Raw genomic sequence first — 144,179 nt, forward strand, 5'->3', positions numbered from 1 at the left:
ACGGGATGAAGACCATCACTAAGTGTATCCTAGTTAATGCAGGAGGGTTCAACTCAATCACCCAAAAGGCCTCCAAAGCACAACAGGTTTTCCTGTGGCCTGCGGGATTGGCTTCCAGGTCTCCTAGTCCAGGAAAGTGGATTCCTAGCCATGGCTCTCCCTCCTCTCCCCCACCTAGTCGGTTTCCATTCCCCCACCTAGTCAGTTTCCAATTCCAAACTTCCCTCCTGCTCCCTCTGCTTCCCCGGTAGGCTTGTGCCTGGGACAGTGACCCTTAATCCTTAAACTGATTCACTGTGGGACAAATTGTGCTATTGTCATTATCCTGGGACATAATGAGGACAGGACCCCTATCTCCTTTATTCTGTTTCCTCCTGGAGACTGGTACTTGGCTGTCAGTAAGTGGTGAATGGCATGAAACAGTTGTTACTAATCACCGCAGGCAGCTCCAGAGGGCACACCACGGCATCGTGGATGCTTCTGCAAGGAAGTAGGTAATTAGCTAGGAGAGAGGCATAACAGCTTTCAAAATATTACATACATGAATTTCAATGGGTAGCTAACTGAAAATAAGGAAGATAAAGGCAAAAACACCAATATGTACATAATTCTAAGATAACAGTGCCAATACTATGGCTTCTTTCCTTCCAGTTTCTTTCCCAAGATCCTATTTTAATGGACTATTTTTTCTTAAAAGTTGAGTGAGTGAGTGACAGAGAGAGAGAGAGAGACAGAGAAAGTCAATGCAAGGAACCCAAAACTCACACTGGGTTTCTCATGTAGGCGGCAGGAATCCAAATCTCTGATCCATCATGTCCTGCATCCAGGGAGTGAAGTAGCAGGATGCCAGGAGTAGAAGCGGAGCTAGTGCTCAAACCCAGGCATATCAACTAGGATACGGGCTTCCAGCTGGAGTCTTCACCGCCGGGTCACACACCTGCTGTAAGTGAATTTATGCTCATTCATAAGATACGTTTTTATTGAGTACCATTTGGGTATGAGGTACTCAACTAGGCATTTCACATGATCCATCTCATTTTATCCTCCAGATAATCATGCAGTTAGAGTTGATATCATCTCCATTGCATGGACAGAGATGCATAAATATTAAAGGGCTCATTGCACCTTCCAGTTGGGAGAACTGCTAATGAATAAAGTCTTGAACTTGCTACAAGGTCTCTGTTTCACAGGATCTTCCCTTTTGTGGATGAAGGCATCATAGAGAGCGTGCCTTTTCTTCTTGTTCTATGGGAAAGCATTGGAGGATATTTTTCAAAGCTAGTGGAAAATGGATTTAAAATGTAAGTTTACCTTGGTGTAAAAGTTTTTGAAAGCCATGTAGTATTTTTTTCACACTATGCACTTACATGCGTTTTTCGAAAACCTCTTTTTATGCCTGGATGTCAAAAAATTTTTTACAACAAAACAAACTTATGTTTCAATTTTATTTTACAAAACTTTTTGAAGTTCTCTTGTATATGAAAAGACTCAAAATCTGGCTCCATATCTCATGACATGAAACATGTCTTTTCTTCTCTCAGGTATATGACTATTCATATTTTACTTTTGTTCATGTTTCCACATTTGGAAAATATTCATATATATATATATGAATATATATATATGTTACTGAGGAAACAGTCATGGAACTGTTAGGACTGGGATTGGTTGTTGGGAGCTATGCTATGCGAAATCCACATAATCAGGTGGATACTTGAAAAGGACAGAAAAATTGACACATGATTATCCAATCCAAGTTATTGTTTAAAAACAAGTCTTCAAAGATTAGTGATGGGCACCCAGCATTAGATCTGTTAGTGAGAAGTGACTCAACATGCAGAATTTATTCCATACTTGGGCACACATAAACGTACTAAGACATTCTAATTTCTTTCACTTTGTGTTCAACACATTGAGGCAAACAGTGCCAAATACGGCCAATCAATCAAAGTTTGCAAAACACATAGTCGGGCTACAGCGCTGGGGTGAACGTCAAGGAGCAATAAGTTAAGCTGCCTCTCGGGATACCCACATCCATCAGAGTGCTGGTTTGAGTCCTGGCTGTTCTGCTAATGCACTTGGGAGGCAGTGGATGATGGTTCCTGCCATCCACCAGTGAGGCTTGGATAGAACTGCTGTCGGCCAGACCCCAGCCCTGGCTGTTGCAGCCATTTGAGGAGGGAATGAGTGGATGAAAGAACTCTGTCTGCTGTATCACCTCTCTCCTTCTCTTGAGTTATTCTGTCTTTCGAATTAACTATGTAAAATCCTTCAAAAACAATTGCATCTTTGGAAGAAGGATCCATTGCCATTGTTGGCATTTTAAAACATGGTTTCATTTCCTTTGATCCTGGGTGTTGCGGCAATATGAAAAGATTAACTGTCAATAGCAATGCAGTATGCTGGATGTGGCTGAGGTTTTTTTGCTTTTTTTTTTTTAAACCCACTATATTGAATTGTTTTTGAGCAAGCGCTTGCATACAATTTGAGTTTAACTGCATATTTTTTGGCTTTGAGTGGTTTCTGAATAAGATCATCTCTCTGATTTTTGAAAAAAATATTGAGAGAGGGGTGGGTCTCAAGACGGGGCGTCTCATGCCTGGATCCCAGACAGCCGCCATGTGCGCATGGTGAGCTGTTCCCCGGGCCTGCTGGGCTCCAGGAGCTGCTTCCTTCGGGGTGAGTAGACCGAGCGGGGAGGTCTCCCGGACTGGGCAGGTCCGGGACCCACCCGCCACCTTCATGGGGCGGTGAATGGGATTTGGGAGGGGCGCGACCTTGGGCCTGGGAATTTAAACCTCCAGCAGCCTCCCGGCAGCTGGTGGGTCTCAGGACGGGGCGTCTCATGCCTGGATCCCAGACAGCCGCCATGTGCATATGGTGAACTGTTCCCGGGGCAGCCAGTGCGCCATTTGGTGCCAGGCTCTGCCTGCTGGCCACCCGGCCGGGGAGCTCTGGGGATTTGGTTCTTTGAGTCGCTGCTTAATTAGCTCCAGGTTGAACCCATTGTGCTTCTTGGACCTTAAACAGGCAGTAACTCTTCCTTTGTAAAACTTGTAATCACTAATAATGCTGAGCAGCAAATACCAGTCCATGCAGAAGCTATGGCTTGGGGCTTGTCCTGCAAAAGTAGCTCCAACAGCTGGCTAATGTGTCAACTGGTAATGGAACAGAGTAGATCAGGCACGACTGAGCAAACCTTAGCCCACAAGTGAAACTAGAAGCCAGGAGGGAGCAGAGGTCATGCCGAGCTAGGCTCTTGTACCTACTGGTCTGCGGGAGCCAGGGATGCTAAGCCACAGTGTCTAAGGCAGAGTTCAGGACAGGGGAGGGGCTGTGCCAAGCTGAGTCAGAGCATCCACTGGCAGGCTAGTGATCTATGGCTGGGAGCAGGCCCAGTTGGGGAGCAAAGGGGACAACCCTAGCTGGGCTGAGGTTCCCACTAAGAGGCGCGTGGCCTGGAAGGGGGGCTGCGTTCTGATCTAGAAACAGTTGTAGTCTCCCTTGGCACAAGTGTGGACTGGGATTGGATGCACCGAACCGGGCCGGACCCCAACACCCCCTGGTGTCCTGGAGGACCAGGGCAGATGTGGAATGGACTAGGCAAGGTCTCAAAACCCTACTGAGCCATGTGTGAGCCATATGTGGGTATGGACAAACCATGGCTGGGCTGGAACATCCAACAGCAAGAACCAGATTGGGTGGAAGGCCAGTCAGGAAAAGCCACAGTTCCTGCTATGACAGGAGGTGGACTGAGTAGGGTTGGCTCATGGACCCACTGGTAAGTGTGAAACCTGGCATTAGGAGAGGTTCTGATGGAGGAGCCTGGGCAACTCCTCTGGCAGGACACAGACCTGGCAGGTAAGCACAAGAAACATGATAGGAAACAGCCCAGAAAAGGCCATGGAAAGCTACACACTGGTATACAATTGGCAGACATGGGGGCAAGACCAGGCTGAATCTATCCACGTCATCCACTGGCAAATCCAGGCACCAGTGTGGGTCGACCCAGGTTCAGTCACAACAAAGACTAGTGCACATTATGGAATGCCGAGGTGAGGTTGCCTGTACCGGAAGGGACCGCAGTGCCCAACTAGCCTGAGAACAAGAAAGGAAGTGGGCAGAGCCGGCAGGGGAATAAGGGAGGGTTCCTTTGCAGGACAACTACTTCCGCAGGAGAGCATAGGCTGGGATGGGGGCAGACCAGACTAGGCAGAGCAACCACACCTGTGCGCCTCATGTGGACTAGATCAGGGAAAAGCCGGGCTGGGCGGATTATTCCTACTGGTGCAAACAAAATTAAAGTGGGCGAGGGTTGTTTGGGCTTAGCCACAGCATCAGCTGGAATCTGGGAGTGGGAGAGGCCTGGGAGGGTAATAGTGGGCTCATCCCTCTTGGGTTACCACTTCCACGGGAGGACATAAGATAGCGGCTGGGGTTGAATGGGGTGTGGGACAGATTGGATTACTGCTACACTTACTGGCAAACCAGGGTAGGGGGTGGGCCTGGTTGGGGTTATTGTGGGTCGCTCCAACTAGGCTGCAGCTCCCACTGGTTTATGTGAGGGCCAAGTATGTGCTGGGCAGAACCAGGCTGGACTGCAACACCCATTGGTTCTAGTGGAAGTCGGGAGTGAAAACAGAACCAACCCAGCAATTGCAACCACCAGCTGATTGGGGCGATGGTCGGTGCCAGGCCCTGTACTTGTTAGCACATACAAGAAGTTTCTTTGGAGATCTTCCTAATCTAAATGCTGGACTCAGAACCCTAACGAAGAAAAGAGAGAAGACAGAACAGGTCAACCAACCATCTCAGCTTTGATGGACTATGTCAATCAGTGGATTTTTCAAAGACCTCATAGTGCTTGGAGTGGCAAGATTGACAGCAATTCATAACTGTTGCAATATCAAAACCACTTGAGCAAGAACTTCAGAGCATGCCCTACAACCGGGACCTGGGGAGGGTGGGAAATTGGGTGGGCCTTCTCCCTTAATGCCCCCCTTTAAACATGAAGGTAACAAGATGGAAAACATACTAGTATTATCCACTTTCCTGTAGCCCTTGAACCTTCTTACCCTAATTAACTATGTAAAGAGTGGAAAAATAAAATTTTATAAAATTAAAAAAAAAAAAAAAGACTTGTCCTGGCTCATAGTAGTTACACACAGGAGAACTCACAAGTAAATCCTGGCTTTTAAAATATTTAATATAACTTTTGAATTGTAAATCCTTTATATAATTATATATAAAACATGCTTTAGTATTCCAAAAAAAAAAAATTGAGAGAGAGAAAAAGAGAGAGAGAGAGAGAGATCCTTTCCTCTGCTGGTTCATTATTCAAATGTACGTAACAATGAACTCTGGGTCAGGTCAAAGCCAGCAGCCAGGGAATCAATCTTGGTCTCCCACGTGGGTGGCATTTGAGCCATCAGTGGCTCTCTCCCAGGCTGGGAGATGAACTGGAAACAGAGCCAGGACTGAATCAGGTATTTCAATACAGGTGTGGGCATTACAGCTATGTCTTTGCCACCATCCCGGATGCTTGCTCATGATTTAAAAAACATTACATTGATGATGAAGAAGAATGTTTGGGCTCATGGGCAATCTGTACGTCTTTCAGAAGACACCACTTGTGTGTCGATGAACAGCTAGGCAGAAAAGCGACTAATCTGTCCCAGTTGAAGGGGCTTTGTTGGATCTCAAATGCTAGCTAGAGAAAGGTACTTAAAGGTTTTGTTCACTTGAGTTCTTTGAAGGTCAGCCAGGCAAAGTTGTCTTTAGAGAGAGTAAGGCTGAAGACAACCTGCTAGTTCTATAATAATGAGTAGCCGGGACAGTTGTCTATAGTTGAGTTTATGAACCAGCATAATTCATAGCCTTGCCAGAAAGCCTATACCAGGAAATTCATATGACATATTTTTCACTGTTGTATAACCTTAGAAAGTTTTGGAAAGTTCCTTTTGATTTTGTGTGTTTTCTTCAGTCAGCGACCCAGTAGCAAATGCTGCTTGGGGGGATTATTTCATAATAATTACGAAGATTTGAGAAACTGATTTAGCAATAACTTTAAATTTGAATCCAGATCTCTATTCATGAATAAGTATCCTAGCAGGTACAGATCTGTTGAACACTATGTTACTTGGCCTGATGAATAATATCCTGATTGTATTTATGTGCTTATACTACGCCGGCTAGATCTCAGAGGAACTGAGACAGGCCCTCTTGGCCTTTCACAAAGAGAACTATGCTTGGGTGATGTGACTTCAGAGAGTCCAGTTGACTCAGACACTCAAGTTGACCACATCACAATTCAGCAGAAGGCTCAATTAAGATCATGCATGTGTAACACCCTAGAATAGGAAGAGGAGGTGGAATAGTTGATGCAATTTTTCTTCATTTTCAAAAACACAAGACTCCTGTCTTTGGATAGGGTTCATTGGTTCAGGCAAGCCGGTAGATACATTGCAACAACTAAGAAAAACTAGAGAAAGCATGAAAATCATGCTTTTGAAGACACAGTAGAGTTACAGAAGAAATGAATACTAGAGGAACTAAAATGCTGAGATGGGAAGAGTGCTCCAAGGTAAGTTGATGGTTGAAATTTTTGTTTTTGCTTGTATTTTTCCTGGCTCAAGGGACATTGTTGATTCTGGACCCAGGCTGAGGATTGGTTATGGTTCAGGCGGAGGGTCCTTGTGAAGGAAAATGAAATTCACAGAGCTTTTGCCAACACTGACTACTGTGAGGTGCTGGAACACTGAAGTATTGCACATTTGAGATCTTGAGCTTCACAGGGTACTGAGGACCGAGTGTGAAAACCTGTATGGACAAATTAAATCTCCTATAGGCCTATGTTCTTTAGATAAGAATCCTCTGGAGAGTAGGGACTGCTTCAAATGCATTTCCCCTTTCAGACCTTTACCAGATTTTAAAGCTGTGTTGGACCAGTAGGTTAAACAGCTGGTTTGGACACTTCTGAAGGGTAAGGATATATTTCCCACAATCTTTCATGATTGAAAAAAACTATTACCCACCAGGCTCTGACCACAAGCCTAGGATGATTATATCCAAAAGACAGAGGTGAACCAAAGGTCTGTGGAATCTTCCTAAAACTACAAGCAAGTCCTTACCAGTTCAATTCCCCATTGGATTCAGATGATCAGCCCTCCACTCTGTCTACAAGAAAAGAGACACATTCTGTAGTGAAATAATACTTTCTGTAGCTTCCACTTTTATAACAATGTCTGGTATATAAACAACAGTAGCTAGGCATACAAAGGGGTGAGAAAACATGAATAACAGTAGAGAGAATGGCCTGGCAGCGTGGCCTAGCAGCTAAAGTTCTCACCTTGGATGCATATGGTCACAGGTTCTAATCCCAGCAGTCTTGCTTCCCATCGAGCACCCTGCTTGTGGCCTGGGAAAGCAGTCGAGGACGGCCCAAAGCCTTGGGACCCTACACCCACGTGGCAGCACCGGCCATTGCAGCCACTTGGGGTGGCAGATGGAAGATCTTCCTCCCTGTCTCTCCTTTTCTCTGTATATCTGACTTTGCAATAAAAAGAAATAAATCTTTTTTTTAAAAGTAAAGATAAAAATAGGCAGCATAAGTATATCACATAAAAACTATTGGGATTCACAGATAGGAACTTTAATGTTGAGAAAGAGAGAGAGAATAGGCAGTTTAGAATTGAAAAGTCAGCATTGATTTATCAGCAGAAAGAGCCTGGTAAGCACAGGGGTCAGTGAATCAGAAAAGAAGGGGAGAGTACACACTTGAAGCACAGAGAAAGATACCTAGAAGGAAAATGTTTAACATACGGAGATGAACAATACTGAAAAAACTTGTTTATGAATGGTCCGAAACTGGACAGCATTAATTACCAACTTGAGATGCTCAGTGGCCGCCTAGCAAAATAAATGCAAAGAAATTTAGTCTAGGAACAAGATAATAAAGCTGCTAAAAAAAAAGTGTTAGCAGAAAAGTCTTAAGAACATCCATGGAGATACATAAAAGATCAAAGACACAGAAGTAGCTGACTCTTCAACGAAATTTACGGAAGCTATACGACAATAAAATGACACCTCTAAAGTTGCAAAAAACAGTAAGCGGTGCTGTATCTTGAATGTCTGCTCCAAAATTCTGTTGAAATTTAACTGGGTGCAACAGTGTTGACAGGGGATTAGACCATGATGGGTTCCACCGGCACGGGCAGATTAAAGTTATCTAGGACTGGATTAACTATGAAGGGGGTTTCCCCCCATCTCCCATGTGCTGTTTCTGTCTTGTGGGAACTTGCTCTCCCTTGTGCCATGTAGCAGATGCCAGTACAGCTTTCTCTGATTTCCCAGCTTCTAGACTATGAACCGAAGAAACTTCAGTTGCTTTTAATTTTCCTCACCTTGGATATGCTGTGGTTAGCAGCAGAAATGGACAGCTATGAAAATATCATTGGAGATCCCTCCAACTGAACTGCTGATCTCAGAACTTCAGCCATGAAGAGACTATGTCAGCCAATGGATTCTGAATAGGTTCCATTGTGATTGGAAAGGCGAGATTGGCAGCAATTCAGACCTGTTGAACTATCAAAACTGCCTGAGCAGGACCCTCGGAGCGTGCCTCACATCGGGGACCTGGGACGAGTGGGAGGCTGGGTGGAGGCTTTTCTCTTTGTTTCTCCCCTGACCCCAGATACAGGGAAAAAATGATATTAGTGTGGAAACAATGGTATTACCCACTTTCCTATAGCCCTTGACCCTTTGTACCCTAATCAACTAAAATAAATTAATTTTTTTAAAAGATGAAATACACATATTTCAGCCAAACAAAAATAGGGAATTTATGGTGAGTAGTTCTGCCTGCTAGAGAAACCTGAATCTCTTTAGATGAAGAAAAATTAGAAAGGAAATGATTGTGGGTGATAATAGGAAAAGACATGAGGAAATAAAGAACAAGGAAAAGTAAAGACTGATCCAAAACGAAAGATAAAATTCAGATTCCTGACTTACACGAACATGTATGTGTGTCTCAAACTTTAAGGCAATATACCATATAAAGTACATGCTCGATACAAGTTTTTCTGGATATTTTCTCTTCTTCTGAAGAAATTGTTTAATGAAAGTATCAGATGTCTGTTAGTAGAGATGATGGGATATTTCCCGCTGAATAATTTTTCCATGCGCTCTGCTTCTCTATTGGTCTCCATCTCAGCCCTTTCTGTTCACCACTAAAAATGATACTGTTATTCTGATGGGAGGGACTTTCAATTCAAGACACAGGGTTTTCCTGGTTGTAATTCAAACACTACTTAGCACTTATTAAATGCATTGAATGCCTGTGGAACTCCCAACACCTCAGTAAGGCTTGTAAGTTTCTATGGGCTCTGACCTGGTCCGTGTCCTTCACTTCATGCTGCAGGATTGCTCTGCTCTGCCTCTGGTCTCCTTTCTGCAAATCTGTCAAGTTCACTGCCTGCTGGCCCTTGGACCTGGACTTCCCAAAGCTCAGATCTTAGCAAGGCCAGCTCCTGTTTGCCTTCAAGCCTCACGGTCTGAGGATCATGTCTTAGTACATGTTAGAAAACAGAGCTGCGAGTTGCTCCCACACGACTCTGTTTGTCATGCTATTTACTGAGGTCTAAAATGACCCCTTTACTTGTTCGCTGTGTGTTTCTGCAGAACCTGAACTCTGGGGCAGCAGCGATTTCACGGGAAAAAAGAAAAGCTGAAATGAGTTAGGCCACAGTGACCCAAAGCAGAGCGAGAAGAAATGGAAGTAAAAGGCAGACACAGAGGAGGAGCGTGCACCAGGAAGCTGGGCAGCATTATTGGGTCTAAGGATAAACTCGGGGACAGGGCCTTCATGTAGCAGCATGTTGCAGTGTTGGGGGAAGACCCCCGAACTTTGTCAGCCACTTTTATAAGAGAACAGGAAGGAAAGATGAACAGGGCAAAAACTAGACAGGCTAAGGAAAGGCAGGAGTCATAGTGGGAAAGATGGTGCATGGTGGGACCCTTCTAAGCTTTCCACAGACCTGATGCTTGAGGCTTCCTGTTTTCAGGGATTCCTCAATTCACACCCTGAGAGATGTGGGATGGAGGAGTGGTTCCTAGTTTCTGCAGGTGCTTGCAAAGTCTTTGCATTAGGCACTTTCCTTCTGTGCTTTTTTTTGTTTTTAAAGATTTATTTATTTTTATCAGAAAATCAGATATACAGAGAGGAGGAGATACAGAGAGGAAGATCTTTTGTCCTATGATTTACTCCCCAAGCGGGAGCAATGGTCCAGAGCTGAGCTGAGCTGATGCCAGGAGCCAGGAGTTACTTCTCTGGGTCTCCCATGCGGGTGCAGGGTTCCATGGCTTTAGGCCATCCTCCACTGCTTTCCCAGGCCACAAGCAGGGAGCTAGATGGGAAGCAGGGTCCCCGGGACACAAACTGATGCCCATATGGGATCCTGGTGCATTCAAGGTGAGGACTTTAGCTGCTAGAATACTGCTTGGGGCATCCTTCTGTGCTTTTCAAACATGAATATATGATTATTAAAGATAAATGAGTAACATATTCAAGAAAAGTGGATAAGAATTCTCTGACTCTTGAACCCCGGACATATAATTTGCTTACATAACTTTTTAATAGTGCTGAACTGGGCCCGGTGCGGTGGCGCAGTGGTTAAGGTCCTCGCCTTGCACGCCCGGGATCCCATATGGGCGCTGGTTCTAATCCCGGCAGCCCCGCTTCCCTCCCAGCTCCCTGCCTGTGGCCCGGGAAAGCAGTCAAGAACGGCCCAAAGCCTTGGGACCCTGCACCCGCGTGGGAGACCTGGAAGAGGCTCCTGGCTTCGGATCGGCATAGCATCGGCCGTTGCGCTCACTTGGGGAGTGAATCATCGGATGGAAGATCTTCCTCTCTATCTCTCCACTCTGTACAGCCGCCTTTCCAATAAAAAAAAAAAATAATAAAAATAAATCTTAAGAAAAAATAGTGCTGAACTTATGGCTTACAATTATATAGCAGCATGGCTGTGTCTTGAGTTTCTTTTGTTTTGAATGGGGTTGCACATTTGCTTATCTCTAAGACCCGTTTCTATTTTGTTGTTTATATAAATGGGATATTCTATTGGTCATACTTTATCTTTCAATAATTTAGATATTTCATCATGCTCTCATCTTGCTTGTATGGGTTCTGATGGAATTCTCACTCACCCTGTTAATCTGTGGATAAGGGGTCCTCAACCCAACCCTCTCCAGCCCCTCTGGGCTTTCTTTCAGCATCTTCTCTTTGTTTTTGATTGTCTCCAGTTTGAATTCAATGTGTCAGATGTGCATTTTTGGCGTCTGACCTGCTTAATGTAATCTCAGCTTCCCAGATTTGCAGTCTATTGTTAATTTTGGAAAATTCTCAGCCATTACCACTTCGGATTTCCCTCTGTTTCTATCTTTTCTCTCTTTTTAGTATACCCACTTCAGATTTGCTATCTTTTTTTTTGTAATTGCCCTTTTGATATACTGATATCCTTTCAGTCTTTTAAAAAATAAACCCTTTATTTCAGTTTCAGACAGTCCCATGGATAAATCTTCAAGCTCATCCACTTTTTCCTGGCTGGGATAAAATAAAAACACTAAAAATCCCATCAAAAATAGTCTTCATTTTTGTTAGAGCGGTTTTATATTCTTTTACTTTTCATCCCTCTCTGCTTATATTTCCCTATTCTAAAATCTTGTCCACTGCTTTTTTTTTTCCATTAGAGACTTTAATGTATTAATCACGTTATTCCAAGTTTTTTTGAATTATCATTCCAAAGACGCGTCATATCTGTCTGAGTGTGGTCCTTGCTTGCGTTGTCTCTGCATGCTGTATGCCTTGCCTGTTTTTTAAAGCATGCCTTGTAATTTCTTGTTGAAAACTGGACATTGCAATACTGGAAAAGCTCACTGAGATCGAGAACCCTATAGAATGGGATTCACTGTTTATCTGGCTGTGGAGCTGTGTTTATTGTTTGTTGTAGCTATAGGTGTCCGAGGCTAACCTTTCTTTCTGGTGTCCTTTTTTGTCTTCCCTGTTGTGTTGGAATTCCCTGGAGACTCCTTGAAAGGGAAACTTGTTGTTCTGTCCCAGTCCTTGTGTTCCAGGAACCCTACTGCTGAGATGGCATGCTGTGGAGTGGTAGTGCTCTGCATAATGGTGATCACAGCTCAGTGAGCCAGGCTGCACGGTCGGGTCCTTATCCCCCTGGAGGGCTGATGAGTCCTGGAATTAGGCAGCTCCCCTCCCCCAGTGAGCTCAGGCTCCCTGGGGGACTGCCTTGTTAAGGAAAACAAAGACTCCGGGCATATTTCAAAGTGGTTACTTTCTCTTACCCCAGAGAGCAGCAGGAGAATTGTCCCAGTGAAGACCTGGCCCTGGAGGAGTTCTTAACTTCGCAGCAGCTCCACGGTGCGCCTGCGGCAACTGTTGCTTCCTAGAACCCTCCCGGTTCAGCCCCCACCTGCCCACCTCCAGGCTTTGCTCCCACCCCGCATCACCTCTGCGGCTTACCTAGCTCTCTTTCCAGTTTTCTGGGCAGCAGCTTGTCTCTGTGGTTTTCAGGTTTCTCAGGTTTTTCCCTCCCTTTTTCATTTTAATTGTTAAATGTTTATTATTATTACTTTCTGTTTATTTTTTTTTTTTTTGTCTTCTGTGCACGGTAGTGATGAGATCAGACGCCAGCAGTCATACTTGTCTTACTAATTTGTAGGAAGTTTTATGTTAGGACAATTATTAGTCTTACTTTGACATGAGTTGAATATTTTTCCCCATTTCTTCCATCTTTCTTTTGCCTTTTTGTTTTCTTCCTATGCAGCCAAAAAGATGTTTTCTGTGTGGTTGCATTAACCAATACTCTCTTGTAGGTATTGGATTATGTCATGCAGTTGGAAAGACCTTCTCAACTCAGATGATTAAGCTCTTTTCCTTTCTGTACTCCTAGGTTTTTTGTTTTGTTTTGTTTGTTTACATGCTGACTCTTACGTAAGATGTGAAGAATAAACACTACTTGTTTCTCCCTTTTTTTTAGTCAATCATTTTAAAATTCATTACTCAATATTTTATTTTTCTCCATTGATTGATTACCATATGTTACATTTCAATATGTATTTGGGTCTATTTCTGTAATTTCAAGTCTATTATTTTGCTATCTTTTACTTATAGGCTAATATGAATAATTTATATAATGCTACCCTAAGAACTTTATATACCTTTCGATTTACTGAAATCTCTGTATCCATAGGGAAATTTAAAAATATTTCTTCATCCAGATCTTGTTACATTTTTTTTTGTTGTTGTTGTTAATTCTGTTCTTAGCGATCTGATTTTTCTTTCTCCTAAAATAACTGGGCTCTTTTTCTTTTTCTCCTTTTTAAAAATTTTATGTTTGATGGTGTTTACATGGTTGATTTGGGTGGGAAGAGTCCAGGATTAGGGAAAAGTGGGTGAGACCATTGTTTTCCAAATTTCCTTTTTCTTCATCCTATATCTGGGGTTGGGAGAGATAAAGGCAGAGGCATACTCAGCCTCCCTCAGTACCTAGGGATGGGATACCTGGTGTACCGCATGCTCTAAGGGTTCTGCTCAAGTGGTTTTGATAGTTCTGAAATGCTGTCGGTCTCACCACTCCAAGAATGAGGAAATCCCTCCAAAGTCCTTTGGCTGACATAGTCCACCTTAGAGTCTCCATTTGCCCAGATATTTGCTGCCAATGCTTGGCTGGGGTACTTGACTGATTTGTTCTGCTCTCCTTCTTCTGTAATGGAACCAGATGTTCTGTGCAGGCTCCAATGGACTGCTATATGCTCTATGTGCATCTGGGTATGCCATCCACTGTTTTGTTTAAGCCACTGAAGAGGCCCAGCTCTGACACATGCATTCCACAGTCAGACCACGGATCCTGTGGTTTTCCCCACAGTTGGACTTCTGAGTGCAGTGGTTCAGTTGGGGGATCATGAAAGAAACTTCATCTGAAATGATTCCAGACCTGTGTGTGCTTGCCAGTATAGGGTCCAGCTCAGTCCGTCACCCACATCAGTCTATGCATACATTGGTAGTTGTAATTGTTGGGTCAGTTTTGTCTTGAGCCCTGTCTCCTTAGCAAAACAATGAGTACTGCAGCCCAGCCCAATCTTGCCTACCATACACTTGGCCCTCATTTACACCAATGGGAGCTGAAGTCTAGTCAGGGTGAACTGCAATAACCCCCACTAGGCCTGCCCCCAGTCCTGGCTCCTGTGCTTGCCAATATGTGCAAAAGACTGGTCCAGTCTTCCCCACATTCCATTCAACGGGTGCTTGAGCCTAGTTCAACCCAACCGACCCCTCTATCCAACCACTCTCATGCCAGAGGGTGCCACCACCTGTCTACCCAGGCCTGCTTCCAACCCTGGTTTTCACATTCACAAGTGTAAGTGGCTACCCATCAGAGAGATGCTCACAGTTTCTCAAATAGACCCATTAGCAGTCCTGGATCTTGGTTGCACTCTCCAGGGTTTGTCCCAGTCCAGCACTTGCCAACTGATGCTGCAGCAAAACCCAACCAACCTGCACCAACTCTGGCTTATGCATGCACCAGTGGATACATATAGCCCAGCAGCGCTCTCCGCCAACCCAGTTCACATGCAGGCCAACAGGTGTTACAGTCCTGCCTGACCTGGTCTGCCCTTATCCCAATTATCAATCTTACCAGTGGAAGCAGTGGCCCAGCAGGGGAACTCCCACCCCACACCATATCACCACTCCTACCCTGGGTGTGCTGACAAGTGCTGTGGTTCAGTCTGGCTTGGCCTGCCTCACCTTGGCATTTGCCAGTGGGTGTTGTAGCCTGTCCTGGCCTGGCCCACGCCCAATTCCAGCTCATGCTGGTGGGTGCTGCAGCCTAGCCCAGCCCAGCCAGTCCCCTTAAGTGAACTGGCTGGTATTGTACCTTGACCGAGCCTGCCCTTGCACCCTGTTCTGGTTCTCAAAATTGCCAGCGGATGTATGGCCCAGCCTGACTCACCAATCCCCCAACCCCCTAGACCTGACTGACATGTATGCTGGCTGGTACTGTAACCTGGCCTGTTCTGGGTTGCTCCCAGGCTTGGTTCTTGCGCTCACCTGCAGGAACTGTGTCCCAACAGAGGAGTTTCCCCAGCTCCTCCATCAGGTTTCCTTCCAGTGGCAGATCTTGCACACACTGGTGGGTACTTGGCTCAGCCTGATTTAGTCCACTCTCTGTCCTAACAGGAACAGTGGCCTTCCCCAACCAGCTTACATCCCTTGTGGTTCTTACTTTTGGGTGCTACAGCCCAACCACATTTGGTCCATGTCTAGACATAGCTCTCATGTGGTTCAGTGTGTGCCAAAACCTAGCCCAGCCTGTCCTATAATGCCCTGGCTCTCATGAGCACCAGTGCATGCTGGAGTTTACCCCATTCTGGTGTACCCCAGACCCTGTCCACACCCATGGTGAGGGACACTGCAGCCATGTCCAGCCCAGGCCACCACTCCCATTCTGGCTCTTGCACTCACTGTTGGGAACCCCAGCTCAGCCAGGGCATCCCCTTAGCTCCCCAACCAGGCCTTTTCTCATCACAGATCTTGCTTGTGCCAGTGGCTACTCTGGCCCAGGTTGGCACAGCCATTCCATCTTGGCCCTTGTCATCGGATGCTGCAGCCTGACTTCTCCTGTCCTGCTCCAAGTTCCAACTCCTGCTGGCGGGTGCTATTACCTGGCCCTGCTCAGTCTTCTTCCATCCCTGGCTCATGCAAACAAGTAGTAGTGATAACCTAACCTGGTATGACCCACATTCCAGCCTGGCTCCTGCACATGCCAGTGGGATAATGTTGCCCCAGCTCTACCCGGTCCACACCCCTCCAGAAGCAACCCACACGCTTGCTGACAGGTGGAGCTACCTTGCCCTGCCTAACACCCAGGCCTGGACCACATGCTCATCATGGCTCACCAGGGGAATTTTCCAAGTTCCTCTGCCAGGTCCATTTCCAGACCCAGCTCTCACATGTGCCAGCAGGGGCTAGGCCCTTTCCCTGGCATAGACTGACTCCTCCTAATTGGCCTTTGATGAGCTGGTGAATGTTGCATCCTGGCTTGCCCCACACCCAATTTTTGGGTGTGCCTCCAGGTGCTGCAGCCTGGGCCTGTCACGCATATTCCCAACTCCAGTACCCATGAGTGTCGGAGAGCCATTGTCATGCCTAGTTCAGCCCATCAATACCTCCAGCTCTTAAACTAACCAGCAGAAACTGCAGTTCCAAAGGGGTGGACCCACACATTTCTCATAGAATCTATCCCCAGATCTGGTTCTCTCACATGCTGGTTAGTGTCATGGCCACTGTGACCCATCCCCTGTTCTGACACTGGCAGGTACTATAATCTAGTCCTACCAGGCAGGCCCCAAGCCCTAGCTTTTATGTGGGTCAGTGTGTGATGGTTGGTGGTGTTCCATGCTAACTAGCTCAGCTCACATCTCCCATGTGGGATGATGCGTTGGTCTGACCCATGAAGGTCCTCTGGCCTCTCCCCTCCAAACTGCTTGGGTTCAGGCCCTCACTTACCAGCAAGTACAGTTGTTGGAAGTCCCTCACGAGTCATTCCTCACCTGCAAAACACTCCCTCAGTGGTCTTCCTTCTCGCACATTCCCCTGGCCCTTTTCCCTAATCAATTCAGGGTCCCTGGGTCCAGGAGAGCATGGGTTCCCCCAGCGCAGCCTTTGGAAACCCAGCAGGTGGTGTGCTGGCCTGGAGCTCATCCTGCCCACCAGGTTCTCAAGATCCTGGCATGTGCGCTGACTTGAGACCTTACCCCTGCACATACCTATGATCCAGGTCCATTCAAAGTTCCCCAGGCCAGATCCACCAGCACACCAGGCCAGCATGCTAACCTGGGGCTCTCCCCTCACTCTGTCCAGGACCAAGCAGGTGGGAAAATCCCCAGGCTTGCTTCGCCTGTCTGGAAGTGAGGCCCCCCAATCCCTGCCCAGGTGCTGTCCCCCAGCCCCACTGCAAGCTGCACCCTCAGGTCCCCAGGGGCCTGCCTTTCCCATGCTGACAGGACGCCTTTCCTGTGGCCTCCCGCCACACCCTGGATCCCGCCAAGAAGGCGCTGGAATGACTACGGCCTGGAATTTTTTTCTTCATTATACTTTTCACGTGATTGCTTGTATATGCTTGATAAAATTGGTTGGTCTACGCAACACTTCACATACTCATCAGTTATTTTGGTATATTTAACTGTGGAAACAAATTATTTACACAATTAAAAAAAATTGTTTTGGGGGCATGATAGCCTAGTGGCTAAAAGTCCTCTCCTTAAATGCGCCGGGATCCCATATGGGTGTTGGTTCTAATCCCGGCGACTCCACTTCCTGTCCAGCTCCCTGCCTGTGGCCTGGGATAAGCAGTAGAGGACAGCCCAAAGCCTTGGGACTCTGCACCTGCGTGGGAGACCAAGAGGAAGCTCCTGGCTCCTGGCTTCAGATCGGCTCGGCTCTGGGTCATTGGGGCCACTTGGGGAATGAATCATTGGATGAAAGATCTTCCTCTCCATCTTTCTTCTCTGAATATCTGCCTTTCCAATGAAAATAAATAAATCTTTTAAAAGTTATTTTTAATTGAAAGGCAGACTTATAGAGAGAAGACAGAGAAATACCTTCCATCTGCAGGTTCACTCCCTAAATGAACACAGCAGTTGGAACTGAGCTGAGCTGAAGCCAGGAACCAGGAGCTTCTTCTGGGTATCCTGTGTGAATTTTGGGGCCCAAGGACTTGAGCCATCCTCTCCTGCTTTCCCAGGCTACAGCATGGAACTGGATGGGAAGTGGAGCAGCTGGATGCTGGCACTACACGAGGTCAGCTTGTTGAAGCAGCATGTCATCCCCACAGGTGTTTTTTTGGTTTGTTTTTGTTTTAAAGTAGATATTGTGAGATTACCCAATGGGGATCTGGAATCTGTGAAGCAGACTTCATTAATTTGTGAGCACTGTGGCAACAGGCATGTTAACTGTTAACTGTTAAAAGTCAATTTCTCTCTCTGTAAATGAGAATTTTGAGAATCAGAAAGATGAAGTACAAAAGCATCTAGCAGTGTGAATTTAGCATAGTAAGCAGTGGAGAAATGCTCTCTGCCGGGATTCTGTTCTCTCACCAAGTAAATCCAAACCCAGCCCCAGGGAGCAGCTTGCCCCTGGTGGTTCCCTAACAAAAGCCCACAGGCCGACTGCAGGGTTGTAGGCTGGGTGAGGGAAAATGGAGGGCTTGGAGGTGGGAGGACAGAGGCTCTTGTTGGAAGGAAATGAAGGATTGTGTGCTGACTGGGCACTCGGGGCCCAAAGAAAGCAGGCCGCTTTGTGAACACGGCACTTGGTCACATGGCCACCTCGAATTTGCCGAGTGGACTCAGAGGTCACAGAACACGTGGCGCAAACAGATCTTGAAGCCAACCTTGACAGCCACGGGCTGGAGCCAGGAGGAAGGGTCCACAGCCACGGAGAGACAGGGCAGAAGGTTGGCTGCCACGTGCCAGGTTGGCCGACTGGGATCCTTGGGTGCATAGCTCTCATTCTGCATTAACTTTCTTAACTTCCCTTGGCATTCACTCTCCTGTGTGTTCTAGTACTAAGCTGGCAGCAGAAAGTCAAAGGGCCCAATGTGATCGAAAACACGGGCAAGGAGGAAGATGGGCAAACGCGGAGAAGAGGTTGCGGAAGTTAGAGGCAGACGGTCAAACTCAGTACTTGGGGGTGGCGGGTGGCGGGGGGGGGGTGGTGGTGGTGGAAGGGAATCGTCTCTGAGCAGAAAAACTCCCAAGAATACTACCTACGAATAGCCATCGTGTTCTGATGTGCTACCTATTTTATTGCTACCAGCAGTCTTCCAAGGCAGGAGCTTCTGAGCCCCGGTGCACCGAATGCCTGGGACAGCAAGCTTCTCCCCTCCCTCCCGAGCGTCTTGAGGCTTGGGTATCTAACAGACTAACTCGAGACTGCTCGGGAGACACACTCGAGGCCTGGACAGGTTAGGTAGGTTGCAGCCAAGAAGAAGCGGGAAGGCACCTAGAGGACGTCGGGCCAGCGAGGGGGCTGAGTGCGGGAGAAATGGGATGCGGTCAGTGGCAAAGGTCCGCTGCCACAAGGACACGGGCGGGCGGAAGCTGCCAGGCAAAGTCGCGAAAAGCTGCTGGCAGCCGGAGCTGGGGATGCAGAGGAAACGCGCACCGAGCCAACTACCGGGGAAAAGAGACGCCCCAAGGAGGAAAAAAAAAAAAAAGTGCTCCATCAGCGACTTCGCCCTCACTCCCTTCTCTGCTGCATCTCCCTTTTAAAGCGACAGTCGCGACGCTGCGGGATTCGGAAGCGGAAATGGCCTCTGCTCATTGGATGGTGTCTCCAAGCAGATCGAAAGAACGTGGTTGGAGACAGCTGGTGGAAGCGGTCCAGTCGCGTCTTGAGTGGAAATGCCCACGTGCTGCTCGTCGCCCTCCTTCCCCCCAGGTCCCCCCGCCCCCAGATCCTCCGTTGCTTCCACCAGTGTGTGCTGTTTGTCCTTTTGTAACCGACTCGGCTGCAAAGCGCCCTAGTGGTCCAGGAACGCCCCTTGCTTAACCCAGCGCAGCCGGCTGCAAGGAGATTCAAGCGAGCTGCTTGTTGGTTTATGAGAAGTGACACTTAACTCCCCAGCTTCTTGTATCTGCCACCGGGCAGTTAACGCCGCAGTCCGGCGGCTCCCTACCGCGGCGAATGCCCCCGGGGCCAGGACTCGGAAGAGGGGCGCACCGCGCCTGCCCCAACCCCCCAACCCCTCGGGACGCCAAGGGACCCCTGGCCGCGGCCGAGGGGAGTGGGTGGGGCCGGGGGAGGGCCATTCCGCCGCGCGGCCGGGGCACGCCTTCCACCAGGGGAGGGGTGGGGGGCAGGGCAAGGTCTCCCCAGGTCGCCGGAGCTTCCAGCTCTCCCGAAACCTGCAAATTCATTCCGCTCTTTCATCTTCCTTCGAAAACCCTGCAAGCGCTGCAGGGCCAGCCTCTGTCCTTCACCTCCAGCCTTTTAGCTTCCTTCAAGGCTGATCCTACTTCTTCCCATTAAAAACAAAAACAAAAAACAAAAACAAAAAACGGGGCGGGGGGGCCCCGCTTTGATTAGCTTTCCCTGCGCAAAGGTCCGGATCTCTGCTTTTGACTTGGCTTCGCACTCGCGTCCCCCAGTCCGGAGCTGCGCTCAAGTCTGCGCAACTTTCACCATCTTGACCCGGGAATCGGGCCGTGGCTAAGACAATGTGAACAAAGAGGAGCAGGGGGGCGAGAGAGGCCGGCGGGTGGGCTGCGGGGCCGGGGTGTGTGTGCGCGCGTGTCGGCGGGAGCCGCGCCCGTGCCCGCAGCCCGCGGGGATTCGGGATGCGGGCGCGTTGCCTTGGGCGTAGAGCGCCCCGGAGCCGGGATCGTGGCACCGCTCGGCCCCGGCAGGGCCCCGCTGCGGTCCCGGCCGCGGGTTTCTTTGTCCCTGCCTCCGGGCCGGGCGCGAAGGCCGCTGGCCAAGAGCAGAAACCTGAGCCCTGAGCTGGAGCTTGGGCTTCCACGTGCGGCCCCGCGGGGCAGAAGCGGGAAGCTGCGGTGGTAGCCCCGGGGCGCCCCGCGATCGGCTCGCGCTCAGGGCTCTTCCGGCTCCGCAGCGGACTTGGTCCAGGCCGTGGCAGGAGACGCCGGGACTCCCCGGGCCCAAGCGCGGTTCCGGATGGCCGGGCTGGTCCTGGAGAGCGTGGCCTAAGGGCCGAAGTGGGGGAACCTCCCGGAGCGCTCTGCACCCAGACTCCTTGCAAGGCGCGCACGCGGGCGTGGGGCACGAGGCGAGCTCGGGGAACCGTGGCGGGTCTCTGGCGCCTCCCAGACCGTCGGCGACCCAGGGGGAAGTGGGGTGGCGGTGTTGGTATCTGGGCGGGACCTTTAACACCACTAGAGATCGGGAGATGCCCGGGCAGCGCGGGCGCTGCGAATAAAACCAGAATGCCGGCTACGTCTGCGCGTGTCTGTCCGCGCGCGCGTGCGTGCGTGTGTGAGTGTGTGCGCGTGCCGGAGCCCGCTTCCCCTCCGACTGTCTCACCTGCAGTACAGTTTTGCGCTTCCGTGTGTCTGGCAGAAGACCGACACTCTCTCTCTCTCCATACCCCAGCTCCCATCCCTGTGCCCTCCAAACTCTGTTAACTAAGTTAAAGATCGGATAACGCCAGACGGGGACTGCGGAGTGCACGTGAAAAAAACAAACAAACAAACAAAAACCACTCGCCCAGTTTCCTCCCTCGCCCCCACCCCCACTCGCCTCGAAGCTCCGGGCGGGAGTCTCCGCAGAGGCTCGAGGTGCCGCCCGTCCTTGGGCCAGCCCGCGCGCCCACGAGGTGCGGCTCCGCGGGGGCCCTGCGGCAGCGCGGCGGCAGGCGGGCGCTAGGACCACGGCGGCGCTCCGGCCGGCCGCGGCGCTACCTTAAACCCTGCCCAATGCCGCTGCCTGCGCCACTCTGCGCGCCGGCGGGGGCTGCGCAGGAGGAGCGCTCCGCCCGGCCACCCCGCTCCGCCAGCCGGCGCGGCAACACCTGTTCGCGGCGGCACGCGAGCCCCGGGACGCCGCGGCTCCGCCACCCGCGCTCAGCCAAGGGACCTCGGCCGAGCTGCTGGAGAGGATCCTGGATACTAGCGTTGGACGCCTAAAGTTTTTTTTTTTTCCTCCTTTATTATTTTTTTTTGAAAAATTATTATTATTATTTTGGAAAGCGGGGGTGGGGGTACCGGGAAGGGGGAAGATTTGTCGCTGCCACCAACGTGAGCTTCCCCCCCCACCTCCCCCAGCACCCCTTGAAGGATTCGTGCCGATGCCTGCAGAGTCGGTTAGAGAGTAAAAACAGCGCATGCCTTCCTGGAGTCTGATCCGTGAATTCTGACGTAGCCCGTGCATCTTAAAAATCCCCATAATAACGCCTAGGCATTTAAGTTGCTATGGTCATTCTGATCGCAAGGCCAATGGAGAAACTCCGGATGTTTCTGTTTCCTTATGACGGTCGGATGGGATGAAGACCTTCTTACCTGCTAAGAGCTGGGAATGTCTGTAGAGATGCATAGAAATGTTTATCACTGTGTCAGTGTGTGAGTATAAAGTGGTGGTTTCTTAGACTATCAGTGGTTTGACCTTGAACCTGTGCCAGTGAACCAGCAGATTACTTTTATTTATGCATTTAATGGATTGAAGAAAAGACCTTCTTCTTTTTTTTTTCCTCCTCTCCGCAACTGCAGTAAGGGAGGGGAGTTGGATATACCTCGCCTAATATCTCCTGGGTTTGCAATCATCATTATTGTTTATTCTTGTGCTCCGAAAGCCGAGTCTTCTTGATGGCTCCCTTAGGTGAAGTTGGGAACTATTTCGGTGTGCAGGATGCAGTACCGTTTGGGAACGTGCCCGTGTTGCCGGTGGACAGCCCGGTTTTGCTAAGTGACCACCTGGGGCAGTCGGAAGCAGGGGGGCTGCCCAGGGGACCCGCAGTCACCGACTTGGATCATTTAAAGGGGATTCTCAGGCGGAGGCAGCTCTACTGCAGGACTGGATTCCACTTAGAGATCTTCCCCAATGGTACTATCCAGGGAACACGGAAAGACCACAGCCGCTTCGGTAGGTATACCGTTAACCCCTCCGTGCCCGTGCGAGGGCAGGTTCGGATTGCTAACTGCCCAGAAGGTGGTGGCCAGGAAGGACTCTCGACCCCCATCCCCTTCTTTCTCCCCCCTCCTCCCCTCTCGACTGTCTTGCCAGCTTTGGGAGAGAGAGAGAGAGAGAGAGAGAGAGAGAGAGAGAGAGAGAGAGAGAGCGAGCGAGCCTCCGGAACTGCAGATCTGCTGCTGGCACCGGTGCAAGTCCACATTGAGAGGCATTTTTTTTTCTCTTAAGAGTGGGGGGCCTGCTTTATTAACAGGGCACCGTCCTCGGTTCTTTTCGATCAGATGCATGGGAAGATGGGGTTGAGGAAGTTTCTTTTGAATGGAGGGATTCCACGAGTTTAAAGCTTTAATCATTAACTGCTAGGAACTTAGCAATGCTTGGAGTTTCCTGGAAGCTAGAGGTGGGTATCACGCGCCCGAAAGGAGGCTGCACCCCGGGCCCCTTCTAGGAAGTCCTCTGCTTGACTTGTAAATTAAACGCATTGTTTATGCCCCCTGTGCGGATCTGAGAGCTCCCGTAGCTTAAGGTTGCTGACTGATTGTTCTGTGGGGAGGAAGACCAGAGCCGGGCAGGGGCGCAGGGGCGCTGGGGCAGGGGCCGAGCGCTCGGCGAGCCAGGGCGTCCGTCCTTCCAGCTCTCCAGCCCTAAGCTCTGCGGGTCGCAGTGTGCAGCCCGCTGGGGATGTGCTGGGCGGGTTGCTCTCCGCGTGCGAGCGCGTGCAGAAGCCGCAGGCTCACCCGAAAGGGCATTACTAGGACTTGGTTTTCCGAACAGGGTATTTGTGACTCAGCAGTGACGGCTGGTGGCTCTGCCCACTCGGCTGTCTGCACACACGTGCTTCCTGGGGCACCCTGAGCCCGACAGCACCAAGTCGACCAGCAGCCCTAACTGGGGGTTGGGGTGAGGGTGCGTGAGTTGGGGAGGGGGCTGTGGGGTACTTTACTTGAAAAACAAATAAGTGCCACAGTGGGCAAGCCGAGTGTTGGAAGGAGTTAAGTTCTGAGAAAACTCACCTGACAACACTTAAACTAGGTCGTAAAAAACAAGGTCCTGCGGTGGTTTTCCTTCCTCGTGCTTTCATGCCAGATGTGGCACACAAGCTAACTCCGTGTTCGGCTTCGTGGCGGCCGCGGAGGATGCCAGGACGTGAGGACGCCTCGGGCCTGGGATGGGGATGCTGCCACATCCACGAGGCCCAGGATCTGTCTTCTTAGGCTCCGGGCTGGGGCTAAACCCAAAGCTCAAAAAAAAAAAAAAAAAAGTTGTGGCTCTTTGCTTTGCCACGCTGCAGCCGCAGCTCCCCCACCGCCTCCGGAGTCCGCGTGCTTCCGAGGGTGGCCGGGAAAGACTAAACTTTCCCCAAAGTGCTCCGGTCCGGCCGCTTTAAGGGCTGCCGCCTTGCCTAGCGTGCAAAGGCAGAACAACAGGCAGTGGGCGGCCGGGGGTGGGAGAGCGAGGGCGCCCTGGGCCGCAGTGGCCACCCGCGGGGCGTCGACGCTGCGCCGGCCCCGGGCGCGCGGCGTGGGCGGCCGGCCCCGGGTGCGCCCCGCCGCCCGAGCCCCGGCCCTCCCGCGCTCCGGCCGGCAGGTGCGGGCTCCGCCGCCCGGGCCCCGCAGCGCTGGTTCCGCGGCCGCCGGGCCAGCTCCGCGCGGTCCTAAACGCGCTCGCCTCGCGGGTGCCTTTCCGCCCCGCTCCCGTGTGCGCCCTTAGGTGCCGCGGGGGACCACCGCCGTGCCAGGGAAAGGGATGGGAGGACGGCGACAAGGCAGGGGTAGCTAACGCGTTGGCTGCGTTGAGGGGATCTGGGGTTTTCGTCCTCCCCACCCATCTGTAGTCCCTCTGCTTTCTCTTTGTTGTGTGCAGTGTGGGACCGGTGGGGCTGACAGCTGCCGCCTTGGGCCGCGCGGCGGTTCGCGGTGTGGGAACGGCTGGAGGCGCGCGACGCGGCAGGAGAGCTGGTGGCGGGGACAGAGGACCGGCTGCCGGGAGGACCCTTGAGCTCCCCGGCCCGTCCCGGCTCCCTACCCTGGTGTCCGGAGCGCACTGCCAGGTGGTGGAGGTCCGAGGAGCTCCGCGGGGCCTGGGAGGTGGGTCGGGGGCTCCTGGTTCGCGCAAGGCCGGAGCAGCCGGGGAAGGGGTGGGGTGGGGGGGTGGGGGGGACAAAGGACCTCGGAGGAGGGCGGAGGGGGCGGCGTGCTATTGTTAGCCGCTTTTGGAGAGCCAGGCGGCGGCCTGTGGACCAGCTTCCCCGCGCCCCCGCCTCGCGGCTAGGGAGCTCAGGGTGCATGCCGGGGGCGCCCAGCTCCGGGCACGCTGCGGTGGGCGGGAGGCAGCTTCATTGTGGGAGCCGCTGGGTCGGTACCCCCGTCCCCCCCGCCCCAGCGCAGCCCAAGTGGACCTCGGTGTGGAGAAACTGCGGGACGCTCCAGCCGGCCTTCTTCACGCACCCCATCCCCCCTTTTTTGATGCAGTCACCTTTAGGGTAGGACACTGGCCACGCGCAACCCAGTCATCAGAAATTCAGCAACTCTGCCTCCAGGGCGAGCGGGGATGCAAGGGTGGATGGAGGTGGGGGCCCGAGGGCGAGAGACGCGTTGTGGGGGTCAGCGGACGGGGCAGTTGCAGGCAGGACGACAGACTGGAGACCCTTAAACAAAAAGCTAGTCCTCTGCCCTCCTGGATCCCAGAGGTTGGAGAAAGGTGTCGCTAAGGAAGTGACATGTCTGCATCTTACATTAGCAGACCTCGTGTGTGTGTGTGTGTGTGTGTGTGTGTGAGAGAGAGAGAGAGAGACAGAGAGAGAGAGAGAGAGAGAGAGAGAGAGAGAGATTGGGAAAGGGGGAGGCAGTGTTGGGTAAGGAAGGTAAAGGAAGCCCCTGGCTGGGCTGGGGACTGGGGCGGTGGGGGAAGGGCGCTCGCTGTGCCACTCACCCTCGCTGGGATGGAGCTGAGTGGGTGGCTGTGCGCAGTGGGGGTGGGGCAGGAGGGCTATTTAAATCTTTCCTGCGGCTGCCGCGAGAAGCGGGCCCCGGGGGTGACAGCAGTGCCGCGGTCTCCCGCTGCTACCGCTGCGGCAGGTCCCAATATTAGCAACCTCTGCAGCTCGGTGCGTGCGCCTCGCAGCCCCGCCCTCGGGAGCCGCGCGGCGCTGGGACCCTGCGGCCTGCGGGAGGGGGCCGGGGCTGCGGCCGTGCGTCCCACCTGGCGCTCCCGCCCGCCGCACCTTCGGGCCTCCCCGCAGCCTCCCCGCTGGGAACTCTCCTCACCTTCCGCTCCTCTTCCGATGCCCGAGAATGCAGGAGCTGCGGGTGGGGGTGGGGCGGGATGGGCTTACCCTTGCTGCAAGCAGAAGGTGCCTTTGCGACCTGACTGGGGATGGCGGCAGGAAACGGGCTGCAGAAAGAATGCTGTGGGTCACCCCTCACCCCCCTCCCCGTCCCACTCTGTTCTCTTCCCCACCCCGTGCACCCGCAGGTGACTGCAGCTGCTGGCGAGCGAGCGTGGTGGTGACACAGCACAGATGCAGGGGACGTGGGGGTGGGGGACGCCTGCCGTGGTAACTTAGGTGGGACCTTGCGGGAGCCCTTTGTCTTTCGTGGGGTGGTGGTTGGAGATGCACAGGGCAAAGGCTCTGCTGATTGTACTTGGGGGGGTCGTAGGGCCGGTAGAGGTGTGCCATTTCATCTAAGCTCCTATACACATATTTATAATCTTTTCACTTTTAAAGCCCCCTTTTTTTTTCCGCAAGGGGAAAAAATCAGTTGGGGCAAGGGTAATGTAGGGTACTAAAGGTGAGCAGTAAGTTTGTGTGGGTGGTCCTGAGCATGTTCCCTCCTTGGCTTGAGATGGGTGACTTGGAAAGACCCCAGAGGGATGCCCCAATAGGGGCCGCGCGATCCAAGGGAGTCTGGTGTGTGTGTGGGGGAAACAAGGGGGCCTATATATATATATATATATATATTTTTTCCCTTTAAAGGAGGTTATAGAATTTTATTTCCAGGATTTTGCGCTTAAAACAATTCCGCCATGTATAATTCTGTTATTCAGTGTCCCTTGCTGTATCTCCCGCTCCTGAGCGGGCTGGGAGACTGATTCCCGGTACTGATGGATTGGGAAGGCCTGGTCTTGCAGGGGCGGAGTGCTGCATTTTCGGGGGGCCTACCTGCTGACTCACTGCACCTTCTGAGATTTTGTGTGTAGTCTGGGCTGAAGAGGGCCGCCCTGTTAGGTGTTGGGGAGGGGGGTTTCTGGTTAGAAGGGTTCTTTAAGTGGGTCAAGGGCTGGGAGGGGCAACTTCTGACCTCCTCCCATTTCTCAGGGTTGGCCTTCTCAGCCTGCCAGTGGAGGCAATGGCCAGCCCAGGAGGGCCAACAGGGCTGGTCCATGTCCATGGCCGACAGTTCATGGTCCATCTGAGCAGAGCTAGGGAAGCCCCATCGGTTTGGGGCCAATTACACAGGGCTGTGTCAAGCACGGTCTGGTGAGCTGGTTTTCTGGAGTAGTCCACGCAGGCCTCCGTCTCTCCTGGAGCATGTCAGACCCCGTGGGCTCCACGGAGCTGGCTTTGCATGCCACGCCATCACTGCCTGGTGTCCTGGCTGTTCTGAGCTGAGGACGTCTAGGAGGTGGGTGCCTTGGAGGAGGGAGATCGCCAGGGTACCCGTGAGAAGGCCACTGTTAATATCAGGTGCTGGCCGTTATTCAGACTTGCCCTCCTTCCTCTCTTCCCTGCCCCCTCCTTTTGCCCTTCCTTTCCTTGATCTTTATTCATTGCAGTGTCCGTGCAGACACCTTCTCTTGCTCGTCCGTGTGAGTAGGTAAAAGGGGTGGGTGTGCAGTTGGCAGCAGCCGGGTTGACCTGGCTGAAGGTTCGGAGCTCATTGTGGTCAAGGTGGTACCAGGAGGGATAAGGTTGAGGTGGGATCTTGCGGCCAGGTCTTTCTGACCTCACAGCATCACAGCAGTCTGGGTGTGGGAGAAGGGCAGTGACTCACAGCTTCCCGGCGCTCTCCCCGCCCTCCCTGGGAGAAGCTGGGCGGGGCTCCTGAGGCCTCAGTGTTCAGGGAGCTGCAGCAGTACAGGTGGTGGCTGGAGGTGATGAAATCTTGCCCACCTGGGGTCATTCCGCAGCTCCGCTGGCCAGGACAACTCCTTGAGGGCCTCACCGCTGGTTTCTGGAAAGCTTTCCCTGATTCACCTTGCCAAGGCTCAGCAAACCACTTGTCCTTTGACTCTGCCCATGACCTGTTCTTCTCACTGTACTCACCACATTACTACTAAGTTAATCTGTGCACCTGTCCTTCTTGCCTTCCGATAGTACCCCCACCCATCTTATTCGAGGTTTCCCTTGCTGAGGTTTCAGTTACTCACTCAACTGTGGTCCAAAGATGCTAAATGGAAGATTCCAGAAGTCAGCAAATCACAAGTTTTGAATAGTTTTTCTTAGAATAATTGTTATGTTTCATCTTATTGTTTGTTGTTATCAATCTTTTGCTGTTGCCTAATTCCTAAAGTAGACATTATAACAGGGGGATGCAGATAGGAAAAAACGTAGTGTAATGGGGTTTGGTATTCTGCGGTCTTAGGCATCTGTGAAATTTGTCTCATGAATTGGAGGGGCTTCTGCTATGGATGTAAGGACCTAAGCTGTTTTGTTTTTCATCTTAAGCATTACTGGAATGGCATGGAACTATAAAAGTCCCAATGAATAGGGGAACACATATGAATTTATAGCCGCATATCAATGCCAGAAAAAGAAGTAAGATATACATCTTAATGCCTTCATTTAAAAATGTTACAAGAATAGTGACTGTAGAACTTAACTATGAAAATCACACAGGAAATGCAGGCTAATAAAAACAAGATGAAAATCAGTTGCAAGTTGTGCATGATAATTCAGGAGACAGGGGTGGGAGTCTGCTGGCCCAGGGACGCGTTATTTAAGCTTCCAGAAACGTGCTTCCCGTTTGTTCACAGTGGGCTGAAACACGGCCGTGCCTCGCGTTGATGCGAGGTGGAGCTGAGAAGGCCTCTCGACTGGCCCAGTGTCCAGTGTCCAGTTATCCCCACGGCCGTTGTTATTCTCATGCATCAAGCTCTCCACGATGGCGTGGAGAGCTTGCTTACACACATTCCGGGCTTGGGGTACTTCCTCAGAGCCTCCTTATTTTTTTTTTTTTTTTTTTTGCGGGAAAACAGAGAGCATTACATGTCCTCTTAGGATGCGGAGGCCTTTTACCATGGAACTCCTCCACATGGACCTCAAAGGGGGCAAAATGATTCCTGTATTTCATCGCGCCTTAGACTGATTTGAGGGTGAGAGTGACCTACATTGTGGCTGGCGTGCTCTCAGTCAGAGACTTGTGAATCTTGCCTGCAGTTAGATGTCACATTCTGATTTCAAGTTACAGACATGGCACACCGAAGCCCATTGGCTGCATCGAAGGTAGAGTGCATCTTATGGGAACTGAGTGGGATGGAAATGCTGGTCCAGGTGTCTTCCCATTTGCTCTGGGAAGTAGGGGAAGCTACCCAGAGACTGTCTTCTTGCAGGTGTATTTCCGTGTTAGAGTCGTGTTAGCAGGTACCAAGCACAATTTGTAATGTCTCTTTATGTTTTTCTATGTGCTGTTTCATATTCTATCAAGGTAAAATGCTTACATGTCCTGATGTGTATTTTGTAAACAACATGAGATAAATGTGGTTTTATGCTTACGAGGCAATTAGGAATGCCTGTTTCAAAGCCAACGCTCTTGGCTTTTTATGCCTTACCTCGGGACAGCGTTTCCTTTCCAGTTAATCCTTTGCTTTATTAGATTTATGCCATTCATATCTTCTGTTGGTTGCAGCACAGTCTATTTTGTGAGAGTTGCAAAATTAATTGTTTAAAAATCTATGTAAGTGCTTTTTTATTAGTCACATGAGACTGTCTATAGCTCAGCGTTACCCTCAGTGGTTTCTTTTTTTTTTCCTAAACTTTTTTTTTTAAACTTTTTCAATATTTGAAGGTATTTTAAAAACAAGAACTCAGTATCTGGTATGTGTGCATTCCAGGGGCTGCACAGAGCAGAAAATTTTAATGTGTAACACGCAGGAGAACGTAGCTGCTTTCTCGTGTGAGCGGTGTCCTAAAAATATATTGTGGGACAATCGTCTTCAAACAGCCATACGGTCAGAGAAATTGAAGCCGCTGTTGTGTGGCCATAAAATTCTGGATTTATGCCTAGCTTAGGTGTTGTTATTCTTAGCGAAGTAAGCAAGAGGAAGGAAATCCGAGACGATCCTGAGCCGGTTTGATTTGGGGGCCTTGGGGATGACCATACCACGTGTGAAGGCAGCAGTGTTTTTGGAACCAGCCTTTCCCCATCAGGAATGTTGTGTTATCTAAATTGCCTCACTGCCTCTTGCAGATAAGCACAGCCAAAAACCAATACTTGATTTAAGCACAAGTATTTGGGCTGTGTGTGGTTTTCCAGAGGGAGCTAGAGGAATTGATAGAGCGGGCAGCTGGGTAATTTTCTGTGTAAACCACAGAGTTACTGAGCACCTTGCACTTGCGGCGTGGGAGCATTTTCTGAATGGACGCCCCCCTTATGATCTGCATTTCCAAACAAGCACTTTCATTTTTTTCTTAAGGAAATTCATTTCTCTTGGTCCTGGGGATGAGGAAGAGCCAGGTGGAGAGATGGCCATGTACAAATACTTAATTACACCTCTATAAAGTTGAAGTAGATTGGTTTTCTCCTAAAATTCTCTTTTTTGACAAATTAGAGTATGTCTGGTAGCTTCTCTGTCTATGCTAAAATGTCCATTCTTTTACTAACTTTAAAAAATTTCCTAAATGCTTTGTACATTATGTAAGCCATGTTAATAAGGACTTTGTATCTTTATGGTGAAGGCAAATGTAGGTAGAAAATGAATTCTCTTAGCCAGTGGTTTTTAAAAGAGAAACCAGCTGGTTAAGCCACGAGAGGCTCTCACGGTTGGGAGCTGTGTTCTGTGTCCCCGCCCAAACCCCCAGGGATGCTGACTCCCAGCATCCCGTGCTCCAAGCTGCCTTCTGCATCCTGCCTTTTGTCTTTCAGGCATCCTGGAATTCATCAGTATAGCAGTGGGCCTGGTCAGCATTCGAGGCGTGGACAGCGGACTCTACCTCGGGATGAACGAGAAGGGGGAGCTGTATGGATCAGTAAGTACTGGCAGAGACTTGGCCAGCCTGTGTTGGATTTCAGCTGCATTTTTCTCTCCGCATTGAACAGAGCAGAAAAGACCCTGAATGTGTCTGGAAGGCAGAGCGGGTGTTTTTGCTGGTTGAGGGAAACCATTTCATTATTATTAATAGGTAATCAGCTGGCCCTCTTCACTGGACCAAAATTGCTGAGACAATACTTTATTGATATGCCAAGCCATCTTCATTATCAAGTCAATACAAAATTCACGAGTGTGAAAAATCCCATCTTCTTGGTTGAATGGGAGTTATTTTTGAAATGAATTGCAACTATCATCTCCCAGGCTTTGCCAAGCATTGTAATTAAAACTTGAAATAGACACTGCAGCAATTACAAAACACTTTCTCTGAAAGACTTAAGGTTTTCATTTTACGGAGAGGTGGAAATTATTGTCAGATATTCTGGTATGTGCTGCTTCCAAGTGCCAGGCACTGTGTGTGCTTAGGGACCTGGCTGTGGCGTCTGCTCTATGGCAAGGGCTCTGCCTTCGCATCCTTGCCTCTGCTAGCACAGGATCTTAAATACAGGTGTTTCTCGCTAAACGTGTGACTATGAGCAATAACAGATTATTAGTTACTAGATACTTTCTTGGAGTGTCAACATCAAAACCTGTGAAGAAATTACCCCCTTTATCTTTTCGTTGTAATCACTGGTGGTCAAGCGAGAACTTAAGCTATTAGTTATCTGAAATGTAACAGTTTTGATTAGTACTCATAAAAAGTTGAAAATTCAAAGAACCTCAGCATCAGATAAGTTCTGGAGTCGTTTGTCCATGGAAATGAAAGTCAAAAATGTTTTCTATTTCTGCTCTTCTGTTTATAAACCAATGAGAGTCCTACTCACACGTAAGGATACTGTATGTGGTTTTAATCTTTTACTCAAAAACTCCAGGTGACAACACATCATGGCCAGTGTAATTTGAATGTAACACACCATATTAAAACAAAGCTAGATTTCTTTGGAAAGCAGTTATAGTGTGAAGGTGGGAGGTTAGGGCTGGTAAGAGAAGGAAGAGGAGGAGAAAGAGAGATCTTCTGTCTGCTGGTTCACTCTCCAAATGGGCTGTGGCCATGTCTTGCCTTCCCAGGAGTGGATGGGAAGGAGCAGCCAGGAGTCTGACCAGCGCTCACGCGGGGTGCTTGGTCTCACAGGCTGCTTAAAGACCTGCCGCTTACACACCATTTTTAGTGACCCAGGCTGTGAGTTTTCTGCCTTGATAAAGTTTCAAACTCTAGGTTGATTAATTTGTTTAGACACTTAATTTCTCTTTAAAGTGCCTCCTTCAGAGAGTAAATTGCTTTGAAACAGGTCTTGAAGTTTGGACTTCGCAATCACAATTGGTTTGAGCAAAGTTACTTCCCAGATGACTTTTGCAGATACTTTGGTGTGCAAAGAAAAGGTGTAGAAAATACGAGATGACTTGTAAGTTTATGGATTAGAAGGTGATTTTTTTCTTTTACCATATTATTTTTTTCTACTTCTAGGGATTTAATTGAACTCTGTGAAATGTCCTTTTTTGTGTGTAGGACTGAAGTTCTTGGCTTTGGTGGGTGGGAGGGACTCCTAGCGCAATGGTCTCTCTTCCTTAACATCACCCATGCCACGTACCTTTTATTCAGGGTGTATCTCACTATGTGCTCATTACATTATTTAAATAAATACATAGATCTGGAAGTATAGCTCATGTATATGTTACCTTATTTGGTGAAACATGCATCCAATGAAATGTTTGCATCAGCCACAGTAAAGTTCTCATCTCTAGGATCTCTCTGGAGTGTCCCTTCCGCAGGACCCTCTGGAGTGTCCTCCCTTTGGCTCCAGTGAAGTCAGCAGTGTGGTTCAGAGTCCTGGGTAGTTAAGGGTTGATGGGGAGGCCACATCTCATTTTATGTTGGCAAAAGTGCCTGTGCGGTTGTTGCTTGGGGTAAGGCGTGTTTCCCCTTCTGGGTAGTTTCAGTGGCTTCCTGGGTGGGTGGGCGGGGAGGAACTCCTGCCTGTAGTGCCCTATGCATGGCCCAGTGCCTGGAGCAGTGTGGAAGGCACTTTGCATTAGACCCAGTGGCAAGACTGCAAGAAGGGAGGGAGGGAGCAAGATGGAGAACACCATCTTGTGTTGACTTCTGGGAAGCCATGCTGCCTAGTTCAGGGTTTCTGAGTATACACCATGAGTGTGGTGAGACTTGGAGTTCTCCCTGCACTCCGCACGACCACACAGCTGACTGATCCTAGTCATTCAGATGTATGTGGTTAAATGAATCTCTTGTGCTGGAGCATCTTTGACCACCTGAGATTGTTGAAAACATCACTTGCCTTGCAAGTCTCCATCACGTCTCTGACTGCATCTTTAGTTCAGTTACCAGTCCTTTTATTTATTTTTCAAAATTTATGTATTTATTTTTATTAGAAAGGCAGATATACAGAGAAAAGGAGAGATGGAGAAAAAGATCTTCCATCCACTGGTTCACTCCCCAAGTGGTTGCAATGGTCCCGAGCTGAGTTTTTCCAAAGCCAGGAGTCAGTAGCTTCTTCTAGGTCTCCCACGTGGGTGCAAGGTCCCAAGGCTTTGGGCCAGCCTTGACTGCCTTCCCAGGCCACAAGCAGGGAGCTCGATGGGAAATGGAGCAGCTGGGACATGAATAGGCACCCATATGGGATCCCAGTACATGCAAGGCAAGGATTTAGCCACTGGGCTATCACACTGGCCCCTTATTACCACTTCTTAACTTTTCTTCTGAGCCCTGGGAATTCTGTGCTTGTATTTCCATGTTTCTAGAAGTGGCAGTATAATTTTTAGGATGGCCAATTTTTAAAATACATTTTTGTTTTCTGTCATTAGCATAAAGATCTATGCTATGTTTTTTTCTTTTAGCTTGTTTATTTATATTTGTTTGAAAGGCAAAGGGTCAGAGAGACTGGAGAGCTTCTGTTTGCTGCTTCACTCCCCGGGAAACTCAACAACTGCTGTGATGGGTTAGGGGGACAATATCAGGATGCAGCAACTGGGTCCAGGTTTTCCCTGTGGGTGTGAGGGATCGCATTCCTTGAGTCAGCATCTGCTGCCTCCCAAGGTGTGTCTTAGCAAGAAGCTGGACTTAAAAGTAGGAGTCGAGATTTGACTCCAGGTACTCTTGATAGGAAATATGAACACCCAAGTAGACCGCTATACTGAACATTGGCCTTGCATTTTACATCTTTAATTTTATTTTCATTTTTATTTCCCAAATACCCACTCTAGCTAGGGCTGGATCCGTCTGAAGTTGACAGTCAGGAACTCTGTGTATATCTCCCACGTGGGTAGCTAGGCTGTCCCCTGCTGCCTCCCAGAGTACACATAAGCAAGAAGCTGGTTCCGAAGCAGAGTTGCAGGGTCTTAATCCGACACTCCAGGAGAGGATGTGGCCCTCAGGTAGCCTTTCATTGCATATCTGCCCCCTCCTATATTTCTTTTAAAATAGGACCTCACACCTAACCGTGGTTCCTGCTTGAAGCAAGTACTGAGCAACCACTCTTTGGATAGGAATGAATTGAATGGTAGTGATTTCTCCGCCTTTTCTTCAGTGCATACGTGGGGACCTGGCTGCATCTCCAGTTGCATGGTCACTGTGTGTTTTTAGACTCTGGTTGGAGGAAGCATCCTGGCACTTGCTCACTTGCTTTTTCTTGTTTCTGCTCTGGGTTGGCCTGAGCTTTGCACAGCTGGGGTTGGAGAAGTGAGAGTGCAGTGGCGAGAACGTGGTGGGGCCCTCACTCTGTCACCTCCCAAGGAGGCTCGTGTCTCAGATGAAGAACTGGAGGTAGACCTCTTCCCTGTCTCTTCCTGATCTAGGTGGGCTCTAGAATTCCAGGCTGGCTATTTCAGCCTTCTGTGCTTTGCCCACGGCCTCCTCAGTGCTGAAAGGAGAACCCCCAGGACAGGGGTTGTTGTTGCCCTACAGGCTGAACCTCCTGCAGGCCAGGGGAACCGAGGGGGAGCTGGGCTGGCTCCTCTGGGGCTGGCTTCCCATGTTTCCCACTGGGTTTGCAATTCTCACACTTGAGATGCTAGCTTTGGGATCGAAATGAATCCATAGCTGTGTGAAGTTGTGTGAAGCTCTACTAGCCAAACATGGAGAGTTGTTTCCAAATATTAGACAAATCATGAAAAGGTGGATCTTGGGCCCGGTGTGGTAGCTTAGTAGCTAAAGTCCTCTCCTTGCAAGCACTGGGATCCCATATGGGTGCCAATTCTAATCCCAGCAGCCCTGCTTTCCATCCAGCTCCCTGCTTGTGGCCTGGGAAAGCTGTCGAGGACGGCCCAAAGCCTTGGGACCCTGCACATGTATGGGAGACCCAGAGGTAACTCTTGGCTTCTGGCATCAGATTAGCTCAGCTCTGGGCCATTGCAGCCACTTGGGGAGTGAACCAGTGGATGGAAGATCCTCCTCTCTGTCTTTCCTCCTCTCTGTATATCTACCTTTTATAATAAAAATAAATGAATCCTTAAAAAAAAAACAAAGAAAGTAAAGGTGGATCTTGTTAAGAATGTAGGTAAATCAGAGATTTGGGGAAAATAAGATTTATTTGTGTGAATTAAATTGAAATGCAAAAGAATAGTTATTTGAATAAAGTAAATTAATATGCAAATGTAGTAAAATCCCTTTAAAATGTATTTTTGCATTTTGGGAGTTTCTTTTTTTTTTTTGTTTACGTAGTGTTGCTTTATTTCCAGGTTTGTTTTGAGAGTGCGAGCAGTCAGAGGTGAAACTTCGTCAAGGAGGTGGATAGGATCCTAATGCCTTCTTAGAAAGCTGACACAGGCAGAATTGTTCATCCGTGTTAGGATTTGGTTGACGAAGACCGTAAATCCAACTCAGTAGTAGAGTTGGATGATTGCGTTTGTGTGTTAATTTATCCCCACATCCATTCATTCATTTATTTCACATCTGCTCATGTCCCTTCTGTGTCTAGCACTGGTAGAAGCATATGACAATGAAACTCATCTCTCTAGATCTGCTAGGAGGGAAACATAAATAATTCAATGCCATGTGAAATTCCCCATGGTGGAGTTGAAACACCTGCGGGTGTTGGGTGATGTCCTTTATGTAAGGTTTTGGAGGATGAACAGGAGTCTGCAGGAGCAAAGGGCAGGCAGTGTAGGGCCGTGGTTCTTCCACTGTAAACGTTGGAGCATTTGCTATGTTTGAAGTTGTGGGGAGGATATTAGATCACTCACGAACATGCCTGCGCAAATACACATCCAGAAGACTGGAGTGTCATATTGTTCCTGATACAAATTGTTTGAATATTCTCAAGGTACTTTATAGCATCAAGAATAATCGACTATAATAAATATCCCATTAGAAAAAGATGTGGTATCTCAAACTAAATAACACATGAACTGATTAGGGTACAAAGAACAGATTAGTCTGATTCGACTTAAATATTTGAGTTTGGAGCTAATGGAAACTAACAAGCTCAGATTAGATTTTATAGGACTTGGAGTGATGAGGAGTTTGGAAGGACAATCTGAAGTGCCATTGTTAGAGATTGAATCGTCGCCCTCTCTGTGATGGTGGAGGTGGTCAGATTGAGCGTGGACCGTGGAGATCATGGATGGGGTTGGCGCTAGAGAGCTTCCTTGCTCTGTTCCCTGCACATGAGGAGACATGTGTGCACCTGGAAGAGGGCGCTCACCAGAATCCTGACGTGTTGCCACCTGATTCTAGAACTGAGAAACACATCTCTGTAGTTCGTAAGCCATCCCCAAATGGGAGTGTGTGAAAAAAATGAATGACCTTCCAGAAGGGCATTTGACCCATTCATTAAGAAAAAAATGGCACTCACTGAACGGATGGCTTGGGAGCCTGGAACCAACAGGGATGCTGAAGTGAGGGCTACCAGATGGGGTTCCGCTCACACCTGTCCGTTGGTCCTGCCCACTACTGGCTTCTCCGATCTCATGAAGCTTTTTAGCATCCCAGTCCCTTCTCTACCAGCCTTCTGCTTCCTGAAAGCCCAGATTATGACACGTGGTCGCTGCTGACCCAGTTCGTCAGCCTGTCCTGAGCTATGCATGGGCACTGGGCTGTGTTGGATCATCATCCTTTCTGTGTAGTTGTCTGCTTATGGAATCCAGTTGTTTCCACAAGAATTATTTCATTCATTTACCAAACTGAAAACAAGAGAAGTTTAGGCAACTTGCTGATGTAAGGACTCAGGGCTAGCTCTTATAGTCCCAGACCAATGCTTTGGGAGCCATCTCTGTCAGCACCCTGCTTTAGGTGCTTGTTAAAACAGGTGCTCCTTATGGGTTACACTGTGTGTCAGGAGAAGCAGTTGGACCCTGGTTTATGGGGATTTGTATAATCAGTAACCAGGGAATCATGATTTATAGTTGTGTTGCCAGTGCAAGTAAGCTTTGTTTTTTTTATGCACAGCTTAGTTGGGGCAGTTTTCTGCAATGGGCAGAGGTAGATGAGCCAAAGAAGTTGGTTTGCATGTTGTAGTATTTGCACTTTGTGGAGTGAGTGGGAGGAGCCCTGTAGAACCACCTGTCTCAGGGCTGAGGAATAAACATGCTAGCCTCTCTAGAAGGAGAACCACAAGGGTCTCTTTGAGGGGGTTGGGTTTAGAAAATCCCTTGGATACCAAAGTCTGCAGTTGCTCATTGCCCATACATGGATTGGGGTGATTTTGGCAGAGAATCCACTCAATCCTCCTGTAGGATTTTGAATTGTTTCTGGATGACGTCAGTGCTGTCTGTGTACACAGTTGCTAACTCGGACAGGAAATATTGAGAAGGAATAAGTCTATAAATATTCAGTATGAACAAATTCTTTTTTCTGAAGAAAATTTCTCAAGATCTGTTTATTTGAAAGGCAAAATGATGGGCATCAGGATGGGAGTTAGGAGTGAAGGAGGGGAGGAGAGAGAGAGGCACACAGGAAAAGAGAGAGAGAGAGAGAGTTATCTTCCATCTGTTTATTCACTGCTAGAATTTCTGCAGCATTCAGGACTAGGCCAAAGCAAAACCAGGGATCAGTGACTCCATCAGCTTCTGCAACATGGAGGGCAGGAACTTAAGTACGTGAGTCATCTCCTCTGTTGCCTTCCCAGGAACATTAACAGGGAGCTGGTCATAGGTGGAGCAGCCTGGACTTGAACTGGCACTCATGTGAGGTGCTGGAGTTGCAGCTGGTAGCTTAACATGATGCACCCCAGTTACCAGACCCAATGATGCCATTTAAATATGTGCAAGGTAAGCTAGATATGAATCCTCTATGTCAGACTTCTTTGACTAAGCTTTAAGTCCAACGAAATCCAAACTGGTACGGTTAGTTCCATGAGTAGGTGAGATTACCTGATGAAGGAAGAGCCCCGGCCAGAGAGGCCTGGCCTCCATGGTGCTTGGCATGGCCGCCCTTCCCTGGTCCTTGAGTGACCTTGTTCTTCCCCAGCATCTGCCTGTTTGAGTTCCTGTGAAACCACGTGACCGTCACCTGGCCTTCATTTGAACTGACGGTATCTCTGCTGGACTGTGAGGGCCTTTTTCTTTTTCCTGTTTGCCCTGGTGATGCTTAAATCATCCTGCTTATCCCTGAAAGTAATTTTAAATCCAGATACTCTGTGTCCTCCTCACTTATAGAGGAGATTGGTACTAGGATTTCCGTGGACAGCAAACTCTGTAGGAACTCAGGCCCTGATGGAAAATGGCCCAATGTTGGCCTAGAATCCCTGCGTATCCTCTATGCGCTCAGTCATTTCCAGATAGTAATATTATCTAATGCAGCAGGGAATCACGACAAGAAAAACAGCTGTATCTGTTCAGTTTAGATCTAGCGAATTTTTTCCCCGAGCCTTTTTGATGCTGGGTTTGTTGAATACATGGGTACAGAACCCGTGTTTGCAATAGGCTGACTTGTGGCTCTGGAGTGGCAGGATCTGGCTGGGAGGTGATTGTATGGAGGGTCCTGAATTCCTCCAGGAGATTCCTTCACTGTGCCATGGATGTGAAATGACAGAGTGCAAATGTTCTCATGGAGAACTGGAGCCCAAGGGCACGTGCCTGGTCTCCTGAGGCTCTGTGGGGGCCCGGTATTTAAACCCTGCTGCAAATAGTGAGCCCTGGGCGGGAGGGAGCTGGCAGTGTGTGGGGCCAGGAGCTGTAGCTGTTGTGCATGGGCGATTTGGAGTCACTTTGAACCAGCTGAGGAACCTGTTGGGTTTACACTAAATAGGAGGTACTAGCAGACTTCGAAATTTGTCACGGTAGGGCTTCCATTCAGGTCACTTTGATGGGAGAAGTTCAGACGTGTTCTAAAAAGAATGTCTCTAAAGAATGAAATTCATTGAAAAGGAAATGGAAAGATTCATTTGTTGAGTAATCTACCCGATACTAGGCATGCTCCAAAAACGAGGAGGGGGATGTTCAACAGTCATTTTGGGTAATAAAATATTATTGCTTTACATTTCATGCACGCGTGATCGATTCTAGAAGGGTGAAATAATTATTCTTAGATAAGAAAGAGGGCAGCACCTCCAATAGCATCTTGTAGAATATGAATTAGTTGATACAGTGCCTTTTTTTTTTTCTAAAGAGGAGGAGAGTGAGTTTTTAGTTTCGTCATTTAAAAAAAATGTGAAGGGTGAAGGAGGTTTAATCCCCAGATGTCCTCAGGGGTCAGGGATGGGCCAAGTAGGAAGGTGGACGCTGGCGATGCAGTCCTGTCCCAGGGTGTGTGTGTGTGTGTGTGACCAAGACCCGAGCCAGGGGCGGGAGTTGAACCCAGGCGCTCAGGGGATGGAGCCATCTCCACCAGCATCTTAACTGCTCTGCCAAATGCTTACAAAGACTGAGGTTTTAGCGACTAAGTGGCGTGAGTTCACGTAGAGAGTGACCAATTTGGGATTTGAATGTAGGTGAGTTAGTAAATCGTGTCCATTATGCATGGTGAGAGAGTGGTCATCTATTTTTGTGATGTTTTTCTTTTTCATTAGAATTACCTGGAGGGTGAGGTAAGACCTTAGTGCTTGTTTTACAAGTAGGATTTTGGAGAGGTGTTTTCTTTCTAGAAACTTTACTTTTAAAGCAATTTTTTTTTTCTTAATTTGACGAAGTTTAGTTTTTCCAAATGTGTCATTCGGTGTACCTGGTCATGCATCTGCATGCTTAGTAGTTCTGGTGTAAAGCACTTGAGCCCTGTGCTTTGAATACGGTCTGCTAAGTCGTTGAGTCATGAGCTGGTGAAGGGCTGCCCTGGCCCAGGACCCACGCATGTTCAGTCCCTCAGAGGCCACAGCGAGGATCTTAAGTGTGTAGCTGGAAGCTTCCTTACAGAGCTTGCCGTAGTCGCTTTCTCAAACAGAAATGGGTGGTGGGGTTCTCCTGAATTCTATCATTGGACTACGTCTTCTTTCTGACTTTGCTTCAAGATTTGTTCAGAGTCCTTATCTTTGTTGGCCACATTCCCAGTGACTTTATTTTTTTGTCATTCTTGGGTACCAAGGCAAATAGAGGAGTGTGGCAGATACCACTTCCATCTTGCAAGATACTGGACAGAAAGAAAAAAAAGGAGAAGGGATTCATTTTCTTAGCACCTGTACTGCTGGTTATTAGTGAAAACTCATTTCTGTTTTAGAGTATTTACTTAATTTTAGATAACCTTGTATTGTTGAGAAAGTCAGCCATCTACCTGGCGTGACTGCCTAAAGCATATTTAAAGCAATCCTTGTTAGGATGACCCAAGGCCCAGGATGCAAGGTCAGTGACTTCCTGGGTGCTGGGAAGGACTTGGTTTTCCTGGTGAGTTGCTCAGTAGAGGCATTTTTTCATAGGGCCCCAGAGGTCGGTGGAGAAGGTTCTGATTGTGTGGGATGAGCCTGACTCCTCCTGACAGGTGTAGTCAGACCCACCCTCTCTCAGCTGCCTCTCTCTTCCCAGGCTGGCTTATACTCATCTCCCTGTTTCCTCAAGTCTCTGCCTCAGTGGGATGTTGGTGTTGCACGGACCGAAAACCATCCTGCATGCAGCTGGCGCTCTGTGAAGATGGAATAAGTGGATTGTCCGTGGAATGCTGAATCACCTGCTTTTCTGAGTGCAATCAGAATGACCGGGCTGACTCTGCTCAGCACCTCCTGTGTGAATAGGTGTGTGGGCACTTTGAAGAGTTGCCCTATAGAGGCAGGTGAAGAGGGCCAAGTCCCATATGGGTACTTGTGTTCAACTCCTGGCTGCCTGCTGATGTGGTCCCTGGGAGGCAGTGTTGATGGTCTGAGGGACTGGGTTCCTGCCACCCGTGGGGGAGGCCTGGATTCAGTTCCCAGCTTTGAGTTTGGGCACCTCCCTGCTCCTTCCACCACTGAGGCTGTTAAGGACTTGTGGGAGAGCCCTGTCTCTCCCTGCCTTTCAAATAAAGAAATAATTGCAACCAAATTCCAACAGCCAAGAATTGACAGTGGCTAGAGCTGTGGCTCCTGAGCACTTGGCATGCAAGGACCATTTCTGGATAACAAGTGTGAAGTTGCCCACGTGATTGCAACTGTGCTTGCCAAAGCCTCTTGCTGGAAAGAATGTAGTGTGACAACATCTCCTGTGAGTTCGCCAGTGCTTTGTGCATACAGGTCCTGTGTGCGCTCGGAAGGTGTGGCTGGTGAGTGTGCCGGCTGTTTCGTTTCCATGGTTTGTGGGCAGAGTTGATTCCTCCCTCCCAGAGTCCTGGGCCCTGGTGCACGCTGGGAACGTTCAGTTCATGTGTGAGCTGGGGACTGCTGTGACTCCAGCAGGACACAGCAGCGGTAGGGACCACAGAAGCCCAGATCACGGCCTCAGCTCCTCCTGCTGTGCCCTTGCTTGCCTTCTGAGGTCTTCAGTTCCCTGGAATGCACTGCTTGCCTTGCCCTCTGTGTCTCTGCAGTGTCTCTTCTTTTTCAGAGGAGATAGTCGGCCACACCCCTCATCATGGCCAAGCTTTCTGCTTCCCATTTAAGTGGAGCTGTCTCTCCGAGTCCTCGAGCTAAGGCCGCTGGACAGCCTGATGCAGAACTTGGGTTCACGTTGGAGGCACGCTCTGCAGAGGATCTGCCGCACACACACTCCCTTGCACGCATGGTCTATTCACACACTTGTTCCATGCATTCACTCACAGTCACATGCACTCTTCTGCTTGCACACCCCTTGGTCACACACTCATTCTTTCCCCAAGACGGCAAAGAGCAGGGATCACACATTGCTCCGTGTGCCAGGTGCTCTGGCAGATGCAGCGAACGCAGTCAATCCTCATTATTCGCAGATTCTGTACTTACCACTTGGCCCACTTGCTAAAATTTGCTTGTAACTCCCGCATCAATATTCTTCTCTCTTCTTGTTGACTGGTGGACGTGTGCAGGGAGGCAACAAATCAGAGTGGCCTCTGCACACTTGTCACTTGTGCTCTATCCTCTAGTGTTGGCTTGTATTGTAAACACGTGTCCTTTGGCGGATCTGTTTAGTGCCGTGTGTTCCAAAGCCTGTGTGCTTTGCTGATGATTTTGCCATTGACAATGACCCCAGGTGTGGTGCTAAGGAGTTGTCTCGTGGAGGCTGTGCTGTGGCTTACGGGACAGACCCCATAGTAGAGAAGCATCGTTCAGGCCTCAGTTATAGTGCAATTGGCTGTAAGATCCATGTATGTCCATTAAGGCATCTTTTGAAACGATTTGGTTATTTAAGGTTTATTTTATTTATTGGCAAGGCAGAGTTACAGAGAGACATAAACAGTTGAGAGATGGTCCATCTATTTATTTGCTCCCCAAATGGCTTAACAGTTGAGATTGGGCCAGGCCAAAGCCAGGAACCAGGAGCCAGGAGCCAGGAAACTCATCTGGGTCTTCTACATGAGTGCAGGAGCCCAGGCATTTGGACTGTCTTCTGCTGCTTACCCAGGCGCATTAGCAGGAAGCTGGATGGGAAGTGGAGCGGCTGGGACTCCAACCGGTGACCAGATGGGATGTGGGCCCTGCAGGTAGTGACTTCTGCAGGAAGCTTCTGGGCACTTAACGCTGTGTTTCCTCTTGGAGCTCTGTTTCCACATTCTGGGAGATTCTATAGAGTTTCATTCCAATTAAGAGTGAGAATTGCCTGCAGCCACCACTGGGATAGTAGGAGTTGGGTGATCTTAGAACTGATGGAGGAAGAGCCTGTACTTGTGTGTGGCAGTGGGTGAGGGCACATGTGGCTCGGACATGTGACCTAGGAACTATAATTCAACGTGATAAACACAGCCGTGAACAAAAGGCTTCCAGAGAGCTTGCAGGAGGAAGCTTGGTTGTGGGGAGCGGAGGGCATGTCATGGTGATTTTCTGAGGAGATGGAGCGAAGCATGCAGGTGTTCCTGAGAGAAAGGCTGTCTGGCCAGCAGAAGTGGCCACTTAGCTGCAGAGTTTAAAAGCCCAGTGGCTGCAGGCTGCACCCTGATGCTGTTGTTTTTCCTGGCCCCTGTGCCTTTGCTTTGCTTCTGTCAATGCCAGCTGTTGCCACATGTGTCTTTGCTGACGTGTGTGGAGAGGCCTCCCCTGTCCGCCTCCGCGTTGTTCTGTGTCCTGGCTGGGGCGAGCACTGGCCCTCCCACACAGAGTGCCCCGCTGGAAGGATGTGGAAGCTGCTGCCCTGGGGCAGCTGCAGTAGTGTTCCTGGCCGCTGCGGCTCTCTGGCTTCCCTCCCCAACTCACACACCCCTCGTGTTAGGGCCTGACCTGTGCAGAAACAGTGCTTCTCCGCCTGCTGGCCTGGGGTTAGCACCTTAGTGTGGGACAAGTGGCTGACACCTCTGCGTAGGGAGCGGCCTGCTGAGGACCAGAAGGTCACAGTGTTAAGTGGGAGAGAGCTGCCAGAAGCTCTTTCCTGCTGCCTGTAAATGCTGCCCTGATTTGAGGCCCTCCTAACATGTATCTATCTTTGTAATTCCTCCCTGGAAATCTCTACTGAAGTTGGTGCCTCCTTTGTGCCCAAGTGCCCAAAGCGCTCTGCGCTGCTCTGAGAACGTGCCCACCGAGTTTGTGCCAAAGACATCCCTCTCCCTGCAGTGCGTAACGGACTGCTTTGCTGTGGCATTGATTTATTTGTGCCTCTCTAGCTGCCTTGTTGCATTGTGAATTCTCATATCATCTGCTGGCTACCCTAATCTCTGGGTGTCTTTACATTTTCATGTCTCCTTTTTCTCCCTCCCTCCCTCCCTCCCTCCCTCCTTCCCTCCCCTCTCCCTCCCTCTCTTCTATTCTCTTTTTTTCATCTTCTGTATGAATTGCTGTATTTCAGATGCTTTCCCATTAGTTGTCATTCTTGCTGGTATTCCTTTTATCTTCGAAGCTGATTTCCAGTTTGCTGTATTCCAAGTGAACGTGCTAGTTCAGATTTGCATTCTGAGCAGTTGGAACTTGGAGGATCGTAGATAGATGGGGCTTAGGACCTCAGCCCGTCACTCGTGAGTCCTGCAAGAGTGGCCAGTCCTTCCGGTCTTTCCAAGATGTGGCTGTTGTGAGGGACAGTTGCTAGCCCTGCTGTGAGGACCGGAGGCGAGGAGGGCTGTACAGTGCACAGCACCAGCGTCCCGTGCCCGTGTGTTCCGTTGGCAGTCTGTAGATGTGTGCATGTCGGGGGTGAGGATGCTGAGCTCTGAGACCTCCCCCAGTCCTTAAGATGCAGATGACAAACAGCATTGTGTTTCTTGTAAATTTGTATTCTGAAATTAGGGTTTATCACTCTCTCTAAAAATTAAAAAGATTTTCCTTCAATGAAAATACGGCATCCCTTGAATTATATGCTTATATGTCAATGACTGAATCTTGTTTATCCAACTGAATTTTATATAGTTTAGACCCGTATGTCCTTCACTAATTTTTAATCCATGTAATTAAGGATACTTCTTTAATCAGAGATCTCTATTTTTTCTGATTATTTTTATGATTATTTTTAATGTTCACATACTCAGTTTGTGAATTCTCTCTAAGTCATCATGACACTTAAAATTCCTACCATCAGAATTGAGTTATTGGACTTAAAACATAGCTTTAAATTAAAAAAAATATTGGAAAGTCAGATATACAGAGAGGAGGAGAGACAGAGAAGAAGATCTTCTGTCCACTGATTCACTCCCAAAGTGGTCGCAATGGCTGGAAATGAGCCGACCCAAAGTCAGGAGCTTCTTTCGGGTCTCCCACGCAGGTGCAGGATCCCAAGGCTTTGGGCCGTCCTCTGCTGCTTTCCCAGGCCACAAGCAGGGAGCTAGATGGGATGCGCGGCAGCTGGGACACGAACTAGTGCCATATGGGATCCTGGCACATGCAAAACAAGGACTTTAGCCACTAGACTACTGTGCCAGACCCTTAATTTTTTTTACATTTGAGAAACAGAGAGGGCTCCTGTCCCCTGGTTCATGTCCCAAATGCCCACAGCCACCAGCAACCAAGGCCACGTCTCCCCAATGAGCACAGGAGCCTAGTTGCTGGGTGGCAGGAGCCTGCCAGGGTATTTATCAGTAGGAAGCCGGAGGCAGGACGGAAGCTGGCATTGCACTGGGCACTCTGATGTGGAATGCAGGCTGATCACAGCAGTTAGGACCAGCAAGGCTAACAGTCATGAGGGGTGGGTTTAGGCCCGTGTCAGCATATTCACTTGATGGAGTGACTACTGGTTGGGTCATGTTATCCATGGTTAGCCTTGGAGGTGAGCAGCTCTGCTCTGGCCCAGAAAGGGGCTCTGAGAAAATTAAACTCTCATGTAATTGTGAAGGAGAGGGAGGGCTGTTTATATGCATAGGGTGGGCTTGGTGGGAAGACATGAGTCCTAAAGAGATGTGGGCTGACATGCACAGTGGAGTCCTGGAGCTGAGGAGCCAGGCAGTGAGGGCCGGTACCAGAGGCAGGCTTCATCTCCTTGACACCTGGTTTGGGAATTCCTTGTGGGTGCTGGGTAGAACGGGAGAGCCCCGAGGAACACAGTGTTGGCAAGAGGTGTCTGGGAAATGCAGGGATCCCATGGAGATACCAAGCAGTGGGCACGCAAGTCCTGATGGCATTTCTCTGTGGCTTTGCCTTTTCTCTTGCACACATCCCACCTTCCACTCAGCCTTCAGCTTTCTTACAGCATTGGATTTTTGGCCAAGTAAGTCCTGTTAGGGAAGTTCATGAAGTACAGTTTATTGGCCAGGCTGACAGTCCAGCTACAAGCTGTGTTTGTCAAGGCCAAGGTTGAGAAGGGGATGTGGCAAACCCCAAATGTGAGGAAGCAGTAACGCCGTGGAGTGGTTGTCTGCTCTCTCGTCCTTTTTGCCTCCCAAAATAGCAGCCTCATTCTCTTGGGCTGCTTCTGGAGGCGCGGATTCTGTCTGCGTTTCTGACCTCGGCTTCCTCCCCCCTGCAGCGGGCTACTGAGGCAGCACGTTTTGTTCGGGTTCCTTTCCTTATTTCCCAACTCCACAGCAGTTTCTTTTTTCATTTCCTGTTCAGTATGTCCTTCCAAAGTTATTGTGGATAATTGCACTTTTCACATTTTGATGTTTCCAAGACTGAATTATTGTACTCTTCGATTCAAAAGGACCTTTGAAATGTCTTGGTTCAAAGTGTCATTTACAGGGAAGGAAATAGGGGCCCAAGAATGCCAGTTCCACCCCCACAGTTACCAGTTAGGTGTGTGTCTCTCTGTAAGGTTGGTTGGCATACTTTACAGAAACAAGATTTTGTTCCAAAGCATGGGCTTTAGTAGACTTTTGAATGAAATCCACACTCTCCACCTAAACCCAGTGATATAATCTAACAGTTCAAAGATGGGTTTGCCATAAACAGATATAGTTAAAATATCTTGTCTTCAGAAGAAGGGAGATCTCGGAATCATTCAGTCTTAGGGCAGATATGTCATTACACGAGGAAACTTCCCAAAGTTCATAGAAAATGGAATTAAAATGCACAGCCTACTCTGGAGCAAGACGTTTTCTGAAATCCATGCCTTAGTTTTTCATAATCCGCACATTCCGCGAACTTTTTGAAGACCCGTTTAACTCGTGTTTCTCTTGTTTTGTTTCTGGAAGCTCTGTGCTTTGGCTTGCTTTGTGTGTCATAGAAGCAGTGGTACATATTTCTGCCTTTTTGTTTTCTAATTCCTCCGTCTCTAATATGCCCAATGAGTGTCATGGAAACAAAGTGGATGTCTTCAATTTTCTTTGTGGGTGTCCTTGAATCCTAATTTCATTTCACTTCTCTTTTAGTTTTCTGTGTTTCTTCCACTGCTATTAATTTAACCCTGAAAGGGCATTCTACTCTGCTTTTAGCAGCTAATATCTAATCTGGTATGTCTCCAGCTCTTACGTGTCTTTGCTGTATAGTTTAAGTGGCCATTGAATGACATTACTTATCACGTTATGGTGGTCTACTTGTAGTAAAGATTACATGTGATTTTTCTCAAACAGATGTTCTAAGGTCCTAAATGAAATCTGATGAATTTTCTTTATAGGATTTTGCTGAAGTAACACTTCAGTGCCCGCGGGCTCTGCCTTCAGATATGCCAAAGTAGGTCTTTGAATCAACATGGGTCTTTTCAAACTTGGATTCCATGAAACCTTCAACAAGATTTTCTTTCCCCTGAGGGGAATACATGTCTGTAAATGTATGGAAAGTTTCTGGACTACTGTGAGTTGCTAAACAGACATTTGTTTTCATGGGCAGATTCTAAGGATAGATTGTAAATGGTCCAGCTTGTCCCGTGGTACCTTTGGCAGGCTTTGTTACCTGCCCAAGGTGCCAAGTAGCTGATGAGTATGCAGCATGGAAGGTGTGTGTGTGTGTGTGTGTGCGCGTGCATAAGCATGTGTGGGCCCCTAGATGTATGTGCTTGTGTGTATGTGTATGACTACTTGATTCTGTGTTCATGTGTCTTTGTGTGTGAGCATGAATTCAGATGAGGACCCCAGCCTTTGAGGATCCAAAAGCTAAAGGAAGCAGCTTCTAGAGAGAACAAGTTTCTAAAAAAAATTCTTTTTTAAGGTTGAGGAGAAATGGGGGAGATTATGGGAATTCTTTCTATTTTCTGTATTTTGGTGACACAGAATGAAAAATTGCCTGCCTGGTGGTCTCACCTTGATCAAATACAACTGACTCAGTTGATCTCACGATTCCAGTGGCAGTGTTGACAGCTGGGAAGAGGGGTGTTAACAGCAGGCTGTGTGTTCATGGGGAATTGCAAGTGATTTTGGGGACTCTGGGGGAGGCTATGGGAGGGTACAGGGGTTGGAGCTCATTGGAGCTCCTTATGTGGTTGAGAAATGGTGTCCCTCCCCCCCCCCCCCCCCGCCTCCCCGCCTCTGTGTGTTTGTTGCTTTCTGTCTAGTTGGGGACTTCTCCCAGGAGGCAAGAGTTAAAAGATCTTGCTTCTTATTAATGGTCCTTTAGTCATTATATTTAATCACCCTGGTCTTTGCAACATCTCCCTTTAAAGCTTTCCTGCTAGATTATTAATGAGGAAGACTGCATCTGTACAAGTAATTGTGGTTAAGGGCCGTTGAAATGAGAATGAATGAGTTCCTGAAAATCATTAACTCATGAACTGTTTGGGGACTCTAACAACTCAGATGACGTCTGTGCAGTCACTGGCCGTGGCTGATGCTGCAGGAGCATGCAGGCTGAGTAACTGTTGAGTGGAGTCAGTGCAGCTGGTGCGATGGTATAGCTAGAGGAATGTGTTTACCACTGTGGAAACAAGGACTTCACATGGCAGCCTCACGTGAGCCTGGGCTTCCAGAGAGATCTATTGCTGACTCTGGGGTTTTGAAACAATTCTGATTTCATTTTACATGAATATAGGTAAGATTGGGCATCATAAGGCCCCGTTTGCATCATGCATTTTGAAATTAGCATTTTAAATATCCTAGATGAGGGTCTGTGTAGATCTGTGTCTTGACATTCCTAAGTGCTCTTGGGACTGTGCTGTAATTTTTACGTTGTTGTCTTGCACTTCGGTTTTCATAGGGTTGGTAATAGTTCTGAAGTTTTAATTTCAGCTTTTCCCACTGCTCAGAATTTGATGATATAAAGTGAAAAGAGGTTTTCATAGCTGTTAACTTTCACCAGATTTTGTTCCAAAGCATGGGCTTTAGTAGACTTTCGAATTAAATCCACATTCCCCACCTAAACCCAGTGATATAATCTAACAGTTCAAAGATGGGTTTGCCATAAACAGCTACAGTTAAATAATCTTAAAAAAAATTAAAACATGGAAATACAATAAAACAAGAATTGATCACTTTATAGTGGAATACTCTATAAAATGTCTGCATTGGAAACATGTGCTGAGTTTTACAACATCTGAGTTCTATAATTCTGAAGTGTATAGTTTGTTTGCAGACACGTAATTCCCCCATTTCTGCACATACGTGAGAACACAGGTTACGTATTTTGTGCTGACCCAATTTGTCTTCATTTGCTTGTTTTTAATTTAGAAAAATCATTTTGGGGGAAATTGCCATGGATATTCAAAAGAGTTTGTGGGAAAAGAGTATTGTGAAGCAACTATGTGGATTTCAAAAATTGTTCTTGCCACAGTGAACCTAGTTTTCAGTTCCATTTCTACAAGCTCTTTGAAATGTGATCATATATAACCACAGTATATTCAAGCAAATATTTTGCCAGTATGTATTGACATATGGAAATCAAAATATTAATTCCACAGTTTTTGCTATTCTGACTGTATAAGTTAAAAAGTACAAATTGACATAATCCTAAATAAAAATCAGATGATCTTTAATTTTTTAAAAAAGGATTTTAATGGACATAAGTATGTACATATTTATGCATTGCTGTGTGATGTTTCAGTACGTGTATGCATTATATGATATTTAATCAGAGTAAAAATCTTTTCAAACATTTGACATGTCTCTATGGTCAAAACATAAGGGATCCTATAATGATTCATGGTAACTCCCATTTTTGAGTTATGCAGGCCTATTGGAGTGGCACAATTGAGGCAATTATAGGAGCTGAATTGCACTAGTGGTCGCACCCATATGTCCACACGATCTCATTTAACCTGCTCACTGAAGCTGTGCAGCCCTCTGTGTATGAAACCTTTGAACTCTTAGCCATCATAAAAAATGTTGCCCATAGATTATTCTATCTACAATGGAATAATTCACTGTATTTTCTGGCCTGCCTGGAAAGTTATATGATGTGTGAATCAATGATGCTATAATGGCCTACTAGAGAAATGGAGCTGCATTCACCATGCAGGGAGATGGTCAGTCCAATAATTTCTCATCCAATTTTTTTTTTTTTAGGAGATTTTTCTTTCGTGTCCTTTTAAAGAACTTTCATTTGAGAAGGAAGGGGAGAGAGGAACAGCTGAGAGAGAGCAAATGCTCCCTTCTCCTGGCTCGGTCCTTAGATGCCTGCAGTGGCTTGGGGTGGGAGGCAGTTCCCCTGCTGGGAACCTGTAGCCCAGCCCAGGTGCACCCCAGGAACCCAGCTACCTGAGCCAGCAGCTGCTGGAGAGTTGGAGCTGAGAGTTGAACCCTGGCACTTCAGTGTGGAGCCTGAGTTTCCTAACTGTTGTCTTAACCTTCAGTTTTTTTTCTTCCCCCATAGTCTTTAAAATCATATGTCAAACGAGAATCCCTTAGTAAGCACCGAGGATAAATTTATGTTGCATTTTTAAGATGATCATGTCTCCACCACGACCGAATTTTCTTGTGTTTTGCCTTCCCACTCTACTTGTTCCTCCTGTAAAGCCATAAATGCTTTTATTTTTAATATCAAAGCCAATGCGAAAGGAAGCTATAGGAGGATATTTCAGAAGTTCATGGGAAAAAAGGGAATTTGAAAATGTTTTGATTTTGGCGCCCCCAGTTTGAAGGCCGCTTGCAGTGTTTTCATTTCCCTCATTCTCTCCCTTCTTGAGCCCCTCCTGCAGGACTCTCAGAAGTCTTGCTACCTTTCATTGGCGGTCGCATCCTGCAAACGACCCTCCCCGTCTGGGGAGAGAGCATCCCTAGCCTCCTTGGTTGGGAGGGGTTTCCTTGCCTGTGTGAGAAGTGGAAGGCGTTGCTCCCGAGTGTGTGGTGCTCCACGAAGGTTCTGGAAACTCTGCTCTAACTTCATTCCAGTAACTACAATATCCGTTGGTGTAGACCAGAGGTGTATCTCCTCCACCCAGCCCTCGCTGTCCCCCGGAATTGAACTGGAGAAGTTGCAGGTGTGTTTGGGTCCTAGGATGTTAATGAGCCCTCAAGAGTTCCTGCTCTTTGGTGTGGACTTGCTAGGTGCTCAGGGCTGTCCTGTGATGGTCACACCAGTGTCCCAATATACTTACACACCTTGTAGATCCCTTATCCAAAACGGTCAGCACTGGAAGTAGTTCAGATTTTTGTGGTATTTGTGCAGACTTTATGGGTTGAGCGGGCTTCATTTGAGTTGACCTCATCATGGAAAAGGTGTAGGTGGTTGCAAAGCTTTTTGGATTTTCTGTTATTTCGATGAGGCTCCTGAGCTGTGGCGAGGCGACATACTCAGGGCTAAATGTCCTCCCGTGAGTGGGTGGCAGGGGAAGCTGGCATGTAGGCAGGCTTCTGCCTCCCCAGCAGGCTCTTTTCTGACTGTGAACTGGCTCTTCTCTGCTGAAGCTGTTCCTGGGTCAACAGGGCTACTTTTCCACAGCTGTGCTGCGTGTGCAAAGGAAGCCCTAACAAGTGCCCACCTCGTGGTTCCACAGCAAGCAGCACACGTTCTGTTGTGTTTGTTTTTGAAAGGTTTAGTTTTATTGGGAAGTCAGATATACAGAGAGAGAAGGAGAGACAGAGAGAAAGATCTTCCATTCATTGGTTTACTCCCCAAGTGACTGCAACAGCTGGAGCTGAGTTGATCTGAAGCCAGGAACCAGGAGTTTTTACTGGGTCTCCCACACGGGTGCAGGGTCCCAAGGCTTTGTGCCGTCCTGTACTGCTTTCCCAGGTCACAAGCAGGGAGCTGGGTGGGAAGTAGAGCAGCTGGAATATAAATCGGTGTCCATGCGGAATCCTGGTTGCATGCAAGGTGAGGACTTCAGCCATTAGGCTACTGTGCCAGGCCCATGTTCTGGTTTTTCAGAGTAGAAGTGAATTTTATCATGTTTACCTAGTGAAGTGATTTCCTAGTGAGAGAAAAAAAGTTTAATTTCAGTTAGTTTTTCTTGTTCTTTATCTACCCAAGGACTTGGCATTGAATCCCATACTTGGGTCCATTTTATTAGTGGCAAGTGAAATCGCCACAATTTGTTTAGAAAAAATTATTTGATGATTGCAAACCCAAAGCAACCCTTTGTAGCCAGGAATAATCTGGCCTGTGAAGTGACTATTCATGATGCAGATGGAAGCAGAGACTGAAATAGCTCTTAATATCTTTAGCATGCTCCGTGGGCTTCATCAGTGTTGGAAGAGAGAGAGGCCTTAGTTAAGGAGGTTCTTTCCCCACGGGAAGAGCCATCTAGGTCCACCTGCACAGAGAGATCAAAGGATGCTCCCACACACATCTTGCACAGGTTGGCTTCTACCAGTACCCGCAAATGGCAGGATGTCAGGTACAGGTGGAGTGATGGCATGACTGCACGCCTCTGTAGTTCATTTTGTCCCTATCAACCCAGTGCCAACCGTCGGAAGAGTTCACATCACTGCTGCCCTTGACTTAGGCATTTTCTTCTAGTTGCCCTGGTTTTAACACAGTTGGCTATGCTTTACCCCCGAGATGATATTTTGTTGAAAACCTACTCTGTGCTTTGACCCTTTCAAAGAGAATTGTCCAGAAATAAAGGCCCTCCTGAGCTGTGGAGAGAGAGAGAGAGAGGGAGGGAGAAAGAGAGAGAGAGGGTGTGTGTGTGTGCTTTTCTGGTTCATCAGTCCTAGGTTGGACTGTTGATAGATTTGATCAGATTTTAGCTTTTCTCCTCTTGGCATTTCCCTTTTTCCAAAGCAGTGGGGGATGCTGCAATTTCCTCACCTGATGTTAGCGTGTTCAAGCATGTTCTCACCTGTATGCACATGAAAAGCACATCTGTAGTTTGGCCATTATAAGGGTTTTTATCTGTGCTGAGTCTGAGGGAGAGAAGGATTGCAACTGCCCTTATTTGCAGATGTCTACAATAATCCCTTGGGGTTTGGCTTCAGGATTTGCAAAGATACCCAAATCTACGCTTACGTGTCTTACAGAATATGGCATCGTATTGGCATGGAAGCTTTGCACATCTTCCCATATGTCTTAAATGACTTTCAGATTACTTTTTGTTAATACGGTGTAAATTCTAGGAAAGTAGACTAACGACTAAGAAAAAAAATCTACATGTTTACCAAGACAAGTGAAATTTTAATTTGAGATGACTTGAAACCCCAGAGCCATCGGTACATAAATCCATAGGCTTTTTTCCTCTTCCGTTATGTAAGGTGCTATAATAAAGTCAGTGTTTGCAAGAAGTCTTTAGTGTTCATTTCTTAAAAGCATGATCTGGGAAGGGATTGATTTTGAAAGTTTCAATTGAGATTTGGAAAGAGCAACGAGGCCGGTAAATCCTATTGCCTTGTTTGTCCCTCTAGGGCCCACCCAGACACTTTCATTCTGCCTGGCACGTGCTCCTGGCCTTGGGCTCTGCTACACTGATCCTTTCTGGTCATTATTGTATGCTGGAGCTGTGGGCTGTGGGTGGTTAAATGTTCTGGAACCTGGCTGTCGTACAGCTCAATTGGAAGTGTGAGATGTTGTGGAAGACGGAGCACCTTCCTGCCCTGGGAGTAGGAGAGCAAGTGTGTGCCTGAGAGTGTGGCGGGCTCTTGACCCCTTTAAGGAAATGACAGAGCCTGAATATTTGAGGAGACCCATTCAGTCCTGATAGGAAATTACGGCAGGCACCTGCTGGATCCCATGGTTCCACCTCTGCGGGTTCATCCAACTGAGGATGAGCAATTCAGTTGAAATTTGGGAAAAAAATGACATCTGTACTGAAGATGCACACACTTTAGATATTTTTATATATATTTATATATTGTATAACGGTTATTTACATATCATTGCCTTGTGTTAGCTAGTGTAAGCCATCTAGAGCCGATAGGGAGAAAAGATGTATAGATTATATTTGAATACTATACATTTTCTGTACGGGTCTTGGTCACCTGTGGATTTTGGTCTCTCTGGGCGAGAAGAGTTCTCAGATCAATCCCTGGAGGATGCTAAGGGACAACAGTCTACCTTAAAATGTAGGCTGAGGGGTGTCATTGCTCTGTGATAGCGTACCTGCTGTCCGCTGCCCCTTTCTCATCCAGCTTCCTGTTAAGGTGTGGCCTGGGAGGAGACAGGCGAGGCGTCGGACCCGGAGTTGCTGCCGTCCACGTAGAGGACCTGGGACTTCTCGGCCCCTGACTTTAGCCTGGTCTAGCCCTGGGCTGCTGCAGCCACTTGGGAGCCAACTAGTGAATGAAAGACTTTCTCTCGAGGAAGCACCGTGGGTAATTCTGCTGCGCATGGAAGCCTGGACACCAGGCTCAGAGGGTCGCAGAGCAACAGCAGGGCAGATGGCATGTGACATCACTGCTTCGGGGGTACATGTTGGTCTGCAGAGCCAGCATTTTAGAAGAAATGTTTTAAGGATGAAACATTACCTGAGCCCTTGGCTTTGATCCAGGTGTGCCCTCCCAGATCGTCACCATATAATTGCTCCAATAAAACCGGGAATGACCCAGCGCCTTCATTGTCCTTTGCACTTGACTCACCCAGTAATTGGCATCTAGAAAAGTTTCATGGGAAAATATTGAGAGTAATGATTATAAATGAAGAATCAGAATGCTGTTAGATTGATAGTTAAATTTTGTCTTTTTTTTTTTTCCCTAAATGTGTTTCGGTGGCTAAACTGGCTTCAAATTAGTAATGTCTCACGAGGATTATATAGGTTGAGCATCCCTTATGAAACGCCCCCAGACCTGAAACTTTGAGCCCTGATTTGACACTCATGTGGACAATTCCACATGAGGAAACTTTGTTTCAAGCACAGAGCTATTTAAACCTGTGGTACACAGTGACCTCCAGACCGTGTATGCAAGGCATAGAGCAAGCATTCATGTTTCATGTTGCAACTTGGCTCTTTTCCCTAAGATATCTCATTCTTCATACAGAAGCATTTCAAAAGAACAAGCTACCTGCGACCCGACCCGCAGTTGTCCTGGTATCGGCCTGTCCTCCATCACAGTGAAATGTCATGTGAAATACAGAAAGTAGTTAATTTTGCACGTCATTCATTTCATTTCTTTTCTTCTTTTTTTTTTTTTCTTGCAGGAAAAACTAACCCAAGAGTGCGTATTCAGAGAACAGTTTGAAGAAAACTGGTATAACACGTACTCATCGAACCTGTACAAACACGTGGACACTGGCAGGCGATACTATGTCGCCTTAAATAAAGACGGGAGCCCACGAGAAGGGACCAGGACTAAACGGCACCAGAAATTCACACATTTTTTACCTAGGCCAGTGGACCCTGACAAAGTACCTGAACTCTATAAGGATATTCTAAACCAAAGTTGACAAAGACAATTTCTTCACTTGAGTCCTTAAAAAAAAAAAAAAGTAACCACTATAAAGGTTTCACATGGTTGGGTGTCGTCACCTCAGCTCCACGGTTGCCAAACTTTGTCGCATGCATGATGTCTGATGGAGGCTTAGATGGAAACATGCTGATTTTGTTCTGCACTTAACAGTTCCTCCTCCTGGAGGGCTGCTGGGGGTGGGGGTCCCTGGCTCGATGTGTTGTGAAAGAAGGGCCCGGGGGTGGGGGGGACTGAGCGAGAGGGGTGTGAGTGAATGCGTGAGTGAGTGGGTGCGGAGCAGGGGGGGAGACCAGAGAGATCAACGGCCTGATGCATGCTGGGAAATAGATATGCTTTTACATTTTTGATCAGTTGTATTTCATCTTGTATCAGCTGCCATACTTCGACTCATCAGGATTTTTGGCTGGTGGCCTGCGCAAGGGTCCGTTGCATTTTCAAATGCATGGAGGGTACAGTCTTTCCATAAAAGACTTTTTCAGTTAATTCTTGCTGGTGTCATCTCAGTGGACTGAAAGCAAAGACCTCTTAGTTTAAAAAAAAAAAAAGATAAAGAAAAAGAAAAAAAAAGAAAAAGGAAAAAAAAAAAGAAAAAAAGTTAAATTTATTTATAGAAATTCCAAAGGCAACATTTTATTTATTTTATATATTTATTTATTATATAGAGTTTATTTTTAATGAAATATGTACAGGCCAGATAGGCATTTTGGAAGCTTTAGGCTCTGTAAGCATGAAATGGAAAAGTCCGCTATGAACCTGTGGTCCGTTGGTGCGAGAAGGTCTCACCGTGCATGAACGCAAGGAGCTCTAACGACCCCTGATGTACTCAAGGCGACAATCTCTCCTGTGCCCGTATTATTGTAAAACGTATGCACATCGCCCATGACACTGAGTATTCACTCTGCAGACTGCTTGTTTCATAGCTTATCCCAGAGGATTAAAGAGAAACTGGGTCTCAACCTTTGATTCCGTGTGTTGTAGTATTTCCTCTCTCCTCAGTGGCTCCATCTTTGTAGCCTCACAGGGGTTGGTCTAGGCCGCACTTGTTTCCACCTGTGACAGACTATACCAAAGCTGAACAGTAATTGTTTTTCTTTCAGTCCACCTCCAGAACAGCAGACTCACATCAAACATTGTGCTGATAGAGAACTCTCCAGAGAGAGAAAGAAAACGCTTACATGCTTACACATAGCACAGAGATATTTTTTTGTGTGTGTGCGGGGAGCAGGTGGGGAGTGAGTGGGAAGAGAGAGGAGTCAGCTTAATAGGATGGTTCTTGTAAACCTTTTATTTGTACACTTGGCCATCGAATCTGAAACCACACAAGTACCGGGGGGTCCTTGGAACACCTTATATAGAGAATTAATTTTGGTGCGAGCTGTCATAATTATGTGGCAACAGCACCCTTCAAGTGCTGTCGCTGGCATTCATACGGTAAAACCTGCAAAGTGAAACGAATAAATCCTGATCAATAATGACACGAAGGAGAATGTTATACTTGTTGAATGTGTTTTGTTTTAAAAAGTGATCTTTGTAGTGCTCTTTTTTTTTGTTTTTTTTGGGGGGGTAGGGGAGAGGTTACACTATAGAATATCTGCTACAAGGCTTTTATAGCATTTTATGCTGAAGAGTATAAGAAAACATACGTGGTTGAAAGCAATAATTTTGCAACTTGCCCTGGAGCAAGGGAACGTTATTTCTAACTAAATACGAAGGTGGAAAGAGCAAATTCTTAAAGCAATATTTAAGAGGAAAGAACTTGCAATTGTCATTCATCTATACCACACACTGTCCAGCTGTGTTGGGAAATGGAAGGTGACAGTTCAATGTGTTGGGATTTGTGTAACTTTAAAATTTCATATTTCAATCTTGTTTTGCTCTGATGCACATTCTCTGAAAAATAAAAGTATGTCACTGGCGAGTTGGAGCTGTTGTGTAGTACAAGCGCATGGCTTTCTGTCGTGAGCACACGCACGTAGTCTCTCCGTGGCACGAGTCCCATTGAGACGCACGGAATATTGGGAACCAAGACATACTTTGGGTGGAGGGGACAGAAGCCGTGTGAGACCGTTGATTAACGGTAATGTCTTCATTTATTCATCAGAATTAAAATTTTTCGTTTGTTTGTTTTCTAAACCTCAGCTGCATTGAATTCCAAGAAATACTCTTATTGTTTAACTCCTTGCTGCTGCTATGGGCATCTTCAGGCTTTAGTGTCCCCCTACCCCGGAAAAGGCCTCCAAGTTTTTGGCTGAAAAGCATTAAACCTTAACCACCGGGAAGAATCAATTTTCTGGGATCTCTTAGGTATACTATTTAGCGTGGAAGAAATGAGAAGACAGCCAAAAGTTATCTTCAGGTAGCAGGAATCCCTACATGTCACCCTGAAAGGAAAAGAACTAGAAAATGACTCAAATATCCATGCATTCTTAGAAAATGCTACTTTAACATCTACTTTACTTTTCGAAAGAAAAGCAGAATGTTATATGCTTTTGGCGATTGGGACAATAAATGGCAATGGTCTGAATCAATCAATATTGACATAAGCAATTCGTGTCAATATGTGTTCCCGGAGAGTAGGTGGCTCAGAGACCCGGCATGGGCGTTGTTCTGCCGGGCGGTTCGAGTGAGTTAGCCTTAGCTCACGGCTTTGCATCAGGTTTGTGTCCTAACAAGCCCCAAGGTCCACTGGACGGTGGCCAGAGCCACTGCGGAACGGCTAGTTCCTGTTTCCGTAGACAGATGCTTGAAGAGCCAACGGCTACCTTGTGGTGCCAACCCCTGCCCCACAGTCAAAGACTTCCTGGGCACGGACCCTGCCCATCTGTCACGCAAATGTCCCCCAGCAGCGTTGCAGTGCTGGGAGCCTGCCCTGCCGGGTCCTGTTTTTGGTAGAAAAAATGAATGGCTTCCATTGACAGCATTCTCCTCCTATTTCATCCCATGAACACTTTGAGCTTGTGTTATTTCACTTGATAATCTGTAATTGTATGTAAGTATGTCTAGGATTATGTAATTTGTGTAAATACATAATCACAGACTTTTGAAATCTGGTATTTTTTACTTGATGTCCATTTTGGAGCTGCTGCAGATTTTGTGCCTCTGTGAACCAATGGAATTTGAAAAGCATGCTTCTCGAGGTCTTACAGCCCCAGGTGTGTGTTGAGGGCTTCTGAGTGTGGGTCGGGAATGGAAGGGAAAGAACAAACACATCCAGACGGCTTTTCTGGAAGCATCTGATGAAGAATCCAGTAGTCTTATGGGATGAAGATTTCTGAATGGGCAGCAAGCAAAATCTGTGGTGTGTGCGCACACACACTTATGTGGGTGGGTGAGTGGACAAAGACATATTTGCTGCTTCCACTGACCTTGAGATGGGCCAAATATAGATGCACTATTTATCAGTTGAATGCAGGAACAGTGGCATCAGTGGTAGGGATAGGAGAATATGCCAGATGGATTTCTAAAGTAAGTGTGTGTGTGTGTGTGTGATTTCCAATCCAGGGCCATGGCAGTGGCTCTTGCTTTTTTTCCCTCCCTGTCCCCCTGGAAGGTCTTTCTGGTTGTGCTTGTGGTTTTAATTATGAATTCCCATTGATATGAGGAGCAGACATAGCCAGGAGAACTTGGTAGTGGGAGCTGAGAATTGAAGGTCGAACGTGATGGACACGTTCATGGTCCATTGTGGAGAGACTTGCTTTGGAAAGTCATTCGGCCTTTGCCCTATTTTGTGGGATGCTGCAAAACAGTCTGAAAACTGCACCTGGCTTTGCCTCTGACTTATAATGTAGACATACGCACAGCCTTGGCACATGACAGCTCAGGAAGATTTGTGACTTGCTAATAATCAGAAGGCTTCACCCAGGCAGTGAAGATATTAGAATGACATCTGCTTTTTTTTTTTAATAGGGAAATAGTCCTCCAAATGTCTCTTTACTTTTTTATGTCTCTTCCTTCTTCCCCTATTGTTTTTCTTTCTTCATTCCCTCCCCTCCTTCTTTTATTCCATTACATGCAGCTGGCATCAGTGATCAGGAAGACAAGGACAGTCATTGTTGGAGCACGCTGAGGTTAAACAAACAAGCATGGAGTATTGCCATGAATCCTGGGATAAGAAAAGCATCAGAGTAGGGGATCTTGAGCAGCCTCTTGCCTGATGGACATTGTCCAGGGTAGTGAGGTCAAAGAGTGAGCAGCAGTTCTGGACAAATGAGCTATGGGTTTTCTGGAGTTCTCGAAGTGTCAAGAAAATGCTTTCTCCTTTGAGAATTCAGGCTCATCAGATCTGTTCCTGGTATTTGCAGGCTGATTGGCCCGCTCTGGTCTGGCCGTTTTCCTGCCTCATGTGGGCATTGGTTCATGGAGATGAACGGAACTAGTGTTGGGGTCAGAGTAGCCCTGTTGCCACCTTGGAGTTAACCCCATGACCTCCTTGACTGAACCCCCATGACTCTCACTTGTTACTCTCAGATTGTATCTTGAGGAAGAGGTGCTACAGCTTTTCTTAAGACTACTCATTTTTATTTCTCCTCTCAGAGTTACCAAACATCAGAGGGCCAAACACATGACATAGAAAAAGGGCATTTCATAGTTGTTGAAATGTCCAGTTCATTCTTTCAATATATATGTATTGAAAACCTGCTTGTGGGGGTTTGTCAAAAAGTTTATCAAAAGTGAAATTGAAAGAGGTGTACTTCGTTAAAACACAACCATGAGCAGAGGGTCTTTAAAAAGTTCACAGAAAATACATATTATGAACAAACAAGTTCACACATTTTAAACCAGGATAAGCTTATCTTTATTCCATTTTCTGCAAGTTTTGTGAAGCACTCTCATATTTGACTTGAAGCAGTACTTGTGCCTTGTTTTTTTTATCGTGAAAATAAAGCCAAACAACATTGTGATATGACATACTGGGCTGAGTCCTATGCCAATGATTGCGTGGGCACAGGGTACCTACTGAAGGCACTTCTGGACTAGAACCTCCATACTTGAAGGTAATTAAGGCAGGCAACTTTCCATAACCTTTCCTTCTACTCAGTTATGCTATATGAGTACATATGGGCCCAGCACATGCACGAAGAGCATTTGGAAAGGTTGTCCTGAAACTTGATGATGCAGTTTTGGTGAGTGCGTTTGTTTTTGGCAGTAAGTGAGGTTTCTCTCTGATCAGTAGAATGGAGGCCAGCCACCTATGGGCCCTCTCCTCTCTTCTTTGGAGAATCCATGGGAACAGACAGTGGAATTCCAGAACTTTATTGGTTGTGCGCTTGTGATGTATTGGAAGAGTCCAAGAGCCTACTGAATGACATCTTTATTCACTTGGCTAAAAGAACTAATACTCTTAGAGCATGTTTCGTGTCCTACTGAGCCCTCTTTTCCAGGATATAAATGGGCCTGGAGTCAGATTCAATACTAGAGAGGTGTTTGTCAGGGAAGTCAAACCTTTTCATTGATGCTTTCTCTCTCTCTCTTTTGCTTGTTTTAAACCTCAGCTTCTGGTTGCTTGAGGCTTGCTTTGATTGCTTTTTTAGTTGTGGGGGCTCCACGGAGTCTTACCCTCTTGGATTCCCTCTATCCCACAGTTAAAGGGTAGGGATGCTTAGAGGCGCTTCGCAGAACGAGCAGAACTGAGAGAGGATAGTCCTGCTTGATTCCCGGAAGTTTTGTGATGTTGTTTGGCTCACTGCGTCGGAGAAGTATTTCAGTGCAGGGCGTATTTGGGAAGAAGAACTGCTCTCCAGCCTTCTGGAGATGGTTCAGAACTGACTGTGGTTGGGCAAAGCTCACAGGCCAAACTTTCCCACGCTACTGCCACTCACCCAGCACGGCGAGTGCCATCTGGAGAGCGATGGGCATGATGGGCAGCGCTGGGGTAAACGGGCACAACGTTAGAAATCAGGCCATTTCCTCTGATGACCTGCTCCCGAAAATCAGCTTAAAACGCTGTAGGTATCCTCATGTGCCCAATGCAGGTCCTTCCTGTTTGCTTCCCTGGCGTATTTCCCATGCTGGTGTTCTGAATTCTGCTTGTTCCATCCCACAGCTTTAACGGTATTGCAGGTGCAGTCTGCTCATTCCGTTGACACTGTAGGTTCTTAGGTGGGAGAGTTCTAAGAGCAGTGTTCTCTGTTGCCGAGCATGAATTAATCTGCCTGAAAATACAATGTAGTCACATGTAGCCTGTCTCTGTGAGGCCTAAGCCGATTTCAGTGTTCTGGCCCCATTTTGTATTCCATGTGATGCTAAGTGTATTTCAAGTGAATCAATTATGTGAAACCAGATGAGCTGGTTTCAGTCGATCCTTGGTGGCATATAATTATTTAAGTGTCACAAACTCATATTATAGAGGACTTTAAAACAAACTCTATAGAAAACATGTTAATATAGTTTGGATCAAAAGTTATTTTTTGTTTTCATGGGTCGCATTCATGGTGGCTTAATCTACTTTGCTATCACGCAGGCTCCCAATCAAAAAAAAATTTTTTTTAAAGAATATCTTAATTTACCCAAGAACCAGAGGGAGAGAGTGCTTCCAGCTGCTAGTTTATGTCTCAAATACCCATGACTGAGGGGGATGGGCCAGAGCTGGAAGCACAGACCTCTATATGGGTTTCCCTCATGGTTTATGGTGACCCAACCATTGAGCCACCACTTCTGTCTCCTGGGGTCTGCATTAGCAGGGAGCTGGAGTCAGGGAACAAAGACACACACACACACACACACACACACACACGTCATTCATCTGCTGGTTCATTCCCCAGATGGCTACCATGGGCGGAACTGGGCCAACCTGAAGCAAGGAGCCAGCAGCCTAGAGCTTCTTCTGAGTTACTCACATGGGTGTCCTGGACCCAAGCCCTTTTTGCCAGCTTCTGCTGCTCATTCCCAGACCATTAGCAGGTAACTGGATCATGAGTGGTTCAGCTGAGATAGGAATTGGCACTCATAATGGGATGTTGCTTGTCAGGGAGTGGCAGCTTGGAACTAGCATCTTAACTGACATTTCAACAGTTAGAAAAAAACTCTTAGAAATTAATCAACAATTGAGTTTTATTTTTAGGTAAACCCATGACATTCCATCATGTTAATAATATTTGATATCTGAGTTTAAACCCTGACACAGTTTAAGAGAACTTTTCATCGATGCTTGACTAATTTATCGAGCAATCAATTACTGATACATAGTAAGTTCTAGGGATTATGCAAATAGTGATAAACTTATATTAATTTGCTTTCATAATATGATATGAATACATGTTAGCCCATTTGGCTTATGCCCATCTCATATGGAAGGGTCATGAGCTAATTATGAGATTTTAGTATTATCTTGTTTTTGGGAAATGTGACTTTTTCCTGGGGAAGGGAACTAGGATGTGCCTTTTTTTTTTTTTAAGTAAGTGCTTTAAATAATGAGCTTAGGCCATTTGAAATGTTTTGTTCCCATTCATGTGGGTGCTTGAAATTGTTCCCAAAGAAACTCTTAATTTGACTTTGAAATGAAGTCTGAACAAACATATAAAGTCAATGCAAAGTAATTTATCACCTTGATTTACAATCATTCGTTCTATATTTTTAATGAAGAACAATAGTGAGGCTTCCAAATTCCTGTGTGACTGCCTTTGTCCTGGGGACATGTGGTGACGTGCATTGAGGCTATCTTATTTGGGGACCATACCGAAAGGTTCTGAGCATGTTCGAGGAGCATGTGACAAACGCGTGAACAATTACAAATATACTTGATTAGTTACTTCTGTCAAGAAAGGGACTGTGTATTGATCAGGGTGTGAATCTAATGAGAGAATTACCCTACCAGAGGAGCGGCAACAGTACTTGGCAGTTCCAGAAGGCCAGGGATACCACTGGGCCCTGCAAGCCAGGCTAGACAATCTCTAACGTCCAGAAGTGTTCAGTAGAGTACTCCAAAGGACCTCGCCTCCAGGCGAGCAATTAGTTCTAGACGAAAATTGTCTGCGTCTTAGCTAACATTTCAAAATCAACACCCAAAGGGAACAGACTATTTTCCAGTAGCCTAACTTTGACTTAGACCACAGGTCAGCAATATTTGTAGGAATAAGAATGAAAAATTCGACACCCAAGAAGATGAAATGCCCAAACTGTGGCATCCAACAGCAATAAAAAAAAAAAAATCATCAGACTTACAAAGAGGCGAATACATACAACTCAATGAGTTAAAAACAAAACAAATAAACAGTTTGGCCTGATCTGGAGCTACAAAGATTTTAGAATGACCAGAAAAATACATGGAAACAGTTTTAGTTATATCCTATACTTTTTTTTTTTTAAATAAGGGGTTTATTTATTTTTGTTGGAAAGGCAGATTTATGGAGACAAGGAGAGACAGAAAGATCTTCCACTCACTGATTTGCTCCCCAAGTGACTGCAAGGGCTGGTACTGAGCTGATCCAAACCCAGGAGCCACAGAAGGGAGCTGGATAGGAAGTGGAGCAGTTAGAACATAAACCGGTGCCCATATGGGGTCCCAGGGATTGCAAAGGGAGGGTTAATTAATTGACTCTTCATGCTGGGCCATATCCTACACTTTCAAAATGCTAGATATATGGAATATAAAAAGATGCTAATTGGATTTCCAGAAATGAAAACTATAACATGAAATAAAAAACACACTAGAAGGAATTGATGAAAATTTAGACACTGTAATTAAAACTTTCTAAAATGATGGCTTTAGAAACTATCTAAAATTAAAGACAGAAAAGAAATTAAGAACATTCTAAATGAATATTAATGAGCAGTGGTACAACTTCAAGCAGCTTAATATTTATATATGTGATGGGAGTCCTCAAAAGAGAGGAGAGTGAGGACAAAATTATTTGAACAAATAGTGGGTAGAGAAGTTCTAAATTTTATGAAAATTATAAATATACAGATCTACGATGTTCAGTGAACCTCACATCTAAAATATTGCTACCCCAAGGTGCATGATAATCAAATTACTGACAATTCATAGTAAGGAAAAAAACTTTTTAAAGTAGCCCATTAATGAACATGGTGATGAGCCTGGAGGAGCAGTGTCACACTAGATTCTGATCAGGAACAACCCAAGAGGGAAGGCCGTAGGACAACAGCTGTGCTAAGTACCGGAAGAAGAAAATATTCGGACTGCACTGCATACTTGCCAGTGTCCAAACTCAGGAACAAAAGTGAAAAATAAAAACTGAAATAATTTATCACCTGTTGAACCATCTAACAACTTCAGTGTTAAAACCGTAAATGCTAATTGTGTTAAAATCCTTCAGACAAAAGAAAAAAGATACCACGTAAGAATATGGGTCTAGTCAGAGGACTGACAAGCACTGAGACATAAGGGCAAATATAGAATAATTCTTGGAGAACGTAAGAGTCAAGTTGAAAATGATTGCACACATCCAAGAGGGGACATAGGTGAGCATATTGTTCTGAGGTTCTCATGCTATATGTGGCCCAATAAACCATCACATGAAGCCAGAAGATGTGTGGTCATCGCAGTAATGAGAAAACACAGGGGCACCATGCGTGGATGAGCTCGTCCGTACTAGCAATCCCATTAAATGTAAGCGGTTTCATGACTGGGCGTTAAGCCTATTGATGAAGATGCTGCATCTCACGTTGGAAGGCCTCGGTTCAGTTCCTGACCCTGGATCAGCCTGGATCAGTGAAGTTCCTGGGACACAGTAGTGACGGCTCCAGTGAACACGGGAGACACAGACGGAGTTCCTAGTTTCTGGCCCTGGTTGGTGTAGGTATTTGAGAGTAAAATCAGAAGGTGAGTGCTTGCTTTGCTTTTGTATTTCAAATTATGTATACATACATATATATATAAAAGCCAATGGCCTAAGCATTCCAAGGCAGGGATCCTCATATTAGACCTAATAAAACGACATCTAGTTATGTACTGCATACAAGAAATACACAGGGAGCTGCTGGCTCCCTGCTTTGGATTGGCTCAGCTCTGGTTGTTGCAGCCACTTAGGGAGTGAACCAGCGGATGGAAGATCTTCCTGTCTTCCTCTCCTTTTCTCTATATATCTGCCTTTCCAATAAAAACAAACAAATCTTTAAAAACAAACCAGCAAAAGAGAGCAGAAGTTGCTGTATTACTATTAGGCAAGCTTAATTTCGTACTGTGGACTATTACCAAGGATAAAGAAGAGCATCTCACAGTGACAAGGAAGCCTACCCGCTAAGAGAACATAATAATCTGAAGTGTATATGTACCAAATAACAGCTCCAGTATGTCTGAAGTAAAATGCTATAAATCTTCTAGAAGCTGGCCAATTCACACTTGTAATTTCAGATTTCAATAACCCAGTTCCCACCATTGATAAAACAATGCATGGAGTCATTAAAACTATAGAATGCATACACATGATTTAAATAATTGATGCTGATAGAACACCCAATAATAGCAGAATACATATTCCTTTCAAGTATGTAAGGAACATGGACCTATATACTTTGAACCATAAAATGTCTCAATAAATTTAAAAGCATTCAATTTGCACAAATGTGTTCTCTGGCAATGGAATTCAATCTGTAGAAAGTTAGATGGACCAACCTCAAAGACTGCAAATGGAATAATATAGTTCACCTAATGGGTGAAAGTGAAACGAGGAAGTTTGAACTTAATAAAATTCAACATGTAAAAATTCTGAAACAGTATTAAATTTAGAGCACCAAATTCCCATTCTTCTGGAAAAGAACAATGTTCTTAAATCACTAACCTCAACTTTTATCTTAAACTAGAAAAACTAGTTAACTGAAGTAAGAAGGAGAAAAGAAATACCAGGATCTGAGCAGACATCTAGAAAACAGAAAAAAAACGAAAGAAAAAAAATCTTGTACAAAATCAATACCATTCATAACGTACAACCAAACTAATCAGGAAAGAAAAAAAAATGACAAATCTTCAAAAACAGAAGTGATATCGGCATGGATTCTGCAGGTGTTAAGATGAAGAATCTTTAGAAGCATTTGATGCCAACGTTTCATGTTGAAACATCCACTAGTTGAGATGAATGGACAAATTTCTTGAAAAACTCAAGCTGGCAAGTATTTGGCTCAGTCAAGAATGCCTAATAATGTGAGTAGCTTTATTTTTATTGAAGGTATTGAGTTTGTAATTGAAAGCCTTATCACAAATTAAACTGTACGTGCAGAGGATATTACTTGTAAATTCTGCCAAACACATAAAGAAAAACAAATAGTGTTTGAAAATAAACTCAGGAAGTTGAAGAGAAGGTAACACTTTTAAATTCACATTCTAGACGGAAAGACGCTGGGAGAAAAGTCCAGATCAATGTCCATTCTGAACATACACATAAAAACTCTAAACATGATCTAATCAAATAGAACCTAGTTATATAAAAACAGTAACAACGCTTTATGTCCAAATCAGGTTTATTTATTCCAAGTTTGACATAACAAGCAAAAGTTTATGAAATCTATCTTGTTCATAAGGCAGTAAGGGGAGAAAAAGCTGATCATCTCACTGAAGACAGAAAATGTATGTGATAAAACCAAATCATTCCTGAGAAACCTGAGCAAATCAGTGATGGGAATAAACTTCCTCAGTCTGATAGACTGGGAGATAGCATTGTGGAACCAGGGAAAGGCTTACTGCCCTACTCCAAAGAGGAACAAGGTGTGTACTTCTCACTGCTAGTCAGCAAGCTGTGCACTTGCCAGTCCCTGACATAGGGCAAGAGAAAGCAGTAAAGACATCAGATGGAAAGTAAGAATAACTAGGCTTTTTTTTTTTTTTTCCCAAATCTGATTATCAATGTAGAACATTTGATGAAATCTGCAGGGAAAATGCTAGAATAAAAAAAGTGAGGTTTGTAGGATGCAAGAGCAATATAAAAAACTAACTGCATCTCTGCGTATTATCAATGAACAATTATGTACAGGGATAAGAATATCTTCTAGCAAGGTTAAAATATAAAATATTCAGGGATAAAGTGACGTAAGATGTTTAAGACTAATATGCTGCAAACTATAAAACATGGCTGAAAGAAATGAAAGGTGTGGGCCCAGAGTGATGGCTCAGTGGCTAAATTCTCTGCCTGCAAGTGCCAGCATCCCATATGGGCGCTGGTTCTAATCCCGGCAGCTCCACTTCCTATCCAGGTCCCTGCTTGTGGCCTGGGAAGGCAGTGGAGGACGGCACAAAGCCTTGGGACCCTGCACCCACATGGGAGACTCTGAAGATCCTGACTCAGGTCGGCTCTGGCCATTGCAGCAGTTTGGGGAGTAAACCAGTGGCTGGAAGATCTTTTTCTCTGTCTCTCATTTTCTCTGTAAATCTGCTTTTATAAAAATAATAACAGAGAGGTTGATATAGTTCCCAGACTCCAGTTGTTACAAACAAAGTGCAGCTGGCTCCTTCCTAGCTTCTGCTTCTAGTTGTCCCAAGGGCTTCTGTCCGGCCATATCTGCTCCTGCAATGACACCTGCCGTGACTCCTTGCCTGAGCTGAGCAGACGTTGGCTCCATGTTTTTAAACTTCCAGAACTGTGAGTTTTCTCTTTTGTTTTTAATACTACCCAGCTTCAGGAATTTTGTTATAGCAATGGAAAACAGACTAATACGGTATCCAATAAGGATATAACAACCCAAGTGGAAAAGCGGACCAAGCACTGAACGAATATTTCAGTATGGGTTGTACAAACAGTAAAGAAACACTTGAAAAGTCATTCAGCAACAGTACTCACTAGGGAAATGTGAGCTAAAACCATGAGATAGCCTGGTGCACCTACCTATAGAAATGACTATACTAAGTATTGCTTTTCGATTTCGAGGAACTGAACTTACACACAGCTGGTAGGAATACAGCTTGATGGTTTCTTCAAAAATTAGTCATGTATCTGCTTTATGATTCAGTCATTCCCCTTCTTACATCTGTACTCAGTGAGGATAAAAGCATACATTCATGTGAAGACACGCAGCTTTATTTGTAATAGCCAAAAGCTATGAAAACTCAAAAGTACCCTGCAGATGAATGAACAACAAACTGTGGCGTGCCCATGTATCCAACAGAATACTACTCGGCAATAACAAAGAATGAATTGCCAAGTCACATGGCAGCACCGAGGAATCTCAAAACATTCGGGAAGAGTGGAAATTGCTAAGCAAACAGGAGAGTACCTGCTGTGTGTTAGTATTTCAACAGAAGTCTAGGACATGGAAAATTAATGGAGTGGTTTAGAAGAGAAGGGATTATTGAATGGAAGAGGAGGGAGGAGGGTTGCTGAAGACAACGGCAGGGTGTGACACATGCATAATGATATTGATTTACTGGGTGCTATTGTAACAAGCTTATCAAATCATGCACTGTACGTGGCTTATTGCATTCCAATTATGTTGTGAAGACAGAATAAAAATCTAACATGATTCCAAACAGTATTGACCTCGCTGACCCAGTGAGTAGCTCAAAGGAGTTACTGGCTTGGTATCTGGCACAGGGGACATTCCCAATGTAGGTCAACCTCCTTTCTTCACAAATATAGGCGATTTTTTTTTCCCATCAAGGAAGAGTTCGTCACATTTATTAGATGGAGCATTCAGAAGCAGTGAAGCAAAGTTCAGATATTCATCCCTAATTGCTGTTTTCTGCTCGGGCTGGGGGGAGCTCCTGGAGAGGGGCAGGTGAATGCTGCAGTTGGCTGAGAGCAGAGGCTGCCAGGAGTTCTCCATCCAGGCTCTACCCCAGAATTCCTCCTGGCCATCCACCCCATGCCTAAGCTAAAGTGGCTTGATTCCCACAATGCCCTCCTGAAGCAAATCAAACCGAGAACACCGCACTGTGTATATGACGTCACATGGAATAGCTTTCTGAGAAACTATATAATGATCAGCTATATTTTTAGCTTAGAACAGCAGTTAGATTTCAAAATTCCTGGTTGGCTGTTTTTATCTCAGAACCACGTGACCCTCAGGAGGCTAAATTGGGAGCCACACCCGATGATTCTGAGCAAGGAGCTATATTAAGGGTCGTGTAACAAATGTTGGAACCAATCACAAATCCATACAATTAGATACTGCTCTCCCTTATGGTTGAATGTTTGAAGCCAGTGCCAGAATTTGGACACAGGCTCTGAGTTTCCTGAGAGAGGAAGAATCACATGTATGTTGAAGTGACTGAATCACCTGAGGATTTAAGGGCTTTATATTTAAGATATGACATAAAGGTCAAGACTGTAGGATCATGGATGAATGGTCTGAAAACAAGTTACACGTAAGGGAAGTCCAATCATAGTAGTATTTTTGCTTTCGGTAATTGGACATGGAAACTTCTTATTTGGAAGGTGGTAAATAAATCAGCTATGGTGTGTTCTCAGGGGAATGAGGCTGTTTTGTGACTCTGCACTATGCGATGTTGAGCCCAACTCTACTTGCACTTAAAAGTTGAATGCTCCCATGTGCTCCTTCCCTATTCAAAAAGGAGAATTGAATGAATCAAACTTCCTTCATTATTTGGACTGCTGTGAATTTTGGTTTTTCATATATATATATATATTTTTTTTTTTTTTGCAAAATTTTTGTGAGGACTATTTGTTTGCATTTCTTCAGGGGATGTTGAATTGCTGAGGGTCCATGAGACATCCATATTTAAGACGTGTGCATGTTACATTGAAGAATCATTCTTCAACATTTAATAGACATCTTAAATCTGAAGGTTGAAATCAGGTCAGCTAGATTTGAATTTCCTCCTCACCATTTATTCCAACAGTGGCCTGGGACACAATTACTCCCTCTTTATGCCTCCGTTTCATCATCTCTCCTCTGTGAGCCTGCTGTCAGAATCAAGTAAGTGAATATGTGTGAAGTGTTTTGAAGAGTGCCTAGCACATGGTAAGAAGGTGAGAGCTTCCATTTGATCACGCCCAATGACCTCAGAAGGGCTTGCTTTATCATTGTTTACAGATGCACCCTGGCTATTCCATGCTAGCCCTGTCTTTAAACCAAGGCTTCTGGACTTCCGTTTGGCCTTTCTCTCCTCTTCTGTTTTATAGCACCAGCGGGGTGTGGATTTCTACTTTGTGGAAAGAACAGCCTAGCATTTTACTGCAATCAGAATGGGTTTCTGGGTTCTCCTCCTGATTCTGTGCTGGCCACTCAATGGTGTAGTCCTGATTGCTGTTTGTGAGGGGTGGGGCTTCATAGAGTGTGGAGGGCAGACAGGTGCAATGTTCTGTGCCTGTGCCATGCTTCAGAGGGGTGGTGCAGTGGCCTGGAATTAGCCTTTGTTTTGTTTGTTTGTTTCCTCCAAAATTGGAAGCAAATAAAGGAGAAGCTGCTTGATTTGGTTTGATTTTCACCGGGAGGAAGAAGCCATCCATCCCCAAATTCCGACTGTCCAATTGTCACTTTCTGTGTCCCAATAAGATGCTTTGTCCCTGCTACTCAATCTTCTGAATCTCTGCTTTGCCTCCTGCTGCAGAGGAGAGCTGGGCACTCAGGTAGACCTAGAGTTGTGAGGCAGGACTCATCCGTGATGTTCCTTAAGGTTCAGTCTTCTCTTCCCTCGGGAGTAGCCATGCCCAGAGAATGCATGTGACCTTTAGATTTAACTTGACAATGCAGATGAGCCTAGCGTCCCAAGAGCTAATGACATGGGGAAGTAAATATAAGAGGGAGACCTCAGGAATGTCCTCATGCAATAATCTCCAGACCACCTGTCCTTGGGCTGTTACACAAGAGAGAAAGAAGCAGTGGTGTGTATTTGAATTCATAGAAACAGCGAGTAAGATGTGGGCACTGCAGATGGAGCAGGAGTCGGGACGAGGGAGCTCTCATCCAACAGGTTTCAGTTGGATGAGAGAAATCAGCTCAAAACAACTGTAGTACAGCACGGTGCCTATCGTTAATAGCCTACATTATATAGGGCACTATATATAGATTATAGTTAATAATGATTATATGTAATACATAACTATAATATATAACTATGTATAGCTATTATATACAATATATATGTATAGACGATAGTTAATAACCATAGTCAAGGATATTCAAAAGGTTAGTGAAAAATGTGTGCTATGGTGAAATTATGCTTCAATTTCAAACATTTTTTTGCAACAAAATAAATTTACCTCTTCCTTCCACTTTGCATAAACTTTTAAAAAATTCCTTCATAGTGTAGACTCAAAAATTACTGAGAGGAGATTGTGTTTTTACCACAAAGAGTATAATGAGTAATGTGCATTAATTAACCTCCACAGTTTACACATGTTTCAAATTATCATGCTTCATGTATGCATAAACATATGCTTTTGTTTGTCAGCTGGAAAGCAAAGATGAAGCAAGTCCACATGGATCCATTATTGGGTCACAGGAGTACTGTTGGTTTTGTGAAGTTCATGTTCGCCTTTTCTCCTAAGATAGAGCCCTGAGAATCTTCACCTCCAGCTGCTTTATGCCACGTCTTTTATGAGGGCGGTTTGCCCACTTCAGATGTAGAAAAAAATATTTTAAAGAGGGCCTGGTGCGGTGACCTAGTGGTTAAAGTCCTTGTCTTGCATGGCCAGTCGCTCCATTTCCCATCCTGCTTGTGGCCTGGGAAAGCAGTCGAGGACGGCCCAAAGCTTTGGGACCCTGCCCCCGCGTAGGAGACCTGGAAGAGGCTCCTGGCTTCGGATCGGCATAGCATCAGCCGTTATGCTCACTTGGGGAGTGAATCATCGGACGGAAGATCTTCCTCTCTGTCTCTCCTCCTCTCTGTATGTCTGACTTTCCAATAAAAATAAAAAATAAATCTAAAAAAAAAAAGCTTTTTTTTTTAAAGACAAAAGCAAAAGACCAATAAACAGGGCTTCATACAAAATAACTGTGATTCTGTGTGCATCAACTGTAGTTTTCTCTAGAACTACACGTTTAAATAGGACGTGCCTGGAAATGGCTGTCTGTCTGCCTACATGAGCGTCATCAAACATCCAGTTTGGAAACCTGTTACTGCCCCAGTTTTAAAAAATGCAGACCTGGGCCCGGCGCGGTGGCGCAAGTGGTTAAGGTCCTCGCCTTGCAAGCCCGGGATCCCATATGGGCACCGGTTCTATCCCGGCAGCCCCACTTCCCTTCCAGCTCCCTGCCTGTGGCCCGGGAAAGCAGTCGAGGATGGCCCAAAGCCTTGGGACCCTGCACCCACGTGGGAGACCTGGAAGAAGCTCCTGGCTTCGGATCGGCATAGCATCCATCAGCTGTTGTGATCACTTGGGGAGTGAATCATCGGACAGAAGATCTTCCTCTCTGTCTCTCCTCTCTGTATATCCGCCTTTCCAATAAAAACATAATAAAAATGTTTAAAAAAAATGCAGACCTGTGTTCTTCTACTTCTATAACAAAACAAAAGCCAAAACCCAAAGCTCCCCAGAACGAGTGCCAGCAATGTGCACTGATTCTCTTGCTGTGTGATGATGCTTGCACGGAGAACTATGTCCTTTATACGCCCAATAACTCGTTTGTCTCTCTGGAACTAACAAAAGGCAGCGTGGTGGTTGGAGGTGAGCAAGCCCCTTTGCACGTGGTCAGCTAGAGCAAGGCAGTCAGGAGGGCCACATCTATTCAAATCTTTCCCCTACCTCTTGGAGTTGCCTAAACTGTGCATGGCCGACTTCTTTAAGGGAGTATCTGGAGAGCCTGGCTGAGGGCTCTCTGCATTTTCCCTTTATTAGTTGGAAATGAATCCCGTAAGCCTATCCTCTTTCTGCTCTAGTTTTGATCGAGATCAATCTATGAAATTTTAATTAACCATGCGTGGCCAGACATCTCCCCAGGGCTGGCATACAATTTGTACTTCCAAGTTCTGGTTGGACGGCTCTGTCTAGACGTCTCATTGGTACTTCCCACCCAGCGTTCACAGCTGTACCTGTTGTGTTACAATTTGCACCTGCACTACCTCCTGGGAGCATCATCTTGACTCTGGCCTCACCATGCACTCCTATAACCTGGAGAGAGCCTGGAGTTCTTGTCTCCATCCATTAACCCTGACCTGGCATGATACAGTCATCCAGTTCTGTATGCTTATGTCCAAATTGGTTTTCAAAAATCTCTTTTTCTATTTGTCTGGCCATGTTTTAGTATGTAACCAGTGGTCCCTTTCATCTGATTTGACCTCTCTACCTGAACTCATGGCCCATATCCAGCCTTCACAGAGCTGTCTGGATGGTACTGAGTTGTAACCTCAACCACTGGGGACCACTGTGCTTTGGAATTTTCCAGATTTCAGACAGGTGATACGGTCTACGCTCCAACATTATGTAACACCCCTGGAGGGTCTGCATGACTATTTCTGCCCAGGAAAAAAAAAATTTATCACACAAAATGGATTAAGTCTGTACTTTTAAAGTACTTTAAAAGTCTATAGCTCCACATCATGAGTGTGAGTCAGGTTTGGCATAATTCCTAAGTTCAGACTTGGTCTGTTTCTGCTGCCAAATGTGTTAGGATCGATGCTTCATGCTCGGAATAGTTGGGGTTCCAAGTTGTGTACCCTTAGTTAAATTTCACCATGCTGATGCCACTCTTGTTGCTTTAGCACTTTAAATTTGTCCCACAGGAAAAGTTCGAATAGAGCTTTCCAGCAGTCACTTGGTATTGTCACAAAGGGAAGGATTTCTGTCTGACTTTTGAATATAGTATGTTGTTGTATGGACACACAGCGTTCTCTTTATCCTATCACCCAACAACTGGTAAATATTAAAAGTATTACTTGTTGTGGCAGGTGTTGTGGCACAGCAGCTGAAGCTGTTGCTTGCACTGCCAGTGTCCTGTATGAGTACAGTTCCCGGTCCTGGTCACTCTACTTCCAATCCAGCTCCCTGCAGATGCGCTTAAGAAAGCAGAGGAAGAAGGCCCGAGTGCCTGGGACCCTGCCACCTGGGAGAGACTTGGATGAGTCCCAGAATCCCGACTCCAGCTTGGCCCAGCTCTGGTCATTTGGAGAGTGAACAAAGCAGAGGTAAGAGTTCTCGCTCTCCTTACCTCTCTGTAGCCCTGATTCTGAAATAAGTAAGTAAATCTTAAATAGTCATTGATGTATTTTATGAGATAGGCAATATCTCCCAGCCACTAGCTTATTTCATAAATGCTTACAGCAACCAGGACCAGGCCAGGATGAAACCAGTTGCCTAGAGTTCAAATCAGGTCTCTCGCATGGGTGGAAGTGACTTGAGCCATCACCTACTGCCTTCCAGAACGTGTTAGTAAGAAGTTGGAGACAAGAACTCAGCCGGGCACATTGCTATGGGATGTATTTCAATTATAATCTCTGTTTTTTTTTCAAGATTTATTTATTTTTATTGAAAAGGCAGATTTGCAGAGAAGCAGAGACAGGAAGAGCTTCCGTCTGTTGGTTCACTTCCAGACAGCTGTGGGAAGGGATGGACGTACATTTGTGTACTGGAAATTGTGAAAAACAGGTATACACAAGCTAACTTGGGAAGAAAAGGACGACTGAAATGTAAGACCTTTGAAAAAGATCTATTTCTTTGAAAAACAGAGTTAGCAGGAGAAGGACATGTATACACGGATCTCTTAGCTGCTGGCTCACTCCCCATGTGACTGCAATGGTCAGGCTGAGCCAGGTCTCCCATGTGGGTGGCAGGGGCTCAAGCAGCAGGGCCGTTTCCCACTGTTTCCCAGGCACATTTGTAGGGAGCTGGTCAGGAGTAGAGCAGCAGGGACTTGAACCAGGGCTTATATAGGATACCAGAGTCACAGGTGGCACTTTGACAGGTTCTGCCACAAAACTGATTCTGAAATGTAGGATTTTAACTTTTTCTCAGCCCTAAAATTCGCTCTCCTAAAGTCGATGGTATGGATCCTCCTGTGTCTTTCAAAGTGACTGATGCTGTATACCATTGAGGGGGAAGGGACACTGTGTTTCAATCTATTTCTTTGGAATACAGAAGAATGGCTTGGAGCTGGAGGCGAGCTGGAGGCGTCTTGGGTGCCGGAGGATCTGCAGTGGGAAAGGCGATAAGTCATTAGGAGCAGTGGCCCTCAGGTGCTCTGTGCGCTGGAGTGGCAGCCCCGCAGGATCTGGAAGCCTATATAATTTACAAAACTAGGATTTCCTTCCCTGGCTCCTGGGTGCTGTAACTGCTCTCTCTCACACTGCCTTTTAGAAACAACAGCGAAGCAACATGCCAAGGGTCCCGACGTTCTTCCAGGATTGTGCTTTCCTACGTCTGCTCCTCATCCTCCAGGCTGTGCCTCCCCGTACCTGCTGAAGAGCTCTCCCAGCTCTGCTGGCATGCCCTATTATTTATGGGCTGCTAGGTCCCCCCACTCTGCTTGCTAGCAGTCGCCACCCAGACATGCGGCACACAGGGAGTTATTTTAATCTTCCCTAGTAAATCAAGTCTCCCCACCTCCCATCATTTTTATGATTGTTCTCTGAACTGCCTTCAGCTCCTCTACTTCTTTATGGTATTGAAGGGCCTGGAATGTAATGTAATTTTCCAGGTGGAGTTTGAGAAAGGCTATTAAAAAAGGACTCTCACCTCTGCGCTCGGCTGATGGAAGCAGTGGGAACAAAGCCCAACACTGCATTAGCCTGCGTGCTGCTGCATCAGCTGGACCCCCTCGTATCTCCTTCTCTCTGCACCGTCACCCTGCCGGCTTGGTCCCAGTGCTCACACGCTCAGCTGTTTGCAGTGGTATTTCCACCAGGGGCGTTCCCAGCGCCCAGTGTTAGTTGGGTCTCGGTGGTGAGAAGGGGAGCCAATAGCCCCTGTGTGGATCTAGTAGCATAAACAACCATCATAATAGTGACACACTTGTCTTGAGTGTGGAATGTGTGCTGGATCCGCTGGCGGGTTCTCCTTCACACCTCAGCATGAGGAACCTGAAACCTGGGCACCAGGGAAGTCACTCAGTTGGAGGTGGCCGAGCTGGATCTGGATTCAACTGACTTGGCTCTAAAGCCTTTGCCCTCAGGGGCCAGGGAGCAAGGCACTAAGAGGTGCCAGATGCTGGGAGCGCATAGCCCTGCAATGCAGCTCCAGCTCCGTGTTTGCTCCCTGAAGAATGATGGGAAGTCCTGCCCAGTCTTTGTGTCTTTATCCCAAGAAAATGTAGATCCTCAGAGCACCAGAGAGATCTTCAAATAAATAAGAGACTCATGGAGGCTGGTGGGTGGCAGGTGAAGCTTCTGCCTGCTGGCACTGGCATCGTAAATGAATGCCGGTTCAAGTCCTAGCAAGTCCACTTCCAACCCAGCTCCCTGCTAATGCACCTGGGAAAGCAGCAGAAGATGGTCCAAGTACTTGGGCCTCTGCACTCACATGGCAGTCCTGGAAGAAACTCCTGGCTCTTGGCGTTGGATCAGTCCAGCTCTGGCTATTGTGGCCATTTGGGGAGTGAACCAGTGGATGGAAGATCTTTCTCTGTCTCTTCTCAGTGTAACTCTGCTTTTCAAATAAAAACAAAAGTCTTTAAAAACGATGAAGGGAAGGTTGAATTGCTGGGTGTTGTAGATGCTCATGAAACACTAATGTACCTTGTCTTTCCTCATTTTCACACCTAGAAAGGACTTAGCCTGACTAGAGTCAGAGAGCAGAATTAACAATTCGGGCCTCCATGGGCTGGACTTCCAGAAGATTCCATTCCGAGGAAGAGAACTTGGTAACCCCTCAGGGACCTTTCTGTGAGGATCCATGCCTGCCCCGTGCCCTGCTCGGACTCAGCCCCGCTCTGAAACCTCCTGGTGTGTTTCCTCCTTGTCTCACATTACAATTGAAATGGAGTAATTCAGCTTTATTACCTTTAATGCTTATGTAAACCTCGATCAGGTGTGTGGAAAATGAAGCCTGAAGCAGGAGATTAGGAAGCAAACAGAACACTTAGGGTGCCCGAGCATGGCCTCCTCTAACAGTGAAGCTCGCATGCATTGACAAGCATACCTTGGCTCCTTTCTCAACCCATCATTTCCTCTTAGGTGTGTCTGCAGCGTGGTGCAGTGGGAAAGCCCTGGCATTGGAATCATACCGATCTGAAACCCAGGCATTAGTATGTCCCAGTTTTGTAAACGTGGGCAAATCATTGAATTAATTTGATTCTAATTGTTATCTAATTGTTTAAAAAAATTCTTCATTTTTCATGATACAGTTCCTTAGGCTCAGGGATTTCCTTCCTATCCCCGCCCCCCCCCAATGTTTCCCCCCTATACTGTAGAAATAGCTTAGTGCCTCAGCAACAGTCCCAAGCCCATCATGCTTCTATTTAAGTGTGTCCTGACATTGTAGGTATAGAAAGTGGTATAGTATCCAGCATTCTAGGGTCAAGATATGATTAACAGTTCTACTGTTGGTCCATCTTTTATTTAGAAGTAGAGATCACACACTAATGTATCCTTTAAAAATATTATTTGAGAGGCAGAATGACAGAGACCAAGAAGCAGAGATGGAGAGATGAGAGACAGAAACTTTCGCTACTCTTTCATTCTCCAAATGAACAACAACAATTGGGGTTAGGGCAACTGAAGGCAGGAGCCAGGAACTCCCACATGAGGAACTGGGTCTCCCACATGGGTGTCAGGGACCATATCATGGTCCATATCATGTGTTATCTTTCAGGCTCATTAGCAGGAACCTGGATTCAAGGGCTGGAATGGTAAAGATTTGAACCAGACATTCTAATATGAGATGTGCTTGTCCCAGCAGTGGTTCAGCCCACTATGCCACCATGCCCTCCTTAATTTTTCTCATTTTAAAATTTATTTTGGTTTTCAGTTCTATTTATTGCCACTTGCAACTCTGCTTTATCACTTATGTAGAATATATTTTTCCAGGCAAATTTGTATTAAATATTCCCCAGTTTTATACTATTTATGTTGTGTATTACAACCAGATCCACTGCCACCATATTCACAAACACCTTCAGCGTCATGATCACCATTATCCTGGTCAGCATCAATACCATCCCCAACATCATCACCACCACCACACTGTTAGTATCCACCTCTGCTGCTATCACTACCATCATCATCACCTCTGCCATCACCATTAGTACCTCACTCCCACCGTTATCACCATCACCATCATCATCACCACTGTTAGCACCATCACCATCACTTCACCACAAACATCGCCATCAACATCATACGACACTGCCACCATTACCACCTCACATCATTTCCAACACCACTACTACCAACACCTTCACAACACTGCCACCGCCACCATTATTCTCACCACTGCTACCATCAGTCCCACCTTCAGCAGCACTGCTATAACCACCACCACCCTCACTTCACTACCAACTCCACCAGCAACATCATCACCATCCCTGCCACCACTGCCACCATATCACCATCACCTTCATCGCTACCACCACCAGCATCATTGCCACCATTATCAAGACCCTCACCATCATCAGGCACAATGCTAAATGCTTCACAGACATATTCTCATGTTTTCCTTTGCAGTTAGTCTGTACAGTAGCTATAATTATCATGTTTAAGAAACAGAATACTGATGCTTGGAGAGGATAAAGAATTTATTCAAGGTCATTTGGTATGAGAGATCAAAAAAAAAAAAAAAACAACTCACCAACCGCGGGCCTTATCCCGAGGAAATAGATGATCCATTGCGAAGCAAAATGAAGGCAGATGTAGAATCCGTGAGTGACCTTTGGAAGACATTATGAGAGCAAGTTTCAAGTTGCATGATCAGGCTGGACATGCTGCAGGAGTTCAGGGAACAGGAGCTGGTAGATGTAGGCATGTGTGGTAGGGTCTATTGTTTTTGGACTGAAGACTTCCTCAGGTTCCCTTAGATACTGAATGGGTAAGCGTGGTAAACAGGAACCTAAGGCAGTCATTAGACCTCACGAGACCCCTGGGAAAGCCCTACAGGAGCGTCCTTTGGGGAAACAGAAGCTGAGCCGGACCAGCCCCTAGGGAACTGAGCTGCAGAGGCTGCACCTCCAAGCAGCTCCAGTAACAGGGAAATCCTGTGGCCTGGCTGCAGCTAGATCATGGCTCCCTCCCAGAAGGGCCACTCTTCACGCGACTTGATGACTCACCAAGGCTTCACTCCTCCTGTTTTAAGGACACTCCTTCTGTGTCTATCTCCAGGTGACAGTCCATTAGTCTGGCTGCTTCTCAACATCCCCGGTGTCTAAACAGAACTTTTCTGCTTGGCAATTAACCCCTGGTCATTGTATTGATTTGCTGGCTCTGGTGAGGAATCAAACTCATCCAGTCGGCTCTTGCCAAAGGACCTCAGGTAGTCAGTCACCTAGGCAGGTCAAGCCTCCTTGGGCAGCTGTGACCCCAGAGTTGAGGGGGTGGGTCACAAAATCTCCACTGTGAGCGAGCTCTGGATTTAGGAGGCACCCTGACTGGCCTGTTGGCAACATCAAGGGAAGGCTGTGACGATGTGGACATTGATGAGCAGCATTTTAAGGGTTTTAGTTTGGGGGAAAAATATCCTAGAAAAGGCATAGAGGAGGGCTGTGGGTGGCTTTTGGTAGCAGCATCCGAAAGAGAGAAAGAGTGGGACTAGAGGCCGGCTGTGTCACCAGTTCAGGGTCCTTACGAGTCAGGCAGAAGCATCTGGCCGAGGGTCGTGCAGGTACCAGGTGGGCACTGAGAACTTGGCTGGGAGTGTAAGAGCCGCAGGAAAGGGACATTTAAGAGCAGTCAGTATTGTAGAAGTGTGGAGTAAAGGTTGGAGCGGGAGAGACCAGCATCAGGCACTCTTGGTGGTGTTTGTCTGGGTGTATGGCCAAGAAACAGGAAAACAACATTCTTTTTTGGGGAGCAATTTTAGCTTCTTGTCCTTAGGCACTTTTTAGGATTTCTAGTCCTCTTCCGGACTTGGGCAGTTAACACACTCACATGACCCTCTGTTTATTAAATACTCACATGGTCCAGCTTGAACAACAACGACAAAAGACCTATTTGAACGAGCTCAAATCGTGGTGTAGGTGGATAATGAGTCACAGGTTGTGTTAAAAATAGCTGTTTGGTTTACTCAATTCACCTGCTTGCTAAATTCTTCAACTAAACTCCCCTAAGTCTTGCTCTGGAATTTTAGCTCCTGTCGTTTTCGTTACAAGAACTCCATGCTTGGTTTTTGAGGAAGCCACTTCAGTGTTTACTCTTTGATTTTTATGTGTCCTGGCATGCTGCTGCCCATATGCCAAGTTCACCGTCCAATCCACGATCTCTCCAGGAAATGTGGCACATGGAACACGCAAGTCCATTTGATTAGCTTTTCTGCAAAGCAAGTAGCGCAGAGGCTCTGAAAGCTCAAAAGCACGAGTTTAAAATATGATCAACAACACACACACACACACCTACACACACACACACACACACACACACACACTCACACACACACATGTGCGCACCTGCGATGCTGGTGCCGCCTTCAGCATCATGTAAAATCATTGGATTTTCTATCACAGTTTGAACATCGCTACATTTAATAGAAGGCAAAATGCCATTGACTGGAGGATTGATGTCCTACTTCACGTCTTGCTATGGCCATGAAGCCAAGGACATTGCCTGTTAAATGAACACATGCACAAATGCTAGTAAGATACCTCCCAGATTTAGAGATCTTAAAAATACGAAAACAATGCTTTCGACTTGGTGAATCATGACAGGTTGTGACAATCTTGAGAATCCATATTTAATTGAAGTAAACCAGGCAGAGCCTTAATCCTTGTGCAAACCCTTATCTTATCGTAAGTGGGAAGCTACCTACCTTTATGGCTAACCTGTTTTTAGGCTGAGTCAGCTCTTAGCCTCTCTTCCTCTGCTCCTGTGCAGCAGTCACCCTATACTTCCATGTTTTGGTGCATGCTGCTCACGTGTGAGACCACTCGTGGACTCTCCTGCCTTTGGCCCCACTGTGGTCTTGAATCTGGTGCAGCCGAGGGTTTAAGCTCTTCATCTCAGGTTCTACCTTCTTTGGTCCTTCTGTTCTGAAGCTATTTGCCTTCCCCAAACTGAACTATCTTGTCTGTTGCTACCTGCTCATTTATTTCCTCTAACTTGAATAAATATACCTTTTCTTTTGTGTTTGACAAAGACCCGGCTCGCAGCTTGCTGTTGATCCTGGGTTCTTTAACTGGGTTCTTTACAATGGGAATTGAGAAGAGGCCAATGTCCAGCCCACACAAGGTTTCCTGGAGGCTTATACTTGATACAAGAGAGGCAGCAAGGTGGGTTCCAGTGGGAGCTGAATTGAGGCTGCTGTCAGACTGAGCAGGCAGGGCTATGCCCTCCCAAGCTCTGGTTCGTCCTCCATCAGAACACAGCACTTTACTTTTCAACAGGCTTGTGTTCTGCGCTGGTACGAGTGCATGGCTTGCACACAACCCACTCAAAATGACAGCGTGGTTATAGCTCCTTCCCAGGACGGCCATGTCTCCGTTGTGCTGGGGTATTATGGGTGGGTGAGGTACTATGGGTGAGTGTGCAGGAAGTAGAGGGTCTTCTGTAGTGGTGATCTAGATACTTCTTGCCCCGACTGATTTGGAGGTGGAGATGGAGAAGGTTGGGAGGGACTTGGTTGCACAGATCTGACTTCTATCCTGTCTCAATTTGTAATCTCTATGGTTCAGTTCCCTTTGTGGCACCGTGGATACATGCTGGCTGCTCCATTCCCTTATGTATCATCCACATTTTGAGTTAAGACCCAGGGGTTTTTTGTTGGGTGAAGATGGAAAGGAGGATATGTGTGGGGTCAGTGCTGATCACGGGTGAGAGCAAACTCAGCCTGTGGTCTGTCCAGCAGGGTTTCTGAGTGATTACTGAAGACCAAAAAGGATGGTTGATAAGAGACTCAGAGACTGAGATAAAGTGCAGCATCAGAGATGAAAAGGCAGAAAGGTGACAGGCCAGATGTCTCATATGGCTCTCTTGTTATTGTGTTCTTGATGGCTACGTGCTGCATTAAGAGCAGTGGTTGGCAAACTACAGCTCCAGTCTGTTTGCCGTTTATTTTTGCAAATAAAGTTTTTCTTTCTTTATTGGAAAGGCAGATTTATAGAAAGTAGGAGAGATAGAAAGATCTCCCATCTGCTGGTTTACTCCCCAAATGACATCAACAGCCAGAACTGCGCTGATCTGAAGCCAGGAGCCAGGAGCCCCTTCAGGGTCTCCAACATGAGTGCAGGGTTCCAAGGCTTCGGGTCATCCTCCACTACTTTCCAGGTCACAAGCAGGGAGCTGGATGGGAACTGGAGTAGCTGGAACATGAACCGGTGCCTGAATGGGATGCTGCCCCTTGTAGGCAGACAATGAGCCAGTTGAGCCATTGCATTGGCCCAGTAATTAAATAAGGTTTTATTGGAACACATGCGTGATCATTTATGCATGTCTCATTGTTGGTGGCTGTTGCAAACTGGGGAGTAGTTGCAGCAGAGAGCCTATGACCTATCGAGTTGAAACATCTGGCCCTTTGAAGCAAATGTGTGTGGAGTCCTGATCTGAGGCAGCCTAATGACACTGTGCTACGGTGCTAGACAGTGGCAGCTGCTTCCTGCTTCCTTTATAAAAGGCAAATGGTGAACTGAGAAGTTAACAAACAGCAACTTAAAAGTAGCATCTACCATCTGGCACGGTAGAAAGTCTTCACTTTGCATGTCTAGGGTCCCATATGGGCACCAGTTCTAATCCCAGCAGCCCCACTTCCCATCTAGTTCCCTGGTTGTGGCCTGGGAAAGCAGTCCAGGACGGCCCAAAGCCTTGGGACCCTGCACCCGCGTGAGAGACCTGGAAGAGCTCCTGGCTTCAGCTCAGCTCAGTTCCAGCTGTTATGGCTACTTGGGGAGTGAACCAGTGCATAGAAGATCTTGCTTTCTGTCTCTTCTTCACTCTGTAAATCTGACTTTCCAATTAAAAAAAAATATATGTATATTTTAAAAAGTAGCCTCTAAAAAGAGAAAAAATAGTAAAAGCAAAGGACTGGTAAAAAAAAAAAAAAACAACCAACCAACCATCAAACAAAAAATAAAGAAAAAGAAAAGCCCAAGGCCCAGGACAAGGTCTTCCTCTGGAGTTTTCCCTTTGAAAGTGCCTAGTATAATGTTCTCTCTGTCTAGGCTAACAGCAGTATCAGGGAATTCCAGGAGAGAGAGGGAGTCTGGGGCAGGTCACCTGTCCACAACTTCTGGGGACACTTGTCTCTGAACTCCCAGAGACCAGCTCCTTGCCCTTGTCCCCTCCTGTCCTCTGTCCCTTCCTCCACGTTCCACAGGCCCTCCTTCCTCTCTGCCCCTCTGCAGACCCCTTAGCACTGCTTGCCATGTAGATATCTGAGGATGTGCTATTGGGACCAAGAGGCGGGAGCAGGGAGATGCTGTTTTCAGAGCTGGGGTAAGCCTCCAGCCTGGCCAGCGGGAGGAGCATATGTTACTCGGGAGAGACACTCCGGAGCCGTCATCTGACTCTCTGGCAGGCTCAGCCCTACAGTGACCTGGGACCTGGGGCAGAGTTTTGTCTCCTTTCCTTGCTATTCATATTCACATGTTAAATATATACATATATATATATTTATCAAAACCTCAGGTGAGAAGAGGTAATGGGGGTTCTCAGGTGATCGGTTCCCAGGGACCATGAGCAGCCCCCTGGATCATCGGACAGTGTGGCCTGCATCCAACAGGGCCATATGTCATGTAATCCCAGCCTGAACCCTCTGCCAAGCCAGGCTATTCTTACTATCATTGAGAGCAGTTTCCAAAAGAAAAATCTGGGAGAAATGTGGGTCTTAGGAGGCAGTGGAGTTTAGTTGCAAGTCAAAGTTGCAAAATGTACACGTATTCAAAGAGAAAGTCAGCCAGTTACAGGTGGCTCAGGACCAGGGCTGCCTGTGCTTGGGGATTAGCTGCAAAGGAGCGTGCAGAAGAGAACAGCGGGCTGGGTGTGGGGATTCGATGGAACTTTCAGATTCCTGGGATCTGTCTGAGGATGACACGGCTTTAAGAAGAGACACAGATGTGGATCAGGTGTGGCTGGGCTGTAGCTCGCAAAAGCAAGAGCCGGAATGGGTGTGAGCCAGTTGGGCAAGGATACTGTTTCTGTGTTAACAGGAGGTGGGCTAAGTCAGTTTGGGCCAAGCACCCACCAGTGTAAGTGACATTTGCCACTGGAAGGAGATCTGGTAGAGGATCTTAGGGAACTCCTTTGTCAGGACACAGTTCCTGCAGGCAAGCTCGACAACCAAGGCAAACAACAGTTCAGACCAGGGCAGGTTACAGTACCCACCGGCATGTGTGTGGGGTTGGCCAGGCTGGACCAGTTCATAGCATCCACTGGCAGATATGAGAACCAGGACAGGGTGCAGGACAGACTTGGTTGAGCCTAAGCACCAGCCAGTGAACATTGGGGCTGGGACTGGGAGATGGCTAGGCTGGACTGGGTGGCAGCACCCGCTAGCATAAGCTGGAACTGGGGGCAGACCAGGCCAGGCCAGGCCAGGCTACAACACCTGCTGGCAAATGCCGAGGTGAGGTGGGCTATGCCAGACTGGGCTGTGGCACTCATCAGTACATGCAAGACCTGGTCAGGGGAGGGAGGGAGGTGGTGTGAGCCCAGTAGGGGAGTTGTTGGGACTCTCCTGCTGGGCCACTCCTCCTGCTAGTGAGTATGAGACTTGGCACTGAGGGCAGACCAGGCTGGGCAGGGGTACAACACCTGTTGGTCTGCATGTGAACTGGGTTGGGGAAGAACTAGGCTGAGCTAACTGACTATCTACTGGTACAGGCATGACACAGAGGAAGGGCAAGCCGATTTGACTTTGCTGCAGCATTAGCTGGCAAGTGCTGGGGCAGGGGCAAGTCCTGTCAAGCTAGACTGCAGAACCACCTGGAGAGTGTAAGATCCAGAAGTGAGAGTGGGCCCAGTAGGGAAACTGTGTCCACCACTCATTGGGCTGCGACTCCCACTGGTGAGCACGAGAACCAGGACTGGGGGCTGGCCTGGCCAGACAGATGGTGGAACCCGCTGAAATGAGTGTGGGCTGGAGGGTGGAGTCAGTTGGAATGAGTTAGGTTTTAATAACCAGTTATGTATACAAGAACTGAATGGGAGGTGGAACAGATCAGACCAGTGTACTGCACATGTTAGCAGGCACAGAAACCAGGGCTGGGGGCCAACCAAGTGGGGTTATTGGGGGTCACTCTGACTAGGCTGCAGCTCCCAATGGTGTACGTGAGGGCTGACTATATGGAGGGCAGAGTTGGACTGGGCTGCAGTACCCATTGGTTTGCATAAGAAATGGGTCTGGAGATAGATCTGACCTAGAAATTGCAATTATCAGTGTGGTTGTAGGCTGATGTGGGTGACAGAGTGGATTGGACCCTACACAGGTGGGTACACTCACAAGGCATAGGTCTGAGATCACCTCAGATGAGATTTCTTTAGGACCCCCAACTAAACCACTGGACTCATAACTCCAATCACGGGGAGAGTGGCAGGACCTGTGTCTGACGATGGAGTGCACATGTCAGAGCTGGACCTCCTCAGTGGCTTTGATGGAGCAGTGGACGGCATACCCAGAAGCACATGGAGGATATGTCAGGCCACTGGAGCTTGCAGAAGACACCTGATACTATAGCAGAGGAAGGAGGGCAGAACAAGTTGGTCAACTACCCCAGTGAAGTAGGACAGCACATTTCTGGGCTAACGGAGACTCAGAGGTGGATTGTGTCAGCCAATGGAGCTTGGAAGGACAGCCTCATCCTTGCATCTACGAGATCGATAGCATTTCGGAACTATCCAATCCACTTGAGTAGAACCTTTAGAGCATGCTCTGCATCGGGGACCTCAGGATGACATTCCCCATCCTGGGTGCTGAGGCTGTTGGGAGGCTGGCTGTGGCTTCTCTCCTTATTCGTTCCTTCCCCCAGATACAGGAAAAAGGAAATGAAAATGTGGGAGCAGAGATCTTATTCATTTTCCCCTGATCCTGAATCCTTCCCACCCAAATCAACTATGTAAACACTATTAAAAATAAAATTAAAAAAAAAAGAGATTCACAGATGACACTGACAGCGGATGCATCAAATCACAGTCCTGGCTCACAGGAACACACAACCACCCAGACACCTGCGGGAACTCCTCAGGCAGCTCATGTGCTCTTGTGGGTGATTTTTCTCAGTTCAAATGAATGGTGGTATCATAAGTCCACTTGTTTGAGTATGCACAGGGCCTGCGATCAAATCCACACTGTAAGCTTCGTGCAAGCCTTCAACAGCCAGACACCTTGCAGCCAGCACGACTCACTCACTGTCCCCAGAACGTGACTCAGACCCTCCCTCCTCAGCAGTCTGTAGTTTCTGATCTTGTCCCGTCCCTCTTCTGGTCTTCCTGGCTCACTCCTGGCCTGCTGAGGCTTCAGCGTTGTCTCGGCAGTGGGAGCTGTTGGCCGTCTCCCCAGCTCTCAGCCGCAGACACAGAGCTTGGTGGAACAGGACTGACTTTATTATCAGTTCTCTTCTGCAACTTGCTGACAGCGCGTTTGCCTGGCTTGCTGCGGGCTCGTTTACCCTGTGTGTCTCACCTTTCTGCTGCCGCAGTGGGCACCGCCTGTCCACGCTGGAGGCGAGTTCAGGAGGATCCCCCCTCCACTGTGATTTTGGTACTTTCTCTTCAGGGAAGCTGTTGGTTCTTCTTCACCGCTGTGTCGCAGGTCTGCGTGTGTGGTTGAGAGTTTCTGAGATAGGTTCTTGAATTTTGCTGTGTGATTCATTTTTATGTCTTGCTACCTGACGCATTGGCCTAGTTACTTTATTTAGTATTGTGGGTCTCCTATGTGAGTAGTAAGGGTCAAGTACCTGGACCATCTTCCACTGTACTGTAAGATGTATTTGGATAGGAATTAAAGCAGTTGGGACTCAAATTGTTGGTTGTATGGGATGCTGGCATTTCAGCTTAACTTGCTGTACCACAACACTGGCGCTGGGTTCCCATTTGTATTTGATGTCAGTGGTTAGAGTTTTGAGCTAACATATGCTCTCTACTTTGTTATAGTCCCTACCATTCCCTAATGTCTGCTGGTCCAGCCCATTCTATTTTTTTTTTAATCTTACCTGCCTGGCCTCTATTGACAATTAAATGTTTAATTCTATTTTAGGCTTTGGAAAAGCTGTCAGTGTCACAGATACTGCTTTGGGCGTTGTGATGCAAGGAAAAGTGTGTCGAAGTAATTGGAATGAACGTGACTAAGTGGGGTTTGGCAGGGGGAGAAAAGGAAGAGGAAATGTATAAAACAAGGGGCAGTGTACATTTTTGCGAATCAGAAGGACTTGTGGCGCCCATATTGTATCTGAGAGGTCGGGTAAGAGCAGAGCACTAGCATGGCGTCGCAGATGCCAAGAGAGTGGAGGATTTCAAGGTGGAAATCAGCCAGCGTGAAATGCTGTGCAAAGAGAGGAGAAAGGGAGTCCAGGCCTGGGGCCATTTGCTTTGGAGATTGGAAGGTTTTGAGGAATGTCAGGAGAGTGGTGTGGGCAGCAGTCCAGGGGGAGATGTGGCTTTGATGTGCCCGGGAACCCGGGTGCATCTGTATGATACTGGGGAGGGGGAGGAGGTCGAGGCAGGCAGGCTGCACCTGAACCTGGCCTTGCCCTGTATGTCTCACCTTCCAGGTAACAGCCGTGGGAGTGCTTGGCTCCCTCAGGGAATGCCCACTAAGCCCTCCAGGGAGTTCTCGTTTGTGGCACTTCTCGAGATTTGGTTTGCCCAGTAACTCCCAGTGACCAAGGCGGAGAAGAGTGAGGATGTCATGGTGGCCTTGGTCACCCCAGTTTCCTCAGACGCTGGACAGTTCCTCTGCCCCTGGGGAAGAGCTGTGGCACCCCCATGTTTCTCCCTCTTAGATCTTGGGCCACAGTAGTCCCTGAGGTTGTCACGTGCGAGCACCATATTGGTTTAGTAGCTGCAGCTTGGTCTCCATGTGCTTTGAAATGGTTGAAAGGTACCGAAGTTTTAGGGCAAGAATCATGCATGGGAACTGTGTTGGTGCAGCTCTGTACAAGGAAAACCTGTTTTGTCAGGTCAGCTCATCTTAGCTGCCATGGATGAATCCCACGAGTTCATTGTGAGAATGGGTCAGAATCCTTAGTGCTGCTCTGGAGCAGGGGAGTCAGGGGCAAAGGCAGGATGCCCTCAGAACCCTCACTGCACAGTAGTCCTCCATGCACATCAGGAGGAATGGATGGTTCTCCCAAGAGCAAGTGGGCACAATGGCCTGGCCCTTCCCAGCTGCTCTGTGCCAACTCCGGCTGGGGAGATGCAGACTCCAGAGACAATCAAACTCAATCCCATCCCTGTTTCTACTACTCTTTTGTTTCTGCAAGTGCCTTAGTGGCATCCATGAATATAATAACTAGTGTTTCTTGAACATGCACTATACTGCCACATCCCGTGACAAATGCTTAGATGTGCAGTGTATGTTTTCTCGTCACAGCAGTTTTTCCTGGTGGGGAATCTGTACTAATTCATTTTGCGTTGCTGTAACAAAACGCAGTGGAAAAGCAGAATTAAAAGATTAATGTATTGAGGCCAGTGTCATGGTGCAGTGGGTTAAGCTTGTTCAAGTCCCAGCTGCCTCACTTCTGATTTAGTTCCCTGACAATGCACCTGGGAGAGCATGAAAGAGGGTCCAAGTGCTTGGGCTCCTACATCCGTGTAGGAGTCCTGGATGGAGATTCAGGCTCCTGGCTTCCTCTTGGCTCAACCCTGACTGTTGTGGCCTTGTGACGAAGGAACCAGTGAATGGAAGATATCTCTCTCTTTCCTCTCCTTCTTCTGTAACTCTGCCTTTCAAGTAAAGAAATAAACCTTAAAAAACAGAAAGAAAATTGGTCGGTGTGTGTGCAACAGTGCTGACCTGTATGTGTATTTTAGCATACTGTGTTCTATCCATGGCTTTGGGAAAAGCTGGCACCTTATAAAGAATGGAGATGAAGGGCCCGGTTCAGTAGTCTAGTGGCTAAAGTCCTTGCCTTGCACCTGCCAGGATCCCTTATGGGTACCAGGTCTAATCCCAGAGGCCAAATTTCCCATCTAGCTCCCTGCTTGTGGCCTGGGAAAGCAGTGGAGGATGGCCCAAAGCCATGGGATCCTGCACTCACGTGGGAAACCCAGAAAAAGCTCTTGACTCCTGGTTCCTTGTTACATCACATCAGTGCTGGGCACAGAGGTGGTGCCCTGGTTTCATGCCAGGGACCCTGATGGGGAGAGGAATGTCTTGAGGGTCTTTCCTGAGCAGTAGCAATTGTTCTGAGGTTTTGCTGCACTAGGTATGAGATACCACTTCCCACACTTGCCAGAAACTTTAGTCTAGCCCTAGTCTTCGACTCTTGGTGGAGAATTTGACCTCGAGCGCTGTTTAACCAGCTCTTCTTTCTGGCTTTTGGTGAGGCATTCACAGTCCTCTGTTGAATCAGAGAGAGGCTGGCTTGTCCTGTTATCCATGTGCCTTCCAGTATGTTGTTTCTCCTTACATGGAGCCAGGAATGGAAGCAGTCCAGTCCCACAGCAAGTGCTCTGAGGCCAGATCAGATGTCCATGTGGCACTCCCCAGAGTTTGGGATTGGGTGGAGTGCACCCCTCTGGCTGACTCCTAACAGCCCCCATTGAGTTGGTCTTCAGATCTGGCTCTCATGTGTGCCAGTGGGTGTTGCAAGCCAGCCTAGCCCGGTCCACCCTCAGCCCCAGCCCTATGTGTGCTGGCAGGTGCTGTGGCCTGGTGTGGCAGGTCCCAGGCCTGGTTCCCACTTGAACTGGCAGACTTCACCTCCTCTTGTGACACTCCTCTCTTATGGAAACAAGTGCTCAGAGGGTGGTGCGCTGTTGACCTAGCGTCATGATCCATGATCGTAACTTCCCAGGAGGAGGGGAGTGAAAGCTTCCTCTTAAAGCTTCCGTGCCTCAGCACTGCCACATTGGGGACCACTCCCTCACCACGCGAAAGTCTGGAGTACTCAAACCACTGTAGACTCCTCCATTTCAGAGATGAGAAAGCAGAGGCTGGGAGAGCTGGCACATGGAGACTTTTTTGATTGTTGTTAACTCTCTGTTTGCTTGAAGGCAAAGGGAAAGAGAGAAAGGAGAGAGAGAGGTAGAGAGTGAGCGAACACTCCCATCTTATTCACTTCCCAAGTGCCAGCCAAGCAGAGGGCTGGGCCAGGGGCAGAATCTAGGAGCCAGGAACCCAGTGCACGTGGATGGCAGGGGCCTGATTTCTTGGCTTACTGCCTGCTGTTCCCTGGAGGCGGCATTAGCTAGAACCTGGAAGAAGGAGATGCAGCAGGGCCTGAATCCCAGGCTCTCCTAGCATTGCAAGTGGCACCCTAACAGCTGCTCAAAATGCCGCCCTCGGGATGCTGCAAAGATCGACGCAAGGCCACGCAGCTGGCGAGCCATGGAGCTGTATTGGATTTGCTCAAAGCCGCACCACTGTGTGTGTGCCATGGACTCAGGAAGCCAGCGGCAGCGAGAATGGTTATCAATGCCCTCTCCAAGGCAGCTTGAGGTCATCTCTCAGTGAGACACGGAAGAACTGCCTCTCGTGGGTACAGCATTGCTCTCCTCTGTGGACATATCCCTTCCCCTACATTTTCAAAACAGGCGAGTTGAAGCCAGAAGACCAGGCTCAGGATGCCCTTCTGAACAAAAGGTTCCTTTGCTGACCCCTGGCATCATGTAGATGAAACATGTTGCCAAGGCCTCAGCATGGACGTTTCTTGGCTTCTGCCCAGAGTGATTTTCACCACTACATGACAAAAACGATCACAGCTATTATGCAGAGATCACCCCAGAGCACTGTGGAAGGGACCGTGCCTGCTAAGCAGGCTCTTCCATCTTTTCATTCTAGGAACATCTCTGACAGGTTGGATGGGGCCCAGACTGCTGCTCAAACCCAAATGTAGACAGCTTCTGCTTTGGGAAGTAGCAGCATGCAATGATGGACCCGTGGCGCTAACGGAAAACACAAGAAGGGGCTGGGCACAGGGCTTAGCAAAGTATCCATCACAATGAATGTGCCTAAGGGTTTCTCCTGATGATTGCTTCATAAATTCTAGCCATCTCCTCTCCTCTGATTTATGTGGTTCTTCTAAAGGGCATTGTTCAGCAGTATGTGAACGTGGAAGCTAAATATAGCTGGCCAGAGTCCAGTCCGATGCTCCCATGCCCACTGGCAGGCGGGCATCTGCCAGTCAATAACCTACTTTTGTCCCAGTCTTCCTTGCTAGAATAGATCATGCCGTTGAGGCTATTTATAGCTGGAGTCCTTCGGAAAGTTGTTGGAAATCCTTCCTGCGACCCTGTGCTGTGCTCCCAGGAGCTGCCGGAGTGAAGAGACGCGGCAAGCCCTGCTTCCTGGCAGCGCCTGGCTGCACCCAGTGACCTGGATGCGCTCGCTCCATCCTTCCTCTGAAAACAAAAACACCAACTTGGAATTTTAATTAAAAGGCAGCAAGCGGGCTATCGGGCCGGGTGCTTTGGCTGAGCTGCCGGGCATCGTAATGTGGATTTGAGGTCACCACTGTGAAGTCGGTAGCAGTAACTTATCAGGGAAAACACATCAGCCTGCAGCTTTTTCCTCCAGGTTTGCTTGGAGCCAGAGGCTCAGGTTAATAATCTTTATTTTTTTTCCCCTCTTCAAAGAGGCAAGGTCAAGAACATAAGGGGCTTCCACGAGGGTGATACCAGCCTTTGTGCCCAAGCGAGGCACACAAATAGTGTCCCCTCTTGGTCCCCACATGTGGAGTGCCTTCATCGAGCGTTACCATGTGGCTCAGCCACACAGTGGTGACACGAGATGGCTCCGGCTGGTCCAGTGTGGTTCTTGGAGTGCCAGGGCTTCAGCTTTAGAACTGGCCCATAAAATGAATGAAATCTGCTTTAGTGGGTTGTTTTGCGTTGAAAAAAGTTATTTACAGCCCTTTAAAAACAGCAATTTGGGAGAATGTTATTAGTTTACATTACTTTGTGAGGAAGCACGAAGGCTGTTTATTGCAAAGAGCTGCTGATTCCAAGATGAAACAAAACAAAACAGAACCTCTACGTAAAGGGATCATCATTGCCTGAACCCTTGAGACCAGGCCACCTTGAGTGGGACTCGGGAGACTTGCACCTGGAGCCCACACACGGTGGGCTCCCTGGCACAGCTTTCCTTATCCGAGCATCTGGGAGGAAGGCACATCCGGTGCTCCACCGGCCTGATCTTGGAGGATCTGCGTTGGATGGAGTCTCTTGTAAGACGGTAGCTGTTGGTTGAGAAGCAATGGGAGCCCTGGTCCAGGATACAAATAGCTGGGATTTCCAGAAAAGAGAAGGACGAGTGAGTGACTCTCCCCTGTGTCTTTCGTGTGGACATCAGAAGGATCAGACCACAAGATGCTTGGGCCAGAGGTGTGGTGGCAGCGCCCTCAGCTGTGAGGTTTTCCTGGCTACAGCTTCCGGTCCTGACGATCTTACAGTGGCTGGCATTAACATCCCTGTTTACAAGCCAAGGGATGCTAGGATCGGAGCTCAAGCACGCAGGCAGGCAGTGCAGACCCTGGCTCTGGACTCTCTCCTCCTCTGCCTCAGTTTCCCCTTGGGCTATGAATCAGCATTCTGGTTTTATGCGCTGTCTCACAACTACAGAGCTGACTTTTCCCTGTACTTAGAGGGGAGGGAGACTGGAAACTAAGACTCCCCCTTCTTCTGCTCGCTGTGCTATTCACTGCATGACACTCCCAACTACACTTCCGGTTTAGCACAACACTTGATGGACCCCGTTGTAGTGTGGGCTGGTGTCCTCCATCGTGTACGATGGAGGCCAGAAATGGGCATGAGTCTCAAATGCAGTTGTTGAAGGGAGCAAAGTGACGGGTCGGGGAAGGTGCATTTGGTACGATTCAGTGGTTTCTGTTCTGTCGCCAAGCTCTTTGATTTCACAACCAATCCTTACCAACTGGCTTCACCAGGGTCTCACTCTTCGAGCAGTTAGTAATGTAACTCAGTATGTGAGAGCATGCCTTCCGTCCATGGCCATGCTGCATCTGGTCCTGCCAGGCCCCTCTTGCCACTTCCTGGGCATCATGCCTAGGCGAGGAATGGCTCTCAGCTGGAATTCAGGGCACGTGGGCTGAGCAGTGGACCTGACCATCAGGTCCCACTGTACTCCCACCCCTCAGCAGAGCCCTGGATTCCCTGTGAGGGCCAGGAATCAGCGTGTGACCCCGCAGGCTGGGGGAATCCACAGTCACTCCAGCTCTGGCCAGGCCTGCTACCGCAGCAAGGGGTGAGTGGCTGGCCCTGGGACAGCCTGAGTCTTGGGCCCCGTGGCATGGCGTGGCTCAGGGGAGACCTGTCAGTCAGAAGCAGGCTGCGACCCAGTAACTGCCTGAGCTCAGGCCCTTTGTGGGGCGACTTTGGATGACAAACAGAGCCAGGTGTTACAGGAGCAGCTGCGGCCCACTCCAGAGAACAACGCTTCTGTGTGCCCCATGGGGGAGGCGAGGCGCCTGTACACTGGGATGTTCAAGTCCTTTCTCCCTCTCTCTCATACCAGGCCCCCTAAGAGCAGGGCGATAGTGATGGGGTGTGGTAGCCTCTTGCTTAAATCCTGTCTAGTGACCTTTGAACCTCCAGGGCCCAGTACAATGCACCACCCCCTCTCAGACCGACTGGCTCCCTCTCTCCTCCCTCCCAGCCTCTCAGTCAGGGCTTTGAATAACTTCTTGGGGTTACCCTGTGGCTTGCGCTGGGGTCGAGTTCTCTGTCATGGGGCCAGCATTGTGATATAGTAGGTTAAGTTTCCAGCTGCAGTTCCAGCATGTCACACAGGCCCCGGTTTGAATTCCAGTTGTTGCACTTTTGATAAAGCTCCCAGCTAATGTGCCCAGGAAAATAGCAGATAATGGTTTGAGTCCTTGGGCACCCACATGGGAGACCTGAGCTTTCTCGTGCTATCGTTCCCGCCTTCTCTATAACTATGCCTTTCAAATAAATATGTTTTCAAAGTTTATTTGTGTGAAAGGCAGAACAACAGAAAGAAAAGGCAACGCGTATGGAGAGATTTTTTCACCTATTGGTTCACTTTCCCCAAAGCCTGCAACAGATGGAGCTGGGCCCGGGTGAAACCAGGAGCGAGCCATGCACTCCGAGTCTCTCGTATGGGCCATCTCTCGCGGTCTCCAACACTGCAAACTAGCAGAAGCTGGAGACAGAGCTGAGTGGTGACTTGAACACGGTAGTCCACTCTGGGTGGGGGTGGGGGAGTGTCCCAAGAGGTGGCTTAACCCACTGCACCACACTATGCGATTCTCGCCTTGAAGGAAATCTCCCGTCTTCAGCATGGGCTTCACATTCACTCCCAGACTTTGCAAAGCAGCAGCAGCAGCAGCAGCAGCAGCAGCAGCAGCAGCAGCGTGTGTGTCTGCATGAGAATCCTCTGTAGTTCAGGGGATTACGATTGCATGCTGCATACATTAGGGGGTTTCAGAGAGTTCATGGAGCATGCACCAGGCACACGGGGGGCGGTGAGAGTTGCCTGTGTGCCTTGGTGGTAGTGCACTGGCCTCTTGGGCTGCCTGGTTTCCATGAGGGCGCTTTATTTTGAGCCAGCCTCCACAAGGCAGGCCAACATCTGCGGTGTTGTGTAACTTGGCTTTCATCTTGCCCCCGACAGAAAGTGGGTCATTGCAATGTGGGTGGAAAGCAGTCTAGTTGAAGTCTGGGCCGGGGAGATGATTTAAATCCTCTGTGGTGTTCTGATCGGAGGCCACGGACCGTGACGTGGATGGGCGATGTGAAAGGGCTCGCGACACAGGCCTTCGAGGAGACCTTGGCCCTTTGTCTGATGTGTCAGTTTTGATTTTGATGATGGATGATGCAGTGAGTCAACAGAATAATCAACGCACAGCAGCCCTGGCGGAGGCTGCGCCCAGTGGCTGCGCCCGGTGGCTGCTCGGTTTTCACTCCGTCGAGATTTCGCTCATGTCTGACCCATGTGATTTATAAATCAGCAAACCAACCAGCCTGAAGCCTTGGCAGCCCCTTATTTCTGGACGATAATGGTGATTTTCTGTGTTCACCCAGCCTCTCTTTGGCCCGGGGCTGTGCTGATGGGATTCTCCTGGGAACGGGGAGAAGACAGATACATCCATGCCATTCTGGAAATAGATGTGAGTGAGTATTCATATCACCAATACATTTCACAGTGGCATTTAATAAAACTTCTCAATAAATAGCAATTCCCAGGGGCCTACCGAGGGCAAAGCAAACACCGACAGAGGCTGGGCCTTCCCTGCATCGTCCCCAAGGAAATATCCCGGTGTTACGGTTTATGAAGCGGGGTGTCGTCTTCATTGCTTCAGAATTGCTTCCATGTGAGTCGTTGACATTAGAGAGAAGATTTTTTGGCTCAGCAATTCATCTGATAGCAAATTTCATAGACATGTGAGAGAACAGGGCTCGCCTGTGCGAGTGCCCAAAGTCAAGTTCTCTCCTTCAGAACGTTCATGGAGCAGACAAACGTTTGGCCTGGTAGATAAGACACTGGTTAAGATGTCTGCATCCCAGGGGGTGGCGGGTGGGGGCCTGGGTTCGCTAAGCATCCAGCTCCTGACCCTGGAGGCAGTGATGGATGGAGACCTGGCTTTAGATTTAGACAGCCCAACTCTAGCTGTTGTGGCTATTTGTAGAGAGAACCAGCGGAGGCACGCTTTTGCTCATGCCTTCTTTGTGTATGTGTCTCTCAAATGAAGTAGACAATAAAACAATCCCATGGCCACCTGTGCTGGGTGTCTTCACTGGTACTTACAAGCCCTTGGTGGGTGTGTTTTAAGATGTGTGTGCCTTGAACTGTTCTTGGCATGAAGTATTGTGACCTTGGCCCTGTTTCAAAAGGTCCTATAGTTGTAAGGAGTGGACCAGAGGACAGGAGCTCTCTGTATCTCTTCAATAAAGAAAGAAAAATTGAAAAGGTTTGTTGGGGTAGGTGTTGGATGCAGTGAGTTAAGCTGTTGCTTGGGATTCAGGCGTTCCCATAGCAGAGTGCTGGCTTGAACCCTGGTCACTCTGTTTTCTGGTCCAGCTTCCTGCCAAGGGCAGCAGATGTTGGTCCTAGTGCTTGGACTCCTGCCACCCACATGGATTGGTGACCCACATGGAGTTCTGGGAGTTTGGCTATGGTTCGGCCCAGGCCTGGTTGTCTGCAGGCCATCTAGGAAGTGAACCAGCAAATGGACCACTTCTCTGACTCATTGTTTCTTTTGTCTTGCTCCCATCACTCTGTCTTTGAAGTAGATGAAAACAAGTACACATTAAAGATATTGGCATGGATTTTAATTCTCTTTTCACCAAAATAAGCATATTGGTTGCTTCCTTTTTCTATGAACTTTTTTAGAAGAGTGTTCATTTGTGTCCATCATGATGACGTATTAAATGTTGACTATGTGACAAGCGCTTTCCTGTGCTGCCTCATTCAGTCCCACTAAGTTGTGGTGCTTTTGGTGCTTCTTTTGCAAAAGAAGAAGCCGAGGATTTCAAACTTCCTCGGGAAGTGGCAGAGTCAGGATATGAATGGAGTTGCTATGTTCCAGAGCCTGTAACAACATCCACTCCCGAAAGTCCCTCTAATCCATGCTGTAGGCAAAGCTGTTGACAAAGACGGACAGCCCAGGCAGCCCATGTCATGACGTAAATGCTCTCCATCTTCAGTCTAGAGGTCAGAGGAGCCTGTCTGTCACATGTCATGCAGCTTTTGGAATGTTGGCGCCAGGTAAGGGAACTGGGCATCAGGCAAGAAGGCTAGGAAGGCTGATGCAACACATGGGATCTAGGTTTTAGCGTACTCTGTAGACAGAGTTGCGGAGTGGTTGATCTGTCCATGTGCCTTTCCATCTAGGGCAGAGCAGGTAGGCAGAACCCTAGCTTATGGGACTTTGGCAGACTTAAGCCTTCTGGGGTCCTTGGTGGGATCACATTCAGGTTTGTAGGATAGTGAGTAAGTTGATGTTCCATGAAACTCATGTTTTAAGTAATTCTGTGTTCCATGAAAACTCACTTGGGATTTGCAGTAGGCTGAGCTGGGTAACCGCAAAGATATATAGAACTCTCAACCACCCATCAGCATGAGATCAGATCTTTGCAGTTGCAGTTGAGATAAGTTCAAAGTGGATGAGGCTGGGTTGTTGTGCAATGAGTGGTTATCAGAAGGAGGGGGTGGCGTATAGACACACTAAATGTGCAGGGAGAATGCCAGGAGCAGCTGGAGGCAGACCCTGGGGCATCATATCTATAAGCCAAGGCATGCCAAGAGTCTGTGGCCACAGCCAGATGTGAGTCAGGCAAGCAAGGATTTGTCCTTAGAGCTCCCAGGGGGAACATGGTCCCAGGAACACCTGTGGTTCAGACTTTGAGGCTTCAGGATCATCAATCCATCCGTCTCTGAGATGTGAGGTCATTCTTTTGGTGGCGATTTGTTTCAGAGATCCCAGGAAATGAACTCTAAAAGCTTGTTCAAAGCGCAGATTGCTGGTGCCACACTCAGAATCTGATTCTTGTGTGTGGCTCACAAAGGTGTGATTTTCATAAACAGTCAGGTGATGTCTTTGGGGGGATTCAGAGGACCACTGCACCAGAGTCATGTCCATCTCCTTGTGCATCGAGCACATAGAATGCTGTGAATGCCCATCGTGTAGAGTGGAACATGCTTGTCACTGCAATAGGTGGAGAGAAGGGAAAAATATCCACGTGATTGGTATTTAAGAGACACTCCAAGAAGAAAGTGGCTGGAGACTGTGTTTTAGATAAGGGCCCTTGCTATCTTGCACACCTGTCTGGGCTCTGGCCAGGATGCAGGTTCACACCCTATCTTTATCACTTCTTGAATGTGTTAATGTTGACCCAGTTGGGGGTGGGGTGAGGCATTGTTTCAAACCAAAAGATACAAATCAAGAGTTACAACTATTTTTATATAACTTCTAGCTTGCCTTCTGGCTTCCACTCCCTTGGTCGTACTTAAGCCAGCAGGATCTCTGCGGAGTCCAGTTTGTGACTCACTCTGCTTCTTCATCCTCCTTGGTATCTGGAACTCCAGGGTCAAGTGCAACAACTAACACGAAGTGTTAGACCTGGAAGTGCTTTGCAACACACGCTCTACTCCTTTGGCTTGCCTTCTGATATTCTTCCTTTTTAGCTCTCTCTTGCCTTTATCCTACCTGATTCCTTTCCTGTTCAGGTTCTCCTTTGCTATGGTTCGGATGTGGTTTGTCCCTGCTAAATTCACGTTGGACTATAACAACTTAAGGTTTGGGTCATTGGAGTGGGGCCCTTGTGAATGGATAAATGCTTTTCTCATGAGAATTAAGCTCCCCTTTCTGTCTTTTGCACAAGTTAGCTTGCCTTTCTGATGTGGCTTGAAGCTTTAGGAGGCCCTCGGCAGATGCTGGTGCCATGCTCTTGGGCTTCCTTGTGAGTTAGAGAAACTTGTGTCCTGTATAAATTGCTTCAGGCATTCTGTTATAGGAACAGAAAAGAGACTGTGACAAGGGTCTGAACATCGCCTCTCATGGGCACGTTTCCCAGCTAACCCAGGCTGGGTTAAGACCCCTCCTATGTGCATTTGGGGTACACATCCTGTGTATCCTCCCTTTTGCTTCTATCCCACTGGATGAATGTTATCAAATCCCTGCAGTCAGTTCTGGGGATTCTTCAAGGACAGGGCAATGTTTGACTCGAGGTTGTACCCCAAAACCTCAACCCTGGGTCTGAAAACCCCAGAATTATTCAGAGTATTTATTTTTTTTTAGAAGGCTGCAAAGCAGATGTTCTCAGCACTGCCAGTCCAGGCTTTGGTTCTGGCTATTGGAAAGCTTCAGAGCTCAATGTTTTTGCTTTTCTCTTTGAATTTCTGAGTGATGCTAGGAAAACACACACACACACACACACACACACACACACACACACAACTATGACAGTTAAATTCATTGTCAGCTGTACACCCTTACCCCATGCTTCTCAAACTGCCCTTTTCTTTGTAGGGTGGATACCATTGCATCCTTCATGGCAGCAAGGCTGATGCTCTTGACGCCAGTTCCATCCTGCAGCTCCTTAGGAAGCGGCTGATTCTGGGAGCCTTCCCCAGCTCTGCTACCTTCTTGCCGTCTCCTCCTTTCCAACTCCAGTCTTGTCCCTTCCTTTTGATTGTGTCCTCTCCTTTGTTGTCTGGCTTTCCTTTTATTTATTTTAAACGTTGACTTCAGGTACTTTTCACTCAGCTGTCAATCTTAGCCTTCTGAACTTTTATTTCCACATAATGTTTCCTTCTTAAATTTCTTCAGTCCATCATCCATCCATCCATCCATCCATCCATCCATCCATCCATCCATCCATCCACAAATAGATCCATCCACCCATTCAGTTCTCTACAGCAAAGTAAATAAGATAAGGATTAAGGAATCAGTTCGATGTTATTAATCAAACTGATACAGGAACTTCCCAGGTCACTTAAGAAATTCAAGCTCTTGTTTCACCAGGCCGGCAGGATGACGTAGGCACCACATGGTTGATTGCTTGCCCACTCTTGCAAGTCCGTCTCTCTATGAATGACCTGTCTTCTCTGCAGAGTGTGTCCTTCCTGTGCACTAGCCTGGGCAGTTGCTCCTGCGCTCTGCCTCACTGCCTTCTTCCTGTTCAGGCCTGGGCTCAAGCACCACTTCCTCAGGGACACCTCACTTGACTCTACAACCTAATTCGGTGTGTTGCCCTTATCACGCCACACTCTGCGACACCTTCATAGCGTGTATCTCAGAGATCCGCTGCTCTTCACCAGTTTGGGGTGATTTTCATCTTTCCCCACCCTCATTTCCAACTCACTTTCAAAAATGACTTATCTATCTGTTATCTTCACCATTGCATCTTGGGAACCATAAAGTATATAGCACAAACATGCCAAATATTTGCATTATCACAAAATGGATTATTGAAATCTTCCAGGGCCTATAGCGGTAGCCTGCCTAACGGCTAACATCCTCACCTTGTATGCACCCAGATCCCACATGCGTGCTGGTTTGTATCCTGGCTGCTCCACTTCCCTTCCAGCTCCCCATTTGTGGCGTGGGAAAATAGTTGAGGATGGCCCAAAGTCTTGGGATCCTGAGCCTGTGTGGGAGACTCAGGAAGAAGCTCCTGGCTCCTGGCTTCGGATCTGCTCAGCTCCAGCTGTTGCAGGCACTTGGGGGAGTGAACCAGCAGTTAGAAGATCTTTCTCTGTCTTTCCTGCTGTCTGTAAATATGCCTTTCCAATAAAAATAAATAAATCTTTTTAAAGAAATCTTCTTGTTGGTTGTGTATCTCCTGGGTCTGTGTGGTCTAAAGGGGAAAGACCCACATGTACCATTAAGAAGCATTACAGGGCTGGCACAGGTGTAAACGGAGCCTGAGGGGCTGCAGTCTCTTGCCTGCTACAGGTGCTGCCTGGATCTGTTCTTACAAAGGATGCTTGGCAGATGTAGTTGGAGAGCAGTGACAACACTGAGCCTTCTGGGCAGTGCTCGGTCAGCTGTGCATGTTCCTGTAGACTCTACTTTGAACTCAGTCACTGTCAAGCCACATCAGTGCCGTCCTCAGACCTCCTGTTTATCTTTTGTTGCTGTTGCTCATTCAGGCACCCAGGAGTGTGTCTTTATCATGAACTTCGTTGCTCCCTGCTTCCCATGGGGCTGTGTTGCACTAGTGAAGTCTTTAGATTCTGTTCCTCTTCTTTATTTACACCTCCTTGGCTACTCCTTGGGATGGATGCATTAAATTTTTGTTTTTAGCTTTCCCTTCCTCTCTTTTTCCATCTAGCCTACACATCAGATAAAAATCCTAAAGTAGATTGAACAGAAAATATTCCTGGCCAAAAGATTTTAGCAGGGAGTTGGCACTGTGGCTCAATTGGCTCTTCTTCCTGCACGTAAGTGGCAGTATCCAACAAGAGTTCATGCACCAGCTGCTCCACTTCCCATCCAGCTCCCTGCCTGTGTCCTGGGAAAATAGCAGAGGACGACCCAAAGCCTTGAGACCTTGCACCTACATAGAGGACTCTGCATCCAGAAGAAGCTCCTAGCTCCTGGCTTTGGATTGGCTCAGCTCTGGCCATTGTGGCCATTTGGGCAGTGAACCAGTGGATGGAAGATCTTTCCCTCTCTGTCTCTCCTTCTGTCTGTAAATTTGTTTTTCCAACAAAAATAAGCAAATCTTTAAAAAAAAATTTACCCCTTCCACATTGCTCATTGAAAGTCCAGTTGTTGCACAAAGCATTGTGACTCTCACAATAAAATTCTAATATTTGTTTTCTGGCCTGTCAACTCCGATAAGCCTTCTGTCACCTCCACTGCCTGAAACTTTAGGGTGGACCCACAAGAGGTGACTCGGTTTTGCCTATATCCACTTCCATTTTTGATTTCATTCTGTTCCATCTGTGTGTAGCATCCTTTCCTTCATTTCCTTATGTGGATATCCTAATGTTTTTTTCAACAGACATAGTTGAAAAAACATAGATGTAGATGTCTTGTTCTTGGAAGATCCTCACTGAATCCACTTGTTAAAATTAGTCTTTGCCTCCTGGGTGTGTGCTAACATTTGCTTTCCCATCATGTTTAGCATTTATATAACATGTGTACATGTTATAATGATTGGTGTATATTCTATACTCTCAATTTTATTGCATCTATTTTATAATTGAACGGTGTTTTTCATTTCTTTGTGGAGATTCAATTTTCTATCCAGGATTTTTTTTTTTCTGTTTGAAAGATTGCCTTTATGAATTCTTATACCCCAGTTCTGTGAGAATTATATGTTTGGCTTTTTGTATGTCTGAAAAAGACTTTATTGTTCCTCCTTTTTGGATATTATTTTTGGTAGATACAGAATTCTAGGTTGGCAATGTATTTTCGGAAAATGTTATTCCTTTTTTCTTTTAATTAGTTTGGCTTCTGATGAGAAATCTGGCATTATTTGAGTATATTGTTTCATTATGCATATAAATGTATATATGTGTATACTAGACACACACTATAAAAATTGCGTTTTTCTTTGTCGATGATTTTGAGAAGTTGGATTGCCAAACTGGTTGTGTCTTGAGTGGTTTTTCTCAAGTGACATTTCCCCCTTGCTCAAAGCTCAGGTTTGTCTAGCATCTTGGGCATGTGTATTTGTATTTCATCAAGCTGAGCCTTCTGTTGCATTCCTCAAATATTCTTTTTATCCCCATTTCTTTCTCTACTCCTTGGAGAGTCAGATAAACGTACATGAGCACCAATCCTTTAAGGTTGCCCTGAAATCCATTAAATGATCTACTCTTAATTTTTAAAGACTTTTTTTTTTCATCTACAGTAACTTATATTGCCATATTCTCCAGTTCATTATTACTTTTTTCCTGTAATGTTCAATCTACTGTCAGTCCAATCCTGTGTGTCTTGTATCTTGCAAATTTCATTCTAGGCTTTTGATTCTGATTAATTTTATGCCTTTTGTTGTTGCTTTTCTTTGCCTAGTGGCTAAAGTCCTCGTCTTGCATGTGCCGGGATTCCATATGGGCACTAGTTCTAATCCCAGCAGCCCTGTTTCCCATCCAGCTCCCTGCTTGTGGCCTGGGAAAGCAGTGGAGGACAGCCCAAAGCCTTGGGACCCTGCACCCGCGTGGGAGACCCGGAAGAGGTTCCTGGCTTTGCCTTCAGATTAAGCTCAGCTCTGGCTGTTGTGGCCACTTGGGGAGTGAATCAGTGGATGGAAGATCTTCCTCTCTGATTCTCCTCTTCCTCCTTTCTGTTTCTCCTCTTCCTCTCTGTATATCTGACTTTCCAATACAAAAATAAATAAACCTTAAAAAATTATTATTCACCACGGTGCAGTTTTGTAGGGCTTTTTTTTCTCCACCTCACCTTCATCTCTCTTCATGTGTCCCCACACTAATGATTACAGAAGTATAGGTCTCTTAGTAATTGTCACAAGATTAACTTTCTGCTATTTAAATGTATTATGACATCCTTGCTGCCTTATTAACATGCCTAATTTTCATTCTAGCTTCTTTAACATATGGAATACAGTTAAGCTACTATTTTGATGCTTTTGTTTATTAATCTTATTATTTCAAATTTTGTTTCTATTTATTATTTCTCATTCTGTGTTCTTTGAATGCCTATTATTATATTTATTATTTTGAGGAGGAAAGAGGGATGGAAAGAGAGAGAGAGAGAGTGAGTGAGCGATTCACTCTTCAAATAGCCATAATGGCAAGTCTGGGCTAGGAGCCAGGAACTCCATTTGAGTTTCCCATGTGGGTTTCAGGGACCCACATACTTGGCCCATTTTCCTCTGCCTTCTCAGATGTATTAACAGGGAGCTGGGTCTGAAGTGGAGCAGCTGGGACTCTAACACTTCAACATGGATGCCAGCGTTGCGAAAGATTTAATCAGCTGACCCATAACAGCCCCCCTGATTTTATTTTGAGCAGTTGGGTGTATTTACACTGTCATGGAACAGGTTGTCAACTTCTCCTCTATCCACTGAGTGATTTCTCATCTACCATCTGACTCCTTTTCTACGCGTTTGACTACTTCTGATACATCAGACAGATGAGTCATACAGTACTTGCCTTTTTGTGAATGGCCTATTTCCCTTGGTCTCAAAGTTCATTCATGTTGTAGCATGGACATGTTGTAGTATGTAGCATGGGACAGGAATTCTTTCATCTTCTGCTATTCTAATTTTTTTTTTTAGTCTATAGTACTTTACCAAGGTGATATCACAGCTAATTACACTGAACCTACTTGCGAAGCCAAAATACATGAAGTTCACATAATGATTAGAAACAATGGACATATTCCAAATAAGAAGTATGTACCCAAGATGCCCACGTGATGAAGCCTGGGGTTGGTGAATCTACAGTTATTTCAAGCTATGAAGGGCTTGTGGGTCACACAGTGGTCGTCCCTTTCAGGCAAAAAGCCAAAGAGTTGCTCTGTGCAGTGCTCTCGGAGGACACACCTCTCCGAGCTCTGGTGGTTCCTGCGTTTTGCACATTTCCGTACCTGCTCTCCCACTAGTTGGGGAATCCACTAGTTCTTCCACTTCGTCTTTTCTGTGGGAACTCTCGGCCTGGTCAGCATCTTTGCTTATTCTCCAGTCTGTTTCCACTGAGGGCTTTGGATTCCATACCCGTGGCCACACGGTACTTCCTTCACTTGATTATGAAGGGCCTGTGGGGGTTTCAGCAGAGATCGAGCAAAGTGGCTCAAGTCAGATTTTCTTTCATCTTAAGGCTGAATTTTGGTCCATTGTATCTGTACACCAAATTTTCTTTGTCTGATTACTCAATGGATGCTGGCTTCACTGCCATCTCTTGACTACCGTGAATATAGCTGTTACAAAATGGTTGTCCAACATGCCTAGTAATTTTTGATTAAATGTTAGGCATTGTGAATTTAGTCTGAATGATTGATGCAATTGTGTTCCTAGACGTATTCTTGATGTTTTCTCTGGGCTACATAACAATTAAGTAGAAATGGCCCTATTATTTTTAAGATTTCATAGATGTTACCCCTACAGCCTTCAACATAGGGCTACTTTTCCCCATTGCACAACAGTGGCCTGTTGGACGCCATACCTGCTATTCCATGAATTATGAAGCTTTCCGCTCCAGCTGTTGGGCACGTGATCTACTTACAGTGATTCTTTGGAAGTTCCAGGGGTTGTTTCTTCTGTTCCTTCTGAGAGGCTCTTTCCTCAGCCCTAGGGTGGTTTTGGACATGCGTATCCCTATCTGGGCTTGGAAGAAGACATCTCCAGAGATCTTCCTCTGCAGTGCTTTGCCCTGTGAGCTCAAATGGCCTGGGACTTCCCCGACTTGCAGATCCACGTCTCTGGCTCAAGCAGGTTGTATGGAACCACCTGTGTTACTCCTTGCCTCCTTCTTCATTGAATACACTCTCCCTGCAACACAGTGGTACAATTGTACTGCTCACATCATGTATTTCAATTCTCTCAGGAATCACTACCCCCCTATAGCCTGATATTTAACTTGGGAAAGTTCATTTTTTTTTTCTTTTTTCTTTCTTTTTTTTTCATTTTTAGTGGCTTTTGTTGGCAGATTGATCTGGTTTGTGTTGTTCTATGTTGGCGAGGGGTGGGAATCTGATGAGCATATCCTATCAATCCTTACTCTCCCCTCCTCCTGTAATAATTTGGCTTTGTAGTAACAGAACGCTTGATTCTGTTCAAGACCAAGAGGAAGATGGCTCTCAGTGAGGGCTTGAAATACCTCATTAAGTACTTAGAATTTTGTCATCTAGGAAACACATGGAAACAAGAAGTATAATCTCTCTCTTACGCTGTTTAAAATATTAGTCTCATAAAGACTTCACAGTTTCCTGATGAATACTTACTGAATAAACAAGGGGCTAGTTCCCGAGCTGCAGGAGGGGGAGGAGCTGGATTCCTCAGTGCACGACGGACGCCGCATTTACAGGCGCTCTCCGAGGCAGCCGTGAACTCCAGCACTAAAAATAGACAATTACGAGCTTTCTCTGTGTGCTACCGTAACACACAAATCTCAGGAACAGTAATACTGACGGACTCTCCCAGCTGAGCTGCAGGAGCTGCTGGCCGCAGGAATGGCCATGCAGCACCTCCGTGGAAAGCCTGAGTGTCCCCTGCCTGAGCCCACCAGAACTGCGACAGGTCCCTCTGCATGCTTGCGCACCTGTGCACCTGTGCACCTGCGCATCTGCGGAGCAGCTCTGCCGTTGACCTTGCTTCAGGGTTAGAGTCGCTCTCTTCTCTCCTCTGCTTGAGATCGCTTCTTCACAAGCCTGTGATTTCACCGCGGAGCATCTACTCATGTCTTGAGTAAATGCCTTTTGCTATCGTCACATAATGTTTTAAATACTCCTGGATTAGAGGAGGGAAAATACCTCGGGCCATGGCTGCTAAATGGTGCTTTCAGAGTCTGGTTCAAGCTCCCTGTTTCTGGAAGGCAGTGAAGTATGGAAAAAAAAAAAAAGAGATACATTTAAATGCCAAAAATGTAGCATGTACTAACTGTAATAATATGCAAAAAAAAAAATGGTAGAAGAGCAAATGGGGAAGCAGGAAGGGGAGAATCTTTATATCTGCAAAAGTGTATTATAAAAACAACTAAAAAAAAGAAGAAAGGAAATGAAAAGACACGGCACTGCGGCCTGGGGGAGCCGTATTCCAGTGACGCTGAAGTTGTATTCAATTGTTCTGGGCTTTTGTTTCCTCACCTTGTGTGTGAAAGAGAAATAATGATAGTTTTTGTTTCTTGAATGCCAGTTCTGTGTCTGACTCGGTATAAATTATTTTGTGTGCATTATTTTGGACTTTCATGGCAACCCTTTTAATGATTGATTGTGAGGGTCACGTTGTGGCACATTGGATTAAACCACTACATGCGATGCCATCATCCCGTGGGAGTGTTTTGGCGAGTCCTGGTTACTCCCCTTCTGCTCCAGCTCCCTACTAATGCAGTGGATGAGAGCGTAAGTGCTTAGACCTTGCCACTTACATCAGAGAGCCGAATGGAGTTCCTGGCTCCTGGCTTTGGGTTACAGTCTGGGTTCCTAAGAGCATTTGGGGAGTGAACGAGTGGATGGAAGATCCATATCCCTCTCTCTCTCTCTCTGTTTTTCTCACTCTTTTCTCTCTCTTTTCCTTTCTGTGTCACTCTATCTTCAAATAGATCTGAAAAAAGATTGTTTTTACTTCCATGTTGCAGTGGAAGAACCTGGGATTCAGAAAATTGCACCAATACGCATGGCTGAAAGTGACAGGTGCTGGACCAAAACTCAGGCCTACGCACTGGGTTGTGTAATTGGTACCTCCAGGAGTCTCACCGGGGTTAACAGGCAGTGGATATCTGACATGGCGAAGGTCTGGTGATCGCAGGACTCTTGTGGCTAATGATGTTTGAGGTTCAGAATTACATGGACAGTAGGACCAGACCCCAAATCATCACCATTTATTCGTTTCAGTTGCATCTACTGGAGTTTAAATGTGCATCAGGCTCCTTACATGCCCCAGTTTTAAGAAATGTCATCCCAATTCATGGTCTCTGCTTATTCTGCCTAAAATTCTGGTCAGATATGTGTTGGATATTTTCTTGTTATCTTCCAGATGATTTATTCTGTGTCTTCGGTGCATTCAGTGTTGTTTGCCTCAGGTTCTTTCCCATTTTCTAATTCTTTCTTCAGCTTTGTCGAAGCCTTTCAGACCCAGCCATTCAAATGTCATTTCATTGACTACATTTTTTATTATGAATAAGTTTAAGTTTTAAATATTGATGTCTACACTATTCCTTTCTTAATAGCATTAATTCCTTTCTTTGTCTTAGTAATCTAAAGTTTTGCTTTGTTAGTAGTCTGTGCTAGTGCAACATTCTCAGAAGCCGAGTCGTGCTCTCTGTGCTATCTGCTGGCTTTGGCTCAGGGTGGCCTCCTGCAGTGCTGTGTGCATGCTGGCTTCCAATGTCACCACAGGTACTCACATATCACTCTCATATCACCGCTGCAGCCTGAAGAACAAGGTTTGACATTCCCAAAAAGAACACTGTAAAAAGTTAAAGCAGTCAGGCCTGGTGCGATGGCACAGTGGTTAAGGTCCTCGCCTTGCACGCCCGGGATCCCATACGGGCGCTAGTTCTGATCCCGGCAGCCCCACTTCCCATCCAGCTCCCTGCCTGTGGCCCTGGAAGGCAGTCGAGGACGGCCCATAGCTTTGGGACCCTGCACCCGCGTGGGAGACCCGGAAGAGGCTCCTGGCTTCGGATCGGCATAGCATCGGTCATTGTGCTCACTTGGGGAGTGAATCATCGAATGGAAGATCTTCCTCTCTGTCTCTCCTCTCTGTATATCCGCCTTTCCAATAAAAATAAAACAAATCTTAAAAAAAAGTTAAAGCAATCAGAAACACAAAGCTTTTCTCCTTCTCTGCCCTTGGTGGCAGGTTGCTTGTGTCCCCAAATTATTTCCAAGAGTCCCCTGTCTTCATCTGTGAGTTTTGCTTGCACTGGGAACTCCTTGGGGTAACTGGGATTGCTTCTCCCTGCCCACCCCGTGCTGCCCGGTTGGGCTCACACTGTTCCCAATTCGATTTTTCTGTTTCCTTATTATTTCTGAGTTTTATTTTTCTTTTTGAAAACTAGCTAGAGTTTCAAGGGGGATCGCTTACTTCATTAAGTAGTCTTGAGTCTATTATAATGAGAAAGCTGATGGTAATTAGCCCCATCATATTGGTGACTGGAAGTTCTCTACATAACAGGAATGTATAAATAGAGCTATTTTTAGCCATAGATATCGCTGCAGTTTTTCAAGAACAACATGGTTGTTCCCAGTTTGCAAACGATAAAGTACTCCAGGGAGCTTTAGTCACTTTGCCCATGTCACCCAGCACATGAACGGAGGAGGTTCAGTTTGTGGAACTTAAGGCCAGTTATTCCAAACACCTATAGACTCAGGGGACCAGGGCCGTGGGTGAGGACTGAACTCTGGCAAGAGAGGGCCTATCAGAAGCAGAGCTTACTGAGGGCTTTTCTTGACTTCACACCTCCCCCAGGTCTAAAACTGAAGGTGCAGAGTTAGGGCAACAGACACAGGTGATGTGAATATACTTGGGAGGGAAAGGCAGCTGAAAGGAAAGCTGGACCGTGGAGACACAGAGAAACCATGTCATACTTTTGATTTGTCTTGAAACAGAGAAGCAGCAGAAAAATGGAATGGTGTCTCGCAGCATAACACATTCCAGGAGTGTCTGACTGAAGGTCACCTCTGTGAACAGATGGTGGTCAAGGACAGAGAACCCAGTCTGAGCCCCACTCTGTGTGTGCGCCATCACCTGTGAGCCCAGCCTTCTCCCTGTGGACCAAAGTTCCCTTATGGGAGACACTCCAAATCGGAAAGGTGCGTTAGAAAGATGCTCTAAGCTAGGGAGCACAAAGCCTGGTGCTGGAGCAGGTGCACCTCTCTTTGGTGTTTTCAGCAACATCTGCTCCTCTTTGGATTCTGGTTTGCCCAGGCCTTTGGTCCTGCTAAAGCCACCAATTAAGTGAAGGTCCTCGGGGTGGGCAGCATTAAGGATCCAGACTTCTGGACCACAGTGCTGGAGAGATGCTATGTTTTTGTTCTCTTGTGTCACACTGCTCAACGGATGATAAAACAGTGATGCTACAAAGGTGTACAGTCACATAAAAAGGCGGGAGAGGAGGTGGAACATGTTTGCCTGTGAGGTAGGAGAGTTTGGAGTGGAATTAATGATAAGCACACAGAAATGTAAGCAAAGGAAAAACAGATAAGTATTAACGCAATGGAAAGCAGATTACTGTGTAGGCAAGGGAAAGTATTGTCTAACATAAATAATTGGTGAGCAGCATTTACAGAGATATAATAATGTAATCTCTGAACACTGGGCAAACATAGATGACTGTGTTATTTAGATTGGGGAGATGGTTGGAAGAAAACGCGTGCGTGTGATGGTAGGGGTGGGATGAGAGCTAGCAGATAAAACCTGCAACTGAAAAATGCGGAAATGCCAAAATGTGTAAGCTAGTTGGGTAAGTAGAGGCAAATAGAAAAACAATTAGCTAAAAGATTTTTAAAGAAGTGGCCTGTGAAGAGTGAAAACTTCCTGGAGAGGTGTTGTGGGGGCGGGAGGAGGGCAGCCTAGGGTGTTGTTAAAGCCCTGGTTTCTAATGCCTCAAGCCAGGCGTGTGCCCCTGTCTCTCGGCCCACTCCTTCCGGCGAGTCCCTTGAGCAGATGCCCCAGTGACAGCCTCACACGGCAGCCTCTGCATGAGCAGACTGCGGCTCCTGTCCGTGTCCCCTGATCCAGCTTCCCGTCCTGTTTAGTTCACACTGCTGCCTGTAGCCCCCCAAATACAACGATTTACAGATTTTCTGTTCTGTTCCACAATCTGCTAAAACGTGCCTGCAAGGACCCTCTGAGCTCTGAACGCTGCCCTGTGTCTTCATCAGGTGAGTCAGGTGGGGAGTGAGGAGCACCTGCAGGGACCAACCATGCTGGCCGTGTGTTGTGGTGGAAATGCCCCACTCCACCTACACAGGGATGTTCAAAAATGCGTAGGAAATGGAATTAAAGTGATGAGTGTATTTTTTACATTAAGTTGCTTTTTTTTTGTGTACAACATGGAAATGCATGTTATGGGAAAACTATGTATAGCTTAATTTTGTTTTTGGACCAAAATGAACTCAGAGTTCCAATTCCATTTGTTCATGAACTTTGTGAAGTCTGCATGTATGCAGACCAGCCTAACTGGAGTTAACTCCTGGATTCGAGTTCCATTTTGGAACCATTACTTAGAAGTTTCTTGGTACCGTAATGCTATGCGTGCCTCTACCAGATAGTTCACCATTTTGGTGGCTTAATTTCAGGCTTATTCATGTAGTGAAGACATACCCTGCTGGCACTAATTTGTGCATGATTTGATTATTTTCTAGTTGTCTCAAAAATATCAGCAGGCTCTGCTTCTCTAGCATGAGCCAAAGTCCTCAAGAACAAGCATAATTTTTCACTGAATTTTTTTTCTTCTTTAAGGAAAACATGCTTTTTTAGGGCACAAAGTAGGCTCTTGGGAAGAATGGATACTTTATAATAGGCTTTCTTTTTTATTAAAAAGTTACGAAAATAAAAATGGCAGTGACTGTTAGCATGACAGATTTCCAAAACTGACACTTCTTTAAAGGCCCAAAGTGAGAAAATTGTTAAATATCACCCTTACCACTATTTAACATTTAATGAATTCCTAAATTGGAATTTGTTTTTTCTCAGCCAGAAACACCCAGGGAATCTTATTTATTCTTAATTCCATCTAGTGAAAAAGATGAAGCAGTAGAAAATAGTACCCAGATTTATTTTTAATTTATTTATTTTTATTACAAAGTCAGATATACAGAGAGGAGGAGAGACAGAGAGGAAGATCTTCCGTCCGATGATTCATTCCCCAAGTGACCACAACAGCTGGAGCTGAGCCAATCTGAAGCCGGGAACCAGGAACCTCTTCCGGGTTTCCCACATGGGTGCAGGGTCTTAAAGCTTTGGGCCATCCTCCACTGCTTTCCCAGGCCACAGGCAGGGAGTTGGGTGGGAAGCAGGGCCTCCGGGATTAGAACCGGCGACCATATGGAATCCTGGCGTGTTCAAGGTGAGGACTTTAGCCGCTAGGCCACACTACCGGGCCCAGTTGCCCAGATTGGAAACCCAAAATTGGAAGCCTCAAAAGGATGGGTTATTCTCCTTTACTTTCGTTTTAAGCTTAACCATTGGTGGTAAACAGAGTGGCTTTTGTCTTTATGACTTGTTGTGTAAATATTGGATCACCTTATCAATGCAAAAGACTCAAAAGTGTTGTCTGCTCTTAGGTAAATATTCCAGTTATGGAACACCCATAGTCGTGATCAAAATCCAATCATTGTTGTTCAGTGTTGCTTTGCTCTGCTGCTTACTTTCATTGTGCATCTGAAGTAGGTGTTGATTTCCTTAAACACTGGAGCTGGAGGTGGTTCAGGCTTAGGGGTGGCATTTTCTTTGGAATCTTTTCTCTTTATTTGTCAAATATTTAAAGCTATTAGCCTTTACCAATGTTAATTGATGCAATCCTCATTACAAGTACCCGGTAATGTCCCCATTTCACAGATGAGGAAAGAGAGATATGATGACAGGCAGTGTTGGGCCTGAGATCACACAGTTCTCTGCTTGGCCACTAGGTCTGGAATTGCTCTCTGTGAGCTTAACCATCAACTCAAAGAGAACTGGGACACCTACAGGGAGCCAGGCAGGATGTCCTCTCTTTCCTACGCTCCATCGGATTGGGGATGGATGTATAGGATTTTACAATGTTTTTAGAACACTCATTGGATTTAGCTTGCAGTCAACATGTCCTTGACTTTTAGCTCTTGGTAAAATGCAGTCAAGCTTTGTTCTTGTTTATCTTAGAGTTCAGACTTGGCACATTCTCCCAGGTGGCCAAATGAGACTTCAGACGTTGCAGAATTGTTTAATTGAGTGGCTATAAAGTTAATAGAGTCTTTCTTCAGCGCCTCCTGTGTCTCTGTCTCTTTCTGGTTGAGTGGGGACTAGAAGTTTCACTAATATGAGAAAGATAGGAGTCTGTCAAGTGTGGCATCTGATCCTGGCAGCATCCTGCTCTGAATGAGGTTATCCAACAGAGATGGGTAAGGTTTAGAATGAGAAAAGAAGAATGGGAAGGAAATGCGAGCCGAGTTTCTGCATGGAGAAGAGAGTTCATTTTAAAATTAGACATCTTCATGGGTTTGTGTACATGTTTTTGTTTATTTAACGACTAAGAATCAGAGTTACAGTATCAAATTTTGCTTGAAAAATAGACCCTGAAAAAACACATGTAGTTTTTTTCCTGCATATGTCTAAGTATTTAGTTACAGAGGTAGCCAGTGCATGTCACAGCATCTTAAATGGAAGGGAACATTGTTTAAACTGATTAACTGTTAACACACGATTTAACTATGTGGACATCGGAGTTGAAAATAGAAACAAATTAGCTTTTTGTAACTTCAGACAGTCTGTTTTGTTAGACATGTGACTGTTTACTGTTCCACTTAGCTAAGGCACCTGAACTAGAGAACCAGCACAATCCTCACAGTGGAACTAATTCACTCAACTGCTAAGTGAATGATGGCTAAGACATTTGGATGTGGGACCAGAGGCTCAAGAGCCAGATTCTAATCACTCAGGGTTAGGACAGGGCCCAAGAATCTGGCTCGATATCCATGTCCAAGTGAGAGCAGCTGGGAGCAGTGAGGTCATTTAGTTTGCATTGAAGGCCAGGGCTTAGAATTAACTTGGAACCCACTCTTGTACTGGGCATCAGGGTGATGCCACCGCTGTGAGGTGAGAGGCTTGAATCCCCGATGAGTTGAGTTTGTGGAGGGCTTCAGAGTTGCTTCTCAGGCCACTCAAAAAAAGTGACACAAGATCCAGCAGTGTGATCAAGTGTCAAGGCAGTGTGAAGCAGAAAAACCATGGATTCTCTCGGTTGGGGGATGTTGAACCTCTCCCTCGCTAACAGAGGTGTGAATTTTTTCCAAGAGGGGAACTTCAAGAAGGTCATGGAAAAGCAAATTGAAAGCCAAGTATAAATACTTATCTTCATCTTGTTTTTTTAAAGAGGGGAAAGAGAGAGAGAGAGAGATTGCTCACCTGATGGTTCACTCCCAAAATGGCCTGGAACTGCTGGGACCAGGCTAGGTCAACGCTTGACTAGCTCAGAGGTTTTGATGCAAAAACATCTTTGAAATCTATGCTGTTTTTCATAATATGCACTTTCTATGTGATGTGAAAAAATTTAAACCAAAACAAACACAAATTTTTACAAACATTTTTGAATACGTCTCCCATCCAGGGAGAGCACAGGGCCTTCTTTGTGCCGCTTTAGTGCTGTCACGTGAGGGTGCTTTGGTGGGGGTAGGATGGGAGAGTGCCCTTTGCAGGTTCACATGCTGCATGCTTGTGTCCCACTTAGAGGTATTGACTGAGGGTAGTAGATCTAAGGACAGGGGGTAGTAGCAAGTGACCTTCCAGAGGGATTAATGTTTGCTGTAGCAAGAGCAGGCCACTATGAAAACAGCAAGTCCTCCGCCTGGACCTCACAGGTGATGTCTTGCGCATGCGTTCCTGCTCCTGAGATGCTGTTTAGCATGAAGTTCTTGCCAGAGGCTGAGCATGTGGGACTTCCAGTTCCTGGACTTGGAGCCCCCTAGACTGTGAGCTAAGTAAACCTCTTTTCTTTCTGAAGCACTCAGCCTCAGGTACTTTGTGATAGGAACAGGAAACAGGATCTATCGCTGACCTAACATTTGAGATGAGCTCCGAGCTTTTTCTGGGTTCCTCTCATTCTCTCAGACTGTTCTGTACTTTTGCATTTTAGGGGAAAACTGGCAATCTGAACTCAAATTGTATCACCATTGCAAATCATATCACCATTGCCATCACCATTGCCATCACCATTGCCATCACCACTAAGCTGTTTGATTTGGGGCACATTGTCATTTCCGGGCCTTGTGTGTTCTTCAGAACACCAGGGACAAGCAGAGGGTGAATTGGTCAAAGTGTCCCATGCCAGATACTCTATAGGGTTCAACAAGTGTTGAGTTCCTTCCTCCTTTGCTTACCCATTGGTGCCACTCCTGCCTTTTGGATCTGAATTCCCTGTAGTAAAACTCCCAGGGGTGGCCAGAGTGGGCCTTGTTCACTCCCAGAAATGAACAGGAGGGTATTCAGGATGGGTGTGAGAGTGTCTCCTTGAAATGCTGGCTTTCCCCCCTCAATAGTTCAATCTTTTTGCTTGACTCCCTTCTCTTTAGAAAATCATTGTACGAAAGTCTAGAGACATATTTTCAATCTGAAAAGAGGCAGAGATGAAATATGGGAAGGATGCAGAGCTTTTTCAAATCTTCAAGCCAGGATCTAGGATAGCCATGGCTGTGTGTGTGTTTAAAGATTTGCTTATTTATTTACTTGAAAGGCAGAGATAGACTGATTGTCTATCCACTGATCCACTTCCTAAAATGATTTCAATATCCAGGGTTAGACCAAGCTGAATCCATGGCAACAAATCTGTTCTAGGTCTCCCAGGTGGGTGGCAGGGGCCCAGGTACTTGGGCCATCTTCTGCTGCCATGCCAGATGTGTTAGCATGGTCCTGGGTCAGACGTGGAACTGTTGAGATTTGAATTGGTTCTCCAATATGGGATGCTTATGTTGCACGCAGTCTTACCTCACTGTGCCGCAAGAGCAGCCCTGTGTGTTTCAAAGATAGCAAGGATCACAGTTGGAATGTTGGTGATGTTTCACCCAAGTGTGTCTGTGAGCCTCAGTGTTTCTGGGAGGCTGGCACGGCAGGCCTGTTGGAGTGCCAAGAACATATCTGGAAAAAGAGGAATTTGTTTGTTTTCTGTTGCTTTAACAAGACACCTGTAGTTAGGCAACTAGCAAAGGTTTATTTTGGCTCAGAGTCTGGAGGTGTAGCAGTATGGGGCCAGCATCTGCTTGGTTTTTGGTGAGATCATCATGGTGGATGGGCAGCAAAGTAGGTGCAGAAGATTCATCAGGCAGCTCTAGGGAGACTGGGGGGGCCAGGGCCAGGTGTTCTGCATCATAACCCACTCTCAGAAAATAAATTCATCCCCATGAGAACCAAGCTACCCTCATTAGATGGACATGAATCCCTCTTAGAAGCTCCACCATCTTCCAACAGCCATCCAACAAGGACCAGACTTAAGCACATATCTGTGTGGGGACTACCTACGCTCAAACCACAGCAGACTGTGGGCTCAGCATGGCAGGGGAGCCAGTTCTGGGTCTGTCGTGTGTATGTGATTCACAATGTCCAACAGCTTGTTCCTGTCTCAGATCTGGCACGGTAGGTCAGAGGTCAACACAAGAGACTATGAGCTGAGGACCACGGCACTGGGCTGCTCACACAAGCATTGGAGAGACAGACAGGAACAAGTTCAGGAAGCCAGGTTACTCCCGTATCTGGTAGCCAAGTGTGACTTTGGACTCTGCCAGCAGTGCTCACGACTTTGCTTACCACTGGAGGCGACAGAGGACTGCAGTTTGGTGACTATGAGGGAGGGCCCCTTGGTTCAGACTGCACTGCTGGCCAGCAGGGACACCCCCACCCCTAGGTGCTGCATTCTGTGGTGTCCCAGCACCATCGGCACCTCTTCCAGTGCTGGCTGCTCCCTTGCTCCTGAAGCATTTGGCAGGAACTCTCAGGGTCAAGGACAGGCACTATGGCTGAGGACATGAAGCATCTTAAAAGGGAATGCATTGGGAGAACTATTGGCGGTACTTGGGAAGTGGATTCAAGCTTGGGAAGTGCTGTGTGGCGCACTCCGGGGCCTCAGCCCTTCCCGTGAGCTGGGTTGCTATCTAAGTGAGCATGCGTGTGCATGAGGAGTACATTTACACTGAGTTCACTGACTGGAAGATGATTAACTGTGATGGGAGATTGAAATGTATAATCCAAGAACACAGAAAACTGGAGAGAAAAGACAAAGACGGGAACGATGCACTTGGTAGAGAAATGCAAAACAGCCTTCAGAACCAGGAACCAATTTGGATCCATGACCAGAAGGATCTCGATTGAGGCGGGGGGCACTTGGGGTGCTCCAGGAATAACCCTCCCAGGAAGGTAAAGGAAGAAGCATTGGGTGTGTTTGTGTACAGCACTGGCCAGAGAAGTGAGGAGGAACTATATAGACAGTATTCTGTGTGTCTTTATATATGACGGGACTTGAAAAATCTGTTGAAGATGGAATTTAACACAGGGTTGCTCTGGTGTCTTCTTGTTTGTTTCTAAATCCAGGTGAGTGTGGTGACAGAGAGCTAAGCTGCTGTTTGGGACACCCACATCAGAATGCATGGTTCGAGTCCTGGACATTCAGTCATTGATTTGACTTACTTTCTCACCTGGGAGGCAGCGGACCATGGGGCTCGAGTACCGTCGAGTCTTTGTTGCCCACAAGAGGCCTGGCTAGAGTTAGGTTTTGACCTGATTTTGCCTTGGCTTTTGTGGGTGTTTGGAAAGAAGAACCAGCCTAGGGGAGATCTCTGTCTCTGTCTCTCACCTTTTCTGCTGCCTTGCCTTTCAAATAAATACATAAATCTTAAATTTGCTTTGCAGTTCATACATACGTGGAATCATAAAAAAAGTTTATGGGAAATGTGCATTACCAAAACCTGCATGGATTTCAATTTTTTTGCACCTAAGTAAGTATCTTTAAATGTCATTCTTTGTTCACAAACTTTTGGAAACATTCTTGTGCAAGGTTTGTTGGCTGGGTTTTCTTAAAGAAAAATGCCTTGAGCATGTCTTCTGCATATTGCTAAGTGTCTTAATTTCTTTCTGAATAGCACTGGAAAGAAGGAGGGGATGGAGGAGGAAGTAAGAGAAGGTGGGCTGGTGGAGGGGTGAGGGAAAGGACCCAGGAAGCAGGTGCTTAGTAGCCTTAGCCATCAGATAAGCAGAGCTGGTTATAAATTTACATCTTGGCTTTTTATTTGCTCCTGACTTTTTTTTTTTATCCCAGTCCATTGACAATATTCTTGGTTGGAGCAGGGGACTTTCCCAAGCTTCATGCCATGCTCATAAAAATCCCTTTAAAAATGTCCTTTTTTTTTTTTTTTTTTTTTATAAATGTGGAAACAAAGAAACACACCTAGATAAACAGAGAAGTACAAATGCTGGGATAGTGAGGCCCCGAAGCGGGTGCATGAAGCAGTTTTCTCAATGAATATGTTATGTATTAAAGCCTGGCACTTCATGTGAAGAAAACAGATCGAAAGATGATGGTGACATTTTAAGAGTTCACAAGCCCCTCTTGATAACATAGTAGAATTTAAAAAGCAATTTTAAACATAGCAGGGAAGAAAAATATGCATGGGATATATTGAAACAGGGTTATGCTGGAAGTGCCCCAAGCCATGAACTGCTCACAGTCACCAAGGCATCCAACACAGCACAGCCATTGAGGGCCAGCAAAGGCGGAGGAAGACATTGTGCACCGTTTACCACTGACTTTTTAAAGAACTGCATTTATTTGAGAGGCAGGGAGACTGAGGCAGAGAGAGAGAGTTTGAATTTGGTTCACTCTACAAATGCCCACCATGTTGGGACTGCTGGGAGTGAAGCCAGGACCAGGGCTCACAGTCCTGGTCTCCAGTGTGAGTAGCAGGAACCCAATGACTTGTCTCATCAGCACCCCTGTCCAGGATCTGCCTTGGCGAGAAGCTAACGCCAAGAGGCAGAGATGGGACTTGAACCCAGGCACTGTCGTGGGATGTGGAAGTCTTAAATGCACAGTTAAATTCTTGCTCTGTGGCTTGAATTTGAAAATGTGTTAATGTCATTTGCCACAGAATATACTTTGGCGTGCCTAGGTAAAGAAACATTTAAGATATGCAGTTATAATAATCTATGAGGGTACTTTAAAACATTCATAGATTAATATAACTGAAGCATAAGTTTATTTTGGTATAAACTTTTTGCAATTCAAGTATAATTTTTCAACAGTACAGATTTTTTTCAATGAATTTTCTAAAAGATCCCTCATGTGACTGGATTTCAGGCTTTTCCTTCTTTTTGGCACCAAAAAAACTCCTTATGTTTTAACTCAATTTTCCATGAACTTTTTGCAAAATCCGATATGCCATAGTCTGTTGTTCTTCTGTGTGTTATGTCACTTGACATCATAGCACTTATATTTTGACCTCCATAGTAGTTTAGGGGTAAGCGTTGGAGTGGGTGTTATGGCACAGTGGGTCAAGCTATGGCTTGGGACACCTGCATTTCACCTACATTCTGCGACTGAGTCCCATCTTTGCCACCAACCCAACCTCCTGTCAATGTGTATTCTGGGAGGCTCAAGTATTTGGGACCCTGCCACCCATTAGGGAGATTTGCAGGAAGTTCCTGGTTCAATTTCAACCTGCCCTAACCTGGGCTGTTGTATCATTTGAAAGGTGAGCCAATGCTTGAAAGAAATCACTCTCTCTTCTTTCTCTCACTTTGCCTTTTAAATGGCTAAAAGTCAATAAATAATAAATGCGAAAATGTACCAGAAAAGTTTTCTCTTTTAGCTCTCGAGAGATTTAAGGAGAATATATACGCGTTTCTTATTTGAAGAGCAGAGATTTCAGAGCCCAAGTATATTCTTTTCTACCTTCTCTTCAGAGCACAATTTCTTTTGGGTTTCTCTAGAAGTCTCTCCATGTGGCACCTCGAAGCGTCCTACAAAACCAGAACCTTATCGTGAAGTGGTAAAATTGACTTCTGCAATCGGGAAGCAAGGCCTTGGTATGGAGCTGGAGTCAGCTCTGAATACAGCGTGAACAGGAGGTGATGTCTAGCAAGGAACAGGGTTGGGACAGTTACTGAGAGGTAGCACCGGAAGTGCGGGGGATTCTGGTTCCCCCAGTCTACCGGGATCCTTGCTGAAGACAGGCTGAAGTGACCAGATCTCACCTGGGGGATGGTGAGGACACTGGCCATGTATTGAGCATGAGGGTTCTGGCTAACCTAACTTAGGAGGGATCTTACTAAGAATCTATAAGGAGCTGGCACTGTGGCATCGCTGGGTACACCTCCAACCGAGGTGCCAGTAGCCTCTATGGGTGCTGGTGGAAGTCTTGTCTGCTTTGCTTCTGATCCAGCTTCTTTGAAATAGCCTGGGAAAGCGGCAGTGATTGGGCCCCTGAAACTATAAGAGACTTGGAAGAAGCCACCACTGTGGCCATTTGGTGAGTGAACCAGCAGATGGAAGATCTTGCACTCTCTGTCCTTTCTCTGTAACTCTACCTTTCGAATAAAGAAATAAATCTTTTTCTTTCCCCCCCCCCTTTTTTTTAAAGTGGACTCCATAAAGAAACACCTAGAAAGGCCTTGCTGGAGAGAGGATTCAGAAGACTATTGTTTGGTCAAGCAAGGAATCTTTGCGAGTAGCACGGATGTTGTTGCACTGCGAATGAGCTGGTCGCCTCTCAGATTGGTTGCGTGGGATGAGGGAATTCCCAGCGCTTTCCTGCAGGTTTGCACACACGTTTCTTGTTCTAAGAATAAAGCAGTTTTGTTCTCAAATAGATCTGTAGCTGATCCCGAACTCATTGCAGGAGGGCTTCTTTGCTCCTAGCTCTTGCAAATTCTGCAAGTGGCTGACATCGGGTGAGTGGTGGGCGCAGGCCACCTTCTAGGAGCCTTGTCAAATCAACACTGTACATCTCTGTTTTTCCTAAGTTAATTGCTAACTTCCAAGGGGGAAAAAAAATGCCATTTCTTACTTTCTGGTCTCTTATCAAACATGCTGAGCACGGCTTGGTTAAGCAGTAACTCTTGCTATGCGAGTAAACAGAATTCTCTACCCCACCTCCCTCTACTGCTCGCGAGAAACTGGGAGAAAACAATCAACAGCTGTTAGGAACATGCGGCCCTGGAAATGATTCTGTTTCTTTAATATACCTGGAGAATACTTACAACTGCAGGGGACCCCGTATTTACAAGGGTCCAATGCTTACTTATCCGAGAACACATTTATAGAAGAGGGGGTTTATGGGCCACGGGGAGCATTCTCTCCTGCCAGTGGAAGGCCCTAGAGCCATCACGGGCTTTTCCTTTCAAGGAAACCTTCAGGTCATGGCCAGAATTGACTCTCACTTTGCACAAGTTTTATAAATGGCCAGCCCCTTAAGTGGCAGAAGTGGTTTGGGAGGCCTGGTAGTAGTGATGTTTGAACACCATCCAGGTCCTGGATACGAGAGAGTTGAGAAACAATGGCTGCTGTAAGGCTGTGTCTGGGCGGGCAGGCGGAAGACTGGGCCACCTATGGAGTGTGATTTGAAAGTTGCCAGAAAAGCAGCTCTCTGGCCAAGAAGGAGGCCTCTGACTAGAGATCTACTGAGAAGCTCAAATACAGACACAGGTTTTTGCGTTTCACCATGGCCTTGGTCTCCAAAGCATCTCCTTTAGAAGGCAAGCATTCTATTTAAAGCAAGAGTGTATGAATGCAACTGCGCCTAGGTCACCTACCTTGAATAAATGAGTCCATCAAATAGGCCTCATCCACAGTAAGCCCCAAGGCCCCAGGGTCCCAGGACTAACCCTCTGTCTCAGGAAATGCCATCATGACCCTCGGACACTGAGGGGTGGGTAGTCCAGCTCTGAGCAGACCCAGGACTCTGCACCCTTGCAAGCTCACCTTGGATGGAGAACTCCAGGGACCCTAAGTACTGGCAATCATGGTAGCCTTCTCTTTCCTGTGCTAGAACTACAAATACAGGTCAATTCTACGCTGCAAACCAGGAACTAGTTTCCCCCATTAAGATATGACCACTTTTGGCATTTTCCAAAATAGGAATATGCAAAAATTCTCTCGAAATCTTCCCCATTCCTGTTTGGCTCACACCCCAGGGCATACTTCCTCTGCCTGTAGAGGGTACCTGTGATGTCACAGCCCCTTACCCGAGGCCTCTCACGTTGTAGTCTGCTCACTGACTCTGGGTCAATAAATCCATCTCAATTTCCTTGCCCAGCCCTTACCTTGAAGTGCCAGGTTCTAACAACTCCAACGTTGTCCATGCATACAGCTTCACCTCACCAGGTCTGAAATGGAACCTATGAACTTTCCCACCCAATTCACTCTTGCCCCACTTGGCAGCTAGAGTGGTTGCTGCCTCCTCATCATATCCCTTTATTTATTTTTTAAAAATTTTTTATTTATTTTTCTTGGAAAGTCAGATATACAGAGAGGAGGAGAGACAGAGAGGAAGACCTTCTGTTCACTGGTTCACTTCCCAGGTGGCTGCAATGGCTGGAGCTGAGCTGATCTGAAGCCAGGTACCAGGAGCTTCTGCCGAGTTTCCCTTGTGGGTGCAGGGTCCCCAGGCTTTGGGCCGTCTTTGATTGCTTTCCCAGGCCACAAGCAGAGAGCTGAAAGGGAAGTGGAGCAGCTGCAATATGAATTGGCACTCATATGGGATCCCGGGCGTGTGTAAGATGAGGACTTTAGCCACTAGGCTACTGTGCTGAGGCCCATTATATACCTTTATTCCCTCTGTTTTGTTGAACATTTACATTAATTTAGTTGAGTGACAGAGAATGAGGTAAAGAGGGACCTTCACTGGCTTACCTTCCGAGTGCATGAAACAACCAGCTCTAGGGCAGGCTGCGGCTGGGAGCTGGGGAACTCAGCCAGGGCTCCCCTGGGAGTGGCAGGGATCCAGTGGCCTAAGCCATCCCTGCGACCTCCCAGGGCCTGCATTTTACCGGACACTGGAGTCAGAAGTTGGAACCATGTGTGAATTCAGGCACTCTGTGAGCATCTCAAATGGCCGTCCTAACCACGAGGCCAACTGCCTGCCCCTGTCATCTCCATGGTTTAACATCCTAAGTGCTGTCTCCTTAACGGGACTTAGAGGATGCCCGCCATCAGTTGCGCTTTGCTTGGGCCACCTTTGGTCTGTTTCTATCTCGTATCTTTTCATCTACCAATACAATAATCTGCTTACACTTGGGGAATCTGCCAGGGCAGCCAACCCCACTTAAATTTTTCCATCTGCGTTATCATGGGGGAGTGTGTGCTGTTTAGTGTGTTTTGCAATGTGAAGGAAGTTAAGGAGTTAGTGGTGAAGACACAAGTAGAGCGGCTAGTTGAGTAGCATATCGGGAAGAGATGATGTGCAAAACTCCCAGTCTTTGAGCTGTCACCTTGGCAACATGGTCACTGTACCTACGGTGCTGAAACACTTAAATAGCGTAATGTTAAACTTGTCATGATCACTGAAGGATGATACTATGGGGGGAAAATGATTGGAGGGAAAAATGGGGAGGGAGGAAGGAGAAAGGTGTGGGGGAATTCCTAGACCTATAAAACTGTATCATAGAACATGATAATAACCATAAAGGAAAGCGGCTAGTCGAGACACCGACAGCCCGCACTAGGGTGTCTGGTTAGATTCCTGGCGCCAGCTCCCAGTTCTCGTTTCCTGCCAGTGTGGGAAACGGCAGGTGGCACTTTAAGTGGTTGTTTTCCCACCACACGTGTGTGCGACATTGCTGGAGGTCCTGTCTCCTGGCCCTGGCCCTGGCCCAGCCCTGACCGCTGTGGGCATTCGGGAGAGTGAACCAGCAACTGGGAGCTCTCTCTGCATTTGTTGGCATCTCTCTCTCAAAAAAAAAAAAAAAAAGTGGAGCGATTAATGGAGATACCAGCTGAGCTACTTCGGGTATTTTCCCCAATGGCTCATTACTTTGCCAAATACTCAGAGGAAGTAGGATGAAATCCTAAATTCTTTATCAGAAAAAAGGTACCAGACGGTTCTGTCTCGGAATAGCTCCCACATTTGATTTCCAGCTTCCTGTATGAGGCTATATCAAATCATCAGTGGAAAATAGAATTCAAAGATAAGTTTTGGGGCTGGTGAGGTGGCATAGCAAGCTAAGCTGCTACTGGGCATTGCATATAGGCACCCGTTCTAGACCTGGCTGCCCCATTTCCAATCCAGCTCCCTGCAAATGGTTTAAGAAGGCAGCGGAAGATGGCCCAAGACCTTGAGCCCCTGCACCCAAGTGGGAGACCTAGAAAAAGTCCCTGATTTCTAGCTTGAAATTCACTCAGCGCTGGCCATGTGGCCATTCTGGGGAGTGAGCCAGCAGTTGAAGGATCATTTTTCTAAAGGATTTATTTATTTGACAGAGTTACAGAGAGAGGGACTGAGAAAGAGAGAGCTTCAGTTTGCTGGTTCACTCTGCAAATTACTGCGACAGCCAGTACTGAGCCAAGTTCCTCATGTTGGTGTCACAGCCACAGACTTTCTTGTCATCTTCTGCTTTTCAAGGCCAGCTAACTGCTGAATTGTGGATTCATCACAAACTCTCAGCATCAAAACTGGTATATCCTAACTCCAGTGAGACTGGCCTGCATTCAGAACTCAACTAACAACACCTGCTGGCGTGGATGTGGGGAGAAAGGCACCCTGCTTCACTGCTGGTGGGAGTGCAGGCTAGTACAACCACTGTGGAAATCAGTATGAAGAGTGCTTAGAGAATTGCAAATAAACCTGCCACATGATCCAGCTATTCCACTCCTAGACTGATAGAATTATGATTTGTTATGAAGGACTACACCATTGTAGTAAAATGAGGAAAATCTGTCCCAGCCTTTATGAAATTATACCTCATAATTCAACAATTCAAAATAAAAATATATTAAAAAAAACCTGGTGTATAACAGTGGCATTTTGCTTAAGAGTTTTTACACATTGCATTTATTTTCCCCCAAATCATTTTCACTGTGCTGTGCTAAAATATTGCAACTAAGGAAGATTTAGAAAATGAGAAACTTTATAGGCCTCACGGGCTATGGTACTTCTAATAGGATTCACTTTTTTTTTTTTTTTAACTTTCTCTAAGGGCAATTGGACCAAGCTTGTCTAACTTTTAAGGCTTAGCTAAATAGTGCAGCAATTTTTCTCTGGTGTTACAACTACTTTTACTTTCTAAGCCTCAGTGACATTTTCTAAGCCAAAGTGTACAGGACTGAATGACTATGTGGTTTCCACTGTAATTTGTTTTCATGATTTGGGATGCTAGTGGCGTCACAAGAGCCCCTCTTGCAAAGTTTTTGCTTCCATGTAGTATATCAACATCAGTGCCCTGGCAGTGCTAGCTGCCTGGGGATCATTCATCCAGATTTGCTGACAACACACTGCTCTTGTGTCTGCAACATAGGGAATGGGAAAAGCAGAGAGATGCTCAGAGTTCATGTTGGTCTTCTCAAAGCTATCTTCTTCTTCTTGTTGTTGTTAGGACTACTAGAATAAGTAATCTTTATTTTTCAGAGAAGAACTGAATTTTTCTTGTGTTAATCACAAAAGAACGAGTTGTGGAAAGTCATCCTGATATTTGCAAATGTTAACTTTTGAAAACAATGCTATAGTTAAAAAAAATGGGACAATCTTTTCAAGAAAATGTGACCATGCTAAGCTATTTAGCTTTGATTTTTTTTTTCTTTCTCCATTAGCCTTGACCTTGGCAGAGACAACATGATTTATAAAAAGAATAATGTCTAGAGGGCAAAAACTATGTCATACATGTTCTGTGCTTGTCACTTTCTGTTTTAAGATATCAATCATGTAACCTTTGTAGTAAACAGATTATAAAGTTTGTGTAATTGACTGGTTTTATTGTAGAATTATTTCACAGAGAATGTTTCTAGAATATGTCTTAGCTGCATTATAATTTCTTTTGGTTGTTGTCTAGAAGTTGCTTTTAAAAATGAAGTCATATATGCACAATATTAAAAACATTGGGATTTGTGATAAGAAGGCTGGGTCCCTGGCCCCATTACTTCAGGGAACAACTTTGATCTTTTAATTATTTCTTTTGAAGACTATTATAAATCTCTACATTTCACACTTGAGCTACTATTTCTTTATTCTGGTGACATAATTGATAATTTAATCTACTTATCCATGTCATCAGTTTTCCAATAGTTTGCTACAGTCATGTAACATCTTAAGTATCCCAATTATTGGGTTACTTTGTAACTTTAAGGTTCATCAGTGGGTCTGTATTTCTTATTTTGTTGGCTACTAAAAGTTTACCAGGTGCCTAATTTTTAAGGCCTGGGGAAAATGAAATTGTAGCATTCTTTGTTCAAAATCACTGTGGATTGTAAATCAGAAACAGAAGAGCATTCAGTCAAGACTTGGGGTGGGTGGGGTTTCTATGACACAGGATCCGCACCTGTGCTGGGCCTGTTTGTATCTTAGCTTACTCTTCCATTTTCTTTCTTGCCTCCTGCCTCTTAATTTCTGTCCTCTCTTCCTTCTATAATGACAAAGATGAACAGGATTTGTAGTTTGCTCTGCAACTTTAGATTATATTTCCATAGGTTCTCCTAAATATTGATTACTTGTCACGAGCATAATACATAGTTTTATTATGTGACTGGGTGAGTAGAATTTGTTTCAGAACCAACCTTCCTATTTTGTGGAGCTTTTTGTTTTTCCTGGAGTTTCTAATTGCTTTTCCTTTTATCTGGGCTTTTTGCCTAGATCCCATTCTCAGCGTATACCAACTGTGTTCTCTAACCTGACCAGCAAGTCAATCTAAAAATCTTGGGACCTTTTCCTTGTGGCTTCTCCAGCCTGGTTTCATTTTTCTTCTTGGTTGACCCTTTACATGTTCCTGCTTCTCCTTGAGTAACGTCCTGATATAGTGAACATGGAAGATGTTTTCAGTCCTTCTGCTTCTGCGGGTGTCTGCACTCACTTTTCCACTCAATGATGAGTTCTAGGTGCAAAGCAGTCTTCTCTGAGTTTTGCAGGTGTGACTCCTGGTCTTTTACATGCTCTTATTAATGAGAAGGCCATATATATTTTTTATTTTTTGTTTTCCACATAGCTGACTCGGATCCTTTCTTATCCCAGCTGTATGGAAGTACTCTACATCTGGAAGGTGCTGCTTTTATCCCTGGGAAATTCTCTGGGATGCATTGCTTAATAATTTTTTCCTTTCTATTTTTTTCTGTTGATTATAACTGCTCTATTGTATCATACTTTTTAGTCTCTAAAAAGTTCATTTTCTATAGTTTTTCATTTTTTTTCTACTTGCAACACTATAATTTTGACAAATTGGAGCATTCAAAAGGACTTCTTACTGATTTAAAAAAAAAAAGATATATGTAGTTGAAAGTCAAATATCAGGAGGGAGAAGGAGAGACACTGAGGACCGTTCGTCTGTTGATCCACTCCCTGAGTAGCAGCAGCGACCAGGGCTGAATCCAGCCAAAGCCAGGAATCCAGACCTTCGTTTCGGTCTACCATATGAGTGGCAGGAGCAGGTACTTGAACCATCTTCTGCTGTTTTTCTTACTAACAGCAAGCTACATTGTGGGTGGAGCAGCCAGGATTTGAGCTAGCACCTGTATTAAATGGCAATGTGGCAGACGAGGGCTTAACTTGCTACACCACAATGGTGGCCCCAGTGCTTTTTGTGTATTTATTTCCCCTAATCTTTTCTTTCGTGATGGAGTCATAGATGTTGTTGATTCTCAGTAACCTTTGGGTGGGAGTTGGTGTAGGTGATGGGTGGTGATGGAGCATGGGGGTGGAAGGGGGCATCTGTCTGAGAAATATGTGTACTTCTTTCTTCTGCCATAGTCAGATGTTGTAGGGTGAAGTTCTGGCTTTTGTTTTGGCCACGAGAGTGGATTTTTTTCTGGTTAGACATTGAAGTATGTGCAATTGGCTTTTCCTCCTGCTCGCCTTTAATGATTTCCTCATTTCATGACCCAGAACTGTTCTCACCTCTGTCCCTGCCCCCTCCTCACTGCCCATCCTTTCCTGGCTGGATATCCTGTTTCCTAGGTGTACTCTTCGTGGTCAAGATATTTCTATGTTCTGTGTTTTTGGAGTTCTCCCTGGGACATGGAGATGGACTGCCTTGCACAGACTCATCCCATTTGGCAACTCCCTCAGCCCTGGCCGTGCTGTTCTGTCGTCTCTGTAGCTTCGTACTCCTGCGAACTTGCTCAGCTCTCTCCTTCATCTCCTTTTCAACAGCCTTGCCAGTTTAAAATCTTTCAATTTCTTTACTGGTGTTTAAGTGACACATATTCAGGGCCACTTAAGGTCTAGCTCTATTCAAGTTTGGAAACAGATGAGTAAAGTACTTTTTCTCCACATAGGATTTGGGGCAGACACTGCAAAAGTAACATGTGAAGTGAGAGAACTGAACTCCCAGCCTTATTATTGCTCATGTTCTTGTGTTAATCTCCATGGGTCAAGGGTTTCTCAGTGCAGCCTTGGAAAACAGGTCAAAAGGGCCCAGCGCGATAGTGCAGTGGCTAAAGTCCTCACCTTGAACTTGCCGGATTCCAGTTGAGCACCCGTTCTAATCCTGGCAGCCTGCTTTCTATCCAACTTCCTGCCTGCTTGTGGCCTGGGAAAGCAGTCGAGGATGGCCCAAAGCCTTGGGACCCTGCACATGCGTGGAAGACCCGGAAGAAGCTCCTGACTCCTGGCTTCAGATTGGCTCAGCTCTGTCCACTGCGGCTGCTTGGGGAGTGAACCAGCAGACAGATCTTCCTCTCTGTCTCTCCTCCTCTCTGTGTATCTGACTTTCCAAGAAAAATAAGTACATCTTAAAAAAGAAAGGGAAAACAGGCCAAGAGACTTTTAATGACTTTATTAACACCTCTCACACATTTCTGTTTGTGGTGGTTCAGCAATTTTTGAGTATAAATTTTTACTTCCACGGGAAGCAAAGCGAAGGGACCAGAAGCACCTGAAGCTCTCATCCTGTCCCTCTTCTAGCTGCCCAGTGGATAATGGTGATATTTCACAGATATTCTTGAGCATTGCAGGTATATCCTCGTGGTGAAGCCATGAAGGAAGTGGCTGTGAAATCTACAACAAGTTCAAACTATGGTCATGTCCAGTGTTATTGTGTCTGAATATTACAAAAGGAGAATAAGCCTGTCCAGGGCATCCTGACCAGAAGAAAATGAAATGAAGCTAAAAATTTATTTCCATTAATTTTCAAACAAATTGTGACACACCACCATGGCTGGTGTTATTTTTACGAATTTTTAAAATATTTATTTTATTTTTATTGGAAAGTCAGATATACAGAGAGGAGGAGAGACAGAGAGGAAGATCTTTCATCTGATGATTCATTCCCCAAGTGACCGCAAAGAAACATCTGAGCCGACCTGAAGTGAGGAACCAGGAACCTCTTCCGGTTTTCCCACATGACTGCAGGGTCCCAAGGTTGGGCCATCCTCAATTGCTTCCCCAGGCCACAAGTAGGGAGCTGGATGGGAAATGGAGCCACAGGGATTAGAACTGGTGCCCAAATGGGATCTTGGAGTGTGCAAGGTGTGGACTTTAGCCGCTAGGCTACTGCACAGGGCCCTTTTTATGAATTTTTGAAACTAAAACAGCACTTACTGTCACATGGTCTATAGACATTGAATCAGCATTGTAGGAAATAGATATGCTTTATTTATTGATTGAAAGGCAAAGTTACAGATGGAGGGGAGTGAGGAAGGGGGAAAGAGAGAGAGAGGCAGGGAATGAGAAAGAGAGAATCTTCCATCTGTCGGTTCACTCCCCAAATGACTGCAATGGCCAGGAACGGGCCAGGCTGACACCAGGACCCTGGACCTCCACTCAGGACTTCTCTATCAGCGGCAGGGGTCCAAAGACTTGGATCTCTTCCACCTCCTTTCCTGGTGCCTTAGGAGGCAGCTGGATCAGAAATGGAACAGACAGGACTGAAAGCAATGCCCATTTGCGATGTGAGCACTGCAAGGTATGGGTTAATCCTCTGCACTGTAGGGCCAGCCCAGGTACGCTATCTATGCCTTACAAACGAGGAAACCCGGGCATGGGAAGGCTGTGAAAGAAATCCTGTCAGCATGGTGCACTGCTTCCATTGGAGGCTGTCTGCTGTGAGAGCCCCGTCTTCCCATCTTCACACCTTCCAGCTTGCCTTGCTCTCTGTCTCTGACTGCAATTTCTGATTTGTTCGTGTGCCTGGAACACGTGCTTGTACTTGCCAGCTCTTTCTGAGCTGACGTGCACGCCAGCCAGCATGATGCCCTCACAGCGAGTGGACGCTCAGTGCTGCTTCCCTGCCCTTTAGATCCCCAGTTTCCAAGCGAAGCTAACCTCTCTATTTTGAGCTCCTCAAGGGCCTCACTCATTTCTCTTCATTGTTCACCATTGCTTGTTGCACGTCTATCTTCTTCATTGGCGCATATGCTCTCTGAGGTCCATGGATGTGTTTGAATTTCTATTTAGTCTCCATGAGTTGATGTAGAGTCTTCTACGTATTTGACGTTGTGATTTAAAAAAAGCGCTCTTATCCACTGATTCGTGGTCTGAATGCTTGCAATGCCTGGGGCTGCACCGGGGCTAGAGTTAGGAGCCAGGAGCTGAATTCAGTTCTCCCGCATGGGTGGCAAGAACCCCATCACCCTTGAGCCCTCACCACTGCCTCCCAAGGTTAGCACTGGCAGAAAGCCGGACTCAGGAGCTGGGCACAAGCCCTCTGGTGTGGGATGAGGGCACTGTGGCCTCTGAGTTACACGCCCACCGTTGGCAATGACTTTTACATCACTCAAGTGGCCTTTGATTAGAGCAGGATTGGCTTTTCCTAAATGTGCAGCTGGTCTCTGTGGCACTGGCAACCCTGTTGGTAGGGGTCAATTGTGTAGACATTATTTTTGCTTAAAAAAAATCAGTTTTCTGAGTAAGATAGAAGACTTCATTAAAGCTACAAAATTGCTAAAAAATTATAATAAAAAAAAGAATTGAAAAAATATTTACCTGCTTTTAAGATAGGAGGGAACTTGAAGCTGCTTGTGAAAAACGAAATTAAAAGATAAGAACATTTTGGTGAAAGAGACTTTGGAATCCACACATAGCCGTTTTATAATATGCATTTCTTAGGAACTTTTTGAAGATCACCTTGCAGCCATGGATTTTTTTTTTTAAAGATTTATTTTTATCATTTTCTTATTGGAAAGGCGGATATACAGAGAGGAGAGACAGAGAGGAAGATCTTCCGTCTGATGATTCACTCCCCAAGTGAGCGCAACGGCCGATACTATGCCGATCTGAAGCCAGGAGCCTCTTCCAGGTCTCCCACGCGGGTGCAGGGTCCCAAAGCTTTGGGCCGTCCTCGACTGCTTTCCCGGGCCACAGGCAGGGAGCTGGAAGGGAAGCAGGGCTGCCGGGATTAGAACCGGCGCCCATATGGGATCCCGGGCGTGCAAGGCGAGGATCTTTAACCACTTGCGCCACCGCGCCGGGCCCCAGCCATGGATTTTTAATATAGATTTTTTTTTTTTTTTGGAACATCAGATATACAGAGAGAGGAGGAGAGACAGAGAGGAAGTTCTTCTGTCTGTTGATTTACTTCCCAAGTGGCTGCAATGGCCAGAGCTGAACCGATCCGGAGCCAGGAGGCCGGAGCCTCTTCTGGGTCTCCCACACGGGTGCAGGGCCCCAAGGCCTTGGGTCATCCTTGACTGCTTTCCCAGGCCACAGGCAGGGAGCTGGAAGGGAAGTGGAGCTGCTGGGATTAGAACCGGCGCCCAGATGGAATCCCGGTGTGTTCAAGGTGAGGACTTTAGCCGTGAAGTTACTACGCTGAGCCCAATTTTTTTTTTTAACGATTGTCTTATCCCTGCTTCTCTACTCCTCAACCCATCCCACCCTAATCAGTGGCTCACATGAGCATCTGCTTCTCAACTATGTAAGCATAATCAAAAATGAAATTAAAACAATGACGGTAGATGCGACAACTTGTCAGTTTTGAAGCAGAAATAGCCAAAAACGATGTTTCAAGATTAAATACCATCATTCTAGTGTGATATAAAAATGTCTACAATTTCTAGGGAGAAAAGAAGAGATTTATTTATTTTTATTCGAAAGACAGATTTACAAGCAGAGAGACACAGAGAGAAAGATCTTCCATCCACTGATTCATTCCCCAAATAGCTGCAAGGTTCAGAGATGAGCTGGTCTGAAGCCAGGAGCTTCTTTTGGGTCTCCTTCATGGGTGCAGAATCCCAAGGACTTGGACAATCCTGTCTGGCTTTCCCAGGCCACAAGCAGGGAGCTGGATGGGAAGTGGAACAACTGGGACATGAATCAGCGCCTAGAGGGATGCTGGCACTTGAAGGAATAAGATTACTCTGTTGAGCCATGGTTCCAGCCCCCTTCAAAATGTTGTATAACCGAAAGGAAACCTATCGTGTAATTCTATTTGCATGCACTTTTGGAAGGACCCTAGCATTTGAGGGCTGGGACTGATGTAAGTGCATGGTAGTGCCCTGCACAGCAGCAGCTACTCAGGGTTCTGCAGAGTGAGTGATTTAAAGCAGGTTGACACATGAGCCAAGGACAAGAATTGTTCTGAAACAAGGCGACTCACGTACCGCCTCCCAGCCACCCTGCCTTTGCTGGGCTTTTGATTGCCTAGGACTCCCCAGAGGTTTTGATTCCCATTAAACATTGTTTGCATGAATTCCATCTAGTCTTTCTGTTTGGCTTCCTGCAACCATTGCTCTCTTTTCCTTCACTCCGGTGGTTGGGCATTGCCAGGCTGTGCGCACGTGTTATGAAACAAAACTGTATCGTGTAAAGATTCTTGTCCAGGGGTTTTCTTTTCTGATTCTGTGAGAAATTTCTTTTTTACCTTCTGTCAATTCTCTGAAGAGATTTCTGCAACTAATTTGGGATAATAAAGAACTAAATGCAATGCAGTGATTCTTTTTAGGAATATGTGTATTTCAGTAGCTTCTATTTAAATGTACCTAAACTGAATGAAATTTCTCACACTTTCCCCTGCCTAAAGACTAAATGCATTTGTATCTCTCTTTCCAGCTCCGCCCACCCCACACTCACTTTCTCAGCTACCATCCCACTCAGCCTGGGTTCTGCCACATGAAATGCCTCTTCCAGTGCTCTCTGATTTTTTTTTAAGCAAAAATAAAAGGAACTGTGAAATCAGAGCTATAAACATTGCCATGGAAAATATAAGAGAATAATATAGTTGCTTGGTTTGAAAGTCTGTTTTTTTTTTTATTATTGAAAATGTAGCAGACAATAGGGAACGGAGGGCTGATCAATGCTGTATTTTGACAAAGCTTTGCATGGGTGTTTGAAGTCAATAGCCATTAAATGCCTGAAACATTCCTTGTTGACCCCTTTGACCTTAAGAAATCTATTTACACCATCAATGTCTGCTGTGCTTTGGATATGGTTTCACTCCTGGAGAACCTCAACTTCAAGTCGTAAGTTAATGATATGAGGAGGTGGACATACTTATTGGAAAGGCAGATTTAGATAGATTAATAGATATGGAGGGAGGGAGAGAGAGGGCAAGAGGAGGAGAGAGAGGGCAGGAGGGAGAGAGAGGGAGAGCGAGCTTCCATCCTTTAGTTCACTCCCCAAATGGATGCATTGGCTGGGACTGGGCCACACCGAAGGCAGGAGCCTGGGGTCATGTAGGCTCTCACCTGAGTGAAAGGAGCCCAAGGGCTTGGATCATCTTCTGCTGCTTTCTCAGGTGCGTTGGCAGGTTGCTGGATGGGAAAGTGGAGCAGGTGGATTTGAACTAGCATTCATCTGGGAGGCAGGTGTCAGTCTGTGGCTTAACTCAATGCACCACAATGGAGTTCCTGAGGGTAGAAGTTTAATCTGATTTGAATGGTCTGAGAGGTGGTGCTAGTAGGAGGTTCTGCAGTCATTACGGATGTGACCTAAGAAGGTATTTGTCATAAACATGTTATAATGGAAGCTTGAGGTTGGGCCCAGGTGCATTCTCTGTTCCCTGGTCTACAGGATCCCTTTCTTAGCACACGCCGTGCCTTTGCCATCTGCTGCTCTTGCTGTGCACCAAATGGGGCCACTTGATCTTCCCAAAACTGCAAGCTCAAAAATACCTTTCTGGTTGTTCTTTTTCAAGTTTTATTAATTTGTATTGGAAAGGCAGATTTACAGAGAGAAGGAGAGACAGAAAGATCTTCTGTGCACTAGTTCACTCCCCAGATGGCTGCAATGGCTACACCCGAGCTGATCTGATTCAAAGACAGGGGTCAGGAGCTCTTCCACATCTCCCACGTGGTGTCAGGGTCCCAAGGCTTTGGGCCATCCTGGACTGCTTTCCCAGGCCACAAGCAGGGAACTGGATGGGAAGTGGAGCAGCTGGGATTAGAACCATTGCCCGTATGAGATCCTGGTGTATGCAAGGTGAGGACTTTAGGCACTAGGCTATTGCTCGGGGCCTAAAAGCTTTGCTTTTTATTTAATCACCTCAGATATGTCATTGTAGTGTCACAAAGCTGACTAGTAGAACAGCCTGTCTTTGTATCCTTATAGAGGAAACACCTGCCAGAGTTTCCAGCCATCTGCCTTGTGGCAGTCAACGTGTCCCACCACAACACACAATTTCATGAGTCTGTTTCTTAAATCATCTTTGCCTATCTATCAATCATATTTCCTTCTTCATATATCTCCTATTGGTTCCATTGCTCCGGTAAACCTTAACGGATACACCCTCTTTCAAATGTTTAGACACAGATCAACGCTTACCTTGATAACATGACAGGAGAGGGAAGTGCCCTTCATTAATTTTTATACAGAGAGATTATTGAAGAAAAAGTATTTTTCAAATAGAAATGTAATTGATGTATAAAAATTATACATCATCCTGGGATTCAGTGTGGCATCTCAATACACACACACATAACATGCAATGATCAGTTTTTGGGGACCTGGCATATTCATCATCTCACGCATTTATCCTATTTTTTTTGTGGTGGAGACATTCAAAATCCTCTCTTCTAGCATATACACAATTAATTGCTGTCAACCATAGTGATGTAAAGCATTGCAATTTATTTCTATCCAGCTAGAAAGTTGTTAACTATTCTCTCTTCATCCGTCCTCCTTCCACATCCTTCCTTGTTGCTGATAACCAATACTCTCCTTCCTACTTTTATGAGAATAAAGGACAACTTTTAAGCCCATGAATCCATAGCATATTCATGGCACCAAGAGGACAAAATAGCTTCCCATTGGCTGCCTCCCTGTGCTTCTGGCTGTGCCCTGCTCACTCAACCCTCAGCGATTCTGCTTTGAGCGCACTGTATTTCCACTTAGTGTCCACCTCGTCTGGGCTTGTGGGAGGGATCACGAAGTAGATAATCTCACACTTTGGGGTGTGGGGGAGAGGTACTATGAGAACCATCGATGTGTGTGTGTGTGTGTGTGTGTGTGTGTGTGTTTACTTTTGGCCTGTGGGCTGAAGGCTACTCATTGCCTGAAATGATTTTTCAGAATGACAGTCTGAAAATGGTCTCCTCTTGTCCTTCCTGCTAAATGAAAATCCTTTAATAAAACATGAGCCTTGCAGAATTGACTAGGCAAGCAAACACGTTATAGCTTATCGGCTTGAAAGTCTTGAGTAGAATGGACCATGAGATGTGGCTCTGCCTCATTATTAAAGGACCTTGCGCACAGCCTAACGAAGGGGGCTCCAGGGCAACTAAATGACTGGAACTGTAAGTGTGTAGGGCTGATACAGGCGATGGTTAGGTAAAGATTTATGGATTGAAGTCAGGCTTCCTGGATAGGCTTTGGCTGCTAGGATCCAACCATTTTCTCTGCGTTCATGTGTGCTAAGGCTCCGTACGCACCAACTTGCCTTCCAGGTGGGAGCCTGGAGGCGCGTGAATCATCTGCTGAAAATCTAAGGGAATTTATCTCAAGAACCTTCTGTTCACCTTCCTTGATATATACTTCGAGTATAAAGTGATAGATCCTCTCAGTGCTGGTCAAGACATCTAGACAAACACTCGACTATCGTATCACCTTCTAGTTATCTGCTGGGCCTGTGGTAGATCCTTCTCATTTGAGTTCTCAACTTCTTAATCACTTTTCCCCAAACTTTCTCCTGTTTTCTTAACATTTGCCTCATAATTGGGTGGCTGACAGTGCCTTGGAGAGTTCCTGTCCAGAGTATGAGACCAATAGGGAAATTAGTGTCTTAATTTGCTTCTTCCTGGAACCTCTTCCAATTTCTCAGAGGTTAAATGAAGGTCAACTTGGCTGATCGAGCTTAATAAATAGAATAGCTTTCCGCGCATGGCAGGCGTTTGTGGAGTTCGGTAGCTTTGCCTTTAAATTCCAGCCTTGCCCTTCACTAGTGATGCGCCCTTGGTGAACTACTGTGTGACTCAGCTCCTCACTTACCCGCAGCTCAGGCCAGCGATGTCTATTGTGTAGACGAAAGAATAGAGATAAAAGAAACAGGTGTGTAATTATTGGATACTCTCATTATTACCATACAGGTATACTTCAAAAAGTGTGTGGGGGGTAGAATTGAAGGTAAGCTTTCCTTGGGCCAACCTTTAAACAAACAAACAAACAAACAAACAAAAATCTGTGCCTATGGGGAAGTCTTCAAAGGTTCATGGAAAATACATATTATGTAAAAACTAGATGTAGTGTTCAAAACTTTTTTTTTTTTTGCACCAAAATACAAGTCAACTTATTCTTAAATTTCATCTTTCATGAGCTTTTTCAAGTTCAGATAGGACAATTCTTGTATGGGCCTTGATCATTTGTTTTTCAGAAAACTGAGCCCTCCACATGGTGTTTGCTCTTACTTTTTAGCTTTTCTGTCATCTGCTTTTGACTTCGTAAGACTAAAAAGTTGGAAAAGCCTCTTGAAACTATTTGATCTGAGGTGAAAAGATATCTTTCGGAGCTTCCAATAAAATTAAACCTCTACCCTTTGTGTTACCATAGAGACAAAAATGCGTGGTCACTGTGGTGACCTTTTCCAACCCTCTTCATCTGAAACCGGTACCATGTAAAATTAGACAGGGTGGATGCTATGAAAAGACAGAGTATAAATAAGTCAAACTATCTTGATGATAACACTGGCAGAATTTTTTGGTGTCGTGGTGTAAGTTCTAAAAGTGTTATTTGACGTTAGTTGATACCCTGCAGAGTCTCACGTGTCCAGTCTCTGGCTCTTCTGTCTTACTTTTGGGTGATGGAACAATCTGGGTGGTGTGATTCCTGGTTTCTCTTTCAACTTCTGCCTCATTCGGAGCAGTGTTTCCATCTTTGCTTTTTTTATGGCGGCCTCGTGTTTATCTCTTGCTTCTCTGAGATTGCCCTATGACATGTTTGTAAAAAAGTCCTTCAAATGACTTCATATAACAACTGCCATCTGTAATTACTGTAATAGTAATAATCTCATTTTAGTGATTGTTTCTGAGACACAGATGAATGACCAATTCTTGCATAACATGCTAAAGACATGTCTCATAGCACACCACAAGTTCTGTATAGGAAATGAATCTCTCTGTACTTAGAAACAAACGCTGCCCAAATGTATCATAGGCTATTGGCTTATATAAGTGGTATGTGTATTAGAGGTGACTTGCCCAAGTCCAACCCCTGTGACGGTGCCCTGGCGCAGGCTCATCTCCCAGGGGTAGCAATGGTCTTCCTCAATCTCGGGGGAAACTGTGCTGATGGAGGCCTGCCAGGGCAGAAAGTGAGCAGCAAGCAGATTGAAGGAGACAGAGAGGGCATATGGGGCTAGAGTCTTGCTGGGAAGTGAACACTGTGGGATGGCTTTGAGGAACATGTCTTTAGATGCTTCCTGGCTTTGCAATAATATTGTCATGCATCTAAAGGGTCAATGAAGAAAGAGGTACATAATGCTGGCTTCACAAAATTATCATGGAGCTAAAAACTTCCTGTCACCTAGTGAGTGGTGTTGCAAGCCTTGTGACATTGTGAGTAAAGCATTGTGTGGCAATACCGACATCAGCACTCTGACTGTGCTGCCAGCTCTGTGCAGCATGGCAATATAGTATATACAGATGTGGTACTTGATGGTGATAAACAGCTATGCTATCAGTTTGTGCATTTACAACGCCAAACTTTGAACTGTTGTTTCAGTATGGTTCAAAGACTGCACCTGCTGAGGGAGATCTTGTTGAGTGATTGACCGAGGCCATTGAGGTTTGCATAGGTCCATGCTACAGCATTAGTATGGTGACAAAGCTGCATGGTATGGTGACTCATGATGGTACCAGGCTTTGAGTTAGACAGGAACTTCAGAACACTCTTTAAAAATAAAAGGATTTACTCATCCAACATAACTAGAACTTTGTGGCCTGTGATCGACATTTCCCGACAATGCGTGTAAGTGAATACATTTCATAGTTAGGTTTGAAATTGCCAAACTTAAAGGACATCTCCTCAAGTGCCTCTCTTCATATGTTGCCTGGAATTGCTCCAGGATACTGTGTTTGAGTGGAAAGATGAAGGCTGGATGCTGGGTCTTTGTGCACGATGACTTCTAAATCCCAGTAGTCTCCAGAGGAATGAACTTGGGCTGTTGGTGGCCAACTGCAAAGGTGATTGCATACTTCCCCACAGGGCATTGGGTAGATTCCTGGGATTCTTCAGGTGGAAAGGACAAGAACTTGGCTGGATTGCACTTCACCTCCTGCACACCCAGGGTCTTGAGCTCCTGAGCCGGACCTTGTCCTTAGGGTCTGAGGATTATTTTTTCCTTGTGCAAGACGTTGACCTCTGTTTTTTTTTTTTTAAGATTTATTTATTTTTATTGCAAAGTCAGATATACAGAGAGAAGAAAAGACAGAGAGGAAGATCTTCTGTCCGATGATTCACTCCCCAAGTGACTGCAACGGCTGGTGCTACGCCGATCCGAAGTCAGGAGCCAAGAGCTTCCTCTAAGTCTCCCACGTGGGTGCAGGGTCCCAAGGCTTTGGGCCGTCTTCTACTGCTTTCCTGGGCCACAAGCAGGAAGCTGGATGGAAAGTGGGGCTGCTGGGATTATAAGCAGCACCCATATGGGATCCCAGTGCATTCAAGGTGAGGACTTTAGCCACTAGGCCACCGCGCCTGGCCTAGCCTCTGTTCTTAAGCAGCACATTGAACTACCTCAACACAATAACATCTTGGTGCTTTGAAGCATCAACTAACAAGAAACACATGATTTCACTTCCCATAACTCATACAAGGTTTTGCCTAAGAGAAAAATGCAGAGGAAAACAAATCATGAATAAACAGTTCAAGGTGGTGATCTGGGTGCACAGGTAGGTCAAGGATTGGGGAAGGTGACATGCAGATGTGTGTGCTCTGAGGCGGAGCACAAAGGTGTGTGAGCGTCAGCCCCATCAGGCAGGCAGCAGAGAGGTTGCCTGAGGTTCTCTGTGTGGTGCTCAGGTGAGAGAGATGTCCTGGCTTCCTCGGCTTTCACTTGAAGCCTGAATTATCCAATGGGAACTTTCTTTTATTGGAAATTCTTTGGAAAAATCAAGACCAAGTTATCATGGATCTCAGGCATTCTGAAGGAAGTGATTTTTCACCAGATTTCCTGGTTAATACAGCTTGCTCATCATTACTCGTACTCATGAATGGATTAGGGAGACTTACAACCAACGTGTGTGTGTATGTGTGTGCAGTGCCAAACCATATCAAGATGTTGGAAAACATCACCAGGATTTAAACACACCCTGTAGCTGATATCCTTGGGGTTCCTATTTGCACAACTTAAGAAACATGACTTTTTTTTTTTAAAAAAAATTAATTACATTGCATTATGTGACACAGTTTTATAGGCACTTGGATTCCTCCCACCCTCTCCAAACTCTCCTCCCATGGTGGATTCCTCCACCTTGTTGCATTACCACAGTTCAAATTCAGTTGATTCTTTCATTGCAAGCATATACCAAGCATCTTATTGTCCAGATAAGTTCTTATTGTCCAGCATCTTATTGTCCAGATAAGTTCAACGGCTTCTTGGGGAGACCTTCTCTGGTCTGAAGGTAGAGCCGGCAGAGTATCATCCTGATCAATTAAAAGCCCCAACATAACATCAGCAACAATTTATAGGGTTATGGAATTAATTGACATAGTATTGAGTAACCAATATGCTAAAAAAAAGCAAGTTCTTAACCACATCCTGTGACTTCTTCATTGACATTTCAATTTTAGTTTATGTACAACCGGGTTCTATACATCTTAAAATGGCTATAGATTACTATTCAGCTGTCTCGTGTCTATTTTAATTATAATATTTATCATTTTATTGCGTTGAAGCATAATTTTTCTGAACCTGGCTTTTTTTGGGTAGTCTAGATTGGCTTATAACTCTAACAAGACACATGTCAACAGTTGAGGTGCAGAACAGTTTTAGGAGGGGTGTGCAGAGAAATCCTCAATACCCTAGTGAGGAGTAATTAATCTTTGTGTCCCACCTAGTAAGGTATAAGTGAATCCACGCTGACCATTTCCTGTCTGATTCTAAGCTTTCCTTGTTGTTGTCTGTCTATTCTAGATTTTTGTTTTTTTGGATATTTGTTTGTTTTGAGAGATGTCCGGAGTGCTCCTGATGGTCATTACCAGAGAGGATGGGGACCCCAAGTTGGAACTAAGTAAGGAAGCGTGACTTTTTGTAAGCAAGGTCATTGACAAGAAATCACAGCCTGTTAATGGTAGAGTCCAGAGTCATCTGGTTCTACGCTGTGTATGAAAATGCTCCCTCGACTTGTGTTTGGGGTGGAGACTTGTTGGGAATTTCCTGGCATTTTTTTGATTCCTCCACAGTGATTCTTCATTGAGAAGCTGGGAGGTAAAGGGCTAAGGAGTGGAATTATAAGTACCTCTGATGTGACATGCATTGTGCTGTTAAAGTTGTCCTCCTGTAAAATACATACAGAAATGTTCAAGAAGGTTTATTTCCTTGATATTGTCGGTGAGAGAACTGGGGTTGCACAAATAAAGATTATCTAGCCTAAGTCAGCAATGCGTGTCATCTCCCAGTTCATCACACGGCAGCAGCATCTTGGATTAGGCAATTCTTGGGCTGGATTAGCTTGTGGTTGATTTGGTTTGGAAGATTTCTGAAGATGGTCTTGCTTTGCTTTGGACTTGTTCTCTTTAAAGTTGGGATGGGAAACGAACATGCATGAATTAGAAGCATGAAGTCTAATTCTTATTTTTCCTTTTTTTAAAAAAAAAAAAAAAACCAGGGATGCACCTTTGATCTAGCAGTGAAAATGCTGACAAAATCAATATCCAACTGCCTGAGTTCAGTGTTCCCCCTTTGCTCTTGACTCCAGCTTCCTGCTAATACACATCCTTGGGCAGCAGCAATGATGGTCCCAGTAGTTGTGGGAGACCTGGACTGAGTCCCTGGCTACCTCTTGGGCCCAGTCAGGCATGGATGCAAACATCTGGGGAGTGAAATAGTAGATGGGGTCATCTTTTTCTTTCTTCTTTTCTTTCTTCCTTCCTTTCTTTCTTTTTCTTTTTCTTTCTTCCTTCCTTCCTTCCTTCCTTTCTTTCTTTCTTTCTTTCTTTCTTTCTTTCTTTCTTTCTTTCTTTCTTTCTCTCTCTCTCTCTCTTTCTTTCTTTCTCTCTCTCTCTCTCTCTCTCTTTCTTTCTTTCTTTCTTTCTTTCTTTCTTTCTTTCCTTCCTTCCTTCCTTCCTTCCTTCCTTCCTTCCTTCCTTCCTTCCTTCCTTCCTTCCTTCCTTCCTTCCTTCCTTCCTTCCTTTCTTCCGTCTTTCTCTCTCTCTCTCTCCCTCAAAACATTTTCAGAGAAACTTAACGTTTCTCCATCACCTGAGCCCTACATTGATAAAAACATGAAGAGTCTGAGAACCCTGGGTTTGACTCTAGCATGGCCTATGCAGCATCACATTGGGGTCAGCTTGCTTGTCTATTTATTAAAAAGCCAATAGCATCATACTCTGTAGAAATGGAATATGTATAATAGAATAAGCAAAGCATAGAAGTACATGAAGACTTTAAACTCAGGACATACTGCTTGCAAGTTTAAACACTCAGGGGCACATGTGTATGGGGCCCATGAATTTCTGCAAGGTCGACCTCTGTTCTCTTGGTCTCTCTTCTCTGTACATCCGTCTTTCCAGTAAAAATAAATAAATCTTTAAAAAATGACTCTACTTCATCCATGGGTGTGGGCATAGTTTAAGATTTATTTTATTTTATTGGGCAGGCAGATTTACAGAGAAGGAGAGACAGAGACAAAGATCTTCTGCGTGCTGGTTTACTTTGCAAGAGACCACAATGGCTGAAGCTGAGTTGATCTGAAGCCAGGAGTTAGAAGTTAGGAACTTCTCCTACATGCGTGCAGAGTCCCAAGGCTATGGGTCAACCTTTACTGCTTTCCCAGGCTTTAAGAAGCAACCTGGATGGGAAGTGGTGCAGCAGGACATGAACTAGCACCCGTATGGGATCCTGGCATGTGCAAGGTAAGGATTTAGCTCCTAGGCTATTGGGCTGAGACCCTGATGTAGTTTAACAGCAAGGGGCAGCACCTTCCCCTTGTCCCTCTGCAGACACAGGAGAAAGAAAAAGAACTGAAACATGTATTTCACCTACCTTCCTCCATAACTTGATCCTCTCCAGCCTAGTTGGAGGCCCACAGAGGTGTGCATCCTTCTTAATGACATAAGCAATATTAAAAATAAAATTAAAAAAAGAAACCCTTGAAAATTGTCGTTATGGTTACTGTCTTCGATTGCACTGAGGACAGTGAGGACCTGGCTTAGTACTTGAGACCACAGTCGGGATATCCGAATCCCCTATCAGATGCCTGGGTTTGGACGACTCCTGCTTTCACTCTTCCAATCATATGTCCTGCACTCGGCAGATCCTGACTCGGGTCCCTGAATCCCTGCCACTCCCACGGGAGACCTCTAGTGAGCATCTGGCTTCTGGTTTCAGCCTGGCACAGTGCTGCGTGTTTAAGCATTTAGGGAGTGAACCAGTGAACGCAAGCTCCTTATCCCTCTCTCTGCCTCTCTGCCCGGTGTGGTAGCCTAGTGGCTAAAGTACTCACCTTGAATGCACCGGAATCCCATATGGGTGCCGGTTTGTATCCCAGCTGCTCCACTTCCCATCCAGCTCCATGCTTGTGGCCTGGGAAAGCAGTAGAGGATGGCCCAAAGCCTTGGGACCTTGCACCCACATGGGAGACCCAGAGGAAGCTCCTGGCTCTTGGCTTCGGATCAGCTCAGCTCTGGCCATTGCAGCTACATGGGGAGTGAAGCAGCAGATGGAAGATCTCTCTCTTGTTCTCTCTTTCTCTCTGTAAAATCTGACTTTGCAATAGAAATAAATGAATAAGTAAATAAAAAGTTCTGGGCTGTTCCTCTGTGTCATGGTTTTGGCAACAGGGAAAGGACGAGATCTGCATGACCATCAGCTATGTCCGTGTTCCATTAGGATATGTGCTGCAGTAATCACCTTTTCTTAGCCTCAAAAATTCAAGTTTCAGAATTTTTAGAGGTATCCATAGCTTGGATTCCTTCTAAAATTAAAAAAAATTATATGAGAGGTAGGGAGGAGAGAGAGGAAGAGAGAACCCTGTTTGCTAGTTTATATCTTGAATATTCACGATTGCCAGGGTGGACCCTGAGATCAGGAGCACCCTGAGGCTGGGAGCACCCTGAGGCTGGGAGCACTCTGAAGCCAGGAGCACCCTGAGGCCAGGAGCACCCTGAGGCTGGGAGCACCTCGAAGCCGGGAGCACCTCGAAGCCGGGAGCACCTCGAAGCCGGGAGCACCCTGAGGCCAGGTGCTACGAACTCAGTGCAAGTCTCCCACGTGAGCAGCAGCTGCCCACCCACTTGGGCTGTCACCACTGCTTCTCCGGGTCTGCATGGCTGGAGTCAGGAGTGAGAGCCGGGAATTGCACCCAGGGATGCGGTGGAGGCCACAGTCCTCTAGGATGGGAAGCTAACGTCTGCTCCATAGGTTGACTTGTGGACCCATTTTCTTTTTCAGAGTTGGCAGTGTTGCTGAGTTATAAAAGGCAAAAAACAGTTTGGAAGGAACGTTCTCAGTACTCAGACGAGTTTTCAAAGCCTTGTGTTTTCAAATGTGGCCTTGTGTGCTGGTTCCAGTGAGCAGTGGCATGAGGCAGCCAAGGACACTGGTTTCTGTTGAAGAGTTCCTCTTTTGTCCATTTGGCAGCATTGCTCTCACAGACTGTGAGACCAACTTTTTTTTTTTTTTAACCTCATTTTTTATAGTATCTCATTGCCCTGAAAGAGAGAGAGAGAGAGAGAGAGAGAGAGAGAGAGAGAGAGAGAGAGAGAGAACTGTGGAAAAGACTTTATCTTATTCTGCCAATTTGTTTTTCCAAGAAGGATTCCTGTCAAATTGTGAGCCTCTCTCTCTTTGCAAGTTACCTTCAGAATTGTCCAACTCTCTCCCATCACAAATGTTCAAGAGCCTCCTTCCGTGCCTCATAGCTCAATGAGCTTTCCTCCCTGTTTCTCTTTGTGGTTGCTTTGGACCACTCGCTTGTGCTTGGGGCACTCTGCTTTGAGATACTCCAAATGATATCATTCAGCAGGTATTCATTGAATGTCTGCCATGTGTCGGGGCCCTGGGCTGGGAGCCTGAGCCAAGGAGAGTGACGGTATGTGAGAATAGCACTCCCAGAACATTTAATGGAAGCTCTGCTGGGGTGGAACAGGCACTCTCTG

General features: G+C 46.4%; 1 protein-coding gene across 1 annotated transcript; it reads left to right on the plus strand.

Moving 5' to 3' along the window:
* Positions 1-22,246: 22,246 nt before the first annotated feature.
* FGF9 (fibroblast growth factor 9) lies at positions 22,247-56,086 on the plus strand. Its single transcript, XM_040988338.1, has 3 exons — positions 22,247-22,672; positions 30,805-30,908; positions 55,231-56,086. The coding sequence occupies exons 1-3, from the start codon at positions 22,396-22,398 to the stop codon at positions 55,474-55,476; spliced, it is 627 nt and encodes a 208-aa protein (XP_040844272.1). The 5' UTR covers positions 22,247-22,395; the 3' UTR covers positions 55,477-56,086.
* The last annotated feature ends 88,093 nt before the right edge of the window (positions 56,087-144,179 follow it).

This window comes from Ochotona curzoniae, unplaced genomic scaffold (genome assembly GCF_017591425.1).
Source record: "Ochotona curzoniae isolate NIBS_2020 unplaced genomic scaffold, NIBS_Ocur_1.0 contig_4838, whole genome shotgun sequence".
NCBI lineage: Eukaryota > Metazoa > Chordata > Mammalia > Lagomorpha > Ochotonidae > Ochotona > Ochotona curzoniae.

Coding starts and splice junctions, on each gene's coding strand:
- FGF9 (XM_040988338.1), top strand. CDS start 22,396: ATGGCTCCCTTAGGTGAAGTTGGGAACTATTTCGGTGTGCAGGATGCA. Junction 22,673..30,804: donor GAAAGACCACAGCCGCTTCG/GTAGGTATACCG, acceptor TTTGTCTTTCAG/GCATCCTGGAATTCATCAGT. Junction 30,909..55,230: donor AGGGGGAGCTGTATGGATCA/GTAAGTACTGGC, acceptor TTTTTCTTGCAG/GAAAAACTAACCCAAGAGTG.